General features: G+C 36.9%; 3 protein-coding genes and 1 long non-coding RNA gene across 15 annotated transcripts in view; 2 read left to right on the plus strand and 2 right to left on the minus strand.

Moving 5' to 3' along the window:
* Positions 1-3,938: 3,938 nt before the first annotated feature.
* On the minus strand, positions 3,939-16,331 carry Smim19 (small integral membrane protein 19). 4 transcript variants are annotated; one of them, XM_046443084.2, is made up of 6 exons: positions 16,219-16,331; positions 12,764-12,840; positions 12,153-12,290; positions 10,383-10,504; positions 7,638-7,726; positions 3,939-6,076 (listed from the first exon to the last, which is right to left on the minus strand). In XM_046443084.2, exons 3-5 carry the CDS (start codon positions 12,284-12,286, stop codon positions 7,662-7,664), a joined length of 321 nt encoding a protein of 106 aa, XP_046299040.1. In that variant the 5' UTR covers positions 12,287-12,290; positions 12,764-12,840; positions 16,219-16,331; the 3' UTR covers positions 3,939-6,076; positions 7,638-7,661. The 4 variants fall into 4 exon arrangements, with proteins under 4 accessions (XP_046299040.1, XP_046299039.1, XP_058434880.1 ...); XM_046443083.2 differs by lacking the exon at positions 3,939-6,076 and having other exon boundaries at positions 6,188-7,726; XM_058578897.1 differs by lacking the exons at positions 3,939-6,076; positions 16,219-16,331 and adding an exon at positions 15,748-16,105 and having other exon boundaries at positions 6,188-7,726.
* On the plus strand, positions 15,032-118,622 carry Slc20a2 (solute carrier family 20 member 2). Of its 8 annotated transcripts, none has more exons than XM_058578895.1 (13): positions 15,032-15,051; positions 21,828-22,008; positions 30,133-30,442; positions 71,831-72,383; positions 76,949-77,089; positions 78,329-78,414; positions 82,879-82,975; positions 92,018-92,134; positions 97,672-97,875; positions 99,385-99,976; positions 104,817-105,002; positions 107,954-108,038; positions 117,014-118,622. In XM_058578895.1, the coding sequence occupies exons 4-13, from the start codon at positions 72,095-72,097 to the stop codon at positions 117,176-117,178; spliced, it is 1,962 nt and encodes a 653-aa protein (XP_058434878.1). In that variant the 5' UTR covers positions 15,032-15,051; positions 21,828-22,008; positions 30,133-30,442; positions 71,831-72,094; the 3' UTR covers positions 117,179-118,622. The 8 variants fall into 8 exon arrangements, with proteins under 8 accessions (XP_058434878.1, XP_046299037.1, XP_046299035.1 ...); XM_058578894.1 differs by lacking the exon at positions 15,032-15,051 and adding exons at positions 16,250-16,381; positions 20,425-20,723 and having other exon boundaries at positions 21,828-30,442; XM_046443081.2 differs by lacking the exon at positions 30,133-30,442.
* Positions 118,623-128,205: 9,583 nt separating this feature from the next.
* Vdac3 (voltage dependent anion channel 3) lies at positions 128,206-141,392 on the minus strand. Of its 2 annotated transcripts, none has more exons than XM_046443088.2 (9): positions 141,257-141,392; positions 138,456-138,524; positions 137,846-137,895; positions 134,482-134,634; positions 133,478-133,530; positions 131,933-132,160; positions 130,183-130,333; positions 129,312-129,369; positions 128,206-128,730 (listed from the first exon to the last, which is right to left on the minus strand). In XM_046443088.2, the coding sequence occupies exons 2-9, from the start codon at positions 138,520-138,522 to the stop codon at positions 128,639-128,641; spliced, it is 852 nt and encodes a 283-aa protein (XP_046299044.1). In that variant the 5' UTR covers positions 138,523-138,524; positions 141,257-141,392; the 3' UTR covers positions 128,206-128,638. The 2 variants fall into 2 exon arrangements, with proteins under 2 accessions (XP_046299044.1, XP_058434882.1); XM_058578899.1 differs by lacking the exon at positions 141,257-141,392 and adding an exon at positions 140,978-141,135.
* A 144-nt stretch (positions 141,393-141,536) lies between these two features.
* The window catches only part of LOC124091864 (uncharacterized), a 2,860-nt gene continuing 217 nt past the window's right edge, over positions 141,537-144,179 (plus strand). The window contains exons 1-2 of the long non-coding RNA XR_006851454.2: positions 141,537-141,814; positions 144,008-144,179. The exon at positions 144,008-144,179 is cut by the window's right edge and continues 217 nt beyond it. This is a non-coding gene — a long non-coding RNA (uncharacterized LOC124091864). The remainder of the gene's footprint in view (positions 141,815-144,007) is intronic.

A 144,179-nucleotide genomic window follows, 5' to 3' on the forward strand; every position in this document is an offset into this window, starting at 1 on the left:
TAAATGAAAATCTGTTCTTGGAACTAGCATTTCTAAAACCCAATCTCCAGACCTCTGTGGAAAACATCACAGGTCTTTAAGATGAAAAGAGAGAGCAAAGTCTGATGATCAAAAGTCTCAGGAAAGAAAAGAGACTCCTTTCTCAAAGAGATTTGCTACTAAAAGTCTTGACAGCCCAAAAAGGCTGCATAAAGTTTTTCTGCAATTAGCAAGACTAGTGAATTTCCAGTATTTTGGACAGTTGACATATTTGCTCAGTAGTAGTTAGCTTCCAATATACAAAGTTTGATGGATGGATGTTTTACTGTGGTACTAGACAATAGCATATTGGTCTTCACCTAAGAACTATAAATGTGGAAATTTATAAATGTGGAAATAAATTCAAAATGAGATGTCACAATACTTGGAGTGATGTGGTCATTTGCTGAATCTGAATATAACAGTGGAGAACATTAATTTGAAAAAAAACAATACCCTGCATCATGACTACTACTACAACTCATTAATTTTTGTGGTACAGGGTATAGAACCCAGGGGTGCTCTATCCCTGAGCTACATTCACAGTTCCTTTTTTTCTTTTTTTTCCTTTTTGGTACCAGGGATTGAACCCCGGGGCACTTACCCACATCCCCAACCCTTTTTATTATTATTATTATTTTATTTTGAGACAGGTTCTCACCAAGTTGCTTAGGGATTTGTTATTTGCTGAGGCTGGCCTTGAACTTGCAATCCTCCTGCCTCAGACTCCTGAGTCACTAGGATTACAGGTACATGCCACCACATCCAGCTCCTTTTTCTTTTTTAATTGTTAGACAAGGTCTTGCTAAATTGCTCAGGCTGGCCTCGAACTTTGGATCCTCCTGCCTTAGCCTCATGAGTCACTGGCCCATGATACCACACCCCAGCTGACCATGACTACTCTTAAAAATGTGATTGGCTCTTTTGCAAAGTCAAAGCCAGTCTCAGCAACTTTGTGAGACCCTGTCTCAAAATAAAAAATAAAAGGGCTGGGGATGTGGCTCAGTGGTTAAGTGACCCTGGATTCAATCCCTGGTACCCTACCCCTCCACCAAAAAAATAAAAATTAAAAATTGTGATTGGTCCACTCAAGATTGCCCAAATACCAGTTAACAAGTATGTATAGTACCTGCAATCTTTTTATAAAATCTTTTTTAAATTATTTATTTATTTAGTCCTGGGGATTGATCTCAAGGACACTCTACCACTGAGCTACTTCCCAGTCCTTCCTGGTGCTTTTTATTTTTTGAGATAGGGCCTCACTGGGGCTGGCCTTAAAGACAAAAAATTCTCTTGCCTCAGCCTCTGGAGTTGCTAGGATTACAGGCATTCACCACCATGTCAGGCCCCTGCCATCTCTTTTAGTTCCTTCTTTTTGAAATTCAAATAACTTTGAGTCTGCTGGCCATTATCATTGGTTTTAAGACCTTAGATCTTGAAAATCAATTAAAATAGTAGTATAAACTGATTTGGAAAGGCAAATATTATAACTCACTCTGTTTGCTTTTTTATTTTTCTGTAACATTGCTAAAAAGTTTTTAAAGAACATTTTAAAAATGTGTGTGTGTGTGTGTGTAAGAGCGAGAGATCACCCATGTGCATAGTGCTGGGGATTGAACCCAGGGCTCACATATGCTAGGTAAACCATTTACCACTTCCAGCCTAATTACACATTTTTACAAATTTATAACTCCTTAAAAATGCATGGTACATTGTGTTCTGAAATATTTTTTGGGAAAACCCCATCCTCCCTCTTTTGCTTTTTGGAGAATAATGTATTATTGGGCTTTAACCATTTTCAAAGTATACTGGATGGTTAGCAGAGAGCAACAAGAATGGTAAAATCACTGCTGTTCTTTTTTGGTTGAAAAAAAAAATTTTTAAACTGAGAATGAAGGTATTTCATAGGCCTGACTGCTTTCTGGGATAACATAAATAACAATAGATTCAATCTGATTTAATTACTTGTTGAACACCTACTGTATTCAAGGTACACAGATGAGTAAGGAAAACCTGAACACCAGACAAAGGGAAGTTGATCAGTTATGGTGTTCTTTTGGTTTGTTTTTGTTTTAAACACCCATCTATATTCCTGTCTTGCAGAGGTGAGACAATAGACTTGACTATGTATGGCCTATAGAATTAGTCTTTTCAAGGGTGGGGATATAGTTCAGTGGTAGGGTGTTTACCTATCATGCTCACAGCCCTGGGATCAAACCCCAGTCTCTCTCTCTCTCTCTCTCTCTCTCTCTCTCTCTCTCTCTCTCTCTCTCTCTCACACACACACACACACACACACACACACACCAAGCAAAATCCTACTCTTCTCTTTTCTTTGCATGACATGATGTACCCAAGGAATCCTTACCACTGGCTGAATTGATAGGATGGCCCTATCTTTGACTTTCAGCCTCTGAAACTATAAGCTAAATATACCTTTATTTTCTTTATAAAGTTCCAAGCCATAGGTAGTTTGTTATAGCAACAGAAAATGTACTAATATAGATACCTTGGCAGTTTTTCAGTTTTGGTGATGATTGGTATGATATGAAAAATAAAACCTGATTTACTAAGAAATTTATTTATAAGTTCTTTATTTCTATGACTTTTAAAAAATAATTTCAAGCTTATAGAAAAGTTATAGTAGTGTAAGAAACTCCTATATGATTTTTATCCCTATTTAGTTTAAAAAAAAAAGACTCTCTTATTCCATCAGTCTTGTCCCGTATGGTCCCATATGCCTATAGTTTGCTTAGATTGTGTTTCCATCTGCTGTCATTTTTCTTTAGACCAAACAGATTCCTTTTGCAGTTCTGTGTAGCAGATCTGCTGCTGAAAAATCCTTTCAATTGTAATTTATCTGAAAGTATTTAACCTAACTAAACATATTTGTAGTAGCTGCAAAGTCTATGTCTATGACTTCAATGTCTGAGTCATTTTGAAAAGTCAGTTTATATTGACCATTTTTTCTAATTTATTTTTTTAAAACTCTGGTCTTGTTTTCTTGTTCTTCCCATTCTTATAATTTCTTATTGTGGACATCGTAAACAATATGGTGTCTCTAGGTTCTATTTCCTTCCCCTGGAAAGTGTATTTTTTGTTCTAGCTGGGAACTCATTTGGCAGGAATCAAACTGTAATTCCTAAGATGGGCAGTGGCTGGAAACTGCTCAGTTCTTTCAGTCATTTAGCTATTTGCTTTCTGCCAGACTCCGGAGTCTCCCAGCTAGATGTATCACTCAGGGACTAGCCAAGGACTCGGCAACACTAGATGTATCACTCTGAGACTAGCCAAAGTCCTCTTTCTTTCTTTTTTCTTTTCGGTACTAGAGATTGAACTCAGGGTGCTTAACCATGGAGCCACATCCCCAACCCCTTTTTATTTTTTATTTTGAGACAGAGTCTTGATAAGTTGCTTAGGACCTTACTTAGTTGTTGAGGCTGTCCTCAAACTTGGAATCCTCCTTCCTCAGCCTCCTGAGCCACTGGGATTACCGGTGTATGACACCAACACGTGGCCCTGGAAGTTCTCTTTCTATGGTTCACTTTTTTTGTAATGTCCACCTCACTTTGTAGTCTCTTCAGAAGCCTTGAACTCTGTCCTCATATTCCTCAAAACAGGAGGATGGTAGCTTCCATCTTCAGTTCTAGCATACTCCTGAACTGTGCACTGGAAATGTCTTCAAGACATGTACAGACAAATACAGTCCCCTTCTTTCAAGGGTCAACTGCCTTCTGGTTTATCTGCCTATTGTTACCTTCAAAGGGTTGTTTTTAAAACATTTTGTTCTGAACTCTATAGGAGTTAGCCTGACAAAATTACTCTGCCATTGACAGAAACAGCAACCTACAAACATTTCTTAAAAACACACACACAAAATATAAATTCTACAAATTCTTTCAAGTAAATTAACTAGTTAATTCAACAAGTATTTACTAAGCATTTATTTTGGGCTAGATAACATGTTAACATCAGGTGGTAGAAATCCTTTCAGATATAAGAATTATATTAAATTGTAGTCACCTATGAATGGGCCTGATTTTTTTGGGGGGGGGGAATTTTAATTAATTTATTTTTGCAGCATTGGGAATTGAAACAATGGCCTTGTGCATGCCAGGAAAGTGCTCTTCCACTGAGCTGCAACCCCTAGCCCTGATTTTTAAACCTCAAAATAAAAGTGTTACTAAGAGATATATGTAACCCCTCTCCCCAGCCAAAAAACAACAAAAATAACAAAACATCCACTTACTTGTTCTCTCATAAATACGTTTATATAGAGTATTTTTTTCAAGAAATTCAGATTTCTTATTCTGAAAGTTAAGTTTAACAACATCAAACTAGTTGCAGTTTAAAATCCCCAACTTTCTTCAGCTAGTCTGAAATTTGTCAAAATGTATTTTCATAGGACTGGGGATGTGGCTCAGTGATAGAGCTCCTACTTAGTATGCACAAGACCCATAGGACTGGGGATGTGGCTCAGTGATAGAGCTCGTACTTAGTATGCACAAGACCCAACAATCAATCCCCAGCACCAAATCCCCAGTGCAAAGACATAAGTAAATATGTTTGTATGTCCGTATGCATCTCAAACCTAAAAGGTGAAAAATAAAGTGCTCTTTCAATATAAAAATTGGGGCTGGACCTATAAGCCTAGCCAGTGTGTGGCCTCTCTTATCTTCCTACATAGAAGCATAGAAGGTGGAATATTTCTAACCTACATAGTTTTTTCTTAAATTTATATATGACAGAGGAATGCATTACAGTTCTTACTACACATATATAGCACAATTTTTCCTATCTCTGGTTGCATACATAGTATATTCATACCAATTCGTGTTTTCATACCTGTACTTTGGATAATAATGATCATCACATTCCACCATCATTACATACATAGTTTTTCAAAAACTATTACTATTATTAAAGTAAATGTAGGGTATGTGTTATAACAGAATCCAATGCTAAACACCACTCTTTTCACTGGGGTTAGGAAATCAAGGAAAGTTTCCACATCTGCTACAGGAGTCTGTGGAGTTCTACCCAATCTTAGTTCTCAGCTTAATTCCTTCACCACTCTTAAATTCTCGTACAAGATCTATCTTACCCACATAGGTTTATACAAGGATGAAGAGGGACAAATGGGAAGGGCTGGGAAATGTTTCCTGCTTTACAGTTTTGTCTAAGTTTGACTCTGGCTTTATTGGGGAGTAAACTAAGCATAAGTCCCTATTTTATGATCCTATTTTGCATATAGGTTGGAGGTAAGCCAAATGCCCACCTTCTTTCCATATAGATTTCTGGCATATATTTGCATTCTACTTCTGCTATTGAAATAGAATATACAATAGGAGAGAATGGTATATTACCAACACCCTGTCTATAAACCCTATAACCACTGGTTGAATGAATTAGTTGGTTCCATACAATATTCTTTTGTCTCTTCCACTCCTTAATTATATTTTCCAGGTTAAATTTATTCTTATATCATCTTAATATCTGAAACTCATTTTTATTACTACTACTTTATCTCATTTCTATTGAATACTTAAAAATATTTTGGACATTACAATTTTACCATAAATCCTGCGTTTGATTTTCTGGTGAATCATATAAATAACTCAACCTAACAACACAGTGTGAGGCCAATAGCAAACATCTGTGCCCTTTGGAAGCTAATTTCTTCCCTTAGTGCAGCTGGCTGGCATCAACTAAACATCCAGTTATTTAACACACTCAAGCTGTGCACCAATAGAGGCTGACCAATGCTTACTGCTAAATATCCAATGCATTAGAAAAAGAAGAAGAAACAAGAAAAAGGAGAGCATAAGTGTTCGTTACTAGTTTGTTAGTCATCCCATTTTTCTTCCAAAAAAAAATAGTTCCATGGGATCCTCCGTAGATGCAGGGCAGAAGCAGGGCAATCAGCTGGTGTTACTTTGAAGTGTGGCTGCAGGGCTTCCACCCTTTCCCAGCCCAGCTGTTGAAGCAGGGAAGAAACTTCAAAGCTCAACTTGCTGTTGTTTCTGCCAGTGGGGTGTGTGCAATTCCCATCACTTAGCTATAAGGAAAAAATGAGGAGGAATTTCATCCTCTGTCACTTGCCAAGGTTTGATGCTCAACAATCTACCAGTTTTTGACTGTATCTACTGGACACAAATAAAACAACTGATTTCATTGTGTGATTTACATTTATATTTATTTGTAGACATTAATTTATAAACCATCTGAGATAGCCAGTTTTTATGATTTGCTCAGATTGTGCCACAATTAAATTCTTAATTCTGTAATCTGCCTAGATTGTTCCCCAGACTAAATTCTCTGCTCATGAAAACAAACAGGGGTTATCCCAAGGCAAAGCAAAAATTAAGATTGTCCCTTTGCCTGTCTGCTACCCCAGCCCATATTTAAAACCATTTATAATCCTTGAGTCACCTTTTAATTCTCTATATAGGGGTACATCCAGATTCTTTTGTGAATTAAGAAAGAATTATTCCATTTGGTCAAAAATGCACTATGTACAATATATACATTTTTGAATGATATAATCAAAATTTAAAAGTAAATGCAATAACCCTAGTTTTATTTTGTCTAAACTTTAATTTTCATATTAAACTTATATTCTTTAATTTCACAATAAAAAGGAAATAAAAATTGAAGTTACTATTAGCTCTTAAAATTAAGAATAGCTTTAATTCAAAACTGATTCTTTGAGTAAGAATTGAACAGTTGAACTTCCCTACCACTATTTCCAACAAGTTTTATTTAAATAAATATGAAAAATTAGGTAAAAACATTTCATTCTATAGTATAAAATGGAACAAGAGAGGAGGATCTTCAGAAAAGGTTATTATGCTAAAAAAGCCAAAGAAACCAGAGAGTAACACTACAAGTGGTAATGATATGACTGAAAAGGAAGTTTCCAATACCCATGTAGAGGTATCCATTTTTCCAACAGACGACCCCAGTAGGGCCTAAAGAAAGCCCATGATGTTCCAAACCAAAACAACAACTAAACAAACAAACAAAAACTCCTGGAACACAATTAAGGGGTAAAATTCAGTTATGAAAAATTTCTAAAATTAGTGGATGGGTATGCATCATAATAGAAAAGATGGTCTAGGTGTACAAGTTCTGAAGAAGCAAAGATCTCTAATTAGAGTCATTAACAGTAATGAGAACACAAGTTAGTCTATTACTGATATTACACTTAAATTAGAAAATCTTAAAGGAACTTATTCTACTGACTAGATTTTTTATTTTGGAAAAATATCATAATGAAGGTGGCATAATCTCCAGAAATTTAACTTCCAAAGATTTATTTCTCACTGACTGTATCCTGAAAAAAATCAAAGATTCCCTGCAAGGTAAAGTCCCCATCTCTGGTTAACTGTATCTTTCTGGGTATTTATAGGCTCTGTGTGTTCAGGCCTTTTGAGTCCTATGAATGTGTACCAAATGACTACGAGAAGCAATTTTAAAAAGCTAAACAATGCAAAAAAGATGGGAAAAAATCACAAATAAAATGATTTTGTATATACAGACAGAAATTTTTTAAAATGCTATTTATGATTTAGCGGAAAGAATCAGAAGTTGCTACTATACTGTTTAATAACAATTACTTCTGTTGCTTGTTTTCTGAGATCTCATTCCAATGAGAGCTGCACACTGTCAGTTTGGTTTTGTGGCTGCTGGTGATCATACTTCCTTGCTATTAAAAAAAGAAAAAGATAAATTAATAAAAATGCAAAATAATTACTACCTAACATCATTAAATTGTTGTAATGAGTCTCAGTTAAAAAAAAAAAACAGTTAAGAATTAGGCACTTTTATTCTTTAGAGGAAACATTACACATTCTGATCTTCTGAATTCTCAACATTGCTCAATCCACTTTTACGTTTATTATTATTACATATCAGGATTATTCAGATCTTTAAAATATAGGGTAAATATTTATTAAGCTATTAATGATTTGCAATTTCCTTTCTTATCCTTTATTTCCACCTTAAGTTAATAATAATGCTTTTGTCTGCACTATAAGAAATTTGAATACATTAACTTAGAAGCCTAAGACTGATAACATAAGTTATCAATATAAGAATGATCCATTATGATTATGTTGGGATTCTTAAATATGCAAATCCACACCATATATATTCTTGAATAATGCCACCCCAAAATATCCACATTCTAATCCCCATAATCTGTGACTATGTTACAAAAGAGACTTTGAAGATGTAACTGAGGTGATGGGGAGATTAACCTGGATTATTGGGCCCAGATAATCACATGGGCCCTTAGAATCAGAAAACCTTTCCTGGATTCACAGAGGGAAATGTAAGTGTGGAAGAACAGTCAGACAGATGCAATGTGTTTGGCTTATAAAATGAAGGAATGGGGCCATCGACCAAGGAATGTAGGCAGTCTTTAGGAGCTGGAAAGGGCTAGGCAACAGATTTTCCCTTAGATCCTCCAGGAAAATGGAAACCTGCCTACACTTTCCTTTCAGCCCAGCAAGACTGTTGTATGACTTCTAACCTACAAAACTGATAGATAATGCATTTGTATCATTTTAAATCACTAATTTTGTGGTAACTTGCTACAGCAGCAAAAGAAAACTAATATATTCTGCAAATAGGAATTCTCATAAATTTTATGTCATTCACATCAAAAAAGAAAAAAAAATGGTACAGTGAGCTTATAATTGTACCTGCTATGTTACAGTATACTACTCGCAAGAGAACTTGTTTTGAGTATCAGTGAAAACTTAGTTCTTTACTTATAATTTTCTACATAGAGCTTCTGACTTTCTATATTTTAAAAAATATTTTTAAAAGGATTTCTTTAAAATATATATATAAAATTTGATATTTTAAACATTTTTAGATGCACAATTCAGTGGCATTAACATTCATGCTGTTGTGCAAACATCACCACCATCCATCCATAGAACTCTTCATCATTCTAAACTGAGTTCTGCACCCATTTAAAAAAGCTCTCTACACACCCTGGCAACCACCTTTCTACTTTTTTTTTTTTTATTTTCCTCATGTAAGTGAACATAGTGTCTGTCCTTTTTGTGACTGGCTTATTTTACTTAGCATAACATCTTCAAGCTTCATCCATATTGTAGCATGGGTCAGAACTGCCTTCCTTTTAAAAGCATAACAACATTCTATTGTGTATATGTAGCATATTCTTCTTTTCTACTCATCTGATAAGGACATCTGAGTTGTTTCCACCTTTTGGCTATTATGAATAATACTGCTGTGTTAAATTAAGTTTTGTTTCTTATTTTGTACTGATAACACATGTGCACACACATTTCAGTTTTTACTGTGAACATTTCTCTTCAAAATTGTCCAGTCCTTTTTCCTTAACCCCTACACAGCTCTCATCAAAGCAATAAATGTCAATTACCTGTTGTACATCTTTCCATGTCTCCCTTGATGCTTACATAATTATACAGAGCATTTATATCACATGGACATTTTAAAAAAGAAGGCTGTTCTGATCATTTGATTTTATAACTGTAGCATCATATACTTCTTGCTTTTCTCACTAACCATGCAAATCATACCTTATTCTTTTAAATGGAGGCATAAAAGGTTATGGTTTACATGTACAATTCACTCTGGACCAATACATTTTTTTCTTTTTTGAGATAGGGTCCCACTAAGTTGCCTAGGCTGACCTCAAACTTGTGATCCTCCTTAGTAGCTGGGATTATGGGCATGCACCACCATGCCCAGCTCAAGGGCCCATACATTTTAAACTTTGTTATTCTCTGCTGCTTACATATTTGCAGTGCTCAGTAATATAGGACATATTAACTTTGAGATATGACCCCCTGACCTAACACTCTGATGTCACATGTCATCCTCCTAGAAGCCATCTCTTTACTACTTTGACTTGCAGTAATTATAATATAAGTGACTACAAACTCTATAAATACATACTTCAAACCAAACTTAATATATCTCCAACTCAAATTCCTTTTAGCCAGATCCCCAAAATATTCTTGGCCACTTCAATGCCACTCCATATGAAAGGAAGTCCAAGGAAAAAAAGTTAGAAGAAGAGAGAGCAGGCTCAAATGATGGCTAGAATCTTAATTTTTTTCCCCAAATTTATAAAAATATGATCATGTGAAAACATCCCTAAGACAATTCTCATGGTCTTGGAAAGTGCTCTGTGCAAGCAAAAGGTCTGGTAGCTTCATAGAAAATGTCCCTTTTCTGAAACTATGTTAAACATCTGAAAAAAAGTGCTAAGTTTTTAATACTAACTATTGTTCATAACCTTGGACTCAATTCCAGAAAATTTAAATATGCATGCGGATACAGTTCAACACAGAACTACTTACAAATGGAATACATTTCCAGCTGTTGTCTTAAGCGAATTTTGCTCATTGTGTCATAAAAGTTGGGCTCTGACGTTTCTTCAGTAGGTGGCACGCTGAATATCCTCATAATTTTCCTTTTATTCCTAAAATACAAAAACAGCGCAGAAAAGAGATTTGTACGAGTGTCTATAGGATTGTAATATTCTCATGATCCTGGTAATTAGATGCCGCATTAAAAGACTTAAAGGATAAGTCCATGCTATTCTAATTTGTCTTTAGGATATGATTCTTTGGCTCATGTACTCTTTCTTTCATTAAAAAGCTTGTAGCTGTACATGTACAGCTATGTGGCTATAAGAGAAAAGAAATGCTAAAAACATTCATTTACTATACAAAGTAAATTGCCTCCATTGTGATTCTCAATTCCTAAAAAAGCCAAATATTATGTGAAAAAAAAATCTACCAACAAAAAACACCTTATTTTTCTCCCTCTCATGTCATCCAAATGAAGTTGAACTACTGGATTGGAGAATACACTGAATGTGAGCAGAACTTAAGTTGTGAAATTATGAATTGAAATATTTCTTAAATATAATAACATGGCCTTAGTGAGGACAACTTTTTAAAAACAGGAACAGTATGCCTCTGATTTTAAAAGAAAAGTGGGGAGGAGGTGATGGCTCTTTTTAGAGGAAACTATTACCTACAAGTAGATCAGTGGTGACATGTGGAGCCTTCTCCCACCCACCACCTGCAGTCCCAGCAGCCAACAGTCCAGCTGCTCCAGGAGAGCCACATGGCCAGGAAGGATAAGCATATGTATCTGAGAGCAAGTGTGGGCTCTGAACCATCCCCAGGCCAAAAATAAATAATCTCTGGAATACTAATTATTTTGAACTATTTAATGGCTTCTGTTTTTTATCTTGGTAGAGGACACCAGAAGCATGTGGGTAGAAGGAGATACTACTCAGAATTAATACTGCCTTTCCTTTTGTTTTTTGTTTTTTGTTTTTGTTTTTAGGTGCAGAAGATTGAGAACAAGGCCTATGTACACTAGGCAAGCACTCTACCACTGAACTATATCTACAGCCCAGCTTTTCCTCCTTAAATCCAACCTCCTCCTTGTTTATTTATTTTTACTCTTCTAAGGGAAAAAGCACCAAGGAGTATAAAAGAAGACAGCTATATTAGGCTATGACATCTGGAATTAAGGCAGGAAATATTTATTGAGGATTTACACTATGTGACACATAAAGGTAAAAGATCCAAAGGTAAAAAACAAGTACCTTGTTCTGAGGGACTGAAGTTTTTGTGAAATGAAGAGATCAGTAACCAGACAAGACAAATATTGTTTAAAATGCCATGAGAGTATCATGCACAAGAAACAAGGAAAAGCTTTAACTGGGCAAAGAGAGATCTACTGAATACATAGCAGTTTCTATATTTCAGGGACTTGGGCCAAAAAATGTGCTCATTAAAGAGTGACAAAGAACCCAGGCTCATGATGAAAATTAGGCAACAGTAGAAGTGACAGAAATGAAAGTCTAGAGTAGCTGACTTGGATGTCAAGAGCTGTACTTAAATCTTCACCTCTTAAAGCAATGGGGTTTTTAAAGCAATACCTCAGTCACCTATGCTTGTGACCAGAGAATCAACAGCATATGTCAGAGGAGGAATACAAATTCTGATGAAATTATTTTTATGTATTCAATTCAAATTTTTAAAACAAAAATCCTGCAAAATCTTCAAATGTCCAGTTTCTTATTTGTTTTGAGATGCTAACAGATTTACCTCTTGGCATACATGAAGAGACCAAAGCTAACAAGGATCACTATCAAGTAAACATTGGTGGCTTCATTCCAGGCTTCATGAACAGTGTAATCAATAGAACCATCATCACCCATCACTCCGTAACTTCCAGCCATGGGGCTATAAAAGAGAAAAGAAAATAGGGTTGGTGTCCATAGGACCTGCTGGTTAAATCCAGTCCATCATCTGTTTTTGTATAACCCTCAAGACAAGAATGAGTTTACAATTCTACTATATATTACTTATTTATTTTTATTTTTTGAGTCAGGAATCAAACCCATACTAAGTCAGGAATCAAACCAAAACATACTAAGAACACTGTCTGCCACCAAGCAATGTATGCCCCATCCCTAAATGGATACACTTTAAATGATTACAAGTACCTATATACTATCCTCAATTTGTCTTACAGTCCACAAGCCTAAATATTTTTGGTCTGGCTCTTTAAGGAAAAGTCTATTGACTCCCTGACTAGATGATTAAGGCAACTAATACATTTCTCCTTACTTGATTTTGAAACATTACAGCTGCTACCTAAAGGGTACAATGCAGGATAAAACCTGTTACTAAGTGGCTGGGCATGGGGCACTTACCTATAATCCTAGTGACTTGGGAGGCTGATGCAGGAGGACAGCAAGTTCAAGGCCAGCCGGAGCAATTGAGCAAGTCCCTGTACCAAAATAAAAATAAATAAATAAATAAATAAAATAAAGAGGGCAAAGGATTAGCTCAGTGATAGAGAACCAATAGGTTCATCCCAGTACTAAAAAAAAAAAAAAAATTACTAAAAGGATGGAAGTTGAAACGTCATTACAGTTTCCAAATTGTAACCATCATCCACATGAAAGCAACAGAATACTTTAAAACACAGTGCCAAGTAACCCACTTACGATGCTGAGCTGTCCCACTCCTGACAACAGCCTAGGAAAAGTGCTCTTCCACATGTGTCCCAAAATGCAAGTTTGGAGTTTATCTACTTTTGTCCTTCAGGCCCAGTTTGGCTTAAAGAAGCTATGGGATAAAAAGTTACTTTTTGCTATTTATACAGCTGTGACTTCTTTTGAAGGAAATGCATTCTTTGGACATTCCCACACAAAATAAGAGTGGTAATTGAAAGTGTATCACATCTCAAGTAAAAGAGTAATGGTTTCTTATATGTGGGAAGTTAACTGAATTTTTCTTAAAGAGGATATTTCTCCCTTGTGTTGGATTTAAGTAAAATGATCTAATATGTGAAAGGAATCGAGAAGTGTTGTTTTGGCCACTCTATAAAAAGGAGAAAAACAGAACAAATGAGAGGTGATAACTGTACTGTAGTTTCTAAGAATAAGACAGCCAGCCATTTTTTAATACCAAGAAAAAGAGTATCTGGAATGTCCAAATTGTTTTGCAATTTTTTTTTTTTTGAGGCTGCCTACAACAATGAAGGCATTGCAGAAATTCTTCCACCCTGTAAGTCACCCAAATGTTCATTAATCTATATTTGGTTCAGTAAAATGAATAACTATGTACTGAGGGCACAGTTGGTTTTCTTTCTTCTCTCTTGCTTCTATATAAAATGAATGAAACTTCAGAAGAGGTCTGCTTCTTAAATAGGTGACATGTTTTCTCCCTTCTGACCCTTTGTCAGATGTTTGGGGATATACTGTAATTCATTGAGAATAAAGTGGATTTCATGAAGTCATTTAATTTAAACTCCCAACAATGAGGGCCAAAGTAATTTCTCTAAAACATCTACTGATGTCTGATGAACATTCAATTCGTTTTGTGAAAATTAGCTATTGAACAATATAAACAGAACTTATGTTAAACAAATTTATAGGTATTAAACTTTAGATTATACACAATTCCTAGATGTTAATGAGTATGAACTTTTCATTTGTTTTTGAAAGTGGATGATATAGGGGTACTGGCATATTCTCATTTTTAATTCTTATTCTCTAAACTGAACTCCAGAAGTTCTTTGAATTTAACATGATTTATAGTAAGTAACTGGCCTACTTTAGAGATGGAGACTTCTGGAAGACCAGATGCTATAATTGTTTTTGTAATTTATGGAATCTCAACCATTGTTGGTGCCAAAATGTTTAAATAACAACAATGACCATGTTAGGCAAAAAGAAATGAGTTTAAGTATCTGATTTGAGAGGTCACAGAAGGGCCAAACAGTTATTCAGCAAGGGTGGTAACTTTCAGGATTGGAAGATATTAACAAACTGGGGGAAAAACAGGGAACAATAGAGCAGTGGCTACTAGGACATTTTGCAGGTGCTCTTTATCTGACAAACTGAGAGAGTATCTCCTACCTATTTTCTAATGCCTGAATAAACCAGGTTAATTTCTTGTTTCAACTTTTACAAAATTCTGTTCCTGTGCCCCTCAGTAAGTGGTATATTGTTACCCAAAGCTTGATTTCCTCTTGCTATAAATATGCAATCCCTTAATTATATTTAGAAGACTATTTCTAATTACTGCTGGCCCAGAATGGTAAAACTTTATTGTGAACTATAAAACACATATTGTACAACATCATTGGTATGCAATGACACTATTCCATGGTTCCAGGGACATGCACTTGAGTTATTTTTAGTGTAGTTGTGAAAGATTTGCACTGAGGGTAGGACTTTCCTGCCCAGTCCTCAATCATAACCAATGGTATGCTTTGTAAGACTGCCAGGAATAAGAAATGGTCTAGTTCAGAGTCATAGTACAGACCCAAGGCCCACATGTGGTCTGAACTTTGATCATCCCCTCCCAGCATACCGTGCTCAGTCTGACCAAGTGTACACACATACACCTGTGAGTGATTAATGCATGCTACCACAGCCTTCCTCTGAATCTGAAGTAAAATGCCTAGGGGTATTTCAATGGTTCATTCCTGGTAAGTTAATGTTTGGGCTAGATTACCAACATAGCTTGTCATGTGCCTAGAGTGCCATTCAGGGCTCTTTTGAGAAAACTGACCTTTTTTTCACATTTATCCCGTGATGTAATGGTTGAACTATTTCAGTAGGAAGAGCTGAATTAAGTCCCAGGGAAACAAGCATATCCAGATAAAGCTGCCCAAAACATGACAACTAGGACTTGGTTTTAACGTTGAGACCTTTTCTGGGGATCAAGTGATTGTACCATAAATTTTAAAATTAGAGTCCTTACTTTGGACATATACAATATCCAGGTTGTTCTACCCTCACTTATTCTGCCTAGAATGTTATAATTTTTGTTTCTCACTTAGAACCTTGTTCTTTTAATGCTTGACATTCAGATTAGAATCAGTTTCTACAAACAAAATCCACTGCATAAATACAGTAGAAATCTTTTACTAAAGATTTGGGTTCTGAAAGCAGAAGGAAGCAGGCTTATAGGCCTTCGCCCCTACAGGAGGAAGATAATTAATATCTGATGCCTTCTGTACTGGGCAGTCCACATTTAATTTTCGCAAGAACCCTACAGGGAGGCACTAAAGCTCCATTTTACAGAATAGGAAACTAGGGTGGTAACAGGTGGCGGTGGTCGGTTATGTAACTTGCACAAAGCCACACTGGATAGGGCTGTCAAACACATCTGATGCCCAAACCTGAACTCTTCCAGCCGCGACCTGGATCGTAGGAGATCTGGTCTTCGCGGAAGAAAATCAAGTCCCACGGGTTCAAAAAAAAAAAAAAAAAAAAAGATCCTATCCCAGAAGGGGGCCGCCGGCAGGGACCTCCAGAATGTCCCGGGATCTTTTTACTGTTTCCGCCGCTCGCGGGCAGGCTGCGAGAGATTCCATCTCAAAACACTCCTGCGAAACCCCTGCTGCCCCGGGCCGTCTCGCCCCACGAGACGTTACAGACTGGTTGTTCATCTTTCCTGCCTGCGCTCCTGGAACCCAGAGCATCAGAGTCCCCTATTCCGCCCAGGCCCGAGCAGGGCGAGGCAGGTGCTCGGAGCCCGGCGGGCGCGATGCTGCCCTCGGCCGCAGCCAGGCGGGGCGGGGCGGCGCGGCAGGGCGGGGCCGGTGACGCTACCGCCGGGACCCGGAGCGCGGGGACGCGGGGCCACTCACGCGGCTCGCTCTGGAGGCGGCACGAGGCCGGCGCTGCTCCGCTCGGGGCTCTCCTCCCCGGAGTCGGCGGGCGCGCGGGACCGGTTACCGAGCGGACCCGGACGACCTCTGCCTTCGTCATTTCCTGCCGGCCTGTCGGTTTCCGGATGAAACGAGGAGCCAGGTCTTTTTTTTTTTTTTTTTTAAAGCCTTTCCCCTTTTCAGTTTTTGAAGGCGAGATCCGCAGCGATGGCCCCGGTGCCGCCCCCGGGCGCGTGAGTGGAGCCGAGCGCCCTTCCCACCCCCGCGGCGTCGCCGCGCCCCGCGGGCCCCTCCCTCAGTGCCCCTCGCTCCGCGCGCCCCGGGCCCGGCTCTAGGGCCCTTCGGCGGTGGGTTTGGGCTCCGCGCCTGTTCGTCCGCGTGGATCTGGTCGTCGTGTGCTGTGCCGCGCCTTCGCTAAAATCGGGCGGGAAGTAGCAGGGACGGGTTATCACCGGGAGTTCCGCGCAGCTTTCCGCCAGCCTTGGCGCCCCGCGGGACTGGGCGTGGGAGGGGGCAAGGTGCATTGTCCAGGGAGCCGAGGTTAAGATGGGGCACTCGGAGGTTTTCTTTTTCCCCAAGAGACCGTAGGGTTACTTTAATATTTACGTGTACTCTTTCAGAAGAAGCGTGTGCTATCCACACTACCTTTCCTTTTACCCAGATCATAATAAACGGTGCGTGCCTGAGACAGTTGGAATGTTTGAAAAACTTGATGTGGCCAGGATTAGGATTGTTAGCTTAAATGACTGCTGCATTTAGGGGGAAAAAGGTGTAGTGACTTGAAAAACGTGTTTTCCAACATGAGACAGGCAATGAATTCATGTAGAATTTCAGAATCAGTATTGGAGTGATCAGATTTCAGTGGTTGGTGCAGCCTTGAAAATAAAGGGCCACTTGCCCACGTGCTTGAAGTCGTTTTTGAGCAAGTTCTTCAGATCAGCTGACTGCTAATTATAATTCGTACAAAACTATGTTGAGGTTGTAGAGGTTATATTCTTCTGGCCTTTGTGGAGCTTCTGCTACAATTAAGCTCGCCTCTGACAAGATTAAGACTGTTACTTGGTACAATAGCATAACAGCTTTATTTATATTAGTATTTATTAGTTTGTAACCACTTAGTTTGACTATAAAATTGGAAAATGAGAAACAATAATAGGCAGTGTTGCATACTGAGCCAAGAGGTCTAGATGCTTTATCTCAGGGATAATTTTTTTTAAAACAAAAGCATAGGTTGCTCCAAATATTTGAATACATGAGTTTGATTAGAATGTGTCCATATGTGAAATATGTACATGAGAGGTTTATATCTACTTTTGTAAAATAAGAGTGCTGGCAATATAAAAAGGATCAGAGTAAATTAATGTGTTTTTAAAAATTGGCTTTAAAAATTCATAGGACTGAAATTAATCCTTTTATTTGGGTATTCAGTAATTTCCAAAGCACATCTCTTATAATCCAAGTTCCTATTATATAATATTACCCAATGAACAGACTATGCACTGACATGGAAAAAAGGTAAATTTTAGGAAAGCCTTTATGGCCTCTTCTTTTCATATCTAATTTCTAAGTGGCATTCTTAATTAAGAGTAAACAAATGACATAATGAAGCCTGAAGACTAATTTTCCAATACCAAAGTAAAGAAACAGTGATCTGGCTATTACTTTGTTAGAGTCTTGCACAATTTCATTTGGCATATAATGTTAGGACTTAGATTAATCTGCAGTGTAGGTAGTTGTGAAAGATTTATGTGCCTGATTTTTAGCTTGCCTTTAACTATCTTAAACATTCACTATTGAGGCTAGTACTTTGTGCATTAAGAAATTAGGTTTTGATTGGATTTAATTAAATAGTTTTAGCAGTTTTGATAATTTTTATAGGAATGACAGTTCCAAAATCCTGAGAATGAGAGTGGGGTCTAACAGTTTGCATATTGTGAGAGTAGATGTTATTGGAAGGTTTGGAGAGTTGGAGAAGTGTGTATTTGTGATTAAAGCATATTGGAACTTCCTATCAAAAGATTCTAGTGGTCCATCATTGGAAAGAGGAAAAGACTGAGAAATCTTTGTCAGTCAGTGTTTCTAACAGGGTTCTTTACTGAAGGCATTATCTTTGGGAAGGGAATGAATGGGTAGTTGTCATCCATGGATTGATTTAAGAAGAAAAAGATGCACATATTTTCTTTTGGAGTGAATCCTTAACCTTTGGGATTGTTGCCACCACATGCTACTATAGGCACTATCCCAGCTTTGATATTTGTGGGCATGTCTCTGGTAGATGAAGTTAAATAAGGGGAAAAAATGGAGGTAAGGAATACTCTAAAGCAGAAAAGTATACAAGCAAAGCATTATGAGGCTTTCTTTGGGAAAAATTTAGGAACTGTTAACAAAATCTGTCCTGGTAATAATTATATATGTTTGTAAATTTCTTTTGTTATTTGTATTAAGAAATATGGAGAATATGTCCTTAGTGTGCTTTATAAACAATGGAACAGATTTAGAGTATAGTGTATTAAAGTATGTGAAAAATTACTGAATTCTTAACAACAACCATTTATGTTTGTCACTGTTGGAAAGTCTTAATGACTTAGTAAAAATATGGGCTCCTGTCCACAAGGCATTTAAGTGATGCTGTGTTTCCTGTGATAGGAAGACAAACCCTTCTCATTTCTCATTTCAAAACTTGCCTCAGGCTGGGAATGTAGCTCTGTGGTAAAGCTCTTGTTGCCATTCCCAGCACCAGAAAAAACAAATCAGAGCAAAACTTGGCTCTCCTATGGAGTGCCCTTTAAGCTCCCAGAATGCAGATATTTTTTTTTTCTGTCTTTCGTATTGCCTTATCCCAAGGCCCTAGAACAGAGCTTGACTTATGCAGGATGCGAGTTAAATATTTCTGGTAAGAATAGTACACTGGGATACTCTTCCTTTTAGTGAAGGTCCTGCATACCTTTTGTTGTAGGACCTCTCCAGCCTTACCTTTTCTGCCAAGTCAGCAGCCCACCTTGAGCTCTTTGAATGTTACCTGTTTATACCACACTCTTTGGCATGTAATATCTTACTTGATGTTGTATTGTTATGGAAGTATTTCATATAGTTTGTTTCCTCACCCAAAATAGAAGCTCCCCAAGGCCAAGGAGTATTTATCTATACAGTCCCATTTTTGAGAACTGCCTTGGTATCCAGTATAATATATATAGAGAGAGTAGGTTTGTGTGTACTTATTGAATGAATATTAGTTACCATGGGAAAACATCAAAGATATTCAAAAGCATAGGCATTGTTAGTTGGCTAAACCTTGTATGCACATATGAAGCAGTATGAGAATTTGGAGCTAAATAAAGCAGTAATAGCAAACATTTATGTAGTGCTTAAAATGTGCCAGCTACTGCCCCAATCCCTTTACATGTTCATTTGTTTGAATCTTACAGCAATTCTTTGAAGTAGGTATAATCATGACCCTGTTTTTCAAATGAGGAGACAGAGGCACAGCAAAGTAATTGTTTCTAGCTCAAGATCATGATGTAAGTAATAAGTAGGCAGTTTGGCTCTTCAGAGTTCTCATGGCTTCTCTGGAATGTTTTACTTTATACGTCAAAGAGGGAAATCTAAAAGTTTCACTATTTTGCAGCTGTAAAAGATTCTCTTTTTAAAATTTCAAGGTAGCATAAAAGATTTCAGTGGCTCTGGGCTGAAGAAACAATGCTAAATTTTCCATATAGAAGAGGTTGATGATGAATTGGTCAAGGGAACACTGTGTGTGGAAATGACTAAAGACAGGGAGAGAATTTTGTATCTCAAAGCTGAGTAAGGAATTGAATTCTTTACAGCTATTGAATTCTAGAATAATGATTCACCAGAACCTAGGACAATGACTTTGTTAGAAATGTAGTGTTGAAAAACTTATGCCAAATAAAATAATACTAGGCAACATTTGATATCTTACTGCCTTTTTTTTTCTTTAAACATTTACTGGATTTAAAATCTTAATAATTTATCATGATGTGGGTGTTACTGATGGTTTCCTTTTTTGTCCATTTGCTTTGTCCTTTCATGGAATTTTGATCAACTTTTTCAGCTTGTATTGAGCTATAATAGAGAACACTATTGGTTAGTAGACTTCTAACCATGTAATATATTTTTTTTTTTGGTGCAAAAAAATGTAAAATTGTGCTGTTGATTTGGTGACAGGCCTGGAGTAAAGTCAGTTGGAAGCCATGTGCAATTAGATGAGGGCTGCAAACAAAACCCAGCAAGATGAAGAAAAAATTATATTCTCTGAAAGTCCAATTACATATTCCTTTTATTGGAACTGACAATATAATTTGGGGGACATCGGGCATCAGCAATCACTGAATCTAAATGACTCCACAGTTAGGGAAGTGCACACATCACCCCACCGCTGTCCAGGAATCAGAGGAGGAAGTGCCCTTGAATGAAGCATGGGCCACAAACCTGGTTAGCAGCCAGGGTGGACACACACTTTGCAGGTATAGTACTCTGTACTATAAATCATTTCTACTGGGAAGGATGTTATGTCATTTGTTCTTGGGGGTTGCTTCATAATTTGAGACAGTGAAGAACTGACATGCTGCTATCATTTTAACATGTGATGGCTTACGTAGAAGTAAGTTATTATAAAATACTGCCCCAAAGTTTGTGTTCTGTTTTAATATCTGAGGAACTAATTTGGAAAAATTGAGTTAAAATAATCTGTATGGAAGTATTCATCCAGTTTTGGCACATAAGACTTGATTTTTCAGTCTCTCCCTTTAATGATACTAGGATAATTTCATGAAATCTTTACTATCCCATTTTATGAATTTTAGGTTCTAGAACTGGACCCTAAACATAGCTAGTATATTAGCCAGGAGTGTACATCATAGTGACCCAGGATTTATTATAAAATTTACAAGTCTCTTTGCTTTACCTCAGAGATTCAGATTCAGTAAGGCTGCATCGGACCTGTGTGTCTGTAAACCATCTTGAGGTGATTCTAGTGCCTCTCCTGCCTGTAAAAAGAACTAGCCCTGTATTTTATAGATAAGACAATCAGGGCAGAGTTAAATGACTTACCTAGAGCTAGTTCATTTGTACCAAAATTTTATGGCTAGATAGTACTTAATTCCAGAATTTTGGCTCTGAAGAGCCAAATTGCCTACTTTTCAGGTCATCAATTCCATAGCTCATTTTACAGCCGAATATAAAGCATGCTTGGGCATACTATGTCCAACTAATATACAAAGGCAGAAAAGTAGTATTTTGTCAAAATCTTGTCTTCTGATCAGGCCATCGTAAAGATTGAAAAGGCTATCACCAGAATTTCCATCCAGTGTAACCAGTGCTTTTTTTTATTATTATTTTCAGGAATTATTGATTATTTATAATATTTTGACTGTCTATCCTGTGGTACCCTTTAAAAAGTTTTTTTTTTTTCCTAATTGTATTTTTAAAGCTGAAGTGAAACATTAAAATTTCTTGTTGGGAATTATTTACTTTTTAATCACCTAAAATATAATGTTGTGTAAGAGTTTGCATGGCATTATTAGAATTTTTTTTAATCTGGTTGATTTTTAACTCTTTCTTTTTTTAAGGCATCTTACCTTGGAAACAGAGTACCATTGGCTTCTTTGTCATCTTTGAATATGAGAGATAATCCTAGTTTCAGCATGTCCTCAATAGAGACCAACAGACCAGCTTTATTTCTTCAAGAAGCCTTCCAAAGCCTGTTGGAGTGGCAGCCATTTCCAGAAGTAAATTATGTGTCAGATGCCTGTGAGTGGACTGAATGGCCCAGTGACTCATTAAAATATTTGTGGAAGAATATGGTAAAAAAACTGAAGAATTACATTTCAAGAAGCAACTCCAATACCATTTAGGATTTTTGAGCAGCTGAAAGAAGATAGTTCTGAAAATAGGAATGACAAGATTCTAGCACATTTCTTTATGTGTGTCTTACATTATCTTTGTTAACACTTTTTGTGTATTATTTTCCATTAGGTAATAGCTGGTAATTTGCTTATGATCAGAGATTTGTTTTTGTTTTTGTTTTTTTTCCTGTGTAGATAGAGAAATGACATTAGGGGAAATAGGAACCATTTGGTGGAATTTAGGCCCTTATGAAATTGACTCTTATCAAATAGTCACTAAAGGGTGTGAAGTGTGGATAAATTGTTTCTTTATATAATGATGTGCTGCTTCTTGTTCGTATTCATTATGACTTTAGTTTCATCTTTTTTTATCTTCTCCAAGCCTTTGTAGATGCCTGTTTTTTTTTCTTGAAAAAGTTTTTGGCACAGATGGTCTGATTATCATATTTTTTTTTTCAGTTTAAAAATAAGAATTACATCTTCATATGTAAACCTTTGGTTGCTATTCTACCCCAATTATTTTTCAGGTTCAAGAATAGAATAATTTCCATTCTTTTCAGCTTTGCTCTTTTCTATTTTTATGTTCTCATTCAGTGTTTTGTTGTTGCTCTTATTTTCTAAATGGAAATGAAAGGTGATTTCTGTTTTGCAGTATCTGTCTGGAAAACCAGAATAATGAGTGGTAAAAATTTAAAGCAAGTGAAATATTTTAACCCTTGTATTAAATTTCCATCAAACTTCTTTTAGTGATGTTGATGTGTTACCTTCTTACCCTTGCCTTTTGTGTGTTGATGGAGACAGTAAGGAACAGGGATTTCTCCAAATGCATAGAAAGAGAAAGAAAGCTTTTCTAACTAAATGAAACAGTCGTCAGTAAGGTCATTAATGTATAGATACAATTAGGTTGTTGGCTAGCGTTAACAATACTTGATATAAATTATATTTTCTTTTTTTTACTTGTTATGCCCCTATAATTGATGATGAGTATCAATAATTTTCTCTTCTATAAATTAAGGAAAGTTTTTGCTCTTGTGAATCAAGTTTTACCCAATAGGAAGAAAAAGAACAAAATTTAATGAAGCAAAATTCCATAAGGCATTTGTTTAGCTTTACTATTTCCTTCCCCATTAGGCCTGTTTTTGTTACTTCATTCTTTTAATTCTTTCATCTTCTGTCCTATCTACTTACTACTTTGTCCCACTTCCACATTTTTACCCTCTTCTGTCTAGAATTTCTTGATTGATTTCTTTGTTATTTGCCTACTTCCACAATTTAGCCTCCCATTGAAAATGTTTTCTCTTCTCTTTACCCTTTCTTAAGATGAGTATACCTCCTTCCCCATCTGCTACTTTCAGTCTTTTGTGTTATCTCTTATAACTCAGCACCTGTCATCTTTGGCTCCTGCCTGTTTTACCTCTTGTCCACTTGTACTTTACTCTCATCCCCTGTGATGGTCCATTTCCTCTAGCACCTCAGTCTTGGATTTATTTCTGTCTGTGTAGCTTACTGATCTGTCCTCTGTGTCATCTAGCTCTGTTGCTTCTCAGCACCAAATTAATATTTTCTTCCTGTACTTTTTAGTCATTGTGCATTTACTCCATGAGCTCTTTTCTATTTCCCTTGTCCCTGTGTGATAGCTATTACTAGATAGATTTGTTGTCAGTCTCTGCATAGAACACAGATCCTTGCCGAGTATTTCCTGAGTAGCCAGAATGAATCAATTATTATTAACTTTTCTTAGAACATTAAGCTTCCTGTGTTTTCTGCTTCTAAGAATTAAATTGGTATTCTAGAAGATTAATACTCCTTTCAAGAGTTCAGATAGTCATATGGTACTGTCATTTTAACTCTTTTGTCAAGAGTTGGAGAATTTATTACTCCTGTTTTTTAAAAGATTAAAGAATAGCCAAATCAAGTTTGGGGTGGGGCATGGGAAGAACAGAAAGAGAAAGGTAAGTACTAGTAGAAAAGGACTCTATTAATTAAGAGTTTTTAGAAATGGAAAGAAAACTGAAACCACAGCTTTAACATTTATTAGGTAAAACGTCCCCTAAAAGAATAAAAAGTTCCAGTAATTTCATTAACTAGTTTTATGATTGCATTGTTTTTCCATTTCCTTTTAAGTTCTAAGAACTTTATTGTTAAAAAAAAAAAAAAGACTTAATCTTGCAACTGTTCCTTTTATTTTTGAAGGACATGATGTCTCCTTAAATATTAACTTGTGTCATTTTGTAATTATACTGTTACATTCCCAAAGTGCTATTAACAACTGACTCTAGTTTCATGTGTGGGAAAACATAAATTGTGTGGTCTTGCCCCTTAGAACTCTAGTTGTATTATAATGAAAAGATAGCTTGTGGGGAGGCTTTATTTTATACTGTTTGTTGATTTACATTTCTCCTATTTTTCCATTATTCCTCTGTATGTTCTTATTTATGAATGTGCTGAAATTTGGTTTTTATAATGTGTTTGAACTGTTAGAGGCTGACTGATTTGAGTGTAGTTCTTCAACTTAAAGAAAAACTATATATCACATATCATGGTAATAAGATATTAAGAATATCCCTACAACTAGGAACTGGTCATATTGAATACTCTTTTTGCCTAAGCCCTCCCTGTGACGGTGGTGGTCAGGTATCTGGGAGCTGAGAGAACAACTAAGTGTCCAGTAATGGTGCAGAGAGAGTCTCCACACTTTAGCAGCTCGTCCTCGGCACCACAGTTAGGTTACTAACAAGGAATTCATAGGTATGCTAAGTCTTTCTGTGTTTTGGGACTGTAGAGATGAATAAGGAATGGCCTACTGTCTGTGGAAGCTATAATTGAGTAGGGAATGTTAATAAGTGAATGATTGTAATAGCAACCAAAGGTCTACATATGAAGATGTAATTCTTATTTTTAAACCGAAAAAAAAATATGTGGCAAATGCTCTTATAGTAACAAGCTAAGGGATCAGAGTTCAGAAACGTAAAAAAAAAATCAGGAATATAAGTGTATACTTGGTAAATGTATATACATTTTAACGTGAGGTAGTAATTTGTCCCTTATTACCTGTGTGGATCAGACAAGTTATTCAAAACATTCAGCCTCAGTTTCTTCATTTGTAAAATGATATTATCTAGTAGTGTTGACATATAGATTAAATGAGATAATCTGTATGAGATGCCAGTATGGTCCCTTATTCAGTTATTGTTTAGAATTTGGAGAAAAAACAGCCAGGACAGAACATGGAATAGGAAAAAAGAAAATTCTTTTTGGGGAGTTAACTCGGAACCACAGAGATAATGTGGCTGCTCAAAAATGCTTAGAATTCCCATTTTATAGTTTTTGCTTTTGCAGTAGTACCTTATAATCAATCCCTTTTCTTTTCATTCTCTTTTTCATAACCAAAAGTTTATTTAGCTTGATCTACTTAGCTATCTTTCAGTGACTTTGGTGTCTCCTCATAACTGAAGCGCATTCTCCAAGAAGTTAAAATTTGTAGCAGTTGAGCATATTTGAAAAAAATGTACCACACACTTCTAAAGGCAGTTTAGCAGGAAGAATGTCACCATCATTGGAATAGGTCTTTGTAATGACTACTTTCCAGAAATTTGGAGTAAAAATTACATAAAGTTTTCATACGGTTGTGGCTTTAGGTTTTTATATATATACCAACCTGAGTGTATTTCCTGGAGTATGTATATGTTTTTGAGACTGGAGCAAAGTTACTTTTTTTGTTACTTTAAAAGATATTATTTAAATCAGTTTCTTGAACAGACCCCGACTGAACAATTTACATTTCTGGTGTAGAAGAAATTGGCATAATCATTCAATATTATTTTGTGTTTGATTATCTTACTAAGTTACCCGATTTTTGATCTGTTGCCTAGACCATATTGATATATCAGGTTAGGTAAAAATTATTCTTCTACCCTGGGTTGTTTGGCCTTTAAAAAATTCATAGTGTGATTGAATTAATCTATTGTAGTTTTCTATATATAAGTTTTATAATTGGGGTAATTTTAAAATATCAGTACAGTCAACCCTTTGTATCTGCTGGTTCCATATCCAGTAGTTCCATATCCACAGATTGAGCTGACCCTAGATAAAAAATATATATATATATATTTTTTTTTTTTTAAAGAGAGAGAGAATTTTTTTAGTGTTTATTTTTCAGTTTTCGGTGGACACAACATCTTTTTATTTTATGTGGTGCTGAGGATCAAACTCAGCGTCCCGCGCATGCCAGGCAAGCACGTTACCGCTTGAGCCACATCCCCAGCCAAAAAAAATATTTTTTAAAATAAAAAATTGTTTCTGTACTGAACATGTATAGATTTTTTTCCTTGTCATTATTCCCTAAGCTATATAACAACTATTTGCATAGAATTTACATTGTATTAGGTATTTAAGTAACCTAAATATTTAAAATACATAAGAGGATGTGTGCAAATACTATACCATGTTATATAAGGAACTTGACCATCTGCAGATTTTGATATCCCTCCTACTGAGGGAGGACAATATTGAGCTAGAATACTAACTCAAGATTTTAATAAAGTTAAAAATATATGTTTCTTTTAAAACTGCTTTCTAAAAAGTTTTATTTATAACTTAGAGGTTTAAATAAGTTTAGTATGTATTTTATGGCTGGTATTAATTTATGTTGACATTATATTCATAGGTAATCTGTATTCCCATAGAAGGAAAAATGTGCATTAATATTTGAAAGCTAGTTTAAGCTGATTATGAAAAGTGGCTCCTATTTGTGTTCACTGGAAGATTCTCAGTAGTGCTGTGGTCATGTGAACAATAGCATGTTTAATTGCCACAATGAATGTCTAGCTTGCAGAAATGTTTGGGAAATTTCTGCAGATGAGTAGAATGAGCTGAGGTACTGGTTATGTCTTTGCTCCCAGTTACATTCTTTGAGAAACTTTTTCCTCTTAGTGTTTTACTTGTACCTGGATTTTTTTAAAATTAATATTGCCAACAATAATAGTCACCTGTATGGTCAGGCTCATGGCATACCTTAATTCTTGCTATTATGTGATTTTCTAATAAAATTTATTGTAAAGAAATATACATGTTCATATATAATGTACAATATATGTTTATATGGATAAGTAAAAAAAAAAAATTTAGGTGAGTTCTGCAGATCAATAGGTTTGTTGTAGAACATTGAATAAATGAGGAAATTGAGGAAGGCTATGCAACTGTCCAGTGACAGTAAGTGATGAAACCAGGACTTTAATGAAATCCCAGTCTTTCAATCACTTTTCTGTATTAACTTTTTAAACTTTTACCTTTAAAAATTTGGCTGTCTTATAAATGCATATTGTTTTGTGTTAAGGAGTACTCTGTTAATTCTGTTTTATACACATATTTTTTTTCCCAAAAAGAAAAGAAAGCAAAACAAACTTTTTTTCCTGATTTTAGAAGTAATGAGGCTCAGTGTTAAGAGTAGTCATTGCTTAATGAAAAACCAAAAACAGATAACACAGAAAGGAATAAAGAAGCAGTGAAAATCACTAATAATTCTACCATCAGAGTTTAACATCTTGGATATATGGTTTCCTGACTTTTTTGTTGGTGTTATTTTTGTGGTGCTGGGGATTGAACCCAGGGCCTCAGGCATGCCAGGCAAGTGTTCTACCACTGAGCTGCATTGCCAGCCTGGTTTCATGACTTTTGATTTATAAATACATATGCATATATTTTCAAAGCAAATAGGTTCATAATATACATGTTATAACTCTTTATTTTATCTTGGCCACACTTCGATGATATTATAAGTCTATATCTTCATTTAAAATATTTTCCGGGGCTGGGGTTGTAACTCAGTGGTAGAGCACTTGCCTAGCACGTGTGAGGCACTAGGTTCAATCCTCAACACCACATAATAATAAATAAATAAAATAAAGAAATTGTGTCCACCTACAACTAAAAATATTTTTTATAAAATCTCACTTTCTAAAAATAACCTCTTTTAGGAAAGTTCTACATTTACAAAAAAGTTGCAAAGATAGTATAAAGAGTTCTGATATACTCCACATCCAGTTTCCTCTATTATTAACATTTTACATTAAGGTTATGAATAAATATCAATACATTATTATTAACAAAAGTTTTTACTTTATTCAGATTTCCTTAATTTTTACCTCAGATCTTCTGTCCCAGTATCTGATCCCAAGAAACCATGCCACATTTAGTCATCATATCTTCTTAGATTCCACTTGTCTATGGCAGTTTCTCAGACTTATTTTTTTTATGACCTCGACAGTTTTGAGATGCATTAGCCAGATGTTTTTGTAGAATGTTTCTCAGTTAAGACTTGTATTAGTCTTCCTGGAGGAAACATGGTTAGACTAGAGTTAGGAATTTGGGGTAGGGAGATCATATAGGTAAAAGGACATTTTCATCACTTCATTTCAAAGGTGAATGTTGATTTTGACTTTAATGACCTTGCTGGAATAGTGTTTGTCAGATTTTTCCCACTATGAAGTTCCCCTTTTTTCTCCCTTTTACATGTTTTCTCTTGGCAACCCACAGTTAGGGCAGAGTATCTACATACATTATTTGGAATTATTCTGCGCAGGTAATTTCTTCTGTCCAGGAGATTTATCTATCCTCTGTCATTTACTTATTAAATCAGTTATGTCAGTATAGACTAATGGATATTTATTTATACTTTGGGTTATCCAAAATTGTTGCTCAAATTTTTATAGCTGTGGCCATTCAGAGCTCTGTTGGTTCCTGTGTCCCTTTGCCATACCCCTATGATTATGGATTTATATCTTCATTTTTAAAACAGCTTCATGGAGTTCCATTGTAAGAATGTACCATAACCTACTTAACCATCTGGTTTGGTGGTAATTTAGGTATCAGATTTTTTCACTATTATAAACAGTACTTTGATAGGCAGTCTTCAGAAGACATTTATGATAATATTGTCTAGATATTGTATTCAGGAAAAAGTTATTGTATTAAAGGGTCTGGCCATTTTACATTTTATGTGATATGAGACTGAAATATATCTTAAGCAGATTTTTGAAGAGTGATCATTTTCACCATACCTGTGGAAAATACATTTTTTTCCCCAAATGACTGTAGTCACTTAGCTCCCTATTTTTTTTTTTCCTCTTGTGATCAGAGCTGATGGTGATACCTGTGGTTCTTGAGCTGCTTGACATCACACCTTATCTCAAGACCTGTGCCATCTCAATGTAGAATCAGTTGCTATATACAGTTAACAGAGGGTGAAAACAAACCCAGTATTCTGAAGACAGTGACCTTACAGAAATCATCATGTCCTAGTCCTGCATTTTAGAAATAGGAAACTTACTAGATGAGATGTTTGGCCTGGAAGCTTTCAGAGAATCTGGATTTCTGCACAATTCTCAGGATTCTTTATTATATGGGTATGTTTTATATCCTATACAAGGAAGAATATACAAACTTTCTATGTTGGAAATTTTCAGACATATACCAAAGAAGACAAAATTGTATAATTAATTCCATATCCCTATCACCCAGCTTTATCATGATTTTGGCCAATCTTGTTAAAAACTCATATTCAGTTTCTACCACATATTATTTTGAAGCAAATATCAGATATTAAATCACTTCACTTATAAGTAATATATTCAGAATGGAAAATCTTCTCTCAAAGCATAACCGCATCTCATTACCACACCTAAAAATATTCCTATTCAAGGAGGATATTTAGTTACGAAAACTTCCAAAATTTATGTTTACTATAGATTAGAATCTGACAGTAGTGGAAATACAGTTCCTTGGTATAATCTCCCAGAAATTAAAGATACTGTCCACCAGACAGAATGGCCTGGATTTTCTTAAAGTCTGATGTCTGAGGGTCTTACCTGGAAGAAACAAATTAACCTCTTAGACAAGCCCTTCAGAAGTAGAGAGTTTTAAAGAATATATAACAGATGTCTCCTAACTATATGTATATGCTTTTTTCATCTTAACTATTTGAGTGAGGACGAAGTTCCAAGGACCTATGATGACAAGAATTATTTTTCAGATTTTTCATGTTAACTGAAGCCATGGATGGGAGTACAGTGGTATGGCCATTCCACTCCAGATCCACCGTGGAAATATTTTTGAATGTCAAGTTAAGATTCCTGCCTGCTATATCCTGAGTTGGGATTTTACAATGCTTCTAAGAAAACAACATATTGATGTCATAACAGCATTTGCATTTGCTATTAAGAAGACTTGAAAGGAAGGAATATCCTTGATATCAGAGGTGATCCCAAGGGCGGACCAGGCAGCACTTACTCTCTTCAAGCAGCACATTATGTGGATTACTAGATTGTCTACACCTTAAAAGGGTGATTAATTTTTCCCAATGTTCAATATTGCCTTCTTGGGGTTTCACTTGATCTTTCAAATTAAATGAGATGCTATTTCTCTCTACAAAAACAGTTCTGTCTCAGAGGCTTTACAACCAGAGTAACAAACTTCTTAATAATCCATTGAATTTATCCTGGGATTGCCTCTGGTTTTTGACATGTTGTTAAAATATACAATGATTTAAATTGGAGATGGGGTGAAAAAGAGAAGTTTTTCTTTTGCTTTTTTCTGTGTGAGACTGAAACCAATCTTGTCTGCATGGTTTTATTTAAAATTGTTTTGCTGCAAATAGACATTTATTTTGCTTGCTGATATTATTTAGTACATGCAGATTCATGTTTTTAATCTGATTTAGACTCTTCTACCTTGCATTTGATAACTGTTGACTTTCCTTTGTCTTGCCGTTTTCTTTCATCAGTAGGCTATGTTATAGTCAGTCAGTTTTATTTTCTTCCATTTGGAGTACTTTCTTTAAGTTATTTCAGATTTTTGGCTCACTTTTATCTACTCCCATTCAATTAACATCTTTTAAGAAGAGAAATCATGTGTTAATTTTCTTCTTGTTTCTGAATGAAAGTTGAAAGAATAATAAAAATAACCATTTTCTTATGCATCTCAGGTCAAGCATATTCAGGTATCCTAGGCTAAGGTACATTATGGATTTTAGATTCTTGGAAGACATAATATTTAGCATAGTATGCTGTGAATATAGGTTTTTAAAGATTTAGCTCTATAGCATTTCACCTTCTCTCACTATTTTAAGGTTCTTTAAAAATTCCTTCTTGATGCAAAAATACCATTTTTCTTAAAATCTTTGCTTCAGAATTATCCTACTTTTCTTAAACTCTCTTGAAGTTTTCTCAAGAAAACCAGCTTTGTGACTGATTGAATTTCTTATCTTCTTTGTCCTTCAGTTTCCTCATCTGAAAAGTGAGGATATTAGTTAGTATCTACCTCATCTATTGTTTATTAAGTTGAATGAGATAAACTGTAGTACTGGGTACACAGTAAATACTCTGGAAATATTCCAGCCATCTTTTTTAACTTTTTGTTTTAAAATGATTACAGATTCACAGGAAGTTGCACAAATAGAGATCTCATGTCCCTTTTGCTTACCTCATCTGCCCCCAAAGTAGCAGAAGTATGAGATCACAACAAGAAAATTGCCATGGGTTTAATCCACAGAACTTATTAGGATTTCACTAGCTTATATACACTCATTTATGTATGTGTGTGTGTGTGTGTGTGTGTGTAGTTCTGTGTAGTTGATCATATATAGATTTGAGGAACCATCACCACAATCAAAACAATTGATCTACCACAACCTCAAGGCTTCCCCTTGCTATCCCTTTAGAGCTGTCCCTTATCCATCCACTGGTAACCACGAATCGGTTCTAGATTGCTATAATTCTGTCATTTTGAGAATATTATATAAATGAAATCATGCAGTATATGACCTTTGGAGGTTGGCTCTTTTCATTTAATATAATACCCTTAGAACCATAACTAGTTGTGTGTGTCAATAGTCCTTGTTGCTGAGAAATATTCTCTGGTGGAGATGTACTGTAGTTTAACCATTTGCCCATTATGGGACATTTGGATTGTTTATATAGTTTGGGGCTGTTACAAATAAAGTTGCTGTGAACATTTGTGTGCCGGTTTTTGAGTAGACGTAAGTTTTCATTTTCCTCTGTATTGCTTAAGAATGCGCTCACTAGGTGAAAGTATTTTTTTAATGCATCAGTGTAGGTGTCTTTGAAAATATATGCTTATATAGTCAGCACTTTTAGATATATATAGACAATTATTTCTTAATGCTGGCTGACCATTTTAAATAATATAAAATGCCCTTTGTTTTAAAATATTTTTGTGTAAATTTGCAGTATGAGTCCAAAGTATAGAATCTTGTCTTATATGCTGTAATATTACATGTATTAAATAAATATTTCATTTTGTTAATGAATCCCTTTCAAATTTTGTTGACATTTTTCCTGTGGGGAATATTATTGTTCTCAGATACTAAATTTGAATGGAAAAAATTTCAAGTTGTATTTTATTTTATCAATGTGATGATGAATTTTTTACATACTTGTAAAGGTTAGCATGAAGAATTGGAATTCATTAATTGACTGATTGTCCAATAACATTGAAGTAATTGATTGAGCAATGTTGGCACTTTTGTTTTCTAACATGTTATTTGGGGCCCTAAGATGTTTTATAAAGTCATTGTCTCCCAGATTAATAATAGATTATAAATCATTATTAGGGTAAGGCTACAAATATGCTTTTGATATATGAAGGACTCTTAATTGTATACTATAACTTTGAGAAATTTTAAGTTTAGCATCAAAAGTTAACCTGGGGATAATATAAATTATGGATGGTGGACTAGCATTAACTTATTGGTAGATTTTAGCTTTCCCAAATGTATTTACTGCCTTAAAATAACTGATGAAGGAAATGTTCTTTGTAAAAAGTTGGGAGAAGGTTGAAAAGTATTTTTTTTCAAAAAAAGAACTGGTTCTTAACTTCAATTTCACATTTTTATCATCTAGCTAGCTTTTGAAACAAAGTGAGTACCTATACCAGAGCCAGTTCAATTATAATCTCTAGAAGTGGTGCTCAAGCATAGGTATTTTTTTAAAAGCTTCCCAGGTAATTCTACTGTTCAGCCAAGATTGAAAACCACTGAATTAACAGGATTGGCTTCTATGCTCATATTTCTTTGCCCTAGTATTTCATACTGTTGTGCTTATCTATCACCTCTATATTGGGTTAGGATGAGCTGTATGTAGTTTTTATATTTGGCTCTGCTAAATTAATATTTTCCTGAAGGAAAAAAATCATGTAGGAAAAAAAAATCACTGGTGAAGGTGAATGGTAGACATATTTAAACTATACCATAGTTTTTGTATTTATTACAGAAGAGTGTGTATGAAGTAGAGTCCAAACAATGAAAAATTCAGACTCATTGAAATGTCAAGTAGGAAATTGAACTTGATCTATAACATAGATAGGAAACTTTTTGGAAAATAAAGCATTTGGAAAACTTGAGTGGGGTGTGGGAGTGAAATATAAGTATAGATAGATTTCTGTTGTCAGTTGCAATTAGTTTTTTAGCTTAAAAAAATCAGTATTTACCTATAATAAGTCTAAGTAGGCAAAGATAAACAGAAATCCCCACCCATGTTCACAGCCTCGAATGGATTTCTTCCATACTTTTTTTTGTACTATAGAAGCATACATAATGACAAAGGCTATGAGTTTTGTTTTTTAAGTAGGATCATATACTATACATTATTTTGAAGTTTGTTTCTCATCCTTAATGTATCAGGTATTTCTTCAGGCCATGGATACAGATTTGACTCAATTTCAAAATATAAACAGGGCTAAGGATATAACTAGAGTGCTTGCATAAGCATGATCAAGCCCTTGGGTTTGATCCCCAACATGGAAAAAATAAAATAAATTTGGTAGCCATTATTAATAAAATATGAATAGCCCCTTGATGTGGCTTTATAGAAAAATTTATTCAGCCAATTCCTTTTGCATGGACATTCAATGTTTCCCTTTTTTTTTTTTTTAATTTGCCACTACAAACAATGATGTAACACATATCTTTATATATATAACCTTAGGTACTCATGCTTTTATTTTTAAAGTATTGTTGTAGTTCATAGTTTGTTTTTGGTCATATTTCTTAGTTTTGGGGGACCTTCTCTTTAGTGAAAAATTAATGAGAATGTTGATTGATTTCTAGTTAATTGGTTCCTCTGGGTATTAAGTTGATTATTACATAGGAGAATCAACTATTTTAGAAATATTGGATACTAGTGAATCCTAGCGACCAAAATGGTTTTTATAGTTCCTAGAATCCCTTTGAATAGCACTCCTTAAGAGGAGGCCACAGAAAAGGTTAGAAGTTGATAATGCATGTCTTAGTGTATTAAGCCAAGAGAACGTATAAAGTCCTTTAAGTTCCCACAAATACATTTTAAACCACAGTGTCTTCTTTCTGTGAAGACTTCTATTGAAATAAGTGTGTCTGATTTCCAGATGACATAATTCTAGAAGAAATAGCTAATAATATAGGTAACAGACTTTAGATTCAGAATACTCTAAAAGATTATAATAATGTTAAAAATGAGCAAGATAAAATATACTAAGGATAAACCATTTGAAAGAGTTGAGAAATGTTTGGGGGTGACAGGCAATCTCAAATGCACAAGATGAAAAATAGGAGTTTATTTGATCATAGGCTTATATGAGCTATTTCTAATGTGGCTGCTAAAAATGGAGTAATCCTAGGTTTCATTAGTGCATGACTAGATTACATTGAGTCTGTTTCCCTGTTGATTGTCTAGTTAGATTACATTTGATGAATTGTTTTTAAGTCTATGAACCACATTCTAGATGAAACACTGGCAAAGGAGGGAGATAAAGAATTAGTGATGTATTGAGAAATGAAGCAACATGAAAAAAGGTTGCTAAAGGAGTTTGGTTTTTGTACCTGAAGGACAAGAATGTAAAAGAACAGTGGTGGCAACCTTTTAAGGTTGAGGAATAGGAAGACTAAAATGGTACATAGAACTTATGGGACACATAAATCATCAGTAAATGTTTGAATCAATTAATTGAAATTACAAGGCAAAGGATTTTGACTTGATCTAAGACCATTGTAGTAAGTTCTTTCCAGCAATGGGATGGGCTGCCCTGGAAGGTAGTGACTCCTTACTCTTTATAGTATTTCTAACCTGTGATGGATGACAGGGATAGGAGCTTTGGGAAGAATTCCACTCTAAGTAAAAGGTTGTACAACAGGACTTTAAATACTTTTTAAATTTTATTTCCTTATTTTTTATGCTAAATACTTTTTTAATTGGAATTTTATTTCTTGACTTTCAAGTACCTTAATTCTAAAACAGAAGAAAGTTCTGGAATGATATTGAAGTCTCTTTAAAAGTAGTTTTATATGGGGCTGAGATTGTGGCTCAGCAGTAGAGCACTCGTGTGGCATGTGTGAGGCCCTGGGTTCTATCCTCAGCCCCACATAAAAATAAATAAAAGAAAGGTATTGTGTCCAACTACAACTAAAAATAAATAAATAAATAGATAGATAGATAGATAGATAAGTAGTTTTATAGAAGGAATTCTACTGATTCAAAGTCTACATAATTGTCAGTACAGGTATTTCAAAGGTGCTAAAAATTGAAATACTATAAGTTTTTATCTGAACCTGCAGTGTGTATCGCTATTCAACCTGAAGCAGCTAGTCTGGATTTGTAGTATGGTATGATTTCAAGATTTCATTTTTGTTACTTTGAAGAGAAGAAAACCCACAATCTTTTAAGCTAAAAGAATGAGTAAAAAAGGAAATTTCACCATTGAGAAATAGTGTCCTCACAGAGGCTTTTGGAAAGACAGGCATACTATCACTGTTAGACCAATCGTTTTGGATTCTGACATGGATAATAATAATACTATGAAATTTATGCTTTATCATTTACATAGGTTTGCATACTTGTAAATAAAGTGCATCTCTAGCATTTGTATAGGTTGGGACTGAAATCTCTCCTTTTATCTTTCAAATAATTGAAACAAATCCTTCAGGTTATAGAAATGGGTAAATATTATAAAAACTTTTTATATGAAACTTTAAAAAAAAAAAACACTAGCTAGTAGTCTTGGAACAGGTTGGAGGCTGTGGCCACTTAGGACACCATGGTTGGAGGTATAGGTTAGAGGTTAAGATGGGTTGGTGGATTTCAATCCAGCTTTCTTACTTAGTGGTGCACCATGGGATACTGATCGCCTATGTCTGGCCTTCACTTATAAAGGAGAGATAATGATAGCATTTAGCATAGCACCTGACCATAGAGCAGACTCCATAAACCATCTATTAGTGTATATTCTGCTCTCACCTCTTCATTTCTTTTCTAGTTTTTTTCTTCCTCATTTAACAGGTCTTATAATCTCTGTCTCATGTCCTTTTTTTTTTTTTTTTTTTAACCTGGGGATTGAACTAAGGGGAACTTTACCATTGAGCTTTGAGACAGGGTCTTGCTAAGTGTCTTAGGGCCTTGATAAGTTGTTGAGGCTAGCCTTGGATCTGCAATCCTTTCTGCCTCAGCCTCCCGAGTTGCTAGGACTACAGGTGTGTGCCACCATGCCAGGTTTTGAACCATCTTAAACACAGCATGTCTAAAACTAAATTATTATATTCCTGACCCCCACCTGTTATCTCAAACCTTCTCCTTCTGTATCCTCCTGTCTCCTCTGTTTTAGGTACACTCATCAGAGGAAGTAGGGAAAGAGGTTAACATCTCTTGTTGTGCTCTGGAGTTACAGCTGTATGGGATTAAATTCCTGCTCCACCACTTATCTCCATGGGACTTTGGAAAAGCTAATTAACATCTAAAAATCTGTTTCCTCAACTATGAAATAGATATGAGAGCAATCTGTCTTATAGAATTGGGAAAAATTAAGCAATTCAGTACCTTAAGTAGTCAGTGTTTCAGATGGCCCCTGACAATTATAATGTCATTCCTAATTCCTCTTCTTTCCTCTCAGTCAAGTCGTCAGTGCTATTGGTTCTGCTTCAGAAGTCTCGGCTTCCTCTTTGTCATCAGCGCTTTTGCACCAGGGTTTCTTAAGCTGAATCCATTACTGAAAGCGGTTCAGAGTGTCCTGAAATTGAATGTACATTTCTTGAGATATATGCATTTCTCCTATGAAAGGCTTTTAGCCTTTACCATTGACAGTCATACAAGTCAGTAACCCATAGGTTAATAATTACTGGTTAAGACTCCTCTCTTGCCTGATTTTGTAGCCTGTAAATGAATACCTTCCTTCCCAGTGTCTCTGTCTCTCATCTGCTCTTCACATGGCTACCCAGTTAACTTAATTTTTCATACTATCCTGTGTACATAATTTTATTGACCCCTGTTGCCTGCAGTGATGGTTCTTACCCCTGACCACATATTAGAATTACATGGTAAGTTTTAAAAAATACTGATGCCCCAGTCCCATGCCAGACCAGTTAACAAGTAACAGGCATGAGTATTTTGCTTTAAACTTTCCAGAAGATTTTAATGTGTATCCAAAGCTGAGAGCCTCAGGGCCACAGGGCAATGGACTAAGCACACATGGACCTTATTGATGTCTCATCAGTCTGTTCTTTTGTAGCCTAATCTCCCTCTTCTCCCACTCATGTCCCATCTGCTGTTCCCAGAACATGCTGTGTTGTTTCCTACCTCTTGGCCTTTACCTGTTGTGATTGCTCTTCCTAGAATGCCTCTCACCTTTTTTCTACCTGGGCATTTCCATGGCAATAACTCCCCTACTCCACCCTCCAGCTCCAAAGACAATTGTATCCCTTACTTTTGCACAAATTTCCATTATAGGATTTGCTGTGTTATAATTATTTATAGGTCTGTTTTCCAGAGCACACTGAACTCTTCAGAGATAGGATCCCATTCATTGCATTTCCCTCACGCTTCGTACCAGGCAAAGCAGCTCTCCGAAAGCCTAACAGAAAGTGAGTGAGAGTAAACTAACAGCAGCCTGCTCAGGGAATCAGGAGCTCTATGGGGCTGGGGAATATAAGTATACATGCAACAATAGCTGTAGTTAGGAAGGCTCCACAGTTTTGTCTTCTTCTATTGCTTTTTCATACTTCTGTAGAAAGGAAAGATAAAAGTATATGAAGTTTATCATCTAGGACTAGGAAAGTCAGGACCAGCTTTTAAAATGCCCCCAAACATTGAATGTTAATTGAATATTATGGCATAAAGTCACATCATTTATCTTTTAAAGCCCAGAGATTTCTGAATGAGAGATGGGGAACCAGCCATTAGGATGGTGGCAGCTGTTTATTTAGCCCAGTGGATTATCCCAATTTAGTTACTGATCTAAAGATACCCTTATATGGACAGTTCTCTAGACATTATATGTTTCTAATTTTGGTCTTACCCCTAGCCTTTGTATTGTAGCTGCTGTCTGATCCTTTTCTTGGTTATTTTTAATACTTTTCTTTCTCCACATGTCTCAGAATTGTCCAATACATTATAAAGAATTGTAACTTTAATATGATTTATTCTTCCTGTTTTTAAAGTGCCCAGTGTTAGTTTAAGTTAAAGGTGGTTTTGAGGGAGATTGCTTTATTTAGAAAATGATCTCAGAGATTCTTTTGAATATTGTTTTGGGGATGTTTGGATTGTTTATTTGCCCTCCCCTGCCAAAATACTTTCCACTATAAAATTGGTATAATCAACAGTAAATACTAGTCCTATGATTTGGGCATCTATGTCCCCAGTATGCTGCATATGAACAAGTAGAATACTCAAACTAGTTGCCTATTTCTTTAATAATCATGAATAAGAATGACAAGAGTTTTCTATTTCAAAATCAAAATATTGGTTGGAATTTATAACTTACCCTTTCACATTTTTACCTTATTTAAAAAGAATGTTTTATTCTGTTTAAAAGCCTTTTAAAAGACTCTGGTTCTATCAATAGCTCCTTTTTTCATGAAAGGTTCTCAGTTGGGAAAATAAAAAAGGATACTTTCCAGTTGGAAGTTTTTTAAAAAAGAACAATTTTGGGTAAATATGAATCAAAAAAAAAAAACTGGGAAATATACCCTCTCCTGGCAATTTGAGAGAGAATATAATATTAAGGAAATGAAGAAATCAACTCTTACAATGAAAGCATTAAGGTCTAAAATGGATAATCATCTATTACTTCACAAACTACAGTCAGCCAAGGATACCCCTGGATGGTTTGTCCACTAACTGCTTGTGAACTAGTTCCTATAAAAAGGATTGTTTGTCCACTACCTGTTTGTGAACAAATTCCTATGTAAAGGATCTGGTCTCTGGTGTTTCTGAGAAGGGCCTGTTGGATTATTATAATTTTTAGACTGTCATAGTTCTTAAAGCTGAGTTGTTGATGCTTCTGTGTTTGTAGTGTTGCTTATTGCTGCTGCTTTGAAAAAATGAGCAATCACTGTACTTTTTAAAAATGCAATACTTTGTGCTTAAGTATTTAATCATGTACATTTATCAAGATACCTAGTCTATGTCTTCCTGTTGAAACCAGCTACCTGCTGGATTCTTATAGCTAAGTACAGTTAGAATCTCATAGATATTTCATTTCTAATTTGAAGTTAATTTTGGAGAGGAGGTATGGGGGACCAGGGATTGAACTCAGGGGCACCCAACCACTGAGCCACGTTCCCAGGCCTATTTTGTATTTTATTTAGAGACAAGGTCTCACTGAGTTGCTTAGTGCCTCACTTTTGCTGAGGCTGGCTTTGAACTCTCGATCCTCTTGTCTCAGCCTCCCAAGCCACTAGGATTACAGATGTGTGCCACCATGCCCGGCTTGAAGTTAATTTTTAACTGCTCTTCCTAAAAGTGATTACTTCTTAGCTTATCCAGTTGGAAATAGATCATATGTATTCACAGCACAACTATTTATTAAAAATCAGAAAATCTTGATTTCCCAAATATCTCAGTAAATTGATACTACTACACGATTGGGCATCTACTCTTCATACAAATCTTATAAATATTCAGGGACTTGATAGGAGAATAGCAGGACCATTAGAATATATGTCTGAAATTCTAGTAGTAAAACTTGTGACTTTGGGTTGTTCTTATGTGGACCCTTTCATTCTTACCCTGTAAATTTCATTCCACTAAAAATAAGATGGCAAGGGAACCTAAAATTACAGAACCCCAAATTAGGTTCTCTGATTACTACCTACAAGTGGTTTGACCAGGACTTTCCCTTCATTGTTACTTTATCTAGCATATATGTATATGTGTATGTGTGTGTGTGTCTGGATATTTACACACATGTATGTATATAATTTTTTAAATATGTTGTCAAGTTCTGTTTTGTGTAATTGATGTGTGCTCTTTTTGCAACAGTCATTGGAGGTAGTATTCTTATCCTGAATTTACAGTTGGGCAGGGGGAATTTTGTCAAATAACTTCCTGTGGTCTTGACGCTGATAAATGGTGGAGATGGGATTTGATTGAACTCATCAGTACAGCTCTGTTAAAGCACCCTCTTAGAGCCTTCTTTTCCTGGGAAAGTAAGGTAGGCCATACTAAAAAAAAAAGCTGTAGACTCCATACTCATTGGATACTTCATAGCCTAGATTTGGAGAAATCAAATAACTTTATCAGTAATTAAAACAACTATTAATTGATGGAACTAAAATCTGAATCCAAGCTATTCCTCAGACACACACTGTAGCTTTCCTTTCTCTGTCTTTGCTTGTGATATTGCTTTTGTATATTGTTCTTTCCACTCCTTTTACTGTTGAAAGCCTGTCAGTACATAGAAAGCTCAATTCAGTTGTCATTTTCACCAAGTTGCCTTTCTTGATGAACACAAGTGGAAACTTCTTTTCTTACCTTCCTATTGGAATGAATTTTTGTCCTTGGAGATGCTTACTCATTACTCCTTTACATGATAAAGTTTATGTATACTATCCTGTCTCATCAGATTATAGGACTTTTGAAGGCAGAACAGTCATTTATTATAACATTTTCTGCTAGTCATACGCATCTTGCCATTCATACAAATCTTGCGAGTGTTTGGGAGTTTCATAGTAGCAGGAATCAGCTGTTTAACAAATGTTTGTTAGTGCAAATGTTAGTGCAAAATTTCCCACTAGTATTCTAATATACTTTTAAAAAATTAACTGCTTTAAAACAAATATTCAAACAAAACGGTGATAATGCTTCCTTTACTTTCACAGTCCTGTTATCAATTACTTCTTAAAATTATGCTGAATTAGATATTTACATTTTTTTTCAATACAGGCATAGTTTATTTTTTCCAAATATTTTCAGTCTGCTGTTGGTTGATCCACAGATGTGGAACCCTCAGAAATAGAAGGCCTACTACATATATGAGTGCACATATATGCATTTTTTTGTTTTAATTATAATTTTTATTTACTTTCCAGTTTCATCCAATAAAGCTTATTCCTTTTTTTAGTTTTATTGATTTTATTTTTTTAAATACATGACAGTGGAATGCATTACAGTTCTTATTACACATATAGAGTACAATTTTTCATATCTTTGTATATAGAGTATGTTCATGCCAATTCATGCCTTTATACATGTACTTTGGTGGTTTTTTTTGCATTACAATTCTTATTACACATATATACCACAATTTTTCATAATCTGTTTATATATAAAGTATGTTAACACCCAATTCAAGTCTTCATACATGTACTTTGAATAATGATGTCTATCACATTCCACCTCCCTTGCTAACATTTTTTTAAAGAAACATCTTGAGTTTGCTACTACTTACATCATTTTTTTAATTTGCAAAAAATTACATGCTTTAGAAAAAGTTGTATTCTTTTTAGTGTTCTCTGTTCATGTGTATATAAATTGATACTCTGTTTAGGGTTCAGAAAAACTGAATAGCTTATACCAATGTAATCATTTTGAAAGCTAAGATGGAAAAATGATTCTTTATTGTATAGATTTTTTTTAGCTTCCTAAAACCTTACCTTTTTTTCAAATATTTTTTTATTTGTTCTTTTTAGTTATATATGACAGTAGAGTGTATTTTGACATAGCATACATATATGGAGTATAACTTCTCATTCTTGTGGTTGTACATGATGTGGAGTTTACACTGGTCATGTATTAATATATGAACATGGGAAAGTTACATCTGATTCATTCTACTCTCTGCATATATATATGTGTTAGTGAGCTTTTGCTGCCGAACAAACCACCTAATACTAATGTCTTACACACACACACACACACATTTCTTTTGTCTCACAATTTTGAGTCACCTAGGAGGTTCTGATTTGAACTAACCTGGCTGATCTTTGCAGTGAAATGGCAGCTTAGTAAGGGGTTCTGTGTTTTAGGATGGCCTCACTCACATATCTGGCAGTTGGCAGGTCTATGGGTATATGGGTCTTTGCTCCATATGGTCTTCTTGTCCTCAGTAGGCTAGTCAGGGCTGCTTTGTATAGTAGCCTCAGGGTTTCAAAGAGCAGCAAGAGAGGGCAAGTCCCAGAGAGACAGAACTTTTCAAGGTTTTGGGTTAAGTTTGCTGTTGTCCTGCTGGCCAAGCCCAGAGTCATTGGGGAAGAGACTGCCTAAGGCTAATGATACAGGGATGTTGGAGTAGATAGGGGGTCATTACTGCAACAGTCTACCGAGATATGCAATTTGCTTTATTATTTGGTCAGTGTCCTAAATTCTGATTCAGCCTCAGGCTAGGGTTGGAGGCAATATAATAGAAAAATTAAACTGTGATAGTTACAGGGTTTTAAGAGTGTTTACAGATCCCAGTTTTCCCTGAAATACTTAGTATTCATTTGGAGTTCCTTTTAACTTTTCTTTTCTGAAGTTTTGAACTGCAAGAGCAGGGAGTCTTTAATACTCTTTCAGTAAATATCCCAAAATTGATCTTCAGTAAATACTACACTGATGGTAGAAGTAGTATAATCATAATAGCTACAACCATTTACTCATAGTACCTGGATGCTAGTGCTGTGCATCATCTCATTGAATTCTCACATCTCACAGTCCTTTGATGTCATCTTGTCGTGCCTTTTTTACAGATAAGGAAACAGACACACAGACATTAGTAAGGTTCCTGAGATTGCAGGGCTGGTAGGTGGTGCATTAGATTTTGAACCCAGGTCTTTCGGACTGTATGCCTACCATCCAAAGGATTTCTTCCCTAATTATGTTGATATGTGTTTTGTTTTTTCTTAAGCATTCATATGTTGAAGGCTTCTAGTATTTTGTATCATCCTATGAAAAAACTGAGAACCACGGTAAAATCTGAATTTTTTCCATACCCTATCACTTTCAGTAGCTGGACCAAGTCATCAGATTTAACATAGAGATGATAGAATGGAAACCTTACTTCCATTTCCAGATATGGTTGTTAGATATTTTGGAATACTAATCCCTCTTTGATCTATGACTCTTTTAAAAATTTCCAAAATAAAATATAGAATCTCAAGTAATTCCGGAACACATATTTAAAATTTCATCAGAAAATAACCTTCATTCAAAAAATGGACCACGTCCCTCTTGTGTGACCTTCACTCTCTGCAATAACACACTGCATATAAACTGTATATTTATACTTCCCAAAACGTTGTTTGCTGGGGTAAGTCAGTTCCTCTCATTAACATATGAACTCCTTCAACATAAAGACTTTTCTTTCATTTCTGTCCCCAGCATATAGCATAGTAACGAGAACATACCATATTGTTACATGATTTTATAATTGAATTTCATACTTAATAGTGAAAATTTTTTTTCTTTTTCCCTTCTTTAGGTTTACTTATCTTCATTTCTGTCTAAATGGTCTTTCCCCCACTTTCTATCTCAATTCTCAATTTTTTTCTGCCACCATCTACTGCCAGACTAGCCTCATGGCTCTTTATTTTTTTGGGTGACAGACTCTTTTTTGATAAAGCCATAAAGAAAGTTATCTCTACAGAAAACAGATACTTCACAAAAACAGAACATTTTATGTTTTATTTCAGAGGTTAAGAATGCAAACCCTTTAGACTCTGAATCCTTCAGGACAAAACTAGATTTTTCTCATCCTTGTGTCCCCCCATTTTGTTTTTTCTGTTTACTAATGCATGTGAGTTAGCACATGCCCACATATCTGTGCATGTTAATATATGTTGTAAAAAACTGTTGTTAGAAAGATGTTTATAATACGATATTCTGATATTCTGGAAGTACATGTAATTACTGAGCACTTGAAATACGAATCATTCAAATTTAGATGCCCTAATTGTAAAATGCACACTAGGTTTCACAAACTAGTATAAACTAAAGATATATGATATGAATAGTTTTAAAATCATTGCATGTTGAAATAATAGTCCAAAAAACTATGGACATACTGAGTTAAATAAGATAATAAGATATATTACTAAAATTAATTTCATCTTTCCTTTTTTTTTAAGAGAGAGAGAGAGGGAGAATGAATCTTTTTTGTAGATGGACACAACACAATCCCTTTATTTTTATGTGGTGCTGAGAATCGAACCCGGGTCCCACCCATGCTACGCAAGCTCTCTACCGCTGAGCCACAATCCCAGCCCGCTCCTTTTTTTTTTTATACCAGGGATTGAATCCAGGGGTGCTTCATTGAGCCACATCCCTAGTCTTTTGATTATTATTATTATTTTGAGACAGAGTCTCACTAAATTGCTTAGGACCTCTTTAAGTTGATGAGGCTTGCTTTGAACTTGTGATCTTGCTGCCTCAGCCTCCTGAGCTCCACATACCTATAATCACTCTTTTTTAAAGTGACAATTAGAAATGTTAGAATTGCATATGTTATTGCACTTGAAGGTTGCTATCTAGGTTAATTCATTAGCATGGATTCATAAAAGTGGCAGTTTTAAAAATTTCATAAATCTACTGGATTAAAGATTCCATAGATCACCAACCTCCATTTGGATGGTGCTACCTATCCCTCCGCTCCCATATCAAAAATTCTGAGAACAAATGATTTACTGACTTTTCTCTACTGTCATAAGTATACCTAGAAAAAAATGCAGTTGTCTTAAGTTATTTTCAGTAATGAAAAGGAAACAGCAAAGTGACTAATGTAAATTGAAGGCTGCACTATTTTCTTTGGAATGTTTTGGTTCTTGAATTTTGGAACAGGTGTGGTTGCTGTTGAAGGAAACAGCAGAGTCACACTCAGCATATTTGACCTATGAGAAGCTGGAAAATTGCTCTGTGTCTTCTGCCTTCAGTATTATGGATATAGAATCCAACATACATCAAATTGTTCTTCAGTGCAAAATCTGTCACAGGGAAGAATAATGTTTTGGCTTGAAGACTACTTGGGCATAATAGAGTTAGACTTATTATGTCAAAAATGCCTCATAAGCCAAGTATTGTGGCATTTACGTCTAATCCTAACTACTCAAGAGGCTAAATTAGGGCGATTGCAAGTTTGAGGCCAGCCTGGGCTATGTAGTGAGAGACCCTGTCTTTAAAAAAAGTGGGGGGCGGGCAAGAGGGGCTGGGAATGTAGCTCAGTGGTAAAGCACCCTTGGGTTCAATCTCCTGTGCTGCAAAAGGGAGTAAGGGGAGAAAAGCCTCACAATACCCTCTTTTGGCTTTAAGAATTCCAGAGTAAGTTTGCTGTGGATTACTGAGAATAATTATGTTAACTCAATGTCAGCCAGTCAAAAAGAAGTTAGTGCTGACTTCTTTCCTATTAGCACAATGGAAATGCCCACTTTCAGGGACTTGCAACTTGGAATGGCAGGAGTGCACACCACCATCTTGTAGAGATGGGGTAGGTGCCAGCTGCAGCAGCCTGAGTTTGGTCAGGGGGGTGGAAAGTCAGACTAGCAGCCAACAGTTTTTGTAAACAACAGGAAGGAGATTATACTATCAGGTACCAGTTTATGCCAACGAAAATCAACCCGTTCGATACTTTTGGCATGCATGCCACAGATGGACAATGCTTCGTGTTTTAAGAGTCCATGTACAGGAAACTGCCAGTAGTAAGAATCAAGGAATGATTTTTAAGTCTCTGAAGCTCAGACCTGGGATTTGGGATTTGAGTAAAATAAACTCCTAAGTGTAAACTAACATGACATTTTTAAATTAGGAAAACAGCTCCAAAAAGTCTGTAGGATTATAACTAAATAGTTAATATGGAAGAAATGTCAGAGAGGGTTTAGAAGAGGGATGGAATAATCCAGTATTGATTCAAGTCATTGAATTACTTTATATCTGTTTTTAAAAGGATGGGGAGTGACATCTCGCAGAGCTGTTTGGAGATTTGATTGATGTTTGAAAGTGCTTTAATATCTTTTGTGAAGTATCCAATAAGAGTAAAATATGTCATCAGAAGTGAATTGCCTAAAGCAAACTTATCAGAATCATCTTGAATAGATGCTAAGCAGTTCTGTCTTTGTTCTAAGTTGTACTTAATAGGGCATTTGTATTTTTTAAAGGATACCATATTCTAATTTTCTTTCAAGTGTCAGCTGTATTCTTGGGGTTGTTAATTGTTTCTTGAGCTTTAATATGCTTTGAGGATGTTTGGTCACCTATAGAGGACAGTTTTTCCAGTTGCAGCCAGCCGAGCAGTTAAATATACTTCAAAATGCTTCTTGCCAAGGACAATGTCTTTTGCAAATATTTGAGATGTTTGTTCTCAGTTGTGATTTATTAGTGAACCTGTGTCCTCATAGCAACTCCTTGGGAGGTACAGAAGACAGAGCCAGAAAGCATGTGGATGCAATTAGTTCATTAACTATTCAGAAAAAGCTTTTATTGAAGGGTACTCAATTGATAGGCTTATTGGTATGTGTATTTGATGCCTACATAATTTCACATAGTACCCCATTTAAATCATGCTGTTTAAATAATCTGACCGAATGTCCTTTTAATCTGCTTTTCCTTGTGAAAGAGCATGCAGTACTGCCACCTTGTTGCCAAAGTTTTGTCTGATTTGAATGTGCATAAAAATCAAGTGATTGCCTGTTGCAGAAAAGAGCTTACTCTTTCTCTTTGTCAGTACTTGCAAAACCAACTTAAAAGAAGTTAGTATTATTGGACTGAATTCAATAATTAGCATAATCATGATGCTATGTATTGTTCACGAGGGCACGCCCCTTGGCCAAATTTCCCATTAAGAGGACACCGATGTTGTCCTAGTGAATAAATCCCGGCACACATGATGCAAATCAGCGTGTTCCTGCCTGCTGCTCGGCTGCAGTTAATTTTAGCCAGGGTTTGTTCTATGAGTTGTAAAACTGTTTACCCAAGTAGAAGTTAGTAAGCTGAAATGTGACTTCTCGGCCTAATGTGATAGGATATCTATTTTAGACTTCAGATTGTGTTTATGATCCAGAGAACAAACTTCTGAAGAATTGTGGTTCAGATTTCCTTTGAAACTACTTGTAAGTACTGAGTGAATTTTTAAGAGTTCTCTTTGTTCTTTGCGCCTCAAATCTTCCTAATGTGACTATCATAGAAATTTTTAACTCTTGGGAAAACTGGAAACTTTGGGATTGGTACTTTAGGACCATGTAAGATGGTGGCAAAAGCTTTTTCTTTAACTGTGTACTGAGGAAAAAAACCTGCATTATTCAGTTTCCCAAGAGAAATTATTTTATTCTTATTTTTATTTTTGCAATAGCAACCTATAGATTATTACTTATTTTATCTGTTAAAATGTCTGATTAGTCGAAATGGTTCCTGTAAATACAGAAACATTATGTTGTGTCACATTTAGCTTTATTTTCTATGGTAACCTAACTCTTGGGTGAAAAATGTTCAAAGCAAATTCCTGTTGTACCCGGCTCTACAAGTTTATACTGCAAAAATAATGGGAGCATCAAATGTAATTTTGTTAAATGTATAGATGATTAGCTTTTTAATAAAAGATTTTGTGCTTAAAAATAGACCCATATGCTCCTAAACAGAAGCATTTTTTAAAAAATTAAATTATGAGAAAGATGTTAGAGAGTAATTTGAAGCATCCTCTATTTGATTGAATTAGTTATCAAAATTATCCAGAGGCCTTGAAAGTCTCTTCCCTTAAGTGTCTTTAATCTAACAGGTTATTACCAACTTAATTTTGGGCTGAGGAAAACTAATGACTTTAGTATTGAATATTTTAAAGTAAATCAGAATCACCTTGTTTGTTTTGAAGTGTGTTTGCATTCAGGGTAGACTGACTTCATGTCAAAACAGCTTGCTTATGACACACAACTAGGCAAAAATTCTTTTATCAATTAATGTATAAATTACATCAGCTGAAGAATATTGATTTTAATAAAACAATTAGTCTTCCAGATCTTCATTTGTGAGCAAGGAGGAAGGCAAACCCTCAGTACTGTGGATGCCATTTTTCTATTTTGCAAAAAACTTCATTTAAAACTTCTTTGTTATTATGTGTTGTCTGATTTTTAAATACAAATGACATAAGGTGTCAACAATGAAAGGAAATGTTTCATGGGTACATTTAGTAGGAAAAGAATGTAAGAAAGGAAAATAGAACTGAATTCCTATGCTATTTTTAGAAAGAAACTTTTTTTAATCATAGTTTTTTATTGAGTAGAAGAATAATTTATAGTCTAGATTAATTATAACAGAAAAGTCTCTCATGTCATCTTCAGCAGAAAACGGGATTCTGTTCCAGTATAATCTTCAGAATATGTACATTATTCAAAGAATGTAACAGTTCTTGTTCTTTTCATTGTTAGTGAGGTGCCATCAGAATCTCCAGGGGGTGTTTTTCAGGGTATGTTGTAGTTGTTATGTTAGTTTTTCAAGCTAAAATTCATTTGTTGTATTTTTTTGGCTTGCCAAAAAGAAAAGCTGATTAGATTTTGTCCATTTTTTTAAGTTTATATTGATTTCTATTTTAGTGAAACATGTATTTTAGGTTGAGTTGTTAAAATGCTCATAAACACTTCCAGAGTGTTTGTTTTGAAGATTTATGTGCTGTGAGAGAGTGATCAGGTGCATGAAAGAGGAGATAGTATTAATTATGTAAGTGGCAGTGTCAGAATCGCCTGTGGTTTGCTGGTTCTAGAATTCTCTTCACTACTTATTCTTTGCACCCAATGAGGTGATACTGGTTGTGGTTCCCTCATATGAGTGGAGGCTCAGACTGGTTATGACCTTGTGACAGATTACAGCTCGGCCAGTACAGTCACAAAACGGGGTCCATGTGTCCAGAAACACGCAGTCTTGCGATCTGTAGAAAGAGCCTAGGAGCCCTCAGTTTTGGCCATATGCTATGCACACCGACCCACACCTTATGTTGCTGTCATTCCCACTGCAGGTGATGTGCATATCTGTCCTCAGTCCTGTTTGAGCTGCAGTCACTGTCCTCTCACCCTAGTGCTCTACCTCTTTACATGCTTAGAGACCCAGAGGCTTTGACAGATTGCTGCTGATTGCAACTGATTTATTTTACTGTTACTTTATTCTTAGAGCATAGCTTTATGCTCTGAAGCTTTGAGGAAGTTTTCGGGGAAGCACAAAGGACTCTTTTCTCTGGGTCTCCTTCATCCCCATGAGGTTTTGTTTTCATTTTTTGGCTGTGATGGCGATGGAGCCCAAGGCCTTGCAGATGCTAGGCTACACTCCCAACCCCCACATGAGGTTTTTTAATAAGTAACTTGCCTGCATGGCTGTATAGGGACTATGTTATATAACAGGCTGCCTTTTGGTTTGCAACCAAATGCTCAGTGATTACAACCCTAGAATATTCTTTTTCAAAAGGAAATTTGGTAGCAAGAGACTGTGTTATATTCATTTTCAACTGTGTTATCTAAAATGAAAGAAAGAGTGAGTGAGCAGAGGGATGCCTCCAGCTTTGCCTTGTTGGACACAAGTATATAGTAATAGGATCTGCCTCTTGGGAGGAATGCTGATTTCTCCAGGAACTACTGGCACTGCTGTTATTATTTAGCATGTATTAAGCACCCCCAGAGCACATACAATTCACAAAGAGAGCATAGTTCCTACTCTCAAAAAAATGCATGTGCTAAAATTTGGCAGTATACAGAAACTGGGCCCTCTGACATACAGTAAATAAACTGGCAAAACAAAGAATATGAAAAGGAAGAAAAGGGAAATAAGATGGGATGAGGTGAGTTGAGGGTAGTTTAGCTTTCAGTTCATTGGGCTTATAATAAATGGGATTGGGACAGGCTCTTGTTCCCCCTGGAGTGATACCTCTCTTCCTCTTTCAGTAGCTGTGGAAGTGATGGAAATAAGTGAAAACACTCACCCCAGAAGCTTGCCCACGGCTCTAGTTTTCTTATCAGTTCTGCAGAGGAGATTGAGCAGTGTTATTTATATCTGAAACTCAGTATGTGGTGGGGTGAGTTTGATAGAAAGTCCAATAAATGTAAAAAGCAGCTTTCTCATAAAGTGATGTTGAGTTAGAAATCTGAATTTGAGTTGCAGATTCTCTCTTCCCTCCTGAACTGATTTGTAGTTGAACAAATTACTTAACCTTGCACTGGTTTAAAATGTCGAGTCAACTGTGAAATTAGTTAGAGAAGAGCTTTAAGCTTCTCAGAAGACAGGTATCATGAGGGTCTGTGAAGCATTACTGCAGCTTATAAAGGAATCAGAAGAACATGACTCAGAGGAAGAGCTAATAAGGCAAGCTTGGGTATTGAAGATTAATAAATATGCATATACTGTATGAATCCATGAATCACTCCTTTCTTTATACCAGCCTTAGCCAGTCCCTGACTAAGATTCTGCGTCGGGTTCATGGCTCCACAGCTGAAAGAAGCTTGGAGAAGCCTCAACAAAGAACCTCAAAAAAAAAAAAAAAAGATTAAAGGGTTGGAAAATGATGCCTATAATAAGAGATTAGAGAACTTCTATTATTTAGCCTGGAGGGGAAAAAACTGACTGGTGGACTCTTGAATTGTTACTCAAGTATATGTATGCCTCAGTACAAAGAATGAGGCCAACTAGTATCTGTTTCCATTCAGATTGGAATGGCTGAGTCCAGTAAGGGTTAGGTTAGGACAGTGGTTCTCATGATGTGGTCCCTGTACCCTTAACATCAGCACTAACTAGGAATCTGAGAAATACACATTCTCAGGCCCACCCAAGACCTATTGATTCAGAAATTGTGGCAGTGAAGCCCATGGATCTGCATTTTTAACAAACCTCTAAAGCAATTCTGATGCATGCTAATGCTTGAGAAACACTAGAAGAGATATTAAGAAGAATCATAGAACAAAAGGGAGATCTTAGATGATGGAAGATGTAAACTTTATCCTGAAGTCATCTAAAACTGCATTTATATTTGTTTGCAATGTTTCCAATGTTATCTCTGAAGTCAGGAGATAAATGACCTCTCAGAGTCCCTTGTAGCCCTAGCTTTGCTCTGGATTCCTTTTTGTCACTTAGAGAAGATTAATATTTAATCTGGAAAATTTTGCAATTACTTTTCTGAATTTAGTAATTAAGACAATATTCATTTTGGTTTTGCCTTTGTGTGTGCACTTGAATATGGGATATTCTTGGCTTTTATAACTATAGTTAATTACATATTTGCAGAGTATTAAAAAGTCCTTGAAATGAGAAATGTGTGGGGTTTGTTGGGGATGAAACCCAGAGCCTCACACAGGCCCAGCAAGTGCTATACGACAAAGCCACACCCTCAGCCCCAACAGTACCCATTTTAAATGGGATCAAGTGAAATAATGTGAGAGTGATAATGGTGTGCAATCGGTATATCCTACTTTGTTTCAGCAGTGTTACTAAAAGTCTCTCCCTTCCAATTGGACTTTTCCACAGCCACCTAGAGGAAAATTCAGATAGAAATGGCATGTATTCAAAACAAGAGCTCCCTCTTGACCTTAGCCCATGACCTTTATATAACAGACTGCTGGTTAGATAGGTCACCATGAAGCTAGTGTCAGAAGAGAGGAGACTGTGGGAATAGTTTATACCCCGTTTTCCCAACTCTTGTCACTTCCACAGGACAAAAAAAGTTCGTGAGTGAGGTGACATACCACCTGCAGAGATGCCATTCTTCATCCCTGCCATGGGGAATTCCACTGGACACTCTAGAAGTAGGGGGTAATGTAGAAGGATGTACAGAGAATCCAAGCATGATATATGTTCGTGGGTCTCCACGGCAAGTGTAGGACAGGAATATTTTATCTGGACAGGTTTGTTTCTACAGCAAATAACCCAATGATAAACTTAGGAGGTAATTAAAACAAATTAATGTCAAATAATTCAGTCAAAATGTCCAAGACCACAGAACCTCTGTCCTCTATCATGTCATGAGTTATCCAGATTTAGGGAGGTGTCAATTCTTGCCCTTCTGACTCAAAACAGTGACTCCTAAAAGAGTCCCCTACTCACTACCTCAGACCCCCAACACACTTGGTTTTCACATTATATAAATGCTTCTTAAATTTGGTTATATTTTTGTCCATTAATATATTTTCTTTGTGCTTTTTGCTTGATGGAATTGTCTTGGGTTGGGTTGGTTTGTCTTGGGTCACAAACCGCTGAGAGTTGTGTCTATTTGTTATACTTTGTATAGTATTTAGTACAATAAAAGCTTTTATGATCAGAATGAAGAAAGGGCTCTCTGAGGACATGTTTTGCCAGTACTATTTAAAAAGTGTCACACAAGTAATGCACTGCTGTGTCCAAAAAAACATGCCCTCCCTTAGCCAAGGAGTCATGTTCCTAACATTTTAGCACTTGAATATGGGATTCTTGGCTTTTATAAAGTTAATTACATGTTTGCAGAATATCAAAAAGTCCTTGAAATGAGAAAAGACAGGTGAGGGCAGTTTGGCTCAAAATCCACTTTGCCTTATAGGGGATGTAGAGATAAAGTTTGCAAGAATGTATACTGTCTTTGGACCTTAATACATTTGGGGGAGAAAAACTGACCTCTCAGACATCAAACTGCATCATCTATGTCTGTTTTCAGAATATATGAGATCCTGGAATAATGGTGGTTGGCCACTAAGATAGATATTGTCTTACCCATTAGAGGACATGGAAAGCCAATTTCTAATATCCTGAATGATTCTCCTAATATAGTTCCTTTGAAAGCCATGAACTCTCCGTAATTATATAACCAATAGGAAAAATTCCAAATCTGGTTGCTGAGGTTCTTAATGATAGCAGTCAAAAGGTTATTATCTGGGCTGGGATGTGGCTCAGTGATAGAGCATATGTGTGACCCTGGATTCTATCCCAAAAGACTATTTTAATTTCTGTACAAAGAGAAATTGATAAATAGTTATTCTTTTTGGTATTTTTTTCCTGGAAAAATTAAGTTTTTTCTAAAATCAATCTATAGGTAGTTCATATATTTGCCATTAAAAATAAAAGTAGCTCAGTGTTTTGGGATAAACTTTGTCTCATTATAATGAAAAAATTAAACATGAAGGGAAAGGCCAAAATAAAAAAGCTTTTATTGTATTAGACTGACTATGCAAGAATTATTGATCTAATCATTCAATAAAGTATCCCCAGAAACAACTAAAATGTACTGGTTAAATACTTTATGGTATTGCCCTATACAGCAATACTAACAGCTACTTTAAAATGATAATGCTAGATGTAGTAAAATTAGCAGTTTATAAAATATTGTGTATTGATGTCCTTATTTTTGTAAAAGGAGTGTATGTTTGCATGGTCATGAAAAAAAAATAGCATACCCCAAATATAAGCAATAATTTTTTCTCTAGGAAATGAGTTTATATGTGATTTTCCCCCTTTTCTTTGGCTATATGTTTGTTATTTTTTTTCTTCATTGAGCATATATTACTTAAGTAAAAATGAAAAACTTACTTTAAAAAACTATTTTAACTCATTTTAATATTGACTATTATTTTTTATTTAACTTGGCAGTGGCCAATCAGGGGCTTGCATAATTGCCTAACCCAACTGATATTAGTACACTAAAATGGTAGTAGTGGTTACTTTGCAGCTGTGGACTGGGAGCATTTTTCCTTGTTTTCCTTTCTAGTTTTTTATATTTATCCAAAATTTTTATCTGAGCACATATTATTCTTATAATGGAAAAATTTGACTATTTTTAAGACAGAGACTTGAGATGTTGACTCTTGGGAAGAAGCCTGCACAAACTGATGTAGAGCAGTGATTGACAAAGGTTAATTATGCTAATTCTTCAACACTAGAGGTAATCAGCAAACATCTGATCTTACTACTGCCCTGGATCTTCAATGAACTCTGATCTCAAATTGGCCAGTATGTCAGGTTCAGTATTGTTTGCAGAGTAAAGGAAGGCAGCTGGGATCCAACATATTTTTAAACCAATTAAAATAGTACTTATCCATTTAAATTTGGTAAGGTGCCATCACTCAAGATCTTAAGTGCAAAAAATAAGGACTGGTGGGAACATATTCAGTAGATCTCAGGAAACACCTTGAGTGACACTGATGAGGGATGATGGAAAGAACAAGTCACCTGGCTAGTATTTCCAAAGTATTTATTTTTGTAGTATCAGAGTGTATCTCACCAGTGTTAACTAAAAATGATAGCACTTTAAGATAGTCCTGGCTCTCAATTATTTCTGCCTAATGCTGCTAGGGTGTCCTTGTGGCCTTAACTAAAAGTTATTTGCAGTAACTGTTTTGGGACTGACAATTTAATAAAAAATTGAGCAAAAAACAGTAGCCCTCCAGCCCCCCTTTTAGCCTGCTTTGTATAGTGACAGGTGAGAATAAGTACTTCTGATGGTTATTTAAAGGGTCTCTCTCTGAAGTATGTTCTAAAACTTGGCCTAAAGTGAAGTGGAATCTGTCACCAGGTCTACTTTGGGCACTCAGGGTTAGATTGAGACTAAATTGACTCCACTTTCAGTGGGATCAGAACCTTAAAACTTAATCTAAAATCAAATTGCCTTGAGAAAATAGAAGGAATCCAGGATCCTATGTCCCAGATTTAGACCTGGCCTTTCATATGGAACCTTTGTTACTCATAGATGAATATTTCTGAGAAGTCAGAAGCAGGTTTTTCAGGTTCCTTCTTACTGTTCTTCATCCTCACAAGGAGTGCTCCTCTTTTCATCCTCATCTTTATCATCTTGTCTCCTCCTACAATTAGATGGTAGGTGTAATTATGTAATTCTCTGCACTGTTGCCCCCAAAAGGAAGTGAAGATACATCGACATGGGGAAAGAGAGATATAGGTGAACCCTGTAATTCAGATATTCAGTGGGTAGGGATTGTTCCAAGTGAGCATCATCATGGGGCAATTTCTGGGACATCAGCATGTCCCAGCTGCCAAGAAATCGCAACTGAGTTCAGACCCAGGGCTCTCCTGCATCCTGTATAAGCACAGGTATGTGAAATGCCTCATCAGGGTGGAATAAACAGGCAGTTGAAATTAATAGAATTATTTGCAAGTTGAATAGTTCAAAGGAACAAAAAAAGTCCCCCCCCCCTTTTTTTTTTGTAGTGGGTATTAAACTCAGGGGCACTCTACCACTGAGCCACATCTCCAGCCCTATTTTGTATTTTATTTAGAGATAAGGTCACAGTGATTTGCTGAGCTCCTCACTTTTGCTGAGGCTGGCTTTGAACTTGTGAACAGCCTCCTGAGCCACTGGGATTACAGACATGCGCCACTGTGCCCAGCAAAATATGTCTCTTTGTGTCCTTAAAAGGGATAGAGCATATAAAAAATATTGTTAGCATCTACAGAGAAGGTAGGAAAACTAATGGCCATCAAGGGCAAGATGCTGCCTCTTGTAAGAGGAAGAGGAGAATGGACCTCAGTTTAAAGATGTGAGTTAAATGTATTTTCTTCTTTTTGTTTTTGCTTGCTTCTTCATTCATCTTTTGTTTTATTTGTTTTTGCCTTTACTAAAACAAATGTGATATGAATGTAGTTAACACAGTGAAGTGGTTAGGAGTTATAGATGAACTCATCTATTACAAAGTTGTTGTTGTTGTTTTTTAAGAGTGTTGTGGTAAGCTGGGCATTATGATGCACACCTGTAATCCCTGTGGCTCAGGAGGCAGAGGCAGGAGGATCATGAATTCAAAGCCAGTGAGACACTGTCTCTAAATACAATACAATACAATAAAATAAAATACAAAATAGGGCTGGGAATGTGTCAGTGGCTGAGTGCCCCTGAGTTCAGTCCCTAATAATAAAACAAAACAAAAAAAAAGAGTGTTGCATTAGACCTGACTTGAAATTAAAGTGGCAGCTGGCACAGGAATAGAGCACCACTGGGAAGCTCTGTCACTTTGTGCCTTAGTCTGCTGGGAAAAGTGAAGTATCCCTAGGGACTTAGTACAGTGCGTATCCAGCCATGTGCCTCTTTCTGTCAGGCCTAATTTTGGCCATCTCTACTTTTTTTTTTTTTTTTTTAACCTTTGTTTGGGTTTCCCCTGATTTTTAAGTTGTAATGTCTTCAGGCTCTGTCAGACTTGTCAGTTCTAATTAAGTAAACCTAGAATTTTTATTTGAAGAAAAATGACTCAAAGCGTGATCTAGAAGAAACTTCTTTTGATCAGGCATAAGAACTTGACATTATCATATTACATTAAGTATTAAAATGATCTTCTTCGAAGCTTAAATTTTATTTTGTTCTGAGAAGGCAATGGTATAATAAGAAAGACTTTATTTTTTATCTCTCCACTAAATATTAAGAGGTCAGCTTCTAGGAACTCCTGTGATTAGATTGGATCCATCTGTGGAAGAGCAGTACAGGTGTAAATGTATGCTTTTCTAAAGGCAAATCCTGGTCACTTTTTCTGTTTAATTTACATGCAGTAAAAGTCACTTTTTCTGGTGTATATCTTGAGATTTTACAGATGCAGAGATTTTTATGACCATCACTGTAGGCAGGATACAGAGAAATTTTAACTCCCTGAAGAATACCTTGTGCTGCCATTTGTTTTCAGATGTCCCTTCCACCCCTTACTCCCTGAGCTGTTAAGGCAGTCTTTAAGCCCCACACCCATGATATTGCATGAAAATGTAATTGGTTAAAGAGGTTTAAGCTAACCTTTGACTAATAAATGGCTTATGCTGTCCATTGGGTGATCCCTAAAGAGCCAGAATAAAATATAAAAACAAGGGGGAAATTAACCAGAGTTGGTATAGCATACTATCTGAAAGGGTCAGTTTTTAGGGAAAAAAAAAATCAAAATTTAAAGAAACTGGATAGTATAACATACACAAGGAAAAGGGATAGGCAATAGAGGTTGCTTTTGAAAGGCCCATATACTGAACTTTGCAGACAAAGATTTCAGATTAGCTGTTGTAAATAGACTACAGGAAATAATGTTTAAGGAATTAAAAGAAGGTAGGTTAGTAGTGGCTCATCAAATAAAGAATATTTTTATAAAGAGGTAGAAATTATTTTTTAAAAAGGAACCAGTGGAGCTATGATACCAAAAGAACAGATGATAAAAGTAAAAATATTGGCCCATAAGAGAATTTAAAACTTCTGAACATCAAAGGATACAATAGAGTGAAAAGCCAACCTACAGAATAGGAGATAATATTTATAAATCATATATTGGATAAGGGGTTCATATCCAGAATAGATTTAAAAAATCCTATAACTCAACATAAATTAAGAAAAACCTGATTTTAAAATGGGCAAAGGAGTTGAATAGACATCTGTCCAAATAAGATCTACAAATGGAGAGTTGGGCCTACATTTTCTTCTACTAGGGCAGGGTCTCTGGTCTAATGCCTAGGTCCCTGATCCATGTTGAGTTGAATGGGAGGTTGGGTACAACCAGGGTGAAACATAGGGGCTTAATTTCATTTTTCTACATATGGATTTCCAGTTTTCCTGGTACCATTTGTTGAAGAGGCTATCTTTTCTCTAATGTAGGCTTTTGGTGCCTTAGTCTAGTATGAGATAACTATTTATATGTGTTTATATCTGTGTTTTTTATTCTGTATCATTGGTATTTTTTTTAAACATCAGAAATTTATTAGTTGCTCAAAACATTACATTGATCTTGACTTATCATATACATTTGTTTCAAATGGGGTATGAATTCTTATTATTCCCACGTGTACAGATTGCAGGATCACATTTGTTATACAGCCATGTTTATACATACCACCATACTAATGTCTGTTGTATTCTGCTGCCCTTCCTATCCCCTTCCTATGATGTCTGTTTTGGTGCCAATACCATGCTGTTTTTGTTACTATAGCTCTGTAGTATAATTTAAGGTCTGATATTGTGATGCCTCCTGCTTTACTTTTCTCGATATGGATTATTTTGGCTATTCTGGGTCTCTTATTTTTCCAAATGAATTTCATGATCAAACAAACAAATAAAAAAATCTAAAAATGGCCAACAAGCATATTAAAGATGTTCAACATCACTGATCACTAAGGAAATGAAAACCAAAGCCACAATGTGATATCACCTTATTCCCATTAGAATTGCTACTATATACAGGAAAAAAGAAAACTGATGAAAAATAACATATGTTAACAAGGATATGGAGAATTTGGAATACTATACACCGTTGTTGGGAAATAATGAATAGTGAAGTTGCTGTGGAAAACGGAATGAAAATTTCTCAAAAAATAGAAAATATAAATAACAGATGATCCAGCAGTTCCACCTCTGGATATATATCTGAAAGAACAAAAAGCATGGTATCAAAGAAATATTTTTATACCAATTTTAATAGCAGTATTATTCACAACAGCCAAAAGACAAAGCAACCCATTGATGAATGAATTGATAAACCAAATGTGAGCTACACATATAATGAAATATGTGTATATTATACATACATATGCATTATTATAAATTTAAATTATTGAATATACTATATTTTGTAATGTATTAAACATAATAGTCTTAAAAGAGAAGGAAATTCCAATACAGGCTACAACATGGATGAACTCTCAAGATATGCTAAGTGAAATAACTAGTAGCCAAAGGACAAATACTGTTAGGATTCTACTTCTGTGAAGTACTTAGGTAGGGAGATTTGTAGAGACAGAAAATAAAATATTGGTTACCATGGGGTGAGAGAAGGAGAGGTAGTTCAGTGGGTACATTTAGTTTTACAAATGAAGAGTTCTATGGATGAATGGTGGTGATGTTTGCACAACAGTGTCAATGGTTTTAATGCTACTGAACTGTATGTACACTTAAATGCTGTTAAGATAGTAAATTTTATGCTCTGTGTTTCACCAGTATTTAAAAGAAATGTTTTAAAAATAAGGAAATTCAGGAGTTGAAAAGTATACTAACTGAAATGAAAAATTTACTAGAAAGGTTGAGCAGTAAACTTGAGTTGGCAGAAAATTCAGCAAACTTGATGACAGAACAAAAGATTATACAGTCTGAAGAGCTAAAGAATAAAGAAAAATGAGTAGAGCCACAGAGAAATGTGGGCCACCATTGGTGCACCAATGAGAGTACTAGGAAAAGGGGGCAGAAAAAATAATTTAAATATTTTAACTTTTCAAATTTTATGAAAAAATACTAATCCAAGAAGTTTAACATACTCCAATTAGGATAAACACAAAGACATCTACATTCAGACTCATTGTAGTCAGAAGATTTAAAGACCAAAAAAGGAAATCTTGAAAGCAGCAAGAGAAAAATGACTGTCAAATACAGTGGAATTCCAATAAGGTTTAAACACTGTCATCTCTTGAAACAGTAAAGCCAGAAGGTAGCGAGATGACATAGTGAAAGTGCTGAAAGAAACCATCTCCCACAAAGCTATTTTTCAAAAGTGAAGACAAAATAAAAACATTCCTGAATAAAAACTGAGAGAAGCCATTGCTATCATGCTGAAAAGAAGTGACAGTAGACAGTGATTTGAATTCCCCTCCCTGCCACTCCCGAAAAGATACCAAAGCTTTGTTAGAAGTAAACAGGTAATGATAAAAGATAGAATAATTACACATTTTTCTTCCTTTTTTGAGCTTGTGTAAAATATTATGAAAGAGGAACTATGTCTGGTTGCGTTCTGGTTATTATAAGAAGTGTCTTTCTATTTATATCAGAGCATCCTCCCTTGCTCCATGTTGTCTGAAGAAAATAGAGGGTAAGGGAGCCAGTTCTTGATCATACAAAAGGAGCAAGCCAGTGTTCTCAGAATGAAGAAATGGTTTTCAAAGAAATTTTATGATCTCTTATCTCTTTTATGTTATTTTAGCTATTTCCATGGTTCTTTGATGGTAACATTTTAAAAAAAAAGCTTATGGTTTCTTGATTTAGTAAAAAGATTCCAATTTAGGTAGTCTCTGTGGAAGAAATCCATAGAACTACTAAATTTCTACCTGAGTTATTAATCAAATGAGCAATTCTGTGAATTTTTGTCTTGTTTAACTTGATTACCCTGTTAATTTGACAAATTATTGGTGGAGTTGAATCAAGTTTCCACACTTCCAATGAAGCACTTCTGAGAATTGGACATTCTCCTACATAGCACAATGGAAGAGGCTGGGTAAATCCATTTAATAATTATCTGTACTCTGTTGCTTTTTCTTCTGCTTATAAACTATTGCTTAAGAATCTCTGGATGGAACAAGAAATATGGGGCTGTAAGTTGAGCATGGAAAATAGTTAAGATAAAAATCATTTATCAACTATTCATATTAATATTGTATATTTATAGAAAAACTATGTAGTAGTATCAGGAAATCAAGGTTTTGATAAGTACAATCCCTGTTTTGATTGAGCCCCAAAATAATCAGAAAAAATTAGTAAATAAATATGTAAGAACCAGGATATCTATTTACATTCATGGTTCCATTTCAAACTGGCTGAAAGGAAAGTATTTCCCTAATATAGCTCTTGGAACTTAGCCCAACCACCAAATACTTAAGGGCACAGAATTGGAACACGGGATCCTGGGTTTGCCAGTTGATAAAAGTTTCATATGATAAATGATTTGCTTGTGAAAATCAACCTATTTTTGGTTATTAGTGAAAAAGGAAAAACCTTAGAACCTCAGGGGAATCTATCTAGAGGGAGTACAAGAAAGGGTGAAAGGGAGGAATGTTTAGAAGACTTTTCTATCTTAGAGTGGGAATAAGTATATAAAACTCAGCTAGTCATTCTTGTCCTTTGCTTGAAAGCAGCATTGTACCTAAAACAGTCTAGCAAGGTAATAATCCATTTAAAAACCTCAATTGTAGTCAATTCCACATTTTCAATGGGAACTAATTTCAGAGTGCAACAGCTCATTTGGTTATAATTTTTTTCCTCCTACCCAAATGCAGTCTTCTTTCCTCTTCTTTCTTTTTTCTTGGTACTGGGGATTGAACCCAGAGGTACTTTACGACTGAGTTATGTCCCCAGCCTTTTAATTTTTTATTTTGAGACAAGGTCTTGCCCAGGTTGGCCTCCTCCAATTTGTGATTCTCCTGCCTCAGTTTCTGGGATTATAGGCATGTACCACAGCACCTGGTTCAGTCTTTTTTATTACAGGAAAGACTGCTTCCTTGTGTTACGTGCTCAGAGTTGAGTGGCTGAAATATATTTCCTTATAATATTTTTCCATGGGCTCATTGAATTATAAATTTAAAATGCAAATACTTAAGCTTGTTTACAGTAACCTACCATATAGCCATTCAATTCCACTAGAACATCACCAAGGAAATGGCCCCCACCCTTCCTGAGGCAGTCTGTCAACTTTTTAAAAATATTTTCCGTGGGAGTCATGTAGTACCTTCTAAATCTTTTCTTTTTTAGACCAAATCACTCTTAACTCCTTGAACTTTATCTCATTTTAATTATTTTTGCTGGTTATTTCTTTATCCTTTAAAAATATATTTACTTAATAGACTTGTATAATAACACTCCCAGAGAGCAAAGGCTATGTGGAAAACATCTAAATAATACAAAAGCTTTATGAGCTGGAAAGAAATTTAAATGTCAGAATGAGAAAAATGTAGGAGGGAGTGAATACAGCAGGAATGAAGCTGGAGAGAAGAAAGGCTACAGAAGGCCTGACCCCTGCAGGTCAAGTGGAAACTTTAGATGGAGCACCAAAATAAGTTAGTTCATGTTCCATAAATTCATGAAGTCTGTCGATTGCCCTGCTTAAGAAACGGTCAAAAATTTCCAGCCCCTCTCCCTGCAGGACAATCCTGTGGTTCTCAGTTTCAGGCTAAAACGCCTCTTCCAGATCCTGTGGTCTCTTGTTGGTGTAGGATAATAGAGTTGGACAGGACTTGAAGATATCTTCTGATCTTGACAGTTCCCAGGGATGAAGGCCCTGCAGCTTTCTTTGTTATCCACTCTCTTTATTGCCCTTTCCTTATCCCATGGGCTCTTCCTTTCACCCTTTCCTTCTTATACCCCACCCCCCACTTAGGACAAGAAAGCTCAACTCTCAAAACAAGAACTAGTGTCATCAAGGTTTGATGAATGTCAAACAAGTACATCACTTCCTAGTTTCATTATACTGTTTTCATTTGAGTTCCTTCTACCATGACTAGACAGTGGGTTTAGGAACTCATTGTTTAAACTTACTCTGACTTAGGACTGTCACATCTTTCAAATGACCAAAATTGGACTAGATATTTTCTAAAGTACCCTCAAAGTCAAATGTTCTCTGATTTTATAATTCTTTGAACTAAAACAGGAATAAAAGGGTAATTGTAGGTTGCTGCTTGAAATACTGTTTCAGTAAAAAATAAAAAAGAAGACTGCAAAGTACTTGGCACCATGAGGACATTTTTAAATTCTGTTCAGTTGTGATGGCCAAACCTCAAGAGAAGGAGAAGAAAGATGAAGGGAAATCTTGAGAGAAGTATCAAATGTGACTGAGTAGGTACCTTAAGCATCCTGCAAACCAGAATGTACAAGAAGGCTATAGGGCCATCCAGAGACCTTTTTACCAAGTACTCAGCCCCCAGAACAAAAGAGAAAAGAGAAAAACAGCTAAATGAAGGAACAAATATGATGTGTTTTATATCTTACATTATAGGTAGTAAGCATGAAAAAAAATTATTGAGAGCCCCAGGCCAAAAATCTGGATAGATTCATGATAAATTCATTTTGTTTATTAAAGAAATCTAAGCATACTTTAGTGATACATTCCTAAATTTTTTTAGAAATGTACTTTCCTTTTTAGTGTACTGGAAGGTCTTCCAATGATAAAAGTGGTAATTGCTCATAGTAAAAAATAGGGGGGGGGGGCGGGATGCAGCTAAAGATGTGGCTCTGTGGTAGAGTACTTGTCTAGTAAGTGTGAGGCCCTGGGTTCAATCCCTAGCACCTGAAATAAAAGAAAAAAAAATTTGTTTGTCAACCCTGGGCATGGTTCTTTAAGGTCTTATTGCTAGTTATTAAGCATACTTGAGATCTTATGGCCACATATAATTTTGTATACTCATTTTTTACTTAGCATTAGCATGTGCCAATGTCATGAAAAACTCTCAAGTTGCATCATTTTTGTAAATATATAATATTTCATTTTTAGAAGTTGCCACTATTTTCCCAGCCACTCCCCTGTCTAGGGACAGTTAGATAGCTTCCTCTTTTTCATGATTATAATAAATGACATTGTAAAAAAACATCTTTTTACAACTATATATGCCCATATTTCAAACTAGTTTATCTCCATTTGAGATTAATGTCATAAAACACACCCATATGTTATCTGGATACTCCTTATTCAAGATAGAGTACTGAAATTGCCACATATCTGACACAGCCGGACAAGTTTACAAGAACCATTTCCTACATGAGAATACATACTATTTCTTAGAACTGTCTAAATCATTCTCAACTGTCCTCATGGGTGATGGTATTACAGAATGTAATACTGCAGATACATTATTGATAACTTTATAGAACTTATTTTAGAGTTGATATGAATTACAGACCAAAGTGACAATTTTATTATGAGTTGCTCATATTCAAACTTTGTTTAACTTCCTTGAAGCTCTCAGTATAAGTACCTACAAGTCCAGATTTAAAATGTCTTCAATCTGTGGATCCTCCTATGGGAATGATTTCCAGCTAATTTTTACATTTGCCTTAAATGTGAATGACAATAAATGGGTTTATACCTTTTAGATACTTTATAAGTCATTTGGGAGACTTGTTTTCACAGGAAACTTTTCTCTAAGAAAGTACAAAATCATTGATTGGAGAAGGTCAGTGGCCTGAAAGCAGCAGACCTGTTTCTCATATTTAACTTTGGAAGAGTTACATCTTTAATCTTTTCCTGTGGAACTTCATGTTTGCATTGCTGCCTCAACATCTCCTCTAATTGATCTGTACTTGCTCTTTGCTTTTCTCTGTCATTGTTTTAAACATGATGTAATAACCTGTCCCTGAACCCTAGTTGAACTGGCAAGTTTTATATGTCTCAATGGAAGAGTCCCCTTTTCATTGAATATGAGAACTATTCTTTCTTTCTTTTAACTATATAATTTATATAACATCCTGAGGGACTTGAGATAGGGGCAATGCTTGCAATATAGAAAAGAAAAATATCAAAAGCAAATGTTACTTTTTTTGACCAGTATTGTTTTCTAATCAGTTTTATTGAATTTTATAGACAATATTAAGTTTACCAATTTAAGGGTATAGTTTCATGAGTTTTGACAAACACTGAAGATATCTTCTGATCTTGACAGTTCCCAGGGTTGAAGGCCCTGCAGCTTTCTTTGTTATCCACTCTCTTTATTGCCCTTTCCTTATCCCATGGGCTCTTCCTTTCACCCTTTCCTTCTTATACCCTACCCCCCTACTTAGGCCAAGAAAGCTGAACTCTCAAAACAAGAACTAGTGTCATCAAGGTTTGATGAATGTCAAACAAGTACATCACTTCCTAGTTTCATTATACTGTTTTCATTTGAAAACACCACCATCCTCAGGATTTAGATAAAAAATTCCTTGTAGACAAGTAGTCTCATTTCTTTTGGGTAAATATACCTCAGGAGGAGATGACTGGGTTATGTGGTCAGAATACCCTTTATAAGAAACTATCAACTTATCTTCCAATGGGGTTTTATCTTTTTGAAATTTTTTATTGTTTTTAATCTCTACTTCTTCACCTTCTGCCCCTCAAAAAAGCTTCTATCTCTTATAATGTGTGTCATTCTAACCAAAGATAAGGCCAGGATTTGTACATTGAGGAAGAAGAGCAGGACCAGAGGGAGGTGACTTGGTACACCCACATGTCTACCGGATGGGATGGGGAGCAAAGAGATTGAAAGAAAGATCCTTCTAGAAGTGTTTTGGAACCTTGTTATTTGTCCTTTGTCTAAGTGATATCAATTACTTCGAGTTGCTTGGGGCTCACCACAACTTATAAAACATTTTTATATAACTAGCTTTGCTCTTCACAGTTCTGTAAAATACATGTCGCCATCATTCCCATTTTGCAGATGATGAAACTGGATTCAGAACACATTTGTGAGTTATCCAAGATCAACTGCTAGTTAACAGCAGAGATAGGATCAGACCTCAAAGATCCTGACTTTTGAGCTGTCAGGGCTTTATCTGCTAATGGTAGCAGCAGTCAACTATGTTATCACTTCTAGGTTGTGCATAACCAAAAGTTATAGTTTATTACCTCCAATTTTCAGAGGGTCATTTAGGTGTCTTGCTCGGGGTGGTGTAGCCAGTAGCTGGCTGGACAGAAATGGACTCAGAGCTCATACTGAAAGTCCCCTTCTCCATGTAGGGGGAAAAAAGATCCCCCCTTTTTTTTAGTCTCAGAAGGGAAGCCACAACAGATTAGCAAACTGCCTTTGCAATTCCTTTTCCAGTTTTAAGTCTGTACCTCCTTCATGTTAGATGTCTTCCATCTTTATTCTTGGGCTCCATGTTCATGCTCTTTATCCTCATTGAGTAAACCTGCCTTCTTCCTGCTTCTATTGTGTGGATCCATAGTTGTTGCATTCCCTATGCTATAAGCCTGAGCTAACATTTGGCTTGATTGTCTTGCCTTTTCTTTTGATGGACTTTGCTTCTCTTTCCTCTCTCCCTCCATCCCGCCTCCTTTCTCCTCTCTACCTTCCTACTCCTCCCTTCCTTTCTTTATTCCCTGCTTCTGCCTCAGTCAAAATATCATCTCCTTTTCTTCAGGCTCCTGTGTTCTCCTTGACTGCTCTGCATATTTGTAAATATGCTGTTTAAAGGTGGTCATGGAAAGTTTCAGCAAGGTTTCAATTTTTGTTATTGTGAATATGTGAAGCTCAATATTTTCTATCATGAATACACTATTACATTTTAAATTATTTTCAAAAATTTGAAAGCATAAAGTGGAAGTTTTCATGAGCTATTCAGGTATTATAATGTTGTTAACTAGAAACTCCGTATGGCAAGATGTACATACTAAATGTTAAAAAGAAATATTTTTCCTATGTTTTATTCTACAAATAATAAGATTCTAAAAGTAAATCTTCAGAATTAGGAAATGCTAGTCATTTTCACATCTGAGGAATCCAAGTCCCTATTGTGCAACAATCATTAGATTGTATATCACTACTAAAGAGATATCTGTACATTGATATTTCTACCTAAGTGTCAGAATTCAAGATTTTACCTTAGCGTCCATGAAGATGGATTTTACATTTTTTGGAGAGTAGGTATGAGACCCTTTGGGCTTTAAGAGAGGAAACTGGAAAATTGCTTCTGAGCCAGAGTTCTCTGCATGTGTAACCTAATTTTGGGGGGAAATCTTGGTCTGAGTGTAGCCCACGAAATCTCAGGTAAAAATTCTTCACAGACCAGGAGCAAACACAATGGAAAGGAGGTTGACTATGGACTAATCCTTTAAAACTGCAAATTTCCTCATATGTTAGCTTTGACAGCATTCCAGAGCAGAGACCCTTCTACCCAAACTTCATTTTGCATAGATGTGTTAAATGTCACAATTATTCAGCATTCCTGCTCTTAATTGTGTGAATGAGAGTATATTAGGTACAGATGCAACTGATGCTGATAGAAATTACAAAGAGAGAATCCAGGCAGTGGTGTGGCACAGCTCAGTGATAGAAAGCTTAGCTAGCTTGCACGAAGCCCTGGACTTGATCTCCATTGTCACAAACAATACATAATCTAATACTTAACTTGAGTCCTGCCAAGTGGCCTCATTGGGCCTGGTGAAAGAGTGGAGCTGGTGCATAGATAAAGGAACAGGGTGGTGGGAGGCAGCTGAAGCACAGAAGATGCTGAGGAAAGAAAGGGAGGAACTTGTTGACATATTACAAGTCTGGGAGATGGGACTTAAGAAACCCTTCCGTGCCTCTTGGAATAGTTGGAAAATACTTTAAAGATTCTTGTTCCTCAAATGGAAGAAGTCTGTGGCATTTGAAAATTGAAGAGTGTCTTGTAATATTCATGCCTACAAATCTCAGCCATGTAGGAGGCTTTCATAGTCAGGGTAAGAGAGAGTTAAGAAGCTTGTTCCAATCATTTTTCATGTTTTGATGTAGTACTGTTGACCTTTTCCAGAAAAGACCTTGTAGGGGTGTTAGAAAGAGCCAGAGCATTAGCTGAAAATTCTAAACAGTACTGCCCCCTTGTCGAAAGTCATTGCTGTGGAAAGAGAGATGGCATTTCTCCGTGCTATTTCCACACTTGAGACCTCCCTCTCTCACATCTACATAATTTTTATGAACTCTAGTGTATTGATTCCTTCTATTAACTACCTTTATGCTATGTCTAGTCTTCCCCACTCCAATATTAAGTAAATATTGTTCTTTTTTTCTGATTCTTCTCAGGTTTTGACTTTTACATTTAAATCTTTTATTTTTGGTGTGAGGTAGGGATCTATTTTTTTTTTCCCTTCCAAATAGTCAGTCATTTACAGTTATCTCAACATCATCTTATTGAATGTGTCAATGTTTCCCCACTGATTTTTGATATCTACCTTCAAATCCTACTTTCAAACAGACAGTACTCTCATATATCATACCTGATCAGACCTCATTCATCCTGAATTTGGCCTTCTACATTCTAGGCAGTTAAGGTTTGGGCCCTATGCAAAGTATCCTCTGGCCCTCCTGTGGCTCCATTCAGCAGCATTGCCATCTTTTTCTATCCAACAGATTCTGTAATTATTTAAGCATTTTTTAAATTTTGCTCAAGTTTGATAAAAAAATTAAGGAGAAAAGGGAGAAAAATCAAAGTGTTGGTTAACAAAAATGAGCCTTATAAGTTTAAGTATAGAACATTTAAGATATAGAAATCATTTAGGTTACCAAAAAAAAAAAAAAAAAGCGGCAAGCCTTTCTCAACCTGATGCTTATTGGACTCAGTCTGGTTAGCTTGGATTATGAATGTGAGAGAGAAAAGCCAAATTAAGAAACATAAACACAGTTGTGGAAATGAGTAGTCTAAGATTATCTAAGTAGGAAAGGCAATCTCCAGGCTGAAATGATTACAATGGTAACATAAAGATGACTAATAACCTTCCCGAGCAAAACTGGGCAAAGGACACAGCTGCTCTGGTGTATACTCTTCTTTTCTGTGCTCATGATTTACCTCTAAGTGTGGCACATCCATAAGAAATGTTCTGTGGTCAAAGCCTATCTTAACACTAAAAAGTAAAACTGAAAATAACACAAAAGGTAAAAAAGAAAAAAAACCCACTGAGTTATTTTTCAGTCTAGTTCCATATGTCAGTAGCATCTAACCTTTTTCGACCCCTGTATGCAAACCATCATCATGTCCTGTTGAATTTTACTTTTCTTCCCTTCATCTATCACCATCACCACTCTGGTCCAGGATTCCTCATCTCATGCCTGAACCATGTAGTAGGCTCATGATTAGTCTCACCACATTCATGCTTGTCTTCTGTCAGTCCATTGTCTATGCTGCACCCAGAATGATCTTTAAAAAATGCTAAGTCTGATTATGTGAGCCCCATCTCCAATTCAAACCCATATTGGTAGTCAAATTGTTTGCATGGTGGCCACTGTCTTTCATGTGACCCACCTCAATTTTCATCATGGTTTCCCTCTCCCTGGCCTGCCTCCAGTCTCTTCTCCTTCCTACCTTGAGAGTTGTCTGGAATAAACACTTCCCCTAGTCCCAGAATTAATTCCCACTATCTGTAGATATCTGGTAAGCCTTTCCTGTCCTCAGATAAGGTCATGCCCCAGTTTGCTCTTATGACACTTGATTGTCATGTGTCCTTCCTTCATAACCCTTGTCACTGAAGCATGTAGTCACACTTACATGATTATTTGATTAGTGTCTGCTTCCTTCACCGGATTCACTGAACTGAAATCCCCTCATGTGCCAGAACCACATCAGTTCTTTTTTACTGTATTCCTAGTGACTAGCCCAAAGGAAATTCCCAATAAATATTTGCTGAATGTTGTTCTTTTTTTAAAAATTCTTTTTCTAGGGTTTTGAGATGTAATGTTAGGTAATTGTTGATTTTTTATTCTTTTTTAGTTATTTATTCTAATTAGGTATATATGACAGCAGAATGAATTTTGATTCATTGTACACAGTTGCAGCACAACTTTTCATTTCTCTGGTTGTACACGATGTAGCATCGCACCATATGTGCAGTCACACATGTGTACATTACCTAGGGTAATGATGTCCATCTCATTCCACCATCTTTCCTGTCCCCATTCCACCTCTGAATGTTGTTCTTATGTCCCTTTTGGCAGTCTTGTCTGACAAATAAGATTTCATCAAGAATTTGTTTAAATTTTAAGATAGATAACATTGGCTCCAAATATTTTGATTTTCATTTTTTTAAATATATTTTTTAGTGTACAAAAAATTGTTATCTATCTTAAAATTGTACATGGACACAATACCTTTGTTTAATTAATTTATTTATTTATATGTGGTTCTGAGGATCGAACCCAATGCCTCACATGTGCTAGGCAATTACTCTACCATGAGCTAAAGCCCCAGCCCCTTGATTTTTATTTATAGATTTAATGTGCCTATAATATTAATAAATGTCTTTCAGTAGAATATTGTCTTTTGCTTCAGAGTGGTCTTTTCATTCTCTCACTTAGAATCTGAATCTTCAGAATTGCATAGGCTAAAATTCTTAGAAAATGATAAGATTTATCAGTGTACATTTCTGTTTAATTGTGTGCCTACAACTTTGTATACATAGATAATACTAAATATGTTTGTTGACCCTTATTATTATATATTATTCTCATTTGAACATTCTGTATCCACAATATACAGTTCAGGAAGGAAAGGGGAAAAAAATCATCTATCACACTACTACTCAAACTCACATTTTGGTGGATTTTAGTGTGTGTGTGTGTTATTTGTTTCCCTGCAGTGCTGGGGATCAAACCTAGGGTCTTGCACATGCTAGGCAAGTACTCTACTACTGAGCTACATCCCCAGGCCATCTTTTCGTTTTTTATTGTACATTATTAGCATTGCCATAATCACAATATATATAAAAATTTATGTCCTGCTTTTTCCCCATAAATAACTTACAGTTGATTGATCAAAGTATTATATTCTGTATGACATTGTAGATAAGCCTAATTCATTCAGTGCAATTTAGTAAATATTTATGAGGAAATACACTGTGCTAGTACCATTCCATACATCTAACACCTTTCAGAGAAAATACACGGGTTTGGTACTTTGACTCTATAGCAACAGAATACTGTAGTTAGGAAGCATTTAGAGACATTTTTACTGCACAGATATATTTTGTAGCATCTTCTGTCCTTCCTCAAAGCAGGAGTAAGTATTCGTTTAATAGCTTCTTCATTTATTCAACAAATTGATTATGGATCACCCCCACACCAGGCACTCGTCTATGTACTGGAGATTCAGCAGTGAATAAAAATCCCTGTGTTGGGAGAACACAGTGCAACAAGAATGAATGAATCAATGAGTCAGGTGATAAGTAGAGAAAGAAAAATAGTAGGGTAAAAGGGATGAATAATGGCAGGTGGGAGGGGCTGCTCCTTTCTAAGGTCAGGGAATGCCTCTCTGGATGGTGACATTTGAGCAGACACCTAAATGGAATGAGGAGTGAGCTGTGCAGCTGTCAAAGGGTAGTATTTTTCCTGGCAGAGGGATCATCAGGTACAAAAGCCCTGAGGTTTTCAAGGAATAGCAAGGAGCCAGAGTGAGAAGGTAGATAAGAGTCGAAGTCAGTTCGGGGTGAGGCCTCTGGCTTTTCCTCTGAGATGGGAAGTAGCAGAATAGTGACTTGGTCTGACTCATGCTTTAATAGACTACTTCATTCTCTAGTCTTCTATGTTCCTCCTCAGAGGCCTTTTAGTTCCCACCTTCATCACCCTCTGTATGCATGACCTTAAGCCATAGCTTATAGACTTTCTTTTAGACAAATGCATGGTGTACTTATAGCATGAAGGGCTTATTCCCTGTACCTACATGTGCAGGTAGATAATTAGCCACACTCTGTGGTGTCACAGGATCAGAGTTGATTATCACTGTTCTAAGGAACTAGGCCCATTCCACATATTTGAAGAACTACCTTAACATTTCATTTCTTGATCTTTTGCTCACTTGAGGCAATTGCAACTCACTGAAAATAATGACCAAATGTGTTTTTCAAATTGCATATAAAAACTTAACCTAGTAGGGCTTACTGTCAGCCTATAATTATTAAGCATGCTTCAACCTCTGACAATGTAGAATCCAGCTTTATTTTTTTTTAATGTTTTATTTGTTGGTCGGTATGGGCGGAGGGAGTCTAATTATAATCTTCCTTGAATTGCTTTATGGTTAGATCTGTCACATGCCAAAGTTAGATCCCATTAGCAGGCTTAAAACATTTATTTCTGAAAGAACAAACTGTTATACTGTTACATGTTGCTTAGGGTAATTGATTTCTTTTGTTTTCTTTCTTGTTACAGGAGGAGACATCACAGCTTTCCCAGATTGGGAGAAAAAATATGGAATGTGTTTTACTGCTGACTGAACACAACCAAATGAACTGTACTGACAGTAGTTTGAAAACCAGCAGTTAGCAGTTTGTTCAGACTCTAACACTGTCCAGCACTTTCCAGAGCAAACTCACTGTTTACAAGAACTCTCGGCCTTACGAAGTTTATAACCTCAAGCTTTGTTTATTTAAAATATTTCTGCGAAAGAAAAGTACCCGAAGCCTATTTTCCAAAATGGCCATGGATGAGTATTTGTGGATGGTCATTTTGGGTTTTATTATAGCTTTCATCTTGGCATTTTCTGTTGGTGCAAATGATGTTGCCAATTCATTCGGTACTGCCGTAGGCTCTGGTGTGGTGACCTTGAAGCAGGCATGCATTTTGGCTTCAATATTTGAAACCACCGGCTCTGTGTTGCTGGGGGCCAAAGTAGGAGAGACTATTCGAAAAGGTATCATTGACGTGAACCTATACAACGATACCGTAGAAACACTTATGGCTGGGGAAGTTAGCGCAATGGTTGGTAAGTAGCATAAGTCTTTACACCAATGAGTGATGTGTCCACTGGCCTATTTCCCTACTACAACTCTCTCCATATCCATAAGTGTGATTTTTGGTTTAACTTTTCAAAAACTGATCTGATGTTTCATATTTACAATTCGATTGCTTCTCACTTTCTGCATTTAATTTGGTTGTGATTTTTTGAAGCATTTATTTTCTCAAATTATTAGCAGTCTTGATGGTTACAATAAATTTCATATAGGTGAATACTTCTCACAAAGTTGAAAAATATAGAGTAGCTCTTCATTGTTTTGGAGTTATTTAAAAGTTATGAAAGAAATAATATTATCTAAATGTGTTTTCAAAGTTTACCTATGAAATTTCCTTGAAGGTTGATTTATGGTTTTACTTAGGATGTAGCGTTTTGAAATGTGACTGTCAAAAAATATATGCATATATAAATTAGAGGGCTAGAGGTGTGGCTCATTGGTAGAGCACTTGCCTATCATGGGCAAGGCCCTGGCTTCCATCCCCAGCATTGGGAAAACAAACAACAGCAACAAAACCAACACTCATGGGGCTGAGTGAGAATGTAGCTCAGTGGCAGAATACATGTTTAGTATGCACAAGGCCCTGGGTTGAATTCTCAGAACCAAAAATTAAACAGATAATATTTATTATTTTAACTCTTGTGTTCTTCATTTAAGTTCTAGTGCCATTACCAAATGAATTTAAGTGGTTACATTTCAAGCAGTTCTGGTCTTTTTTTTTTTTTTTGGCTCTTGTTTTGATTTTCTGCTTCTACCACTGGGAACAACTTTTGATACGTGTGTGGGTTTTTCTGGCCAAAACATAATTTGTATGTCACCTGCGTATACTATGGCCTTTTATTTGTAGTTTTCAGTTGTCTAGATGAAGGAAAGAATTGAGCTGAGTGAACTGTGTTGATGTGCAAATAAACTGGTTGGTCAATGTGATTTCTCCCTTGCCCACAGTGACCGTAGCCTTGAAACACTATGGGGACACTTCCTTGCAATTTAAAGAAAAGTCCAGGCAGGAATACACTAAGTGCAGCTGACAGGACTCTTTCTCTGCTTGCCTCTAGGTAGAGATGACGTCACAGCAGACAGCTGATCTATACGGGTAATTTGGTTAGGGAGAAGAGGGTTAGAGAGGAATTCCACCACCTTCTGCTTTCAACAGGACATATCCTTTTGTAGGAAGAGTCCTGCAGTAGGAGGTAAGATGCTGGTGTACCAAGAACACAGCCACATTCCACAGGTCCCTAGTTATTTATGGTGTCACTAGCATTCCTTATGCACCTAGAATGTGGAGATTACTTGCCATATTGAAGGTCACCCACTATCTTTCTTTATAACAAGTTACTTTTAGAAGTCATTGAAGGCATCTGACAGAAACAGACTGATATACTAAGATGTTCAATATTAAAAACACAGTAAGCTAAGAGGTTCTTATTTCTCAACATTTTGTATTGTAAAGATGTAAGTTTCTAGATTGCTTTAATTCCAACCACTATTTTAATTATTGAATTTTATTTACCTTCACTGAACAAGTATTTCTCAGCAGTCAGATATATTTGAAATTCCCTTAGAAAAATAACCATTATTTGTAAAATTCATCCTTGGTAGTTATGATAAATATCTAAGATTTAATCATATCAAGCTGAATTTGAGATTTTTCTCAACAAGATAATGTGGACAAGATGCATTGAAAATATGGGAGAAATAGAAACACTGACAAAATTCAGTGGTAACTGAATTTTTTCTTCTTGTGAGGAAATTTTTGAGCAATGGTTGTGTTTATTAAAGAGATTATTAGTTACTGAGGCTACACTGAGGACTTAAGTTAGAAAGTTTTGTGAACTGAGCTTTATGTCACTACTAATTTTTTGTATAGTCAATATAACTTGTCCAATTTTTCATTTTTCCCACCCCTGGCCTTGGCTCTTTTCTGAAAGAATGAAGGATACTTACCTCAACTAGAATTTGGGTTTACCAAAGCAATTTGAGGTTTTGCTTCAATAATATGATTGTTTGCTTTGGTTTCTCTGTCTTTCTTTTCATTTTTTTTTTTTTTTCATGTGTGGTTAGTTGAATCTCAAAGCCTGTATTTGGGGTTGGGGGAGTTTATATGAATTACGTAGAATTTAAAAGTGGACCTCCTTGCAGAGGAGCTGTGTAAATTTAAGATGGTAGTGTAATTATTATTGGCCAAAACCAAAGCTAATTTTGTTCAGAAGTCCAGATTCTTCTAGTCTTCCTCTTTTTAAATTCTTCCTTCAGTTTTTTCTTCTCCCTCTCTCTCCCTGACCTTTTATTCTGTTCTATGATGTTCTCTTTTTTTCCTTAGTAAATTCTCCCCCCATCCATGGGCCTCTGTTTTTTCTGATAGAGTTGTGTTAGAGTTGGGTTGGTTGGTAGAAGAAATTGTTGGTGCCCCTCAACTTTCTGAATAAGTTATCTTCTGACACTCAGATCTAAAGCAATTATCTATCCACTTTGTATGAAACCACCAACTGTTGCCAATACCTACTGAGAATTCTTCTCATAGCAATACCCATGTTGGCACAAACTATTTCCTTCAACCGCCATAAGAAGCATACAGACCCCTTATAGCCACTCAGCATCCAGGGCTGCCAAGCCCTGCCCAGTCCCTGCTTATCCTTCACCTCCTGTTTCTACTCTGTGCACCGCTTTCACCCATGCCTATCTCCACTGTGACCCTCAACCTTTGCCATTTCTTTCATCTTTGCAGGAGCCTACTGCCTCAAAGATGCCTGACTCCCCCTTTTCCCTAGGCTTTCTTACACTTTATCCCATAGTTAATCCCATTCCTCTTTGTAGGATATTATTATCTTACATTAAAAATCTCTCTTTCCCCCTGGATGTGAATGTAATTCCATTTACCTTCAGCTATTCCTAAGGTTTAGGAGGCCCCTGCTCACTACCAGGTCCCCGAGCCAGTCCTGTCTCTGTTTGCCCCTCCTTACAGCTGTTCCTTTATTCTTCCCCACTCTCTCTCTCTCTTTTTTTCCTTCATCCCCTTGCAGGCAGTTCCCACCCCCTTACCTTTCCTTACAAACTCTCCTCCAGGACATATATTACAAAGTCAGCCAGAGAAAGGAAAGCAGTTTTCAGGAAGGAAAATCTTGTCTGAATGCAGTGGGGTGAGTTTATACCATTCTCTTACATCCCTAGATTTAAGTAATGGTTCTGGCTATGAAACATGCTCCGAACTCTAGCTTTATTTTTAGAACAACTTAGTCCCTGCAGAATCCAGGGCTCAGATATGAAGCTTAAGGAATTGTCCTCAGGGAAGCCTAGGTGCTGCCATGGAGCCTGCTACCAGCTTGGCAGCACAAAGCTGGCCCCTTCTTCTCCCAACACATGATTCAGGGGTAGACACAGGGTCACAGCCAGCCTCAGCTCAAAGGTCAGCACGCCTGGCCCTCACTGGAGCAGCTGTCCATGTTGCCTCACAAACTGGGACCTGTGCAGCCATAAATGACCCTTCTGTAACTTGAATGTCTTTGAAGAAAATGCCAGGGGTCCGCTTAAAGGTGCTGCTGCTGCCAAGCAACTAGGCTTCCAGAATTAACATTTGGGATTAATAATGTACCCAGCTTATCTGCCAGACTCTTGATTCCTGTACAGTTCTGTACAGGCTTTTCAACAACTGCTTCTGAAAGCGATCTCTCCCAGCTGATGCTTTTAATACTCACTGCAAAATCTGATCTGCTTATGAAAATATCTCAAGTGAACTGTAGCCTAGAAAAACATTTAAGCCTAGGAAAGTGGTGGAATGGAAGGAAAGAACACAAAGCTACAGTAAGGGCTCCCAAACACACCAAGCAGGATCTGAAAGCAGACGCCCAACTCTGGGTTAAATATCACAGTTATTTTTCATATGAGAGAGAAAAAAAATGTTTAATGTGGTAATTTCCACTCTTTTACAGACTAATGTGGCATAGACAATATTTAGCACTCCTCATAATGTGACTACAAGGCATAACTGTAACAAAACTTTTCCCCAGTGTGTTGCCTTTCTTATCTTTCTATGTGTGGTAGAGTCTTTAATCTCTTGCTGATTTTGACCAAACTTCACGCCAAAACAAGTTCATCATTGGCATATTCACCCTCACATGACAAAGGCAAGTGATAACTGGCATCAGGAGACTTGTCTTTAAATACATAGTCGTCATAATCTCTTCCATGTTGAAGAAGGGATAGTCCTTCCTTCAAGGTAATTGAGCAATTTTTGTCTGGTCCTCAGCACTTTATAAAAAAGTAATCCATAGAAAATTAAGCTCGGGGGGCTGGAGTTGTAGCTCAGTGGTAGAGCACTTGTCTGGCATGTGTGAGACCCTGGGTTCAATCCTCAGCACCACATATAAATAAATAAAATAAAAGATCCATTGACAACTAAAAAATATTTTTTAAAAAAAGAAAAGAAAATTAAACTCAGGGAAATGTTGTTATAGAGAATAATAATTTGGACTTCTTACCTTGGTGGCTAAGACTGTACTATGTGTCTGATTTTATTTCATTTTTATCTTTCAATTCACAGGTTCAGCTGTTTGGCAGCTGATTGCATCCTTCCTGAGACTTCCAATCTCAGGAACTCATTGCATTGTTGGTTCAACCATAGGATTCTCACTTGTTGCAATTGGTACAAAAGGTGTGCAGTGGATGGAACTTGTCAAGATTGGTAATTGCCATTTTCTTTTACCTATAAGAAGGAAAGTTTACCTTTTCTAGAGTAAGTTTTATTACAAGTTACTTTATATTTTTCCTTCAAATGTTAAGATTTAGAAGACCTGTATGGTATGAGTAATGCTTTCCCCCTTAGAATTTCTGTTAAAGGAGATTGTGAACTGTTAGACAGTTTTAAACTCCATTCTTTTAAAATTTTACATTGTCATTCAGCTTTGAAAATCAATATTTATTTGTTCTTCCCAGGCAGAAATTTATTTGATTGAAGTCTATCTAAAGGTCAGAGAAAGACTAGGCCGGAAGTAAAGAAAATGGCATTGAATCCAGGAGCTCATGGTTATGGGAAGGCAAATGAAGCCAGTGTTATTAACCTCCCTGCAGTCAAGACATTGTCCAGTCTGCCCCCTAGGGAGGAAGCATTGTAGTGTTCCTTGGAGGTTATAGGTGTGCTGAGCAGGGACCAAAACAGGCCAACACTCATTCCAAGAGTAGTAACAGTTTATTTCCTGGCTATGCTTTTTACACAAGGTAAATCCACTCAACCTCATGCACATCAACCCACCCATAGTGAAAAAGGCTCTTTTGCCCCATCGCCATCCTCTGTGTTGCTCATTCTTCTACCAGAATCACCAGGTTAATCAGGTCTCTGAGCTGCCCATCAGAAACACAAGCCACCAGGAAAATTACCTTATATCTGAGTGGTCATCAATTAGCTACACTTTAGAACTACCTAGAAAAGTGATTTTAAAATACCACCCAGACCTCATTCCAAACCTTTCAGATCAATCAAATTTTTGGAAGTAGAGTTAAGAGCATAAGTGGTTTTTAAAAACTCCCCAGATAGTTTCAGTGTGCCACCAGAGCTAGGAATCTAATGGAAGGTGGAAACCTTTAGGAAAAAAAAAAAAAAAAAACCTTACTGTTGGAACAAGTACAGGACCTGCAGGTGAAAGGGCTCAGTGGGAATCAAAGGAATCTGTCTTCTGAGGCTAGTGCTTGGGGGACAGCTACTCCACTGAGCTGATAGTGTAATCTGTTATGTGCCACTTTGTGTCTGAATGAAGCAATATACAGAGTCAGGAGGGCTTGCTGGGTTCTGAGTTGAGTAAACTATTCTGGTGATATTTATTACTGTATATAACCTATATTGTTATATACAGTGTCGTATTATAAAAATATGACCACAATCATGTATGAATTTTAACATTCATTAGACTCTTTTTTAATCATTTAGTTGCCTCTTGGTTTATATCTCCACTGTTGTCTGGTTTCATGTCTGGCGTGCTGTTTGTACTGATCAGAATGTTCATCTTAAAAAAGGTAAGTGAGGCTGGTTTTGTTTTTATTAAATTTTAGGACTAATTTTGGCTCACTATCAATAGAAATTGATAGTGAGAAGGGGGTATGAGGGAGAATTGTATATTTTCATTGTTAAGGTACAGCACTCCAGAGTTAGTCTGACATTATCTTAAGTGGCCAGAATGAGCCAAGGTCGAGTATCCAATGAATCCCCCAGAAAGTAGCACCTCCAGTATTGTTTTGGGGAATTTTGATTTAGTTCATTAGTTAATACTCCCAGGAATTGTGCTCAGACCTTAAAAAAGAAAGGTAATTATTTCCTGAATGTTAAGCAGAATAGAATGAGATATTAAGATTTTGAAATTGATTGTCATTAAAAACATCTGGAGATTTCCTAAAGATATTTTCCTATTTTTTAAAAATGGAGATATCAAGATTGAGATACTAACTTAATTTGAGGGAAAGATGCAAAAAAAGAAAATATGCCTACATGGTGTGCATTTTTTCTGAAAAATAAAATAAGATTAGAATTTAGATTAGTATTCTGGAGAGAAACTCAGTTGTCATTTTTTAATTTGACTATCAAAGGGTTATTGCAATATGTTTCTTTTTTATATTTCATTTTTAAAATACACATATAATGTTTATACTTATTTGTGGGGTACAGTTTGATAGATCCAATATATAATGATCAAATCAGAAAAATTAGCATTTCCATGTCCTCACATTTTATTATTTCTATGTATTGGGGACCTTCAAACTATTCTCCTCTAGTTATTTTGAAATGTATAAAATGAATTGATATAGACTATATTAACCTTTTGTGCTATATAACATTAGAATTATATGTTAGTCAGCTGTCACTGTGACAAAGTACCTGAGATAAACAACTTATAGGGAGGAAAGGTTTATTTTGGCTCATAGTTTCAGAGGTTTGAGTCCATTGTCACTTGATCCTGTTGCTTTGGGCCCATGAAGACCCAGTGCATCATGGCAGGGAGCACAATGAATGAAACCTATTCACTCTATTGTGATTGGGGAAGCAAAAAGAGAGGAAGAATAAGGACCAGGGTCCTAATATTCCCTTTAGATGCATACCCCCACTGACCTAAATTCTTCCTCTAGGCTCCACCTCCTGAAAGTTCCATCACCTCCCATTAGTGCCATGTGCTGGGGACCAAACACATGGGCCTTTAGGAGCTATTCAGTATCCAAACTATAGCAAGTTACTTCCCCCATTGAACTATATTTTGGTACTCATTATCCACCATCTCTATTCCTCCTTCCTGCCTCCTTCCTGCCCTCTGGTGGCCTCCATTCTACTTTCTAGTTTGGTTATTAACTCTCACAGCTTCCACAAATGAGTAAGAACTTACAATGTTTTTTTTTTTTTTTTTCTGTGCCTGGCTTATTTCACTTAACATAACATCCTTCAGTTCCATCCATAATAACCACAAATGACAGGATTTCATCCTTTTTATGGCTAGATATCTTCTATTTTGTGGAAGAGACACATTTTTAAAAAACTGCTCATCTCTTCTTGGACATCTTGGTTGAATCGTTACAATGTTTTTGTAAGCAATAAAGCACCTTTTTGTGTTGCACTGTAGTCTTCCTTTTTTTATAGTTTTGCTTTCTATTGTTTTAGCTACCCATGACCAACCATTGTCTGAAAATATTAATTGGAAAATTCCCAAAATAAATAATTCAGAAGCTTTACATTGCATGCCAATTTGAGTATTGTGATAAAATTTCCCACCACCCTGCTCCCATTTTAGCTAGGATGTGAATCATCCTTTTTCTAGTATATCCATTCTGTGTATATTACCTGCCCACTAGTCATTTAGCCATTTCAGTGATCAGTTCTATTGTGGCAGTATCATAATGCTTGTATTCAAGTAACTCTTAGGTACAAACCTAATGCTATGTCACCATGCCTACATCATTCACCTCACTCCATCTCATTATGTAAGCATTATATTATCTCACATCATCACAGGATGAGTATAATAAATATTTTGAGAGAGCACATTCGTATAAGTTTTCATTGAATTTTTGTGATTGTTCTATTTTATTAGTAGTTATTATTGTTAATCTTACTTGCCTTATTTATAAGTTGAACTCTATTACAGGTATGTATGTACAGGAAAAACAGTACATGGGGATTGGGTACCGCCCTCAGTTTCAGGCCTCTACTGAGGATCTTGGAACATATTCTATGGGGACCAGGGAGGACACCCATAGCATACTCTTATGCTTGAGCCATCCCAGCATATCAAGGACATGCCTTTTTTCAGCTATATATTGTTTGAAAATACAGCTCTTTTCTTTTAGCATTTTCTAGTGGTGTATTAAAGAGCTCATTCTCTTAAATAAGTACAAACTTGCCATTATCATTTCTCACCATTCCTTTTCCTGGGCTTGGAGCAGCTACTCTAATATTTGTTTACATCTTGGAAGGTGCTAGTCTGTCTTGCCTGCCAGCCTTCACCCTTTTTATTTCCTCTGCCTGGAATCCATCCTTGCCTGGCAAACTCCTACTCAACCTTCAGGTGACACTTCCTAGGAAGCCTCTCCTACACCAGCTTCTGGTTGGTTACTTCTTAGTCTTCTTCCCACAACACCAAATATGGATGAGATAGATGCTTGGTTGGCAGGGGTAGGGAGAGATGATGAGTAGATAGATGAAAGGGAGAGAGGGAGGGAGAGAGAAAGAGAAAGGGAAAGGGAAGAAATGAGACAGGTCTAATGAGACATTTGTCATTTGAATTTTAAGAGTAGGTTTTTGGAGCTGGGGCTATAGCTCAGTGGTAGAGTACTTGCCTAGCATGAGTGGGGCCCTCTGTTCCATCCCCAGCACTGAAAAAAAATAGAGAGTAGGTTATTTGGGAAAACATGAAGTGATTCAGTTAAAAAACTCAGACTTGGGCTGGGGATATGGCTCAAGCGGTAGTGTGCTCACCTGCCATGCGTGCGGCCCAGGTTCGATCCTCAGCACCACATACAAACAAAGATGTTGTCTCCGCCGAAAACTAAAAAATAAATATTAAAAAATTTCTCTCTCTCTCTCTCTCTCTCAAAAAAAAAAAAAAAAAAAAAAAACAACCAAAAAAAACACCTCAGACTTGGGACTTTCCACCTTTCCAGGTTGTTGATCTGTAGTCTTTCTATAGACAGCTATTATTCCTAAGAAAATAATGCTTTGGAAACCAGATACAGTCAGCATCTGAGCACCCCAGTGTTTTGTGTTTGTGTTTAGTCCAATCTGCATTCTTTTCATGTGTCACCTCACAGGTTGGAATGCTGGCTGTCTCTCTCTCACCCCTTGTTCCAACCCATTTGTCTTAGCATTCACGTCTCTTGTGCCCATCCCTGCCTAAACTGGCTGTAGCGCTCTCCAGCAATTGCATCACTTTCTGCCTGCCCCTGCTCTTACATGCCTGAAGTCTCACTGCCAGTCAACACAAGCCTCTTGACAAGTGCTGAAGGCTACTTGAGCCATCCCAGAATAGGTCCTTAATGAGTTGTACTGTTTCTCAAACATGCTTGATTTCCATACGTGTTTGCATTTTGTCGTTGGCATCTCTAAGAGAGCCTCTATTTATTCATATCTTGATAGCACATTTCAATTTTTAGACTTAACTTTCTTTTTATCTTGGTAGATGGAATACTTATATAAATATGCAAGAACATCTCATGTGGTTATTAGAAATCAGTTTCTTTTTGAAATAATTAAGCAATACCTGTGTGCCAATGCTGTGTTGTGGAGTTCTTGGCCATATTATTGCTTCAAAATCCTCTGTAGATCTGCTTAAAACTAAATTTATAGTAGTTTCTGAGATATGATTTAACCTCAAACATGTGTGATACCATTCTTGTTGATGTATTAAATTGAGGGAATGTCATAACAGAAAGCTAAAGTTTTAAATAAATGTTTTATTAGACAAAGAGCCACAATTCTTTTTACTTTTGATAGTTGAAGGTTAAATATTATACCTTATGAAAAGATTTTGGAAAAGTACTGGTGTTATAAAGTCATGTAAAATCTAATAGTAATACAATAATCCATAAGTCATTTGACTTAAAGAGGTGTTAGAGTCTCAAAATATTTATCAAATGTAGACTTTTAGGGGCAAAGCTCCATAGGTTTCAGAGAAGTAGTTGCTGAGCTCTGGGCTTTGGTTCCCCAGGCACTGACCTCCCTCAACAGTTCTTTTCTGTTTCTAAATCTGACATCAGCTCATGTGACTGTAGTGCTTTAATGTGTCTGCTGGCCACAATAGTGGGCATTTGTGTAGAAGAGATGGCCCCAGCTGATGCCATTCCTGTGGATGTGCAGTGGAACACATGTAGTAACACACCAGCCTTTTTGGCCACAGTGGGGTTTAGGGTACTTTCTTGTAACATTGTCTTGTGTCATTTTTCTGGTGTTGCCTCCAGAAGCTCTGGAGTCCTGACCTCCCACTTTATCTCATTATTCCACAGGAGGACCCTGTTCCCAATGGCCTCCGGGCACTTCCACTGTTCTATGCTGCTACTATAGCAATAAATGTCTTTTCCATCATGTACACAGGAGCACCAGGTAAGAATTCTCTGGAAACTTAGATCCAGCCGTCAAGGTGCATTCTATTTCTAACAATGTTGATTTATTTGGTGTTTCATTATTGCTGGCTGACATTATTGATGGTCATTTTGGAGTAGTGAAAAGAGCAGTAAATGCATTTACTGTTCTAAATACCTAAGGGATGCATGAACTACAAAGGCAACAGGCTTTCCAGTTTAAATTTTTAAAAAGTAAATAAATAAATCCCCATTCTGCCATTTACCCAACTGTGGGTAAATGAAAGTTCAGAGCAGCTTACTGAACTTCTCTGAGTCTCAGAACCTGATCTGATAGCACATAACTACTGAGCAGTGAAGGGTCAGGGAAGGGAGGTGGAAATCCTAGTGCTACACAGGCGCGTGGTGAGTAGTAGCCACCCAGCCATCCACAGTGCAGTGGCAGAAGCAGTCCATAGATGCAGATGTGGAACAACCTGGAAATTGTCAGCTTAATTAGTCTAACCAATACAAGCCAATACTGAAACCAGTGATGATTTTCTCTTCAGAATTACTCTTTTTGGTTTGGAGTTTGGGGGGAAGGGAACAGTTAAAAATTCTTTTCTTTTACATTCTGAATAGTAAAAGAAAGAAACTCATGTAGAATATTCTAATGTGCACACATTTCAATGTTGATGAATGGGTAATGTCCTATTAAATGTTTCTGTATATGCTGGGTGCAGTGATGTACTGGTAGTCCTAGTTACTTAGAAGACTGGGGCAAGAGGATCATTTGAGCCCATGCATTCTAGGCCACCCTGGGCAATGCAGCGAGACCCCCAAGACCCCAACTGGGATAAGAAAGAAAAAAATCTCTGTACATATTTGGTAAAGAGAATTCACCCTCTGTTTCTTTTTATGAGATGTGTCTCAACCAGATTCTGAATACACACAATTTTGTGGGGATATATGAAGTCAATATATATGTGAATTTACATCATATTTCATCTTCTTAATGTCATGGATATGATTTAGTTTTTGGCTACATCTGACAGAAAAGTCTCCTCTACTCAGAAGATAAAATTTCTGTTAAATGGCACATTGTGCTATAACTGAAAAGTGCCATCTTCCAAAATGAGGGGAATGCCTCACAAGTTTCTCAAATTAGGTTTTCTTGATGTAATTTTCCCTGATTTTATTTTATGAAATTATATTTTGTTTACTTCAGTACTGAAAAATTTTCAAAAATTGTTTTAAAATGATTCTTAACATTTTATAACCTTTTACTTTGCCATCTCTGTCGCATTCAAAAACATTGATCTTAAAGATTTGATACTTAACATTATTGAGACTTCAGACTCTGGGTGACTTCAGCAAGGGAGAGGGAGGCATCATAGCTACTTTAAGTTACACCAAAAGCACAAAGCTGAAGATGAGAGTAAGGACACAGGTGAAATCCTCACCTCAATCACAGTAGCCTGCTATCTCTTCAGGTGTTATCATTCATGGACTATGAACATTGTTTGCCACAGACTTTCCAAAGTGTCCCATGATTAAATTAAAAAGAAAATCAGAGGCAAAGAAAAGGCAGTTCCATATGCTGGAGTTAAACCCTTCTACCAAGTGTGTGCTTTCTAGGTGCCTGGAAGGCTCAGGAATGCCATACTGGAAGTAACATGTGGCAAAGAGACATCTTTGTAATCTTGCCCATGAGTCCTTGTTCTTAATTTCATGAAGGCTCTTAGAGCTCGAATAGCTGAACAAAAAGCAAAGCAGCTCTCTGTGCATGGGGCACAGAGAGCCCATGTGTGGGGGGGTTCCCAACAGACACACAAAAAAGAGAGAGAAAGGAGAGAGACTGAGCTAATAAAAGTTGAGGATGCCTTTTGTAACACCAAGTCCTGGAAATGAGAATTGGTATAAATAAGATAATTTCATTTTGTTTCTTTTTTTTTTTTCTTTTTTTCAGTTTTTTTTTGTTGGTTGTTCAAAACATTACAAAGCTCATGATATATCATCTTTCATACATTTGACTCAATTGGGTTATGAACTCCCATTTTTACCCCAAATACAAATTGCAGAATCACATCGGTTACACACTCACATTTTTTTCATTTTGTTTCTGTATGTTTTTTCACTCTCTATTGTTGCTTCCTGTTGTTTTTTTCAAATGTCAGAATACAAATGTGTGATTCCTTCTAAATTTTGGCTTAATATATACTTTATATATACTGTCTTTAATTTTTTTTTATTTTCCCCTACTATTTTACATTTTTATTTGTACATTTGCTAAAAGAAACATCTTACTGAGAGAGTAAACTAATCTATGGAAAATTAAACTATATGATGGATGAGACACAAAAGACAATACACATACTTCACAGGGTTATTGTGAGAAATAGATAACATAAATGCATTGAGTTGAGTTTTACATGAATTAATCCTTCCAGTCCTCTCAGCTCCTCTAGAGGATTGTTGATGTTGCCAGCCCCACCTGTGAGAGGCACAGCAATGCTGTATTCGCTAGATCATATAACTAGTAAGATGCAGGACCAGAATTTGAACAAGACTAGTCTTGAACCCTATGGTCTTTGTTGTGACATTATGTAGATACATGAGATAGCTGAAGGAAAGTACTTATAAGTATGTATAGCATTACTGATAATGACAATAAAAATTGCATCAACCTTAGCAAATTCTTCCTCTTAACTCTCTTGAAAACATGCCTTCCAATATATTTAAGGACCTGGGTATATAAATTTTTTATATACTTTATATACCCGTTATTGTGAAGAAGGTTGCCACCTCCTTAATTAGAAATATTTTAAAAATCTAAAAATGATGTTGAAGATTATCATTCAATTGAAATACAGACAATATTCCCAGTCGTAAAGTTCCTGGTACATGTATGGGATAGGCAGCTGTTCTATAAGGAACGTAACATCTCAACTCCCTAAGTCCCATTCCTTATTGTAAAGTAGGGACAGTAGTAGTAGCTCCATTAAAGGGACACTGTGGTTCCTGAGATAATGTGGGCAGGGCATGTAGCATGGCACCTAATGCATAACTCACTTTTAATCATGTTAGAGACTCTTTTATTACCATCAGTCATTATTAGCCTCATTTTCTCAATTGTTAACAGCAAATCCTGAGTCATCCTATTTTCTGTTTTTCCTGGATATATTTGTGGAACATTTTACCTGAAGTTTTCCAGGGTTGCTGGATAGAGGGGATGTTACCTGGAGGAGAAAGGAGAAGTTTATGACCCTGAAGGACCAATCATTTTGTTCGTCCATTAAGTCATAAAAGAACTTTGCTAATATTTTGGTCCCTGGGGAATGTTCCTAGAATATCCAATAGGTGGGCCAAATCTTATTTTTATTTAAGCACTGAAGGTTATTATTTACCCTTCAAACTAGACTTTAATTACATACTCCTCCCTCATTTGCGGGATCTCAACTTGTCCAGCTGTATCATAAGTAGCCATGACGACATACTTGGTAATAAGCTTGAGCAGAGAGTCATTTTAACAGTGACTGAGTTGATCCATTCCTCTCAACATACATCTGCCCTTCTAGAATTTATTCCTCTTGGTTCTCTTTCTTTCTTAGTTTCACATAATACACAGAAGCATCAGAGATAAAAGAATTAAATTCTCTTAAGAAAAATGAGTGACAGCATTAATCTTACCCAGTTTTACCATTAAGAGATTTTGAAAAATAGCATTTGTATTCATGGAGATGAATCAAATGGGGATTTGTTGGATGTTGAGTTATAGTGTTTTGTTTTGATTTCCTCTGTTCCTCCACTCTAAATTATTAAGTTGTTTATATCTTCGGCTTAGTTTGATTTGTTTTACTTTGCATCTGACATGACTTATCTCAAATAAAAGTCATTCTTACACTTCAGAGACTGAGTGTATACTTTTAAAAAATTGCCTTTGCATTTTTGTTCTTTAAAAAAATGATTAGGAAGAACCAAAAATAACTTTAGGAAATGAAGTGCTTACTTGGATTGGATTCAAGCATGACGTTTTTAATTGAAAAAAGTCTTTAGTTGTGTGGCACCTGGTTTTTGTTCAATGTTTAGACAGTTCATGCTGAAATTCATTGCATGCCTCTTTGAGTAGACAAAGCAGATCACCTCATTAAGCCCTGGTAGTTACATATGACTTCTAAGTCAAAGTGAGGTTCCTAGACCAGCCACATCAGCAGCACTTGGTGACATGTCAGAACTACTCTGGCCCAGCCCTGATACAGAACTGCAAGTACTTCAGCCCAACGACACATGTTTCAGCAGGGAGCCCTCCAGTGATGCTGATGCATTTACAGTTGGAGAACCACAGCACTAATTACCTCTTGGACCACGAACAGTGCTACCTTATTACAGTTCTTAGATAATGAGGGTTCTTTAAAGTTCTAACAGCAATCTTCCCTTACCCTCCTTTTTAGTCAGCAAATGAATTCTCATACATAACCAAGCCTGGTTTCTGGCTTCCCCAGAGCAAGCCTATACCTGAGGTGTGGCTGCCTCTGCCACTGCCCCTCCTTCCATTTCCTCTTCCATCTCCATCCCCTTCTTTCTCCTTTTTCTCCTCTATCCCTTCCTCCTTTTTTCTTTTTCTTCCTCTTCTCCACTGCCATCTCCTTTGCTTCTTTCTCCCCTCCTCCTCTTCCTTCTGGTCTAGTCCCAAGGAAATCAGAACATCAACAACCCTGAGGCCCCTAGTTGTCTTTGTAAGAAGGAGCTTTGTTCTCCATGGGTCTCTGTATTCCAAGTTGTGATTGTAAAGTGCAAACTGTGGAGAGGCAGGAATTGGAACTGCAGTAATTCCTAGTCCTGGTTCAGGAAAGCACTAGAGTGAGAAAAGTTTCCAGTTACCACCAAGGGATGGATTCAAAAGTTAAGGATTTAAATTCACTTCCTTTCGAGAATTATTACAAATGACCCCTGGTTTGAGAAAGCTGGTACCATATTTTAAAATCCCAACGATAGAGCAAATTAGGAAATAGCATGTTTTATTTCAAAAGTGTGCTTAATTGTCTTTAAAAAGTTGTTCTAGGGGGCTAGGGTTGTAGCTCAGTGGTAGAGTGCTTGCCTTGCATGTGTGAGGCCCTGGGTTCAATCCTCAGCTCCACATTAAAAATAAATAAATAAAAATAAAGATATTGTGTACATCTACAACTAAAAAATGTTTTTAAAAAAGTTGTTCTAGGATTCTTTTTACAAAGGTAAAAGTAGTGCTTTGAAATGTTGATTAAAAACAAAACAAAACTGGTAACTTCAGTTTATCAGGAAAGGCAGGATAAGAAAGAGTGATAGTGCAAAGCAGGTCAGCCTGTGTTTATGCATACCTGTGTGTGTTACTGTGGAAAGATGGCCACAACATAGAACCATCTAGGAAATGAAAGCATAGAATAGTATATATTGAATAATCCTGTTACTTTTAAATTTTTTTAAAAAATGAAAAAAGAAATCCTCACGAACACAGTAAAGTGTGTTTATATGTATCTAGAAAATGCCTGAAAAGACATGTACCAAATAGTCCCAGTTTCTGTAGGAAGAAATGGAGGCAAAGGGGAGGGTAATAGGGGAATTTCATATTGTACATCATACAATTTGGTAGACACTGAGGATATTTTGTATTAAGCATGTATTATATAAAAGTTAAAACCAAAGGCAAAATCTGTGCAGTTAATAAGAAGGAAGGCTGTAGGGAAGAGATGGTAAGGAGGGATAGAAGGGGACTGATATGAACTGCAGCCTTTTGGTTTCATATGATTTTGTTATTTTATAGATTCTTTAATGATTCTGTATGTGGAAAAACAGGAGGTATAGCAGAGGAATAACAATGGAGAGGGAGTTTTTATAAAATGTTCTACATCTTCCCTAAATGATTTGAATCTTCTGATATTTTGTGGATTTGGATTGGAATTGTAAAGATGCTTGAGGTTAGAGCTAAATCACTATTTGTCATATCTTTTTTGTTCAGAAAATGAGAGGCACCGGAGATGAAAGGCCATTTAGTGGCTAAAGTGGAGAACAGAGATTCAGAGCTCCCAGCTCTGGCTCCTGGCAGCCACTTTTGGCTGAGCGAACACGAGCAATTCAAGCTGTGCCCTACTTTGTCTATCCGCAGAGGGAATCAACGTGCCATGCCTCATTGCCCTCTGAAGGTGTAATTATTTGGAAACAATATGAGACCCTCACCAGGAAGACAATCCAATACAGAGTGTTTTTGTTGCAGATTTTGTAGTATATAACTTAACCTTAAGTAGTTAGAAGAGAAAAAGTTTTGCCTTGGGTGTACATTGATTTGGGTGTTTTTCTATAATGAACTTTTATGCAGAATTGTTTTTTTTTATTTTTTTCAGTTTTTTAATTTTTTTTTATTTTTTTAGTTGTTGATAGATCTTTATTTTTTATTTATTTCTATGTGATGCTGAGAATCGAAACCAGTGCCTCTCACATGCCAGGAAAGTGCATTACCACTGAGCCACAGCCCCAGCCCCCTGTTTTTTTAATAATCCATGAAACTCAATTTTATATGTGTAGTGTAGAGTGCGGATGTATAACATAAATAGCTATCAGCTTACATTTCTTACATGCAGGCTTTAAGAGTAATGGCTTGTTTCTTTCAATCCTCTCTTAAATTGCTAAATTCTTGGAACAATTTGGTAAGATCTCCATCCCCATTTGGTTCCTTTCTCCTTTCTTACTGTGAACAATTTTTCCCCTGTTTTCTTGGATTTGTTTACTTTGTCTCCCCACCTCTCCCACACTCAGATAGACTATGTCTATACCCTGCTTTCCATTCTAGATTTTCATGACCAGGAGGGTAACCTCAGAAGTTTCTGGCCCAGGTCAAATGGATAGCAAGGCAGATGTAATGATACAGAGGTACAAACTCAAGTGATACAGTGTCTTAGTGTTTAAGCAAAGGATCAAAGTCTTGAAATTGACCTCAGTTTCCCCTTTTGGCCTTGTCACCATTTAGGACCTCACATGTCCCTAATGGGAAGTGTAGAGATGGGCTTGAAGAAGCACAGGAAGCAGCCTTCTCTACTTTGGGGAGATAAGTAGAGAATAAAAAAAAAAAATAGGGCCTGATAGCAAAAGTGTTCACTCACCAAAAAAAATCAAGTAACTCAAATTGTTAGTCTTTCCCCCACAATATGTATGATTTCCCTCTCTTAGACCAGGCTAAGGCAGTGAAGCCAAAAGTAACACACTTGACAGTTTTATCATCAACTAAACCACAGAAGAGAAAACCTCTTCCAAATCCAAATGCTTTAAAGCTGTAAGAATGTAGGTTTGCTGTTAGTTTATCAGTTTGACTTTGGTAAATGAACAGTTACCGCTCACTTGGGCAAGAAATAGCTGTGGAGTGATCCTTTGTTACAGTGTGAAGACAGTGACTTGCAGATATAAAACAGAAGCCAGGAAGCCATGGCCAGAAATAGAGCCCAGTGGAGTCAGCTCCTGTGGTTTTATGAGCAGCCCTGGGCTTCAGGTTCACGGGCAGAGCTGGAGTGGAACCAGCTGCCACTTAAAACAGTGCAGCCTGAGGATGGTGCTGAGTCCATAGCTGTCTGATGTCACCTGGAGTTTTAGAATGGAGTAGTCTAAGTGCCAACATTTCTACCAGTGGCACTCTAGCTGTAAAAAGACTAGGTAACTCTGTTGTTTTTCTAAAACATTTATACACATTAATATAACTTCCCCCTGATATTATTGGCTACCCATTCTGTAACCTCTTACAGTTATCAAAATATTTAATAATGATTGAGCAGCGTGGAGCTGGTTTATTTATATAAAATAGTGAACAAGGTAACAAAGCCTGCATCATTAAAAAAAATTTACTTATTTAAGAGCTAAGTTTTAAATAGGTCATTAATTTAAAATGTTTTAAAAACTACAAAGTGACATTCTTATTGTGGATTTTGGAAGTTGCCAGTATAAAAGTACATGTATCAAGAAGTTAAAGCCCCACACCAATTTCCCATTTCTCCATAGAAGAAACCATTGCATCTTTCCAGAACTTTTTCTGTGTGTTAGCATATATGTCAGGAGTTAGGAATTGGGGTTTTTTTTTTTTCTGTTTTAAACATAAATTGAGTCACAACTGCACATATATTATATAGCTGACTTCTATCACCTGGGCCTCTTTCCTTGTCAGTGTACCTCAGCCTGCCTTATTTTTATGACTGTGTACTGTGATTATTTTACATTTCCATGATGATGCATATATTAACTAATGCAAATTCTTACCATTACAAGTAAAACTATAGTAGGTCTATATATATGTGTGTGTGTGTGTTCATGGGTGAGCATGCTTAAGTTGTATACTTCATGAATGTGTCTGAGAGAAAATGGACAAAATCAGAGTGATGAGCTCTGAACACAAAACAGCACTATGGAAAGATGACGTTCCTAAACCACGTTCACTTCCTCCCTCTTACTGATTAATATAATTACTGCTCAAAGTGCATTGCTAGACTTCAATGGAAAGTTTTTCTGTTATAATTCCATAGTTACGCTTGAAAGTCAATGTCCTTTGAACAACTTTTATTTCTAAGCTGATTTGTTAAAAAGGGTCGTATATGTAGTCAGAATGCCATGTGCATTAAAGCAGGGCTGCTGACTAATAAAGAACCAAAAAGGTAGCAACCCCAGAGCCGTGCATCATCCACATTTCAGCTTCTTCCCGCTGGTAGAAATGGGCTGCCTGTCAGGATGGAAGGCAGATGACTCCTTCTTAGTCACATTTATCCACCCAGAAATTTAGATAGTGACATAACATGCAATTAATGGCTTTATTCCCAACTTAATATGCTGATTGTGCCAAATTGGTGATATTTTAGTAATCAATTTATTGACAGGTTAAAGTACATATTTACAAAGTATAGTGTCTTTAAAAATATGGCTTTCTATGCCCAAGAATACAGTATGTTTGGTTTGGTTTGGTTGAGAGTTTTATTAAATACACAGTCCAGTTGATTCATTTAAGATTGAGGGAATGGAAAACACAATGACAGATGAGACTTGAACAATGACAACATTGCTCTTCATTTTTATTTCCCAGTGCTAGGTCTGGTTCTTCCCATCTGGGCAATAGCACTCATTTCCTTTGGTGTTGCTCTACTCTTCGCTCTTTTTGTATGGCTCTTTGTGTGTCCATGGATGCGGAGGAAAATAGCAGGTAAGCACTTTTTTATTTCTTTGGAATTACAAAAATTTCTCCCAATTCCTGTGATTTCCCATGTAACAAACAAGTATCCTCACAAATGGAGGAAATGGAAGTACAGTTAACTCCAGAACATACATTGGGATACAAGCCCAGTCTCGTGGCTCTTGGCTCCTGACTAATTTCTGGCTTAAACTTTTTCTTAGTAACTTGTGACTCAGGTGAGCAGGGGCTCTCATTGCCATTAGTAACAGGAAATAAACTATGCATCCAAGTTCTATCAGCCTGATGAAAATCAATACCCTTCAGGGAGATGCAAATTAATAACACAGGAGATATTACTTCCAACCCACAAGAATCAGTAAAAATTTGAAACAAACAAGTAATTCCAAGTGTTGGTGGAAATTCCAAGTGTTGGTGAGGAAATGAAATAACTGCAATTCTCATACACTTATGGCGAAATGTAAAGGAATTCAACCACTTTGAAAATTAGCTTAGCAGTTGTTTTATAAAGGTAACCATATACTTACCATATGACACAGAAGTTTCACTCCTAAGTAGTTATCCAAGAGAAATAAAGATGTACGTTCATAAAAAGACATACTACATCTACATACAAATCTTTTAGTCATAATAGCCCCAAAATGGAAACAATCCAGTGTTCACCAGCAGGTAAGTGGTGTATATATTTGTATAATAGAAGACTACTTAGCAATAAGGAGAATTGAACACCATATAAGGAATTTCATAGATGTTATATTGAACAAAAGAAGCCAGATACAAAAGAATGCATATGCCATATGACTCCATGTTTCATAAACTCTCTGTAAGTTTACCTTAAGAAATTTTATGGATGTTTCCTTAAAATTCAAGTATAGTGAAAACTAAGTGAAAATGAAGAAATCACCAGTTGCCTGGGAGTTTGGAAATGATTTAAAGGGACACAAAGGAACTTTTCAGGAACATGGGAATATTTATTCATGTTTTAATTGGGGAAATGGTCATAGAATATGCTGATTTGTTACAGATTATCCACCATTTAAAATATCTGGATTTTGCTAGGTGCATTGGCACATACCTGTAATCCTAGTGACTGGAGAGACTGAGGCAGGAGGATTGCAAGTTCAAAGCCAGTCTCAGCAACTTAATGAGGCCCTAAACAATGTAGTGAAACCTGTCTCAAAAAGGGCTGGGGATGTGGCTCAGTTGATAAAGGCCCCTGGGTTCAATCCTTGGTCCCCAAAATAGTTAATTAGATAGATAGTCAATCTGGATTTTATCATATGTAAATTATACCTAAAAAAAAAAAAACAGTTTTAATCTGGGCATAGTTATCCCAGAGACTCTGGAGACTGAGGCAGGAAGCTCACAAGTTCGAGGCCAGCCTTAGCAACTTAGTGAGGCCCTAAGCAATTTAGCAAGATCCTGCCTCAAAATAAAAAATAAAAAAAAGCAAGAGATGCAGCTCAATGTAAAAACACCACAGGGTTCATCCCCAGTCAAAAAACAAAAAACTAAAAGAAGAACTACCTAAACTGTGGTTAGGCTGGTTATGTGACTCAATGGCTGGGTTTGGTCCCCAGCACCACAAGCAAAGGAAGGAAGGAAGGAGATAAAATATGCCTAGAAAATCAGTCAGGGTATTTTGCTATTATTACCAGCAACATAGTTGAATTTCAAACCTTGAAGCCACATGCTTTTATGGGGCTCACAAAAAGAGAGAGAAATATTTAAATTTATTCCTAGAATGTGCCTTACAGTCATGTTTCAATATGGGCATATCTGAATTTGAAAATCCATGTTTCAAAAAAAACTAGATAATATGCAAGAGTCAGTACAGCAAAGATGTTGGTTCTTCTCAGATTGATCTACAGACTGAAATAATTAAAATAAAAATCCCAGGAGGATGTTTTGTTGATCTAGACAAGCTACTTTTAATATTTATATATAAGTTCAAAGAAACTAGAATAGCCAAAATAATTTCTGAAAAATTAGAATAAAGTTGGAGGATTCCTACTAACTGACTATAGGACTTATTGTCCTGTAGTCCCGTAGGCTATAGGAGCTCAGTGGTGAGCTACACCCCATTACTGGAAAGAAACGAAAAGAAGAAAAAAAAAGACTTACTGTAAAGCTACATGACAGTGTGATTTATGAAGAGATAGACATGTAAATTAATGGAACAGAATACAATACAGAAATAGACCCACACAAATTTGGCAAATGAGTTCTTCACAAAGATTCAAAGGAAAAATATGCCTAGAAAATCAGTCAGGGAGAAGGGATAATCTTTTCAACAAATGGTATTGGAACTGTCAAATATCCATATGCCAAAATAAGAACTTTACCCTAAATCTTAAACCTTATAAAAATTAAGGGCTGGGGATATGGCTCAAGCGGTAGCGTGCTTGCCTGTCATGCACGGGGCGCTGGGTTCAATCCTCAGCACCACATAAAAATAAAATAAAGATGTGTCCACCGAAAACTAAAAAATAAATATTAAAACATTCTCTCTCTCAAAAAAAAATTAACTCAAAAAGCACTGTATATATAAATGGAAAATAAAAAAACAAGACTTTGGTTGGAGAAAAACAGAAGGAAAAACTTTTGTGATATTGGGTTAAGCAAGGGTTAACATATGACCCCTAAAACATGATCCATGTAAGAAGAAATTGATAAATTACACTTTACCAAGATGAGAAACTATTCTTTTCTTAGAAGTACTATTAAGAGAAGTTTCTTGTATTCATAATATATAAAGAAATTTCAGAAAACAAATAACTGAGTTAAAACAGCTAAATATTTGAGTAGGCACTTCACCAGAGAAGAGAGATGAATTGCAAATAAGCCCCTGACAAGGTGTTCAGCATCATTAACCATCAGGGAAATGAAATAACCATGAGATATCACTACACTCCTATTTGAATGGCATTAAAAAAAAAAAAAAAAACTGACAATGCTAAACACTGATGAGGAAGAAGAACAGCTGGAACTCTCATATATTCCTGGTGGGAATGTAAAATGGCACAGGAAGACAATTGGGCAGTGTTTTTACAAAGTTAAAAATATATTTACCATAAATACCACTCCTGAGTAATTTCCCAGAGAAATGAAAACTTAAGTTCACACAAAAAAACTGTTCACAGCACCTTTATTTATATCACCAAAAGCTGGAAACAATCCAGAATATCCACAGAATGAATTAATAAATCTTGGTGCCCCCACACATTGGAATCCTACTCTCAACATTTGAAAGGAACAAACTGTCAATTTATGGGTGAATCGAAAGGCATTATGCTGAGTAAAAAGGAGCCAGTCTCAAAAAATGACATGTCATGATTTTATTTAGATGACTTTCTGAAGAAAGCAAAAGTGTCAGGTCAGAGACCGGATCACTGGTTGTCATCGTTACGATGGGGCAGAGGGTCTGACTACAGAGTTTTGGGGACAGTGGAACTTTCCATGTTCTGGTAATCACCACTACATACACAGTTCTATGTTTGTTTTAAAAGTCAGATTTATACAGACACATAATCAGATTAGTGCATGTAAATTTAAAAACTAATAATTTTTAAAATTCACATTAATGCATGCAACATCAAACTAATTAGTGAAACCATATCATTAATTAATTAAAACCCAGCTTCTTATTCCCATGGAGCTGCTTCCTGCCCTGTCCTATCTTGAGAATAAACATTCCCTTCTGCATTCACACAGACAACTATCCTGAGATGAGCCATTCTTACTCATGCTATTTGCCTGGTTTAATCTGTTGGAGTCATGAAATGTACATAAATGCTTTGATTTTTAAATAATTTTCCTGATAACTAAACCTTAATGTCAAGACATTAAAATCTTTGCTTTCCAGGTTTGGGCTGTAATGTCACAATAGGAAATTGATACTATTCCCATGCTAGCTTTCTACAAGGTTTTTATTTAATCAAATGTGTATATTTTGAGATTTCAGTACTTCAAAAAGTACTCAGTATTTCAAAAAAAAAAAGAAATATTATTTTTATGTGTGTATTTTAAGTACAGATTAGTGATTAAGGGCATGGACCAGAACCACAGAGCTACTGACTGAATTTAAATCTTAGGGCAAAGGGGAAAAGGGAAGGGAGGGGGCATAGGAGTAGGAAAGATGGTGGAATGCAATGGTCATCATTACCCTAAGTACGTGTGAGAAGACAAGAAGGATGTGACTCTACTTTGTGTACAACCAGAGATATGAAAAATTATGCTCTAAATGTGTAATATGAATTGTAATGCATTCTGTTGTCATATATAACAAATCAAAATCTAAATAAATAAATAAATGTTAAATTTAAATGCCACTTACTATCTGTGTGAGCTGGCTGGGGCCAATGATTTAACCTCTCTGTGCCTCAGTTTGCTCACTAGCAAAATGAGAAAAAATAATAATACCTGTCATATAAATGTTAATTTTTGTTATAATATTTACAAATATTATCTTTCATCTAGATTATAAACAACTTAAGATGAGCAATCTTTATGTACTTTTTTTTTCTTTTTGCAGTGCTAGGGATAAAACCCAGAGCTTCAATATGACCCTGAGTCACACCTGCAGTCCTATGTATATTTTATATTTTTACATATGTGTTCCCTGTAAGGCATAACAAATTTAATTTAAAAAAAAAATCAATCTCTATAATCTGACTGTCTAGGTAGAGAGAAAGATAGATGATAGAGACAGATATGTGTAAAGGTGTCCAGAAGAGGAACTGAAAGTTCATTTTCATTTCATTTATGTAGGTGAGAGCTTAGCAATTTGCTCAAGATAATTATTAGCAGCAGCACCATGTATCAGTTTTGATTAAAATAATACTTTTGAGCTTTAAAACAACTTCTTAAAATTTCATAGTTTATTTTTTGTTTCGTTTTATGTCGTCCAGGCTGGCCACAAACCCCTGGACCCAAGCCATGCTCCTGCCTCAGCCTCCTGAGTAGCTGGGACTACAGGCATAGGCCACCACCCCCCTTCTTTGTTTCTTTTTAAAGTGAAGGATTTTTTTTTTTTTTTAAGTAGGATCTTCCTATTCCTTTGAAGGAAAAATATTTTCTTGTTTCATAAAATTTGGTATGATAAAGAAATCTGAAAGCAGTAATTCATAGACCAGAAGAAAATAAAAAATGCTAGAACAATATCTGTGAAGACAGAAAGGATAAACTGGAAAATTTTAGTGATTCTGAGGTTAATTTAAGGAAGTAGGAGGCCAGTCTAGATGATTGTGGATTTACAGAACATTGTCCCTGGGAGAGCTCTGGGTGATCAAATTTAACCCTCTCTTTTTTGTGGTTTTTAGATGTAGTAACTCAGGCCCTAAATACTCATCTTTTTCCTTAGTAGATAAATTTCCCGGCTAGAGTTTTACAGATAATTAAGCTTTTTACTTTATTTTCTCAGGCTAGCTGTACCTTATTTTCTCCCAAAGTAAGTGCTAAAGCATAGAGATATATTCACATTTTAATATTCACTTTTCAGTAACAGAATTCTCTTCCGAAAGTTGTAGTTATAATTCTATTTTCTCTAGGAAAATTACAGAAAGAGGGTGCTTTATCACGAGTATCTGAGGAAAGCCTCAATAAAGTCCAAGAAGCTGAGTCCCCTGTCTTCAAAGAGCTCCCAGGTGTCAAGGCAAATGATGACAGCACCGTCCCTTTAACAGGATCATCTGGGGAAGCATCTGGGGCCTCAGAAGGCACATCATCGGGGAACCACCCACGCGCCTCCTATGGTAAGACTCGCCTGCAGAATTTGGGGTTACCAGAGGTGCGAAGGCATTTCTCAGATGATCAGCCAGGCCTGCGTGAAGATCCAAAAGTTTTCTCCAATGTCATGAGTTTCAGTGTTGGTGCTAGAGTTGAACCCAAGGCTCCTCATGTACTAAGCCTGCACTTCACCCCTGTGCTACATCTCTAGTCCCTCAATTCTATGTTTTGAGAAAACCCAGAAGCTAAAGAGACCTCAGGAAGCCATTCCAGGCACCAGAGCAGGCTCTCTCCTGTCCTGTGATTTTCTTCCCAGAGCTATTATTCTTTTGTGAGGTGCCAAGGGCCCACCGCAGCCAGTGGCCGTGCTGCACTCACTCAGCTTACCTGCGCAAATCTTCCCCCAATGCTGAAGACTGGTTCACTCGGCTACTGTAGACGTCTTCCTCGGGGAAGACAAGAAGTGAAGGCTAAGGTTGGAACCCACGGACATGGTCCTACCTAGAATCACAGAAACCTTAGAAACCACCCAGACCACCTGGGGTAACCTTTAGCCTTATAACCTGATGGACAGTGACTACTCAAGACTGTCCAGCCACTTCCCCTCCTGCAAGGTGGGCCCCCAGCATCTGCTTTCCATGGGTTTATTCTCAGGCACAGCTCAGAGAAAACAAATTGGTTTTGGTTTTTGTGTATGCCTCCTGCATGGTGAACATATGCTTTACCACTGAGCTATATTCCTAGTCCTCTAAAGGTGGAAAATTAATTTTGTCCTGCTGATCTGACACATACTGCCTCCCACTGTTAAGAAGCACATAGTACACTACCTATCTAATGTGAACTGCATTTTGCCTCATATAATTAAGGTTTTTTTTTCCTTTTCCATTTTTTTTTTCCTGTAGTACAGAGGTACTGAGGATTGGCCCAGGGGTACTTTACCCCTGAGCTATATCCCCAGATCTTTTTTTTCTTTCTTTTTTTGACAGGGTGTTAGTAAGTTGCTGAGGCTGTCCTCAAACTTGTGACCCTCCTGCCTCAGCCTCCCTAGTCACTGGGATTATAAGTGTGCATCACCATACCCAGCGTCATGTATGAAGTTCTTCTAAAATTTCATATTAGAATTCTCCCTTTATAGATAGCTAGAAGCAGAAAAGAGTGCTGTATTTCTGGAAGATACTTTTTAAAAGAACTTATCATTTTGACATACTATGTTGTTAGTTCTGCCCTTTTGTTATATGCTTCCAAGTTTGTTTATATTTTTAATTTTAACCCTATTACCGTACTTTATAGTTAGAAAATGAAGCAAACAGAAAAGAATTAAAATTTTGTATAATCCAACCTTCCAGGACCAATGCCAGGAAATGGTAGGGAGTATTTCTTTGCAGACATGGTTTATATTCAAGATGCTAAAAAATAAAACATTTTGTTTGATTGGTACCAGGGATGGAACCCAGAGCCTTTGCATATTAAGTGTGCTCTCTTACCACCGAGCTACACCTCTAGTCTTAAATAAAACTTTGTAAAATCCTTTTCAGGAAGGGCCCTTTCCATGACTCATGGTTCTATAAAATCACCAATCTCCAATGGCACATTTGGCTTTGATGGCCACACGAGGAGTGACGGACATGTGTATCACACTGTACACAAAGACTCGGGGCTCTACAAAGACTTGCTGCACAAAATTCACATAGACAGGGGCCCCGAGGAGAAGCCTGCCCAGGAAAACAACTACAGGCTCCTGCGACGAAACAACAGTTACACATGCTACACCGCAGCCATTTGTGGGATGCCAGTTCACTCCACTTTCAAAGCTACTGACTCGTCCTCTGCCCCAGAAGATAGTGAGAAGCTGGTGGGTGACACTGTGTCCTATTCTAAAAAGAGACTTCGCTATGACAGCTACTCCAGCTATTGCAATGCAGTTGCAGAAGCTGAGATCGAGGCAGAGGAGGGTGGTGTGGAAATGAAACTAGCATCTGAGCTGACAGATCCTGGCCAGCCTCGAGAGGATCCTGCAGAAGAAGAAAAGGAAGAGAAGGACACTGCTGAGGTCCATCTCCTGTTCCATTTTCTGCAAGTTCTCACTGCCTGTTTTGGGTCCTTTGCTCATGGTGGCAATGATGTGAGGTAAGTGAAATGTTCATTTGTTTAATCAGTCTGTATTGAGGGTCTCTTGGGTTCCAGAATATAGCAGTAGACAACACAGACAAAAATCCCTCCTACTGGGGGGAGTGCACTAATAATAAACACAGGAGTGACATGCATAGTGCGCTAGATAGTGACGAAGGTTCAAAGAACAATCAAATAGAAAGGGGGAGCTGGTGAAGGGCTGCAGTGGTAGGTAAGTGTGCAGGGAAGAGTGTGTTGAGCCAGGTCTGAAGGAGGTGAGGGAGCCAGCCAGGTGAATGTCGTTGGAAGAGGGAACAGCAGTGTAAAGGCCAAAGACAGAGAGTACTTGGGATACTCTAGGAAGATCAAGAGCTTTGAGAGAGGAGAGAGTGGAGACTGTATAGTCAGCAAGTAAGTCAGACCTGAAATATGTAGGGCCCCAGAGCACAGAAAAGAATTTCTATCTTCGGGGTGCAGATCCCAGTAGTGGGACCTGCAGTCCCAGAAACTCAGAAGACTGAGGCAGGCAGATAGCATTGAAACAGGGCTTGGGAGGTTTAACAGGAGTTTTCAAAGCAGAAAATGGGCACAGGCATTTACTTGGAGGAAATGTTATTATATATTTGGGCCCTCTTGCCTCGATTTTTCTCCCCTGTAAAATAAAAAAACCAGCTCCCAGAGTCCAGTGGCAATAACATGTCCGTCTTAGTTATTTCCAGTGACAACTGTGGTATCAGTGTTAGCACATGCAAAGGCATGGCGGATGTCACACAGGCTAGAGTCTGTGATGAGAGCCAGGCTGTTCTCAGGAACTGCTGGCTTGTGGTCACACTGGAGCAGCAGCAGCCAGTGTCTGTGGCTCCAGAATCCCAGCGGGAGGCATTTAGGTGGGATTGTGCAGAGCCCTGGAGGCTGCCCAGAAGGGCTGCTGCGAGGGAGTGTCACTGGTACAGCAACAGTCCCCAGGAGTCCTTCCAGATTGGACTCTGGGTGGAAGGACAGTTGGACTACAAAGTCTGGGATAAATCAAGTAACTGAGCACTTTTCCTTCAGTGGCGTCTTGTGAGGAGGGTCAGCACCACCTGTGGTCTCTGAAGCCTTCCCCACTCTACATTTGCAGACTACATAGCTACGTGGTGTAACTTTAAATTATGGCTTTCAGTGTGATTATGTGGAGGCATTTCTTCCTGCAACAGAGGGAGTCAGGCTGGGGGAAGGTGTGGCCTCCTGCGCAGACTCCATTGGCTCAGCCCCTTTACTATGGAGGAGGTAGCAAAGTCTGCTAGAATCTAGGGGCCTCAACTTTGAGTCTTCATTCTCTTCTAGTTGTGTAGCCCTAGACAAGTCATATGCCTCCCCAAAGCCTCAGTTTCCCAATCTGTAAAATAGGGTCGAATTAGTTCCAAATTCGTAGGGTTTCCGTGAGGATGATGTAAGATTCTGGTATATCATGCTTATGACAGTTTTCCTCACATACTCAGCAACCAATCCATTGTCACCACTCCTATTATTATCATTAACATGCAGGGCTCATGTTTTGGTCTGAATTAGGACAACATGCTGCCACTTTTTTTTACTGCCCAATTATTGACTTCTCTGTGGGTGCTGTACCTAGCCTATGTATACGAAACTTCACTTCTGTTCTTTTTAAATGAAGTCTTGAAGCCAGACAAGCCTGGGCATCCTCTGCTCTGTTCAGTGTCTTCTGGGTGTTTCCATGTGATTTAATTTGGGGCTCCATGTTATGTCCTATCTTAACTTTTGTGTGCCCCTCACACCACTGCACTCCTCCTCATCTTTAAGAATTCTTCATTGAAGGTCTGGTACTGACAGAGTGTTATGAATTGGGCTCCTCACCTCTAGGAGATTAAGCTTTAGTTAGGGAGATTAGACAAACATATCTATGAAAAAGTAACAAACCACCCCAAAACAGTATTTCAAGTTCAGAGGAAGAATCCGGGTATTCAGCACTTTAGATGACCAGAGTTTGGAACAATTGCTTGCAATTTGGTTCTGGTTTTGAGACTTTGCGCAGGATGCCTCCTGATCACAGCCAGGTTCTAGAAACAATAAACTAACCATGAAAGAGGCTTCTATTCATTCAAGAAAAGTTTGCAATAGGCTTCAATACTGAACCATTTCTAACGTATTCTAATCCTTTTCAAAACAACTCTTTGAGCCAGGTAAGCAATACCTTCAAAGACACCGAGATCACATAGCTAAAAAGAAGCAGATTTGAGAGCCAGTTCTTTGTGACTCTCAGCTTATACTCTGCACAGCTGGACTGCAGGAGGAAACTAGAGCTAGCAAAGCCATTAAAATCTGAACAGACACTTCTCAGAGGAGGACATACAATCAATCAACAAGTACATGAAAAAATGCTCACCATCTCTAGCAGTCAGAGAAATGCAAATCAAAACCACCCTAAGATACCATCTCACTCCAGTTAGATTGGCAGCCATTATGAAGTCAAACAACAACAAGTGCTGGCGAGGATGTGGGGAAAAGGGTACACTTGTACATTGCTGGTGGGACTGCAAATTGGTGCAGCCAATTTGGAAAGCAGTATGGAGATTTCTTGGAAAGCTGGGAATGGAGCCACCATTTGACCCAGCTATTCCCCTTCTCGGTCTATTCCCTATTCCCTAAAGACCTAAAAAGAGCATGCTACAGGGACACTGCTACATCGATGTTCATAGCAGCACAATTCACAATAGCTAGACTGTGGAACCAACCTAGATGCCCTTCAATGGATGAATGGATAAAAAAAAATGTGGCATTTATACACAATGGAGTATTACTCTGCATTAAAAAATGACAAAATCATAGAATTTACAGGGAAATGGATGGCATTAGAGCAGATTATGCTAAGTGAAGCTAGCCAATCCCTAAAAAACAAATGCCAAACGTCTTCTTTGATATAAGGAGAGTAACTAAGAACAGAGTAGGGTCGAAGAGCATGAGAAGAAGATTAACATTAAACAGGGATGAGAGGTGGGAGGGAAAGGGAGAGAGAAGGGAAAATGCATGGAAATGGAAGGAGACCCTCAGAGTTATACAAAAGTAAATACAAGAGGAAGTGAGGGGAAGGGGAAAAATAATATAAGGGGGACAAACGAATGTCAGTAGAGGGAGCAGAGAGAGAAGAGGGGAGGGGAGGGGAGGGGGGATAGTAGAGGATAGGAAAGGCAGCAGAACACAACAGACACTAGTATGGCAATATGTAAATCAATGGATGTGTAACTGATGTGATTCTACAATCTGTATATGGGGTAAAAATGGGAGCTCATAACCCACTTGAATCAAATTGTGAAATATGATATATCAAGAACTATGTAATGTTTTGAACAGCCAACAATAAAAAATTTAAAAAAAAAATAAATTATTTCACAACTGGAAAAAAAAAAAAAAATCCCACATGTGCTGGGCATGGTGGCACACACTTGTAATCCCAGTGGCTCAGGAGACTGTGGCAGGAGGATCACAGGTTCAAAGACAACCTCAGCAACTGAGCAAGGCACTAAGCAACTCAGTGAAACCCCATCTCTAAATAAAATATTCTTTAAAAGGGCTGGGGATTGGCTCAGTGGTTAAGCAATCCTGGGTTAAATCCCCAGTACCCAAAAACAAACGACATATCAGTTCTCTGCGGGGCTGCCTAAGGCCCGAGGGGCAATAGCCTGTCTCAAGAAAGCGTTCGAGTGCCTGAGTGAGCCTGAATTCATGCCTCAGTCCTTCTTCGTGCCAGCAACTTGACCTTGGCCTTGGTTTCCTCATCAGGAAAAAGAAAGTGACAGTGCCTAGTTTGCAGGGGGGGTTGCATGAATTCATGGTGAGCAATAATATTTGTGATTTCATCGTATGGAACCAGACAGATCTACCAAACCAGGAGCTAGTATTAGTAGCAGTAGCAGATGTGGCAGTGGAAATGGAAAGAAATCTGGGGGAAAAAAAGAAGAAAAACAGAACTTGGTTATTATGTCCACTTCTTGTGATTTTTCAGAACTTTTTAAAGAGTTAATAAATGACACACCCATTAGGATGACTGTCGGGACAAAAAAAACCAGAAATGTTGGAAAGATGTGGAAAAATTAGAACCTCTGTGCTCTATTAGTAGGAATATAAAATGGCTTAACCACTATGGAAAACAGAATGGAGATTCCTCAAAAATTTAAAGATAAAACTACCATTTGATCTAACAATCCTACTTCTGAGCACAAATCCCAAAGACTTTAGTGCAGAATTTCAGAGATAATTTGCACACACATGGTCAAAGCAGCCTTATTTATAATAGCCAAGAGGTGGAAGCAACATAAATATCCAGTGAAGGATCAATGGCTAAACAAAATGTGGTATATAAATACAGTGGAGTATCAGTCAGACTTAAAAAAAAAGGAAATCCTGTCACATGCTACATCATGAATTAACCCTGAAGACATAAGTGAAATAAACCTGAATAAAGAGATAAATACTATATTCCAATCATCCGAGGCATCTGAAATGGTCAAAATCAGAACCAGAAAGCAGAGTGGCAGTTGCCAGTCGCTAGGGGGAGAGGTGCATAGGATTGCTGTTTACTGAGTATAGAGTTTTACATTTGCAAGATAAAAAAAAAAAAAAAAAAAAAGTTCTAGAGACCTATTTCACAGCAGTGTAAGTATACTTAAAATTATTTAACTCTACACTTAAAAATGACTAAGACAATAATTCCAGGTTCTGCTTTTGACTATACAAAAAATATTTTATCACCACTAGACTATGTGATAAGCCACAAGTAAAGTAAGACTCATTCTTGAGACTGAGAAGTCACTGTATATTGTGTGCCATGTGTATATATAATTAATCTTTTTCTTTCCAGTAATGCCATTGGTCCCCTGGTAGCTTTGTGGCTGATTTATGAACATGGTGGAGTAATGCAAGAAGCAGCTACTCCTGTCTGGCTGCTGTTTTATGGAGGAGTTGGAATTTGTACAGGTCTCTGGGTTTGGGGAAGAAGAGTGATCCAGACCATGGGGAAAGACCTCACTCCAATCACACCTTCCAGGTGAGCCAACAGGTTGGGTTGACAGGGCTTGGCTGTTGAGGCCTGCTGTCAAGCCTGAGTTGGTGTCTGAGAGCACCCATGCTGCTTGTCCACCATCGATGATCACAAGTGAGGAAGGGGCAAAGGACAAGAGTGACCCCCTCTTCCACTTTTGTTCACCACTGGTCACCCCCCTCTGTGACCACACTCCCCTGACTCACCTACAGTGTCACTGAGATGTGGGTCAGAAAGGTTCAGAGGGAAGTAGTAGCTGAAGCAGAGCAGGAGGAAAGGGAAAATGGGAAGCCTGTGGCAGCCCCCAGTGTCCTTCCACTGTTGGTTTTCCCATTGTGAAACCCTGAGAGCAAGTGGAGAGTAAGGGTAGGGCAAACAGCACCAGTGTCTGGGCCCATCTTTCTCCAAAATTCCTTATGCACATCAGCTCTACCTGTTCTAGGGAAGCTATCATCAGAGCACATCAGGCTTCTTTTCTGTTTGATTTTCAGCACTATAACAAAATACCTGGAGAGGTAGCTTAGTAGGAGAGCACTTACCTAGCATGCATGAGACCCTGGGTTCAATCCCTAGCATCTAAAAACAAACCAAATACCTGAGATAACCAACTTAGAAAAGATTTATTTTGGATTGCAGATTTAGAGGTTCTAGTCCATCATAGGTTGGCCTCATTGCTTTGGACAGGTGGTGAGGCAGCACTCTGGCAGGAACATGTAGCAGAGAAAAACCACTCACCTCTCAAGCCAGAGAAAGAAAAAGCTGGGGTCTCAACATCTCTTTCAAGGGCACACCCCAGTGACCACTAGGTCCCATCTCCCAAAAGTTCTACCACTTCTCAATATACTATCCTGGTCATCAAGCCTTTAATGCATGGGTCTGTGGAAGACATTAAGGATCCAAAGTATAAACATCGATGCTGCTGTGTCAGTGTAGTACTCTGATTTTAAGTCCTTTGGGTATATACCAAGGAGTGGAATAAGTTGGTCAGATGATGGTTCCATTCCAAGTTTTCTGAGGAATCTCCATACTGCTTTCCATATTGGCTGCACCAATTTGCAGTCCCACCAGCAATGTATGAGTGTGCCTTTTCCCCCACATCCTCGCCAACATTTATTGTTACTTTCATTCTTGATAATTACCAGTGAGATGGAATCTCAGTGTAGTTTTAATTTGCATTTCTCTAATTGTTAGAGATATTAAAAAACGTTTTTTCATATATTTTTTGACCACTCATATTTCTTCTGTGAAGTGCCTGTTCAGTTCTTTTGCCCATTTATTGATTGGGTTCTTTGTTTTTTTGTTTTTTGGGGTGGGGGGGGTTTTGGTATTAAGTTTTTTGAGTTCTTTATATATCCTGGAGATTAGTACTCTATCTGAGGTACAGGTGATAAAGATTTTCTCCCATTCTGTAGGTGCTCTGTTCATGGTCTTGATTATTTCCTTTGCTGTGAAGAAGCCTTTTAGGGGCTGGGGATGTGGCTCAAGTGGTAGCGCGCTTGCCTGGCATGCGTGCAGCCCGGGTTCGATCCTCAGCACCACATATAAAACAAAGATGTTGTGTCCGCCGAAAACTAGAAAATGAATATTAAAGAATTCTCTCTCTCTCTCTCTAAAAAAAAAAAAAAAAAAAAAGCCTTTTAGTTTGATACAATCCCATATATTGATTCTTGACTTTACTTCTTGTGCAATGTTTACAGCAGTTCAACTTATAATAGCCAAGCTATGGAACCAATCTAGGTGCCTACAACAGATGAATGGATAAAAAAAAGACATGGTATATATACATAATGGAATATTACTCAGCCATAAAGAAGAATGAAATTATGGTATTTGCCAGTAAATGAATGGAATTGGAGAATATGATGCTAAGTGAAATAAGCCAACCCAAAAAAACCAAATGCCGAATGTGCTCTCTGATATGTTGATGCTAATCCGCAACAAGGGAGAATAGGGAGGGAAATATTAGAAGTTTATTAGATTAGACAAAGGGGAATGAAGGGAAGGGAAGAAAGATGGGAATGGGAAAGACAGGAGAATGAATCAGACATAACTTTCCTATCCTTATATATGAATACACAACCAGTGTAACTCCACATCATGTACAACCACAAGAAATGGGATCCTAATTAGAATAAGTCATATTCCACATATGTATAATGTGTCAAAATACACTCTACTGTCATATATATCTAAAAAGACAACAACAAAAAGATCCAAAGTAGTGCCTTCCTTTCCTAAAAATTCTCCATCCACCCCAGCTCTCACTCACCATCCTTCTGTAGTTACCTTAGGCATCCTCCCTCTAGCTCAGCCAGATGGGATGTGCCCCTGCTATTCTGGGGCGGGGGGGGGGGGGTCCGGAGCTTTACATGTGGTCGTTCTCTCATATAGCTTCTAGATATATAAGGGGTTAATTGACAAACTTAGAACTTTCAGAATACAACTACCTATTACAGGAAGTCTGCTCTTGTTTTAAAATGTACTAGAGCTCTTCATTTGCAATTTTTTTCTGATTTTCAGTTTACCCCTTGAGCTTCATTTTAACAAAATTCTTTTAGAAGGTTGCTTTGAAGAAACATTAATAATCTGTGAAAAAATTGCTTTTTTGTAATAAGCACACATTTAAAAAATGAAAGCATAGTTTTTCTTATGCTCCTTTAGAAAAATGACTAATTTATCATCTTATTACACAGCACAAATTTCTGACCCAGTTCCTGCAGTGTGGGGTTTTTGAAAACATATCAGAAAAAAAAGGCTGTTTGGGACTGTCAACAGTATAATGCAAAGTCTTAGTGTGAATTGTTGCCATTATGCAGCAGTTTCTTGTTCTGCTAATGGCAGTCTGTCCCAGTCAGCAGTCAACCAAAGAATGTTCTGGTGAGACTTTGCACCCACGGGGTGTCCGTGAGGCCAACAAAGAGCGCCTATGATATGTCTTCTTGTGCTCCCTCCTGCAGCGGCTTCACCATTGAACTGGCCTCGGCATTCACTGTGGTCATCGCCTCCAACATTGGGCTTCCTGTCAGCACCACACACTGCAAGGTAGGCCTCTGCCAGCAGAGGATTGTCCTTTCATGGGGCTGCTAGGATCAGCCCAGAGTCACCAAGTGAATTCCAGAAAAGCTGGTAGCTCTTTTTATATGTGATTGTGTGTGGGGTGGAAAAAAGCATCTCAGGGTTTGCCAGGTCTCCAGAAGCTTGTTGGATGTGCGTATTTGCTTTCCTCAAACTGACCCTTCTGACCAACCGTCTTTCCTGCTCTGTAGTACGGCACCTTTTACTGTTCAAACTTTGCTCTCTCAATGCGTGAATACAAGAACCTTCCTTCCTTACACATGGGCTTCACGCTTCTCTTTTAGCTTGTGCCTCCCTCATCGTTTCCACTCTGGATTTTGCATTAAGGTCATGTGTGTGCTAACCATGTGGCTCAAATAGGGCATGCCCTGAGTTCCAACTCATTGCTGGGTTCCAGGGCTTGACCATGGAAGTAGAAATAGAAATAAATAAATTATCTCAATGGCTGTGTCAGGGTTTTTCTCCTCCTATATCATGTTTAAAGTGACTATAAAGCCTTAGAGTAAGTTCCAAATGAACTTAAATTCCCAGTATGGACCCTTGCTGAGTGCTCTAAGACGCAGAGCTGAACAAGAGGGAATTCCTTGTCATGGTGGTCAAATGGAGCAGTGAGGAGTTTTAATTATTAATGAAGAAGAAATAGACTCCATGAGTTTCGGGAGATTATCTAAAGTCAAGCAGGGAGAACCAGAACTAGAATACAGTTACGATAGCCTAAGTCTGCCCAGAATCTGAAGATAATTCCAAAATATCCCCCATGAGCCTTCTGTATGCAGAAATACTCACTACCCTCAACAAAGCAAAAGCCACTTCTAGATTTTTCCCTAGTTTCATTTATTCATATCATTCAAGAAAAGCTCATTTGTACTTGCCATGCTCTGGGCTCCTGGGGGAATACAGCAGCCATAAGATAGGCATGGTTATCTACATTTACCTATAACTTTAAAATTCCAGCCAATATGTTTATAAACAAATGCCAGTTAAATGCAAATGACTTTGTACTTCAAACGTTTAGATAGGGTGGCATTTATAAGAGTATTCTAAGTGGGCTGGCACGTTTAAGACAAAGCTGGGACATGTGGCTTGAAGAGTCAGCCTCAGTGGAAAGAAGTTTCTTGTTTTTTTTTCCTTTTTTTGCTACAATTAGAAAAACCTCAATTTTTATAAATTCTCACTATAAAAATCACTTCCACTTACCAAGTATATGCAGAATTCCAGGCCCTGTGCTTAGTGCTTTATTCCTGCACAATACAACATTAACTTCCCATAGTAACCCTGTGAAATTAGTAGTTATTCCCAGTTTATAGATGAGAAAACTGAGGCCTCCGGAGTTAGGTCACTTTCCAAAAATCATAGAGTTATCATGTGATAGAACCAGGATTCAAATCTTCATCTCATGCTATGTACCTCCTAATTGTAGTCACGATAGTCATTGTCATGGTAACCAACCCATGACTAACGTGTAGGGCAAGTATTTGCTGGGTACTCTTTGGAGTGTACCCAAAGAGATAAAATATTAATTCATTTTATCTTCCCAAGAACTTTAAATATATATATATAGAGAGAGAGAGAGAGACACAGTGCCTTTATTTTATTTTTTTATATGGTGCTGAGGATCAAACCCAGAGCCTTCCACATGTGAGGAAAGCACTCTTCCACTGAGCTACAACCCCAGCCCTTCCCAAGAACCTTTTGAAGTGGATACTAAGATTTCTCCAGTTTCACATATGTGGAAACCAGGGCTTAGAAAGGTTAAGTAATGTGCCCAAGGCTGCGCAAGCAAGGAATGGTCACACTGAGGTATCAACGTAGGCTGTGTGGTTCCAAGCCCTGCTCCCCAATTCTCTGCTCTTGCCTCTTCAGGATAAGGGAGAGGACAGGGATAGGTGTGAGGTGCTCCTATCAATCATCATTGTTATTTTTCTAATTTTGATTATTTAAAAAATTATCAAAGGGACTGGGGTTGTAGCTCAGTGGTAGAGCACTCACCTAGCATACATGAGGCCCTGGGTTCCATCCCTAGTACCACAGTATATAAAAATAAGAATCACTAAAGAAGTACATATTTATTGAAATATTTCAAATAATGTGAAACTATGAACGAAAAGTGGCCATCAGAAGACTGAGGCAGAAGAATTGCAAGTTTGAGGCCAGCCTCAGGAAGACCCTGCCTCAAAATAAAAAATAAAAAGGGCTGGGATATGGCTCAGTGGCAGAGGGAGTGACCCTGTGTGCAATCCCCAATACTTACAAAAAAACAAAAAAGGACCATCTTCTTCCCCCTATTGTACCTCACTTCAATTCTCCATTTCACTATGTGGGAACATAGAAAAAAATACATATTGTTTTCCAAGTTTTTTTCCAAGGCTTTTACTTTTTTATGTTTTTATTGGTACATTATAATTATACACAATAGTAGGAGTCATTGTGAGTTATTCATCAATTTCAATCCCAGTGTGCCCAAGTACTCTTGCCTGCCCCCACCCTCCAATCCCCTTCTTCTACTCTCCTGGTTTCCCTTCAATGGGTGCATTATAATTATACGTAAAAGTGGGATTCATTGTGATATATTTGTACATGCACATAGCATAAAGGATAATGTAGCAATAGTTGGCTCTTTGAAAATATTAACAAGATTGTTAAACCCTTAAACTTTTTAACTTTTCTGTAGGCATAAATAATCACTCTTTTTAATGGTTAACTGCACTTTAGCAACCTTTTAAAAGCATACTCTCACACTAGTTGAAATATCTCTTAAAAAAAATAAACAAACAGCACCAGTTTGGTTTTCCTAGGTAACTGTTACTTACCTAACTACATTAGCATTTACACTAATGTGTAAAGTATTATAACTGATAATACTGACTTTGCTAGTAACACTAAAATCTAGAACACAACTTCTAGAAATAGATGAAAAGTATAAAATGCCTTTAAAAAGTAATCTATTCATTTTTATTTTTTAATATTATTTCTCCAGTATTTATATTTACACTATAATAAAGAGATGTTATTAAGGGATTTATATCCAGTTTGTTCAGGACCTTTGTGAAGAATATGTTATTGTTGACCTAAAGTAGCCATACAAAGCATTTGATAAGTTTTGTGTCTGTGGGATGTGATTCTTGTTGGCACCTAAAGCAAGTCTTCTTCTCATTGGACCACAGTGGGATGTCATCAGTGAAATGGACAAGACAGAGCTCAACTTGGATTCTTGTCAGTTTGTTCAGTGTCATTGATCATGGACTTCTGGACAAAGACCAGAGCTAGTCACTTTAGGAGGCACAAGTAGAGTCCTGGCTCATGAGAACATACAGGGCTGTGGGAGAGCAAACCACTCTCATCAAGTCCAGATAATAGAAGTGCAAGGAAGAGGTCACAGCTGCCATCGCCCTATAACACTTACTCTCTTAGATCGCATATTTCCTGTGCATGCAACAATCCCCAAATGGCAAACGTGGGATGAAGTATGAGAGATGTGGGATGGTATTAAGAATGGGGCCTGTGTGGGGGGAGCCATGAGTCCGTACACATTCAGAGGGTGTTGATGTCCACATAAAATCATAACCAGATTGCATCCAATTTTCAAGAGTAATTATCCTGCATTTGATTTTTAAGTTTCTTACTTGGAGCCATCCATTTGAAGGTGGGCAAACGTAGGGAAATTGGCAGGAAAAAAGATGGAAACTCTTTTTTTAAATGAGCTCTTGAGTTTATCTGGGTAGATTTCATTTATTCATACTTTCACCTAAGGGAACATAATTTAGTGCATAGTTTAAATTTTGTCATAACCTATTTAAAATGTTTTGTGATATGAATGTTAGCTGAATGTTTAATTTAGAAAAGAACAAATAGAAAAAGTGTATCACATTTTATTTCAAAAGCACATATAAAACAATCTGCTTTGATTATAGATTTTGCTCTCTAGAAGCATTTACATTTTATACATTTTTGTGTTTCATATCAGAGGGCTCAGCTTACTAGATATTTTCCTGGGGTAAAACCTCTGAGTAAGGTCAAAAGCTTGGGGTGGTGGTTCAGTGGTAGAGTGCTCGTCTAGCATGCGTGAGGCACTGGGTTCTATCCCCAGTACCACGTAAAAATAAATAAATAAATAAATAAAGGCGTTGTGTCCATCTACAACTAAAAAAAAATTTTAAAAAGAAAATCTGGGGCCCATTTAAAAAAAAAAGTCTTCATTAAAGAAATATAAACTAGTCTTTGAAATAAAAGTATCCTGAAATATTCAGCAATTTGTTAATTGTTCACTTCTGTGAACCTTAATCCACTTTGATCTTTAGCTCTAAAGCATAACGTATACCACATTAAGACCATTGCTGAACACAAACACTTGTTTGTGAGCTTTCTGATAGGAATTCTGAGTGGTCTTATTTAAAATTTTTTAATTCCATAGTGGGCTGGATTGAGATTACTGTCATTTGTGAATTATCCACATTGTCAACCTGTTAGTGACATAGATGATTTCAACTGGTGTTAGGATTTAGAACAGCATATAAGAAATCCTAAGGATTTAAAAATTTAGAATTACAATTTCTAATTTAATCTCTGATTTTGCTCTCTGTTTTCCCTACTCCTTAATAGTTCTGCTATTGGTTTTATGATGATGATCTTAAGCTGGACCCATATTTAATTTATTAAAAGGCAAGTTAGAATACAGAAAAAAATGTTCTTTTATATCAACAAAAGACACAATCAGTAGTGATGACATAATACTGTGGAACTTTTATGAGCCAAATAACATATAACAACTAAATCATGTACATTAAGTGAAACTGTCACAACTTAGACATTAGTATGTCCAATTCTATAACAAATGAAGCAGAGGAAAAAGTACTGAGGGGTAAAAAAGGACTTACACAGTATAATTACCAGCTGTATATCAAATTGGTACCCTACTAATCATAGGCTTTCTTATTGGGTATCATGAAAATGAATCATAAATTCAGAAGACTATTGACAAAATTTTAAAAATAGAAGTTATATTAACTAACTACAACCTCTAATCACAGTGTGTCAAGCTAGAAATTAAGTAAATATTGGAATAAGAATGTATCCCTTGGAGCTGGATGCAGTGGCACGTGCCTATAACTGCCATTAACTCAGGAGGCTGAGCCAGGAGGCTGAGGCAGGGAGATTAAAAGTTTGAGGGCAGCCCCAGCAATTTAGTGAGACCCTGTCTCAAAATAAAAAGTAGAAGGGGCGAGGAATGTAGCTCAGTGGTAGAGCTCCCTTGGGCTCAATCCCCAGTATTATACATACACACACACACACACACACACACACACACAGAGATGTCCCCTTGAACAGTTTTTAATGCTTTTTAAAGTAACAATTGAATCAAGGAGTTTTAAAAACAATACAGTGACTGCTTTCTTGGAAAATACTAAAAACTCTATGCATGTGTGTTTCTGTGTGTACACATAGCAAAACCTGTGGCAACTGAACCTCCACTAAAATGAAAATGCCTATCTTTAAATGGTTCAGTTTATCAAAGGAAAAATAAAATAAGCAAATATTTCAAATTAGGATTTTATAAAAAGTCCACAACAATAAAAATTCTGAAGAAAGATATAAGAGTATAACCAATTAAAACAAATTTAAAAATTAAAAAAAAAAAGATGGTCAACTGAAAAAAAGAAAGATTTAAGAAGTATTTAAAGCAAATTTTTTTAAATAGTGAAGAAGGAGATAGAGTGGTTACTAATAAAATTTATCAAATCACATCAAAGGAAAACAAAGGAAGAGGAGTTAAGTTAAAAGGAGAAAAGACATTGTACGAACAGATATAGAGAATTTGGTGTTTTTTCTTGAAATGGTGTTACTATGTTGCCAAGGTTGGCCTTGAACTTCTGGGCTCAAGCAATCCTCCCACGCAGCTAGGACTCCAGGTGTGCTCTACCCTGTCCAGCTTGAAGAGAATTTTTTTTTTTATCATGAAAGGAACCACACAGCTATATCTGAAGGATCTGAAAACCAATGTGAAATGAGTTAGCTTTTGCAAAATGTACATGACAAAAAAATACTGACATAAGAGGTAGAAAAATGTAGAGAAACCTGACCAGAGCAATAGAATGAAAATAAGGGAGTTCTCCAAAAAAAGTTATCCTCCCCAAAAGAGCAAAAAGAATGTGGCACTTCTGACTCCTGTTCTAATTCATCATTTCTATTAAAAAAATAATAATAGATAATTCCATTATCATATAAATTTTCCACAATGTAGGAGGAAAAAAAAAGCAAAACAAAACTAGAATATTTCCAGTTTATTCTGTAAAGCATACACTGAATAACCCTAATTCTGAAAATCTAACTTAAAATATCACAAACAATTGTGAAAATTCAGCAAATTGTGGTAAAATGTAAGAATATAGGGAACATAAAATGTATTGCTTTAATCATTTTAAGTGTAAAACTGTGTGTCAGTAAGTACATTCACACTGTTGTACACCTGCTGCCCAGTACGTTGTCTACCTGAGTACTTTCTGTATGTATATCATTAAGTAAAAAACAAACAAATCCACCCACAAAAAAAAATCACAAACAAAAAACCTGTCTTCACCTATGAATATTGATTTAAAACTTTACGATGTTAATAAATGACATCAAAAGAACATTTCAGCACTTGTAAGTAGAACCTTCTGGATTATCAGGAAGTAGGCTCTGTGAATTCTCTATCTCTGTGGGGCCTGACCTCACAGGGGATCCACAGAAATGTGCTGAGTTCCAGGGAAGGTAAGAGGACATCTAGAGTAAAAAGCCCAAGCCCAAGAGAAAGATAAAAAATCTAGAGCTTATCATCATAGCCAGTTAGAAAAGATAACGGAAATTAAAAGGGAAAAAAAAATTCCTCCATGATTTCAGGGGGGGGAAAAGTCATTTTAGAATAATCCTAGTAAGAAATGTGAATGATGTATATGCAAAAGGCCTAAGTCTTTGCTTAGAGATATGAAAGAAAACCAGAATATGAGACATACTGTGAGATGGGATGGGGGAAACTAGGTTTTATAAAGATATCTCCAACATACCCGCCCCCGCGCACAGAATTTTTCTTGGTACTTTACAAAATGGGATTATTTGGGGTAGGATAAATTATCAGGAGTATCAAATGGTGTAAAAAGAGAAGTGATGAGGAGAGACTAATGGTATGTGTTCTAAGGAAATATGAGTTAAAAGTAGGTGCTGGGGAAAAGGATCTCTTCTCCCATTTTCTTCACTATTATTTAAAATTTAGTTTCCTTTTATGTTTCTTACGTTGTTACTGTTTCCGTAGTGTTTGGTGAGTACTGTTTCAATTTGGGGTGATGAAAATGGTCTGGAGGTGGATGGTGGTGAAGGTTGCACAACAATCAGATGTACTTAAATGCCTTTAAAAATAGTTAAAATGGTAAGTTTTATGTCATGCATATTTTATCACAATATTTTTAAAAATATATATTTGTATAAGAACAGATGAAACCTATCATATATGAGCATGTTTATAGGAGGAAAAAATTTAACCAGTAAGTGACATTGAGTAGCTAGAAAAACAAAATTAGACCCACAGCTCTCCAATTACATGAACATAAATTGATGGCTTTAAATAATATTTTAAGAATATTATTAAATTTAGAATAAAATAGAAAAATTTTATTTTAGAAAATTTAGAATAAAGTAGAATTAGGTATTTGTGAAATATTCAAACTAAGGATAAATCACAGAATAAAAGTATAACATATTTAATTGCATGAAACTGAAAATTCCAAAATGAAGCAAAGCAAAATTCCTAGATTGAGAAAGTATTTATATTAGATATCACAGTTAATATTATTATTCAATAACATTCACACATAAATAAATAAAGGGCACATTAGATTCCAGTATGTTAAATGGGCAAAATACATGAAAAAAAAAAACTTTTATATGTTAAAAACTAGAAGGAATGAAATTGGGTAACTACACAAAAGAAAGTTCAACTGAAAAAAAAAAATAATAAAAAAAAAAGAAAGTTCAACTGGCACAGAGGTGTACACCTATAATCCCAGCAACTAGGGAAACTGAGGCACAGATCACAAGTTGGAGTCTCTAGTCTCAGCAATTTAGCAAAGCCCTAAGCAACTTTATAAGACCCTGTCTCAAAAAAGCAAAAGCCCTGGGGATATAGCTCAATGGTAAAGTGCCCCTGGGTTCAATCCCCAGTCTTAAAAAAAAAAAATGAAGTTCAGCCTTAGTTGTGATTAAAGATATGCAAACTGGGCTGAAGATTAACTGCCTTTAAATATGCTAGTTTTTTGGTTTCCAGTTTGCTTCCATCTTAAGTTCTATTTTATTTTTCTGTAGTTAAATTACTCATGCTTTAAATCACCTTTCCTGTTTGAATCTCATTGGCCACTGTTAAGTGTTTGGAGATTAATAGAGACAAAGCATATTTTATGTAGTTCTTTAAAATCCAACTTGCATGTGACCAAGGGGCACCCTATTAAACTCTCAGCATAATCAGTCCCCCTGTGAGGCATGAGATATTAAAAGCATTGTATTTTCTTAGGATTTTCATTTTCTAGGATAACGTTATCTTTTTTTTTCTTTCAAAAATTTCAACAAGCTATAAATGAACTTTGAGTGTTTTTGAAAAATACTCGAATTAATATTAGCATTCTAATTTGCACATGTCCATATCTGTCACCTTATGAGTCATAGTTGATAGTTTAGATTCAATAATATTTATGTGAATTGTAGTTGAAAAAGTACATCACAACTATATATGGAATGGAATAATCCTAAAACAATTGTGCCTAACAAACATTTAACAAACTTAGGGGAAATAATTGTCAATTTTATAATGTAGTTTATTTCTGTGCTTAGCCTATTTACATTGGTTAAATGTAAATTTTGTGTCTCACCTTTAAATACAGGGGCCTCGTTTTTACTTTTAAATGTTTGTGCTTCTGCAGGTGGGTTCCGTGGTGGCTGTGGGCTGGATCCGCTCCCGAAAGGCCGTGGACTGGCGCCTCTTCCGTAATATCTTTGTGGCCTGGTTTGTGACTGTCCCAGTGGCTGGGTTATTCAGTGCTGCTATCATGGCTCTTCTCATATATGGGATCCTTCCATATGTGTGATTTGTCTTCTTCCAACCAGTAAACTAAAGGGATAGTCTAGCATGGGTATGTGGAAGGTGTTCCCTCATATCTCTCTCTATCTCTCTCTCCACCCCTCTCCCTCCCTCCCCCGCCCCCGACACACACACACACACACACACACACACACACACACATCCCAACCACACACAGCTGTCTCCCAACCAGCTCTCCACATCCTTTTCAAATGGTTCCAGACCACACACCTCACCCAGGCTGCAGAAATTCATCTTCCAGAGCTAACTTAACTACTGTACATAGTAATATGTATTAAACTGTTATCGTGGTGATATAATGTGGTGCAGTTACTTATATATTAAATATATATTGTATACATAGAATAGGTAGCATTATTTCAAACATTCAAAATGGGAGTGGAGGTTATTGCCTAGAATTCAATATTCAATAAATCTTGTACATAATGATTTCTGTGGCAAATGTTAAGGCTTTTTCAAAAGAAAGTATAGATTGGAAAATCTTTTTTTTGCCCCCCTCCATGATACTTTCTTCTTTAATATACTGTAAGATAAATGAGATACAAGATACACAATACAAATTTGGGCAGGTGTACATAGGCCCACATCTGATTAAATAATACCAGGACAGAGTTCACAAGTGCTTTCACTGAAGTATTTGTTCATATACTATGTATGGATTATTGTGTAATATATCATAATTACTTTTGTAAATACTTAAAACTGTAATTTTTTTAATGGTGTGCTTCCCTTATACTTTTTTGATCAGAGAATTTTGGAAAGTACCAAAGAAGCAGGGGAATAGTTTGCCAGTATTATTTTTTCACATTGTTTGTACCCCTCCTCATTAACCTGGATGTAGTAAGACCACCCAAGCTCTGACTTGCCCCAGAGCATTGTGTGTGGTTGAGACACCAGCGCCCATCCTGTTCATATTACTCTTGGATTCCCCACCCCACCAGCACCACCACTGCTGCCACATACCAGATACTGGTCAGCCCTGCAGTGGCCTTTCATTGTCACCAGCGTGGAGAATGTACAGATGTAAGGATGTGTAACTAGACACTACACATCAAGTCCAGTTTAAATTTCCATCCCTGTTCTCCCCTGCAGCTTGAAAAAAAGGGATTGTCTCAAACTTTAAAGCCAGTGAGGCTTTTTTATGTGCTTTGACATTCTAGAAATTCATGGGCTGGAGTTTAATACTAAAGGTACACTGGGTGTGAGGATTTCCTTGAGGCCTTTATTAAGTGGGAGATCCTGATGCTCTCTTGTAGTCCCACTGGATTCTCTTCTCTTTTGATAGCGGGAGGAAGTATGACTAATGTTAGAGCCTGAAACTACGGAAATGCTGCTAAAATTTTTATATTGACAAACATTTTCTCGGTACTTCATTGTGATTTTTCATTAATCAACCATATTAAATTTATAATAAAAAATGCCCCTCAAAAGTTTGCTTCTGAAGTCTTTTTCTGAATAGCTACAAAATGTTTATCTTTCAGAGTTTCCACAAAAATAAAAGCTATATAATTTGGCCTCTTAGTTTTCAGATACATTTTCTCCCCTATTTTACTACCCTTACATGTTATGCAGAAAATACACAGGAACGAGAAAAGGAAAGAATGGCATACACAGCCAGGATTCAGAAATCCCTACTGGAAACACATACATATTGGAGCTGTCTGACCACAAGGTTTGTCCCTGGATCAGGACTTTGCTAAAGGAAGTACCCCTCTTCCTGCTCAGCCTCTCCAGCTTGGCTCATAAGTTAGCCATACTTCCAGGCTAAGGGCCAGCAGGTAAGTGCAGATCCTATCTATCTGGGCACAAGCAGCCAACAACAACAAAACACCTGAGGCTTCAGAGGAAAATATCCCCCTTAATATTCTGCAGCAGCAGCAGCAGCAGCCAAAAGCTGCCTTCCCTTCAGGAGCTAAGGAGGTAGCAGATGAACAACACTGGCCAGGTGTGAACACTCCATCTCCACAAAGAAATCTAGTCCTCCAACTCTGTTTTTTGAGATGGCGTCTTACTCTGTAGCCCAGGTTGGCCTCTAATTTCTGAGCTCAGGTGATCGCCTACAGGAGCATGTCCCCATGCTGAATCACTGATTTTTTTAAGTCACCTGATGCCTTTCATTTTCCCACTTTTGATAAAGATTTTGATAAAGTGCAATATGTTCCAAAATCTATAACAAATAGCAACACAACACAATGCAAGCAATACTGCACAGACCAGTCTGCTGGATGCAGGCAGTAGATCCTTTCTAGTTTGCAGCCCCTGTCCTTGGAGAACTGCCACCTGAGTCCTGACGCAGCTCCAAGTAGGTGGGTGGCAGAGGCAGATTTCCAGCAAGTGAATGGGGACAAAGGTCACGCCTCACCAGCAATGTTTTGAGAGAAGCCTTGCACACTACACCCCCTTTCCCAGGTTTTATTATCTGACAAACAGATGGGCTAGCCACTTGACAACTGAACCCTAGAAGAAGGGAAAAGTCTACTCTAACCCAGACTCGTCCCCCTCAAGTCACTGAACAGCAAATGCTCTGGTGGGTGGTGGAAGGGGCCCGTCAGGCCACGGGATGGGGAAGCAGATGCCCTGATTAGCCAACTGGTGATGATAGGTTAATCTGGTCAGGTAGAGGGTAAGTTATGTCACAGGGGCGGCGGGGATGCTGGTAGAAGGCTCTGGTGGGCCAGTAGCCTACAGTTATCCCCGAGAGTCTTTCCTCAGAGTTCACCAGCCTCTCCCTTTAATAATACAAACACTCTAAGAAAACACATGAATCACTGGCATCTTAGTGTGTGTTCTAGACAGCTTTCCTACACCGAAGAGAACAGCCTGGAGCAGACAGGAGAGCCCTACATAGGGAGGAAGGACCCTGGAGACTCTTGCCCAGTGTCTGGGCTCCCCAGGGGCAGAGCTGGGATACTATTAAAAGCAGCTGAAACTCCTTGGACAGTTGTCTTTTTCTTTGATTTCTGCCTTCCAGAGGGACTGAACTTGTGAGCAACTATCTAATATCTTCAGCGAGGTAATTTTTTAAATAAATCCTTCCTCCTCCACTTCCTAAGCTACAGCATTAAGCTTCAGAATTCTCAAGTAGTAGAAGAAAAAAAAATTAAATCCTATAGTTTGGAAAATAAAATGTAAAGATCAGTGTCATCAATGATTTTACTCGATTATAAAGCAGAGCCAGGAAAAGGCACTTTAAGAATTTAGACTACACACTGGGGCTGGGGTTGTGGCTCAGTGGTAAAGCGCTTGCCTAGCACATATGAGGCACTGGGTTCAATCCTCAGCACCACATAAAAATAAATAAATAAAGACATTGTATTCGTCTACAACTTAAAAATTTAAAAAAAAAAGGATGATTACGCAGTGTTTTGCTGTTCTAAAATGAGATTGTATCCAGAATCTGCTTACCTGTGGGAGACCAAATTTGCCTGTTACCTTATAGTGATCCTGGAGGAGCAGCTCCTGGAGTCAGGCAAAACTGAATTCAGATTTCAGCTCCTGCTTATTGCAATGACTTTGGGCAACTTCCTTAGTCTCTTGTTAGCTCCAGCTTCATATGCAAAATGTGTACATTGAGACCATCTCACAAGATTGTATATTGAAGGGCTTGGCCCAGAACAAGGACTCTATGAACTAGTGCTTGTTTTCCTTTCCTGTACTTGAAGCCTTTATTCATTACTTTTCTTTTTTCTTTTTTTGAGATGGGAGGGTGTCTATCTTGCCCAGGCTGACCTCCAACTAGTGGACTCTCCTGCCTCAGCTTCCTGAATAGAATTCTGGGAGTGTTCCATACCTGATCTCACCACCTCAATTTTTTTTTTTTTTTGTACTAGAGATTGAACCCAGGGGAGCTTTGCCACTAGGCTACATCCCCAATCCTTTATATTCTTTATTTTGAGAGAGGATCTCACTAAGTTGCTGAGGGTGTAAGTTGCTGAGGCTGGTCTTGAACTTTAGATTCTCCTGCCTCAACCTCCTGAATAGCTAGGATTACAAGTGCTGTGAGCACCACCACAACCAATCTCACTGCTTCAATTTTTTTTTGAACAATTCCCTCAGAACTCCTCTGAGAACACTGAAATGGGTGTTGGAAACAGCTAGCTAAACAAGACAAAACTGCCTACAGACTAAAAGAAAGTGGAATGTGGGTTATTTGCTTGCTTGATGGGAAAAAAAAATGGGTGAGACCTATACAATGTGGTTAAATAAATAGGAAATGTAACCCTACACTTGAATTTTCACCCTCATATTTCTATAATATATCATCCTTTACTCTCAAAAAAGCAACAAAACAACCTGAAGCATATTATGAAAAAAAGAAAAAAAAAATCCCCACTACACCATCATCCCACCTCCATCCTTTTTGAAACATTTTCATTTCCCTTATTTTATTTGGTCTTTGAAACACCTGGACCTGGCCAGGCACTGGGGAAATGAAGGCACAGAATGAGAAAACATTTAGGTAGCCAAATGGTAACAGGGATGGAGAAGACCCCAGGATTCCTGACCCTTATCTCAGTCTCTTCCAATTTAGCGGCTGTCAGACTGTCCTCCACTGCAGTCTCCATAAAAAGGAGGACTGTGCAAAAAAGCAAACTCTATTTGTTGGCGGTTCATTGATTGTAACAAATGTGCTATATTAATACACTCTGTTAATAATAGGAATGCTAGAGTAAGGGGCTGAGGAAGCGAACAAATATGTGGGAATATTGTTACTTTCTGTTCAGATTTCTGTAAAACTAAAGCTGCTCTAAAAAATCAGGATTATTAATTTTTAAAGGATACGTGTTTATAACAAAGATAAAAAATGTAAACAAACAAAAAAGTCTAGATCTAGAAGGAAGATTTAGAGAAGGAACACTGACCAGTGATTAAGAACTTGAAAAGGAAGTCTAGGAAGAAAAGGAAGGGGTTTGTTCTGCCTGTTTCTATGAAGGAAATATGAGGAATTAAATATGATTTTAAGGAAAGCGTTCTCCAAGATATTGAGAACAACCAACAGTTCTCCATGTGGCAAGATCTAAACCTACTTAAAAAGCAAAAGGGATTTTGGCCAGAGCAGAATGAACAATTTTCTTGCCTTTCCCCAGATTTGCCGCATAAGTTTAAACTAAACCCTGAATTTAAGAGATTCCAAACCATGAGTTGATAGGGAAGGGGCAAGGATTGAACGACTCCAAAGACAGAAAGCACCACCCAGGTAACCAGAGCGACACCTAGTGGCGTCAAGTTTAATTACAACTATGACTATCTTTTCAGACCCTTTAAAATTGCAGCAGGGAAGTCGTCTCACAGTGTTATCATAATTTAGAGTTGCAAAAAAAATGCCAGAAATTATCTGTGCTTCCTTTGATGGTCTTAGGTGACCATGATCACTTGCAAAAGTCCTCATTACTGGAGAGTCTGACTTGGCTCACCCGCCTATGATGGCTTATTTTCATTCGTTCAGCAAACATCCAGGAGAGCCTCATGTGCCAGGTACTGACCTGGCCAGGGTAGGAAGATGAAAAGACCGCTAAGAGTTCACAGGCAGGAGAGGAGACAGATTAAACACAACTGCAGTGGGACTGCTGCCATCCTGAGGCTTTGGGGCAGAGCAGGAGCCATGGGCAAGGGCTACTAAGTGACTTGAGGAGATCAGAGAAGTTTTCAGACAAAAGGCTGAAATTTGGCAGAGACTGTAAGTGCAGAGTGGTCCTGGAAAGCATAGGTTGTTTGGGAAATAGTGGGTTCTGGATGCCTGCAGAATGTCCAAGGAGAAATATCTGTCAGGAGATTTGGAGTTCAGGAGGGAATTCTAGCTGGCTTTAGGAAGCAGCTGTCCAGGAACCAGATGGGAGTAAGGGTGTCTAAAGGCAGAGTGAAGTTGGAACATGAGAATCTCTAGGAAGATGTGTCAAAGAACACACTGCACTTGCCCCAGCAACTCAAGTTTTGGGCATATCCCCTAGGTCAACAAATCAATTTCTGGGAAAAGATAGGAACCAACTACAGCTTCAAAGTGCACACACAAAATACTATTCCCAGTTCCATGTGCCTCGGCCATATTTAAAACCCACTCTGTACCCTTTAATTCACCCAACAGAGGAAGGAAGTTTAGTTAGTTTTTTGTTGTGTTGTTGTTTTGGCTTGGTTTGGGGTTTGGGGTTTTCCCCTGCTGGGAGCTAGAAATTGAATATGGGGCCTTGAATGTGCTACATATGTGCTCTATCTGAGCTACGCCCCTCATCGCTGGCCATTGGGGAAGAATGAACTGGACATGATGGAGTCAGTTCCTCTTAAGAGCAAAGCATTCCCCTGGTCCATGCCATCCAGCCTGGAAGGAGGGGAGATCAGTCCGGGCCCAGTATAGCTTATGACTCTCTCCCTAAGCTAGAGCATCAACCAGCTTCCAGCAGTAGCAAGGATGTTTTTTACTTCTATCTACTAACAATTTGTCTTAATTTACAATTTGTTTAAAACCTGGGTGAGGAAGAATGGGGCTTCAATAGATTATCCTTATTCTGAGAAGGCCCCAGAGGTATATAGGAACCCCTGGGTAAAAGTGAATGTAATTAGCATAAGCTCCTCACACAAATATAACAACATATACTAAGAACCAGTGTGTAGAGTCGGGGAAGGTGAGGACAGAACCTGAATGCCGACATCTAAGTGAGAGAAAAGCGGGGGGATCTGTCCTCTGAAAAACTAGCAGAGGAAATAGAGTATCAAGCATCCAGAATGAGAGGCTACAGGTTTAAAGGGAATACGGACTGCATGTGTAGAAAACAGCAATCCTCACACATAGACACACATATGACAAAACAAGAGAGGCACAGAAATGGCTTCAGCTCTTTCTTAGATCTCTTTCTATCCAAGGTTCTAGAACCTGAGCCCTAGCCGAGTTCACAGTGATCTTCAAGAGCAGACATTTAGTAACCAAATGAAACTTTAAGACATTTATTGTCCTCTTCTGTCCCTGAACAGATACTGAGAGTATGACGTTAAATTAGCAATGGACTGAGACATATTCCTGGTAACTTGCAGAAGCAATTAATACTACTGGTTAACTTAATTTTTCATTACAAACTTAAATAAGAACCTCATGCCTATTAGTTTCTCAGAAGCAACACCAATACTTGATAACTTTCCAAAGGGTAGGAGGTAGGAACGAATGGCATTTCTTGTCTTGGCCAATGCCTCTGGACCCTGAGTGCTCAGCCTTGAAGTACTCATCACCTATTAGACACCCTGCCTGCTGTGCTACTCTAGGCACCTCTGCCTTTTTTTCAAATAATCGGTAGAGGTTTTTTTTTTTTTCTTTTTTCTATTACAGAAATAATAAATTCACTTTAGAAAACTGGAAATATAAAGTATAAAAAAAGTAAAATTACTTATAATTCTACCTTCCTGGGATAATGACTACAGGTATTTTGGAGCATTTTCTCCCATACTTGCATACAGATTTTTTTTAATAAAATTGAGATTAATCTTTTATTTTTTTTCTGTTTAACATTATACTGTGAAATGTCCTGTTTCCTTTAGAAAAATGGAATGTAATGGCAGACAAATATTCCATTTAATGAATATACCATCATTTATTTAACTATTGCCCTACTGGTCCACATTTGGTTATAAATTTTTTATCCTTACAAAGAACACTGCAGAGAGAAACCTTGCACATAAATCAGTGCATCTCTGATGATTTCCTCAAGGTAAATTCCTAGGAGTGAAGCCACTGAACCAAAGAGGCCACTGATGTTAAAATATATATTTATCGTGTTAGTTTTTGCTCCTGTGTGCCAAGCACGGGCTGTGGTGAGGGCCAAACAGACATGGCGGAGACAGAGCTGGGGTAGGGAGGAGGCAAGAAGGGTTGGGGAGCAGCACAGGTGAGCAGCAATGCCTGCATTTCCTGGGGGAGAAAAGGAAGCCATGAGAAACCACACGAACTATTCTGTTCTGGGAAACCTCTCTCATGGTGTTCTTTTCTGGATTTCTGGACTCCAAGATGTTTTCAGGATTAGATTGGCTCTTATAAAAAGGCCAGCATGATGCTTATACAAAAGCTTATATCCTTTTCTTTCTACTAGAACTTAATGTCTCTGTCAGTGATAAGGATTCTTAGCAGACAGTCCAACCAGCCATGACTCAATACAATTACTGAATAAAGGCTGAACTTATGTTTATATTTACATGACTGTATCATTAATACAAAATTTGGTTTCAGCTCTGCAATATCAATTACATCATTTAAAAGAAACAGCAGAAGGGAAAAAATACAAAAATATAGCAATCCCCTTCTCATCTATTCTAGGCCATAAACACAAACCATCTCAGGAGATAAATAACAAATAATTAAGGGTGATTCTCATCAGCAATTCCTTGCTCATATCCTTATGAGTTCCCATCCCCATCATTTCTATCTATTATCTTTAATCATACTAGACTGAAGAACTGCCCTTGGATAGCAAAGCTCTCAAACACACTATAGCTGGCTCCAATTTTGCCCAATAGCCACTAGCTACATGTTAATTAGATTGGGGTGTTAATGAGGCAGAACTAATTTATGGCTTACCCACCTTCCTGTTATATTTTATTACTTGTAATGAGGGTTCAACCCTAAAGATAATATTAGAAAAAATAAAATGATGTGATTGGTATTGTAGATATAAGTGATATCAAGTTATTACCCATTTACCCATAATTTGGGTAAAGGATATTGTCTAGTAAAGTTAAGACAGTTTTGGTGGTCTGAGGGGTAACTTGCACAAAAATTTTTCAAAAAGCAAACGTGTCTACTGACCAGGGGGGCAGCAGATCTCATGAAAATCAAAGATCAGTAGAGAAAAGGGCCACCACGCCTGGGATCCCAGCAGCTCGGGAAGCTAAGACAGGAGGATAGCGAGTTCAAAGCCAGCCTCAGCAACTCCACGAGGTCCCTCAGCAACTTAGTAAGAACCTGTCTCAAAACACAAAAAGGGCCGGGGATGTGGCTCAGTGGTTTAGTGCCCCTGGGTTCAATCCCTAGTACACACACACAAACACACACACAAAAAAAAAAAAAAAAAGAGAGAGAGAGAGAAAGAAAAAGGACCAGTGGGAGGGAGAAAGAGAGGGAAAGGGGAAATACTAGGAAGGGGAAATACTAGGAATGGTATCAGTCAAATTATACTATTACATTGTGAGCATGTACAAACACATAACAACAAATCCCACCATTATGTACAACTATAATACAATAAAAATATGGGGGGAAACCAGTATATTTTCTCCTACAAAAGTGATAAAGGGCTGGGGATGTGGTTTAGTGGTAGAACACTTGCCTGGCACATGTGAAGCCTTGGGTTCAATTTCCAATACCACAAAAACAAATAAATAAATAAACCTTGTAATAATTTCAAAGTCTGCTAACATTCAGTGTTTCTTGGGATGTAATAAAATAGGCACTTGAACACCATTAGTAGAAATATAAATAGGTACAAAATTTTTGAAAGGTCATTTTGTACTACCTACCACATGCCTATACCTTGACTTGACCATCTCATGGTTAGAAAACCCTTACCGAACTACACTGCCCAATAGCCACTAGCTATTTTAATTTAAATTAACTAAAATAAAATAAAATCAGAAGTTCATTTGCTGAGTTGCCCTTATTTCACCTTAAGTGCTCAAAAACCATTGGTATGTTGTGGACCATGCCCACTATATAGGGCAGTGCCGATGTAGATCACTTCATCATCACAGAAAATTCTACCAGGCAGTGCTGCTGTGCTTTGTTCACAAAAGTGAATGATAACATTCAATGTTACATTGGTTAAAAAGCGAAAAAAAAAAAAAAGTGTTGGGGGGAATAAATTATGTCACATTTACACTAAAGCATGCAAATAAAAAATATGAAGCAGACATGAACGAACAAAGCAGACTCTGGTACGATGTTAAATTTAAAAATATATTGCAGTCAATTGTAATTGGCATATGCCTGTAATCTCAGCAACTTAGGAAGCTGAGACAGGAGGACTGCAAGTCTGAAGTTAAAAAAAGAAAGAAAAAGGACTGGGGCTGTGGTTCTGTGGTAAAGCATCCCTGGGTTTAATGCCCAGTGCCACACCCTCCCCCCACCAAAAAAAGTATATTGCAAAACAAGATATGCATTTTTAACATTTTATGTATAGGTATTTATGAAATCTATATACAATAAAAAAATATCTACAAGGATATATATAAAAGTAATAGTGAAAAAAAAAGATTGGAAAAAGGAATGGGAATTGGTACTTTTATTTCTAAATAGTTTGAATTTATTACAACCAGCATATATTACTTGTATACTAAAAAAGAGAGAGACAGGGTAGCCACGCATAGTGGCATATGTTTATAATCCCAGCTGCCTGGGAGGCTGAGTCAAGAGGACTGAAAATTTTAGGTCAGCCTGGGCAACAAAGAGAGACCTGTCCCGAAAGAGGAAAAAAAAAAAAAAGAAGATAGATTTTTAAAAATAATATGATTTTAGAAAGCCCTGAAAATCTTAAAATCTACTCTGATAAGCAAAGAAGGAAGTACTCAGTGGTACTTCCTTCTTTGCTTATCAGTTTTCTAGATAAACTAATCAAAAATATTTTTCTGAAGCCCCAGAGGATACAGAGGTATCCTTTTACAGCTTTGGCGCTATTCTACCAGTATCACTTCCCATCCGATATTTCCCAAAATTGTACTCTTTTCTTTGCTCCATCTTTTCACCAAATCACACCCTCCCTCTTTATCAGGAGACTTATGAAACTACTATCATGACACTACCCTGTCACACCATAAGAGAAAGCAAGTACCTCAACAGATGTATTTCTCCCCAGAAGAACAAAACCTACCTTTTCATCCTTCAGCCCAAGCAATGAAAGTGTGAGGGTAATGAAAGTAGAAAGGATAGGCAACAGCGTTTTAGAAATACCACTTTGGATACATATCCCATCTATGAAAGTATTTTTGAAAAGACCACATCAAATACAAGAAAACCACCACTAGCAAATCAGATAAGCAATCGTGTTCCAAGTGTGATGGGTTTATTTTATTTTACTCTGATGCAAAACCAAAGATTCCACTATAGCACAGAGACCAATATATTAAAACATCATGAAAAAGTGGTATGGTACATGCAGGACGTGATGTACAAACTTGAGGATCAGGTCATTTCCTTTTACATGACACTACACTGTCGCTGAGGAACAAATTTAAATTAACACTGCAGAACTCAACTGAAATGTGGCACAAACATGACAACTTCCAGGCATGCCTTCAAGAACCTCCCTTAGGATGGACTTGCAATCTCTAGACTTCAGTGTGGGGAGATTTACAATTCTTTGGAAGAATAAAAAGTTCACACTTTTGAAATTTCACAGAAGAATTTTAAGGCCAAAACATAGTGGGTTCATTTCTCTTCACTTCCAAGAACAAATCTGATGCTTTACTCAAAACCACATTAAGCTTCCAGTTCAAATCCCAACCCAACCTTGTGCCCTCCTGCACTGAAGTTCTTTCCATCGATTAAAGCTGACAGGGTCAGTTTGACTCCTAGGAAGAAGAAAACACCACAGTCGGTTATTGCCAACATTACAATCAGATCTAAGTTTTCTAGAACTAATGGACAGTCAATTGCATGAATTATAAGCTGGGTATAAGCTGTACTAAATTGGAATAGGGTTATCCATTATCCTCTAATCTGACATGCGTAAAGCATGATCACAGCAAACTTTTATTTGGAGTTCAGGGTTACAAACAATGAGTGATCAACCGAACTAAAAAGCCAGAGTGACCAAATTATAATTAGAAATAAACTATTTCTATGTGAAAGTATTTGATCTGAAAGTACTTGATCAAATGTTATAAAATGGTCTGAAATCAACCTACAATGATTATAGGCTATCTTTCTTTTTCTTTAATAGATTTCTTTTAGTTGTAGGTGGACACAATACCTTTATTTATTTATTTTAATGTGGCGCTGAGGATTGAACCCAGTGCCTTGCACATGTTAGGCGAGCGCTCTACTGCTGAACCACAATCCCAGCCCTGTAGGATGTCTTTCTATAGATTATTCTTGTGGTTCCTTTTTCACCTTCTACCTGAACACCTCTGTTATTAATTCTTTTACATACCTGGTCGAAGGGTCTGAGTATAACCCAGTCCAATCAAGCTGGCATTGTTTACTTTAGCCTAAGATTAAGAGATGGAATAAAAACAGAAGACAATCAATTTCACAATATGTAGCCAATACAACCACTACTTCATGCATCAGGTTTCCAAAACTAAAAGCACTTTGGAGCCAAACTAGAATTAGTAAAACTGAAAATTGTATAAATAAAAAGATTAGCCTTTTAAGAAGTCAATAGGGCTGGGAGGAATAGTGGCAACTTTGAGAATGTGTGCTTAAAGGCCCTGAGCAAATTTCTTTTAATGCACAGTATATGCCTATGAACTGAATTCTTTGAAATGCTAGTTTACAACCTGACAGTGGTTATAACATGAACTCTGCTGACAGAAAATCAGATATGGGTTCAAATCTTGACACTGCCACAAACTGTGACTTTGACCTTTCTAGACCATTTTTCTCATTTATAAATCAGAGATAAAGATACACTACTCATCACATACAGTAGTGAGGATTAAATGAAATAGTATATGGAAAGCCTAAGCATTAAGTCCCTGAAATCTAAGAGTAGATTTACTATTATTAAGAACTACCAATAACAACAAGAATAGTAATCCTATCCCATGAGTTTACAGATAAGAAATTGCTAAGGCCAAAGAGATCAAACTACTTCAGAAGGTCAGACAATAGCCAAACAGAGGAAGAGCTAGGAGTAGAATCCATAATTCCTACCCCCAGGCACAATTATCTTTTTACTACACAATGAGCTATCTCATTAAAATTAATAAAGAATGCCCAAACTACAATCATATCACAACATTCAATTATAGTTGAGATGAAAACATAAGAGCAGATCCAAACTAGTAGCACATTCTTACAGATAGAGAAGTTCTACAATCCAGCTTATATTTAGCAGCAATGCCAAAACGGGTATTGTTGCTACCAGCTGTCCATGCAAGGTTTATTGACGTTTCAATCTTCTCATTAACTTTCTGGTAGATAGAACCTCCAAATTCAGTGCCATCATTCCTGTTTTCATAGCATAAGAAAAAGTCATAAATATTAGTTTGTACCATTCATTATTATGACATGGAAACAAATTCTAAGAGTATCTAAATATAGATTCCATTTTGCAACTAAAGATTTCTGCAAATTTCTAACATAAATGACCATTAAACAAGGAACTTAATCCAGCTGTGCAATTTATAATCACCTAACTAGAACACAATAACATTTGATTCATTTATTGCTCCATCACTGAGCTACATCTCTAGTCCTTTCTATTGTTTATTTTGAGAGAGGGTCTCCCTACATTGCTGAGGCTGGCCTCAAACTTGTGATCCTCCTCCTTAGACTACTTAGTTGCTGGGATTACAGATATTCGCCACCACACCCAGCTATAATGTAAGTTTCTTAGATTGATTCAATTATGCACAAAGGCAGGTAAATATGATCTTTGGGATGTTCATAAAATTTAGAAACTTCAAAGTAGAGTTCAATAAAGATTATGAAAATTTTAAAAAAGCAGAAATATGGGAAAGCCAAATCTGGATGTTATTTAAAACATAGCCCTAGAGTGAGAAAACATATCCCTAAGATATCGAGGGGGCACCAGAGAAGCACCTCAATTATAGATTTAAAGCATCACAGATGAGCTTTCATGTTTCCCATTTTACCAGTATCAATGCCTATCTATATCACTGTTTGACTCTGTTTAGCCATCATAAGTGAATAAGAGTATCTAGTGGAGAGCAATCTGTAATACTTCAAAAACACTTATCTTACCCTTTTATCTTCTTTTGGTACCAGGGATTGAACTCAGGGGCACTCAACCATTGAGCCACATCCCCAGCCCTATTTTGTATTTTATTTAGAGACAGGGTCTCACTGAGTTGCTTAGCACCTTGCTTTTGCTGAGGCTGGCTTTGAACTCATGATCCTCCTGTCTCAGCCTCCCAGGGCACTGGGATTACAGGTGTTTGCCACCATGCCTGGATCACCCTTTTCTTTTATGTCCTGGTACAGTACAATATTCAGTTGGCCAAGACTTAAAATACAAGTACAGATTCATTCAGCCAACAGAGTGCAGGCTACACAACTGAATCCCAGGACAGCTCTGAGGACTTCTATTACTTCTGAATGTAATAGGAGAAGCAGTTCTGACCAAGGATACCTGAAAACCTCCATAGAATTACTGAGGATGCTCCAATCAATATAGAAGAACAGAAGATGTTCTTAGTAATCCAAACAGACCAGTTTCCAGATATGGCCCAGATAGCATAGATAGCAGGGTAGCAGAGGAAGAAGCAGAACTCTCCAAAAGATTTTTTATACCCAGAGGATAACCCATGTTCTGGGTTGTCTCTTAAGTAGTGGTTCTCCTACAGTTTCTAGAGCTTAATAAAGCTTGGGGTAAAGGCTGAGAAGCCAGTAACTACCAGTAGTGCAGCAATATGCACTAAGTTCACTGGCCTCCTGACAGTGTTCTTCTGACAATGAAAACACAGCAAGGCTGGGTATCCTCCACGGCATATTACTATCACTTCTAATCTTCTCAATATACTAACTATCACCTTTTGGGGGGCAAATGCACTGGTACTAAAGAAGAATCAATTTATAAATACTCACACATGAGTGTGCAATTGGAAGTCTGCAGCCTTATAACCCAGGGCGAAATTATTCTGAGACAGTTTGGATTTAGCTGTGTCAAAACTCATCTGATAGCCAGCAAGCCAACCTTCAAAAGCCAATACAGCCCAGCCATAAATGGTTGGCCCAGAAAAATCTATATCAACATTACTGCCAACACTGAAACAATCCCGTTTATAGGAGGCCTTCAATTTCCCACTCTTCTTTCTGTAAAAAACAAATGAGAACAACATAAGTTTCAACTATTATGCAGGAATCTTTAGAGTTAAGACCGTCTCTCTCCCAAAGTAAATACTGTTTTGGTAGATGGAATAAGGATGGTAAAAATGTTTCAGATTTCTTAGCTCTACAAATGTAAGTTTACTAATATTAGAAATGTACACACTATTATTATCTATTCTTCCCTGCAAGTTCAAATAACAGGATATCTTCATGATTAATTTTATAAAGGCATAAATAAAACTATAAGGGGAAAGATTGGTCAACAGATTCTAAGTTATATGAGAAATATTAAACTTTGGCATTCTATTGCACAGTATGGTTACTATAGATAAAGATAATGTACTATATATAATTCAAAAAAGAAAAAAGGATTTGATGTTTTCACCATGAAATGATAAATGTTCAGAGGCGTTTATTATGACTTGAACATTACACAATGTATACAAATATCAAAACACCACACAATACCCATAAAACATGTAAAATGTCAATTAAAACTTTATTAAAAAAGGAATAAAATTTTTCAGTGCCAAATTAATACTGGAGATGTAGGTATACAGACATATGAGAACTAAATCTCTTTATAAGTTGGCAAATGCCACAAAAGTAACACCCAATACACATAATTAACTTATCATGGAAAGAAATGTATTATTTTGAAGAATAGTACTGAACAGACAAAATTAGTTCTTAATAATCCATGTCCTATTCCATTCAAATCTCTGATGAGAATATTAGTCCTAAAGGTAACTAAGCATGTAACAGGAAAGATACTAGTTACAACTGAGAAGAAATTCTACTTTCCATTTATGCAGCACCTTTGTCCTTCAGATAGCTGGGAACCAACTTAGAGGAAATAACACATCCACATTCTTTACAGAGTATGCTAAGAAATCAAGTCAGTAGCAAAACTATTCATTATGGTGTTTTAGAGTCCATAAATTATATTATCTTCTGAAGATTATTTGCTTCAGAAATTAACTTCTCAGAAGAATACCATACCCATCAATCTTTAGAACAGCTTAAGATATACCTATGGTCTTAGACCCTTCTAGCTCCCAAACTTTTTTCTACAATATGCCTCTCTGGAATAGATACATATATTTTTGTTCATCTGTTCAATTTTCAAATGAAAATGCTATCCTACTTCAAGGATCTTTCTTTATCTTTTTATACACAAGATCTCTAGTATTCTTAACAGGAGCCTCCTAATTTCTCTCTGCCTCTAAACTTTCATCGCAACTCCCTTCTAAACCTTTAAGGCTTCAAAAACAGTTCATAAAATAGGGTTTAGATAATTACCCTGTGTTCGGTACAAATATGGTATCAAGAGTCAGTTTCAACCCGTCAGCCAACTGAAAAACAAAGATTTTAAATGAACAATTAGTAATTTTTAATACTTTATTTGACTCAAAGAGCCAATTTTTAAGTTTCCTTTAACTTCCTCTTTAACAAAAATAGGAAGTCATTAAAGAAAGCCAGATATTAAATTATATAATAAATTACCTCCCATCCTTCCCTGTCCCCTTATTCCTCGTCCCTCACCCCTAGCCTTCCGCATGGTTCTCCCATCAAAAAACAGGTTATAAGCTGAGCCAACTGGGCAGGTACTTGTAGTCCCAGCTATTTCGGAGGCTGAGGCAGGAGGATCCCTTAAGCCCAGGAATTCAAAGCCAGCTCGGCCAACATCGTGAGACCCCATCTCAAAAAAGGAGGTTAAAATGTATAGGCCAAATCCTATTAAGGCAAATAACATAAATTATAGAACAAAACTAATAAATTCCAATACAACAAAATAATCTTGCTACATTCTCTTGAAGTTACTATAATGATATAACAAGTCAACTTAAATAATTTATTCAGCTGTAATCTGTTTATATGACAACGTGCATACAAATATACTTTTAAAAACAGTGCCCTGTACATAGTGGGCACTTGACAAATGTCTACTGATATTTCTCCTTGAAAATGTTAAAGAATTTTAGAAACATTTTTTTGTGGAGCCAATTTTACAATGATTACAAAACTAAACTACTGCAAATAGTTTATTCTACTCAGAAAAAGTTCAACTATATAACAAAATAATCAGAACTGATCAGAAAAGATGTTATGTAATAATCATAGGACTCACAAACAAAGCCTTATTTCTAGAAATGTAAGACATACCAAAAAAAAAAACATGCATAGAAAAAATACAGCTATTAGATATGGTGTAAGACCTCATTCAGATTATATTTGGGGTTTGTTCATCATTCAATCTTCAAGAGAAACTGAACCTACAAATAACTTCTAATGCTTTCTCTTACCTTATTCTCCAAAGAGATTTCTGTCCCAAGAGTATTATCTGTGTTCCATTTTTGGGTGAAGGTAAGTCCATAGTTACAGACCTTATATTTGGTCTCTAGGTTGCCCGACGCTTTCCCTGTATCAGTATAAGCATGACCCGAAGTAGAAAATTCCTGATAAACAAAAAGATAATTACTTTAAAATTATCTCATCCAAGAGAAAACATTAATTTCAGAAAGCAGAGTTCAATGCATCAGAAACTAATACAATTTACTTTTATACCAGTGCCCTAATTTATAGCAATCCTGCTTTCCTTCTGCTTTTCCTCTCTTAATATATATCTTAATTAATCATCTTTCTTTTTTGATATTTAATGTTCTATATACTCTTCCTAAATGGGCACCTTAAAGTCTCTCCTTCAAGCTGTGTGTGGGTGGCACACTCCTGTAATACCAGTGACTCAGGAGCCTGAGGCAGGAAGATTACAAGTTTGAAGCCATCCTCAGCAAACTCAGTGAGGCCCTACGCAACTTTTTGAAAAACCCTATCTCAAAATAAAAAAATAAAAAGAGATGGAGGTTTGGGCTGTAGCTCAGTTGCAGACTGCTTGCCTGGCATGTGTGAGGCACTGGGTTCGATCCTTAGTTCTGTATAAAAATAAACAAATAAAATAAAGTAATTATAATAAAAATTTTTTAAAAAGCTGGAGATGTAGCTCAGGGGTAAAGTACCCCTGGGTTTAAACCCTAGTGTCAAAATAAATAAATAAACAAGCAAACAATAAAAATAATTCTCTCCTTAAGAAATATATCTTTACTAAAAATAAATGCCAAAAGACAAAATTATTGAATCTTAAACATTTTACTTTCATGGTCTAAAAAACATCATCAGTTCTCTGTAATGCCTTTCAAACTACTAATTAAATCTAGAGGTCCTTAAAAAGCCCAAAGCACTACCCCTCCCCATTAATAGAATCAGTGCTTTGGTTTTTTGTTTGATTTTTGCAGCACTAGTAATCAAACCCAGGGCTTTGTGCATGGTTAGGCAAGCACTCTAACACTGAGCTAAACCCCCAGCCTATTACTTTTTCTAATGTATTTTTATTGTGGAAAAATACATTTAACATAAAATTTAGCATTTTAACAGTTTTCAAGTGTACAGCCTACACGTTAACGTGAAGTATTAAGTATGTTCACAATGTTGTGAAAACATTAACTGCTTTTGTCTACAACACTATCCGCAAAACTTTCAACATAAACAATTTCAATACTTGAAATTATCTACCTATTTTTCACAATAAAGTAGAATGCTACAATTTATCCCTCTTTCCTTCTTCTCCATCCTGTTACCTTATAAAGTTGCTTTCTACCAACAGCTACTATGAATGCCTTAAGTATATCCTCCTCCCAATTTAAGTATCCTTTCAGTCATATGACAATAAGCAATTAGAAATAGACCTCCTTCTAGGGGCATGCAAACAGTCAACACCTGTCACTGACAATCTACAACTGTCAAGAAAAAAACATTCTGATTGGTCCTGTTTGCAAGGAGCATTTCTGAAATGCTGCCAACCCTGACCAGTTCTGTTTCACTGCCTGCAATATGAATCCTCCCTTTAACAAAACCCTGCCCCCTAACTCGAGTTCCACAGGCAGATGAAACAACTGGGAAACTGTGATCTGTTTATCAGCACCACACAGAAAGCTTTCAAAGAGACTATCATGCTGCACATTTAGAGCAAGGCCTTAGAAAAAAAGCAATAAAATATTAGTCATGTTTAACAGTCCATGTAATTCTTTAATGTGACAATTGTTTTGTTTTAGTATTTTTACATTTTCATAAATTTGTCAAGCATAGCAAACACAGATATTAATTTTGGTGTTAGAAAAATTTTATGAATAAAATTAAAGTGATATAGTCTACATGTCTTCCTTCTTACTGTCAACTTTTCTTAGTTTGAAGCTCTGTCAAGAAACTAAACCTCTAGAGGTAAAAATCTCAGAGAAGACTAGATTGTTCTAAGTTGAACTCCATACCCACAACTGCTTCAGTCTAATTTCATACTTAGGTCAAATAAGTGAAAAATATATTTATAACATGCATATAACATCCACAGCTCTATATTACATGTTAGTAAGCAACAGAACAAAAATGTCACTGTTAAATAGATGCTGTATGATAAAAATATGCAGATACAATCTAAGAAACAGTGAATGAAATTTATCCTAAATTTCAAGTCCCAAGACCAAAAGCAACCATAAAAACAAATAAGCTTTTTTCCTTACCATCTGAATGAATATAATCACACCACAGCAGCATGAAAGGGGAGATAAAATTTAGTTGATAACATTCACAACACAAACATAACTTGCACAAATTCCAAAACCTACTCAAAACATGTATGATTTTTCTATTTTCACATAGCCATACATACAATATGCCAATATCAGTAGGGCAGGTGAATATGTATATTTATTTATGCTACAGAATCCCAGAAAAAGAATGACAGTGACAAACCAAAAATTATACAGAGTCCAACAGAAAATATACAGGAATTCCACACGCTTCTGTCCTTCTAATTAAATCTTTATTTCCAGAAATAAACTTTGCATGGGTTCAAATAAGTAAATACAAACAAAAGATGAAGCTCATGAGGAGAAATCAGAGAATGAAGTTAATAAAAAGTTAACCTATTTGCTGAGATTTCCTGAATAAAAACTTTGGTTAATGATGCTTTGAAAATATGTCAATACATCCTTTACTATATTCTTACTTCCAGGGGAAAAAAGGACAAGTTGGGGCTGGGGACATAGCTCAGTAGTATAATGCTTGTCTAGCATGAGACAATTGAATCCTCAAAACTGAATCCCCAGCACCACCAGGAAAAAAAAAAAAGAAAGGGAGAGAACAAGACTGGAAGTTAAGAACATCATCAGTTAAAAATTAAAGAATTAATTACTGATGTGCATACATGTAGAAATACTTTTATTTCTACATTTTGTTTTAACTAATCATGAAGAGACAGAAATTGAAATTAATTAAAAAACATACATGAACCCATTATAATGGCAATAAAGTTTTTGGTAATATATTTTCATGAATGCAAAGATATGATATGAGTCAAAAATACATATTCTCTATCTTCTAAGAGTATGATGGAGAATATTCTCATTATGACAAATACAAGTATCTCTGCCACATTCAATCTGATTGTCTATAGGTTTCACTGGCTGAGTTAGTGAAATCAAGAGCAGAACAAAACTGTAAGAAAGAGCACAGTTCCAAAAGTATGCCAATCCACTTAACTAGATTAATAATTATTTTTAAGCAAGTTCCTTTTAAGTTAATTATGCTACATCTATTCAAAATATAATAGCTACTCACCACTCCACTACAAGATTTGGTTCTCAGATCTATTTTGACCATGCCAAACCCTAGATACACAAACAAAAACAAAATATACAAAATGTGACACACCATTTTTTTTCACTCAGAAATTATGAAAATAGCACAGAATACTTTCCATATGGAAAATACATGGTATTCTCATTAGGTGAGTATTCCAGAAGAAACTGCATTACAATGAAATAAGTATAATTTTTAAGACCCTCAAAATGAATAAAGACATACTTTTAAAATATAAATTAAAGAACAAATGAATGAAAGGAATATTTTCTATTCTAAGAAACAAAATTACTGGAAAATACTATGCTAATATATATATATATATACAAGTTGAAATATACAATTAATATTATCAGGAAAAAATTAAATGTGCACAGCCAAAAATTTTAAAACCTAAAAATAAATGCTTTAAGGAACTCTATCTCTAAAGAATGAAGTCTAATAGCCTGTTAATAGCTATCCCCTTAAAGTTTGTAAAGTAAATTAATGTTGGCTTACCATTATTTTACTAACACATTATTGTACACACAGTAGCTATTCAACACTAACCCTTACTCAAACCTGGAGATTTATAATAGTATATCCTTACCATATCCCTTGTTGAAGACATCCTTGGCAGCCTTTCCTAGGTCACAGTAAGTTGGTGTGTTACACATATCTTATAAAGAAAGATGAGAACAAAGGAGTAATCATTTAGTATGTATTCACCTAAAGTTGTTCTACTCTTTCCTCCTGTGAGGCATAGTTTTTTTCTTCCTTTGCATCATTAATGTCAAAGTTAAGAAAAGGCATTCTGCTCCTTAAAAAAAGAGCTCTCCAGAACACTAGAAAATAAAAGGTTTTCTCATGAGAGTCAGAAGTTATCTTTCTGACTACATTTCAAAGAAAAGAAAGTTCTCACAGGCTGAAGGGGGGTGTTCTGTTAAATGATACTCTTCTAAAAACAAAACAAAACCTTCAAAACTTACTTCAGAAAAAGCTTTACTGGACTTTATATAGCCAATGAGCTGCGTACAGCCACAAGGTAAAATTTTTATGGAACTGTAACAATATATGTAACCAAAACCTTCAGAGTTGGGGCTAGGGATATAGTTCAGTGATGGCACACATGCTCAAAGTCCTGGGTTCAATCCCCAGCACCACACACACACAGGAAAAAATCCTCAGGATTAACATTTTGCTTCTCTGAAACAAGGCTTAAAAGAAGCCTTAAAATAAAAGCTACCATACTAATTGAAATGTATTCATCCAGAATATGGTCTTTTTCAAAGCTCTTCTTAAAGTTTATAATTTTATCATTAACTAAAATAGGATAAATTCTACCTTCAGTAATCTGTTTACCAAAGTTGATGTAAACTCTGCAGTTATAACTTTGAAAACCTAAGCTGCCTTGACTTTACATCTTGCCCCAACTTGTCCACTGCCAACATGACCTTCACATCAAATTCGCCATAGCTACCAACACAATTCCTTTGCCCTTTTTCTATAATGGAAGTTCTTTCCTGCAGCAGGTTCTGCTGTGTGCATCTCACAGACTCAAAAGCCATGTCTAATCAATTACAGAACCACTTTAACCAGTTCCATGAGCACACTTTTATTATACCAGAAAAATCCAGAGTTTCAGCTAGCACTTACAATTACTACACCTGAATCATCTAGGCATTCAAACTATTTATTTATGCATTATTTATATTTAGTCCAGCTATTTATATTTAGTCTAGCTCTTAATCTGAACTTCTGCTAAGTTTCTAATTATGCCATCATACTTGACCATCATACTTGAAGTGCTTCATGTACTACATTTTTTTAAGGAGGAACTTAAAAAACATTTTTTTAGTTATAGTTGGACACAATAGCTTTATTATTTGTTTATTTTTGTATGGTGCTGAGGATGGAACCCAGTGCCTCACACTGAATAGGCAAGTGCTCTACCACTGAACTACAGCCCCAGTCCTCATGCACTTCTTAACTGAGAATTCATTAAAGTTTGTTCCTTAATCTAAACCTGTAAATATAACAGACACTATGATATAAAGTTAAGAGGACAGAGTATTTTATATACATACATGCATAATTTCATGTACAATATATATAAAACCATATAGAAAGTTTAGAGGAATATAAGCTAGCAATGTAGCTCAGTGGTGGAATGCTAGCCTGGCATGCAGGAGGCCCCAAGTTCAATTCCCCCCCACCACCAAATTACAAAGCAAAGAGGAAAGAATGTAGTAAAGGTAAAAGAGTGGTATGGATATGTTGACTCAAACCAGAATAAAACTGTGCTCTAAGCTACAGAGTTTCATAGTTCACTTCCAGAGCAATTATTTTATAATTCAGTCCCTTATATTTCAATAATCAATTCAAGACTTTTACATATTCTCAATTCTAACTTCGTATTATGATCACAATCGATGTTAGTATTCATTCGTTGAAATTTTGCCAGAAGCCTGTATTTTGGGAGATAAGTATAGAAATGCAGGAATTATATATTCAAATAGAAATGTCTAAAGCTTTCAGTTTTTCTTAGTGACAAGAGAAAAGATACACTGAAATATTCACAAGCACCCATATATATTCCTCTAGGTACTAGTTATAATCTTTTTCATTTTGTTATTTTTCAAAAACAGTATCAGATAGTTTGCAAAAGTCAAGTAGCTGATTTAGTTTACTGATCTCAATTCTGCCTAATTTAATATTATTTTTCAGGTCCATGATTCTGACGGGAAATGCAATGCTGGTATGATCAAGCAAAAAGCAAGAAGTCAGGGAGATTTCCTGTTACTGGAGAGTAAAGCTATAACCACATATTTCTATTAGCTCTACAAAATGTATTTCGTAGACATGCACCGTGTACCGAGGTTGCATTAGACGCAGACTGGAATTTTTAAAAAGGCGTTAACTAGATAATATTGCTTTACACAACCACAAACTTGACAGTCAGTAGAGAGCCCTCTTTTGTTCCTCATTTCTGCTTTTTAAGTTGCACGGACAGCATCCTCCCTTCGGCCAGCAGTGTAAGACCCCGCTGGTCAACAATTCCAGAGAGAAAGGTGAGGGCGAGGGTGCGGGAGTTGTTTGGGGTTCAAGGACCCAACTTCCCTAGAAACCGACCTCCTTTCTAGCCTTACAAAGTCCTGTCCGCACGCGGGGTGGTAGGAAGGTCGCGGCTCGCTGCGGCTCCATCACCTGAGGCGGCCAAGGAGCAAGGTCCCTGGCAGGAGCCGGCGTCCCCTCTGCCCTCTGCGGCCTGCCCGGCCAGCGCCCCGTTAGACCGCTGTCTCCCTCCACCGCCCTCTGTTAGGCCCGCCTCCGTCGATCTCCCTTGGATCAAGTCCCCCCACTCTCCGGCCTTCCCAGGTCTTCCGGGTACGCGGCCTCAGCTCGCCTCACCTCCAACCTAAGGGCCTGTCTCGGCTCCGCCTGGGCAACGCTGAAGGTCTTCTTCAAACCAACGCCGTCCGCGCCTGCGCGGCCTCACTCCCCCCGCGGCGCCTGCGCGCCCCTGACGCCCCCGAGCGCGTTTACGCCGTGGTGTCTTGTCGCGCTCGCGCGCCTCGGGTCTGGGCGCTGAGAGGAGCCGCCCGGGTGGATGGGCACCAACTGTCCGACTTCTCGGGCGCGCGTGCGCAGGAGGGTCCAGCGCGCAGGTGGCTGGAGCGAGGGTTGACGTGGTGCCGCGGAGTCCAGGGCTCCTCGCTTTGTCCCTGTAGGGGCTCGTTCTCGCGAGAACGCCTGAAGGCACCTAGCTACAGTTCCCATGGAGGGGCGCGGGGAAGGCACGTAGAGATGGGGACCCTGCTGTATCCGCATGGATACTGCCGCGAGCACGACATCCATACTCATTCTCTGGTAGATGTCTAGCAGATCTTTTTGGGAATTTCATCTCAGAGTAACAAGAATGTCACCCTTGCGTCATCTTAAGGATGAGAAAACATAGGTCCCCAAAGGGTAAGTAGAAGTAGATTATAACTCAAGAGGGGGAGAGGAGATGGAGGAGGGAAAGCTCTTCAGAGGAGAATACCAAGTAATGAATGTGTAGGAGAGATTATATAAATATAAAACCAGCAATTTGGAACCACTGTAGTAGTAATTGATTCAGGCAAAAAAAAAAATCAATAGATGGTTGGGTAGGATATTGCTATGGTTTCAAAGAATCGCCCATAGACTGCTTACCAAGAGAAAAGGGTACCTTCACATCAAGAAATTCACCCTTAACTAAATAACCAAACTTAACTTCACCATGGATGGTAGAGAATGACGTTATGTGCCTGGCGATGTGTTGCAGAGAAGAACACAAAAGATAATTTTCTGGCCAAACTTGTGTAATTGTCCCTATTCATCAGGAAAGAATCAGACAAACCCAAAATGAGGGAACGTCTACTCAAAAAAAAAAAAAATCGGTTTCATGGTTTGGTTGGTTTGTTTGTTTTTGGAAGCTAGTGGGCTGTTCTGCATCAAAGGAGACAAAAGAAAGATATGACACTAAAAGCAATGTGTGATTCTAAGTGGACCCTGGATAAGAAATAGCTCTTGAAGAACATTATTAGTACAATTGGAGAAATTTGAATGCAGATTATATTAGTATTGTAACAATGTAAAATGTTTTGAGGATGATGTGTTTTGATTATGCAGAAGTGACCTTGTTTTTAGGAGATACATTCTGAAATATTTAAAAGTATATCTGCAACTAATTCTCAAATCGTTTAGAAAAAAAAGAAAAACCAAATGTGACAAAATGTTAACAATTGGTGAATCTAGATAGAAGATAGATAGATAGATAGATAGATTTTCCTGAAACTTTCCAGTAAGTTTTTAAATTTTTAAAATAAAAGGGAGAAAACAACATCATAAAGTCTGGATTTATCATTATACAATACAGGTTGATGCTTGAATCAATAGGCAAATACTGTTGCTTGTCTGCCATAAGGCATTTCAGTCAATGGGAGATAAGTAAATTAAATGCCCCTAAGGGACTCATAAGGTAAGACTTGGACAGATATCTGCTGAATAAGACAGAATGTGATAAATGTCATAAGAACAGAGCAGTATAACTTGGTAGCCTAAATAAAATGAACTTTGGAGTCAAAAGAGGCTGAATTTGTGTTCCAGCTCTGTCAACTCTGATCTTAGGCAAGCAACTTAGCTTCTCTATATCTGTTTCCACAGCAATGAAACAGAACTAAATGATATGTACCTCATGAAATTATAATGGATATTAAAGGTTGTATTCAGAGTTCATAATCTACCTGGCAGATGGAAAATGTTTAGTAGTTAATAACATGAAAATTAATATGCAATAGAAGTTTAAAAGCTGTACAAGTAAAACCCATATTTATTCATTTGCCTATTTGGCTCAGACCTGACCTTTGTCAAGTACAGCAGGCATTAGAAGAGCACTTTAGGAGTTTAGCAGCATTCTTTCCTTGTCTCCTGTTTTTCAAAGTTTTGTCTTCTGAAAGGACCTGACATGACCAGTCCTAGGTCATCCAGAGAGATCTGCTCTCTCTCCAACAAGTGAAGCAGGAAGGCAATAAAAGAAACCATTCCAGAAGACAACTGCTGCAGAAAGGCATCCTTCCTTTGCTCCCTGTCAAGTTAGCTAGATCGAGATTAAGAGTGACCATATCAACACTCTGGCCTTCACTACCTCAAAACTGCAGTTGGTTCTCACAAATCCTAGTAACATAATCTTCTGTACCTATGGAATTTTTATAGAATTTTAGAGTAGAAATGGACTTCAGACTCCTTCCTTTGAGAGACATGTGCTAAGTATTTACTGTGTACAGGGCATTGTGCTTAGAGGTAATATTTGAAGAAACTTCCCAAAGTGGCAGAGTCATCAGATTGAGAGGCCCAGAGAGATGGTATCACCCCATGAATGGGTTCACAGGATCCAGGTCACCTGCTCAGATCATCAAGATAACTTGCTGATCTGCTTATGTTGCCTTTTATAATGAAAAATCCATAAAGTTAGCATAGATATATTCTCAGAAATTTTAAAAAACAGCTGAGAACAGAAGTACTATTGTGAAGCTTTGATAGCTCAATGACTCTAAGGGTTAAGAATACTATATGATTCTAAAGCCAATGGTGTTAATTTTCCTTCTTTAAATAAAAAGGGCCCATGTGCTTCTTTTCAAGGACTCCAAAATTCTGATGAGACCTGAAGATCCCTTACCTACTGAACTGATGCTGATGGTATCTTTGAAGAGAAGAAGGCACCTTATAACAAGGAGGCAGCTGAGCACAGGAACACAGCAGTGCCAGCACCTATTTGAACCTGGGAGGAAACTGAAGACTTCTTGTAATGGTT

This window comes from Marmota monax, unplaced genomic scaffold, assembly GCF_021218885.2.
Source record: "Marmota monax isolate L192 unplaced genomic scaffold, Marmota_monax_Labrador192_F-V1.1 WCK01_AAM20220418_F8-fsc00252, whole genome shotgun sequence".
NCBI lineage: Eukaryota > Metazoa > Chordata > Mammalia > Rodentia > Sciuridae > Marmota > Marmota monax.

Excerpts from the sequence above, each read along its gene's own strand:
- Slc20a2 (XM_058578895.1), top strand. The coding sequence starts at position 72,095 with ATGGCCATGGATGAGTATTTGTGGATGGTCATTTTGGGTTTTATTATA. Across the intron at positions 77,090-78,328 it reads GATGGAACTTGTCAAGATTG|TTGCCTCTTGGTTTATATCT; the intron begins GTAATTGCCATT and ends TTAATCATTTAG. Across the intron at positions 82,976-92,017 it reads CATGTACACAGGAGCACCAG|TGCTAGGTCTGGTTCTTCCC; the intron begins GTAAGAATTCTC and ends TTTATTTCCCAG.
- Smim19 (XM_046443084.2), bottom strand. The coding sequence starts at position 12,286 with ATGGCTGGAAGTTACGGAGTGATGGGTGATGATGGTTCTATTGATTAC. Across the intron at positions 10,505-12,152 it reads CTCTTCATGTATGCCAAGAG|GAATAAAAGGAAAATTATGA; the intron begins GTAAATCTGTTA and ends TTTGTATTTTAG. Across the intron at positions 7,727-10,382 it reads GCTGGAAATGTATTCCATTT|CAAGGAAGTATGATCACCAG; the intron begins GTAAGTAGTTCT and ends TTTTTTTAATAG.
- Vdac3 (XM_046443088.2), bottom strand. The coding sequence starts at position 138,522 with ATGTGTAACACACCAACTTACTGTGACCTAGGAAAGGCTGCCAAGGAT. Across the intron at positions 132,161-133,477 it reads ATATTTGTACCGAACACAGG|AAAGAAGAGTGGGAAATTGA; the intron begins GTAATTATCTAA and ends TGTTTTTTACAG. Across the intron at positions 129,370-130,182 it reads ATTGTAGAACTTCTCTATCT|GCTAAAGTAAACAATGCCAG; the intron begins GTAAGAATGTGC and ends TCTTAATCTTAG.